This window comes from Armigeres subalbatus, chromosome 3 (assembly GCF_024139115.2).
Source record: "Armigeres subalbatus isolate Guangzhou_Male chromosome 3, GZ_Asu_2, whole genome shotgun sequence".
Taxonomy (NCBI): domain Eukaryota; kingdom Metazoa; phylum Arthropoda; class Insecta; order Diptera; family Culicidae; genus Armigeres; species Armigeres subalbatus.
Genome location: NC_085141.1, coordinates 14349118 through 14471013, shown reverse-complemented (window position 1 = coordinate 14471013; position 121896 = coordinate 14349118). Strand labels below are relative to the sequence as shown.

The following is a 121896-nucleotide window of genomic DNA, read 5'->3' as shown; positions in this document are numbered from 1 at the left end:
TGGACGAGAACAGTTTCCCTGGGAAGCTTACCAGACTGATCAAAGCAACGGTGGATGGTGTGCAAAACTGTGTGAAGATTTCGGGCGAACACTCCAGTTCGTTCGAATCGCGCCGGGGACTAAGACAAGGTGATGGACTTTCGTGCCTGTTGTTCAACATTGCGCTAGAAGGTGTCATGTGGAGAGCCGGGTGTAACAGCCGGGGTACGATTTTCAACAGATCCAGTCAATTTATTTGCTTCGCGGATGACATGGACATTGTCGGCCGAACATTTGCAAAGGTGGCAGAACTGTACACGCGCCTGAAACGTGAAGCAGCAAAAGTTGGACTGGTGGTGAATGCGTCAAAGACAAAGTACATGCTTGTGGGCGGAACCGAGCGCGACAGGGCCCGCCTGGGAAGCAGTGTTACGATAGACGGGGATACCTTCGAGGTGGTCGAGGAATTCGTCTACCTCGGATCCTTGCTAACGGCTGACAACAACGTTAGTCGCGAAATACGAAGGCGCATCATCTGTGGAAGTCGGGCCTACTACGGGCTCCAGAAGAAACTGCGGTCGAAAAAGATTCGCCACCGCACCAAATGTGTCATGTACAAGACGCTTATAAGACCGGTTGTCCTCTACGGACATGAAACATGGACAATGCTCGAGGAGGACTTGCAAGCACTCGGAGTATTCGAGAGAAGGGTGCTTAGGGTCATCTTTGGCGGTGTGCAAGAAGACGGTGTATGGCGGCGAATAATGAACCATGAGCTCGCTCAACTCTACGGCGAACCCAGTATCCAGAAGGTAGCTAAAGCCGGAAGGGTACGATGGGCAGGACATGTTGCAAGAATGTCGGACAGCAACCCTGCAAAGATGGTGTTCGCTTCCGATCCGGCAGGTACGAGACGGCGTGGAGCGCAGCGAGCGAGATGGGCAGACCAGGTGCAAAACGACTTGGCGAGCGTGGGGCGTATCCGAGGATGGAGAGATGCGGCCTCGAACCGTGTATTGTGGCGTCAAATTGTTGATTCAGTGTTATCTGTTTAGATGTAAAGTAAATAAATGAATGAATTTTAACTTTGTTTTCATTTACTTACATATGTACTAAACGAAATTTAGATTTCAAACTAATCAATCAGCTCTAAACTAACCGGTAAGTATTTTTAATTCTCAAACTTTTACAACTAATACGCACTTTACTTTTCAGGATATTTTCATTGTTTTCTTTTTCAGATTTCACAACGATCGTCTGCTGCTGTTATCTCGAAAGCATGGGCCGGCTCGCCCCCAACGTCATCAGATTTTAAACGCACTTCGTCGCAGGGTCGATGATGCTGCTACTCGCAGTGTGCCCAGCGGTAGTGGCAACACTGACGATAAGGACATTGCAAAAGTCATGATTGATCTAGTAGATACTTCGAAATGAACTCCAAAACCTTTTGGAGTACCATGAACACCTCGTATTCCAGAAAATTGGGTTTTATTATTCCTATTGGATATATTGAATATATGCCAAAGAAATGCACATTGTGGAAACCTTGTTTGATTGACCTGGTAGATACCTTAAGCTGAACTTGAGAACGTTTTAGAATACCTTGAACATCTCGAATTCAAGAAAATTGGGTCTGCATGGTGCGCATATGCTTATTGAACCAGGTTGGGTACATATCGTCGTTGAGGACGTTGCAAACAACCTTGGTTGTCCGGTAGATACTTTGGGTTGAGCTTGGGAACGTTTTGGAGTACCTTGAACATCACAAATTTGAAAAAAATGAGAAAATTTACATGATGCCCATGTGTCTATTGGTATAAGCCGATGATTGCATAAGCCTTGGTTGATCCGGTAGATACCGTGGGCTGAAATCGAGAATGTTTTTTGAAAACCTTGAACATCTCGTATTTTAAAATGACTAAACTTGATTTATTAAACAATATGGAATAGGATCCAAATATTTCAAATTCACCTGCATGCTGTCAGAAGCAAAATCTTCCCAAGGTTTTGGATATCTCGGTCTTCAGAGTATAGTCAAACTCGACCTCCTTTCTGAGTAGCCGACATCCCGATAAACATTTTTGCTGAAGAAATTGGGGACCTAGCTCACTTCTGTGAATTTTCACAGTCTAAAACGTTTGGCATATATGGCCCATCCATCCCGAAAGGATTACGGAGGTCAAATATTTGAAAATTTATTGTTATGTTATCAACGGATGCCACCTTATCTTAGGAAACGTCAATAAATTACGCCTCGCTTTTAATGGAAGGGAGAGGGTTTTTTAAAAGTGTGACTAATCATAACAACTTTTTGGAAATTTTATACAAAAATAATTACAAATATATACAAACATAATTTATGGGCGTTCCCTTAATGCACTCCTTACTTGCAAGGAACCTCAACCAGTCACCATTGATGATCATTATACATTTCCTATGCATAATAGCTTTGGTCTCTTTTCACTAAACCTTTCCTTCCACCAACATGTTCACGTGGTTCATGGATAGTCTATTAGTATTTAAAAATGTTAGAACCTGGGGTGGCATTGTGCATCTCGATTCGAACGTAATTCTCTCGAGTCGAACATGTTTGGCATTTGCTTCCATCGCTTCATAGCTTTTCAAGCTATGCAATTTGGCACGATAAGATGGAATCTTATTGTTCTCTGCCGCAACATAATTTATTGGCATGAATGATCATGTGGAGTAAATTCGATTGTACAATTTTGGTATAGATTTATCATATTAAAGCCCATTTTTCGTCATTGCAAAAAATAGCGTGTGCAACTCGTTGCAAAACTCGATTTTTCAGCACTCGTAGTATTTATCCAACTCGGCAAGCCTCGTTGGATAAACGTACAACTCGTGCTGAAAAAATCATCTTTTTGCAACTAGTTGCACAAACTACTATTTGAAAATGTAATTCAAATTTTCAAAAGTTTGTAAAATTGGTGTAATTTTTGCAATTCTCGTACTCCTTGGCTATCGTTTTCAGGCGTTAGTTACCTTTTGTTACGCAAGCTGGTGTGAATGTGCTGTCTCTTGCCTAATATTTTATGGAACGCTCCTTTTTCGTCTTGGGGTCTCCCATCGTGTTGGCTAAGCACGTTGATGAGGCAGTAGTTGAAGGCCTTCGATCCTCAGCTTGCACAGCCAATCAAACGTTGACGAATCTTACCTCGCACTGTAAATTAATCGTTTTCCAGCTCACACGTAGTGCTTTTGCTGCTGAGCTGAGAATGATTTGAAAACGATTGTTACATTACAAATTTTAATTTTGTAATGCATTTACACCTGACACCACCTAATAAGCTATTTATGTGATTCATCCAAAATGTATAAGCATTGTCCTCTTTTCCCATCTACCCTAATATTGGCAGTTCATCCACGCGTGCCTCTTCACTATGAAGCAAACAAAGTTGTTCCGGATACTTTTCCTGGCGACCTATACGCTACTGAAAATGTACGGATTTCTACCACTGAAATTCGATCGCAAATCGAATCGCTTTAGAGAAAGTGCCATATGTCTCTATTATTCCGTGTCTTTCCTGGTTATGTACATCTGGGGCATAGGCTGCGTATATCTCATCGCCATCCATGTCATACATCATGAAGAATCGCTGCATAACGTATTTATGCGATTTCAATTCGGTCTGAATTACTGTTTCCTGGTGGTTGCGATTGCGGTGATCATCGGTCGTAGAAATACGCTGAACCAGTTACTAAACACCTTAATACTATTGTTGGAAATGTCAGGATGTGGCTGCCATGTTCGAAACGATTATAAACTGTTGAAACGTTACAGCCGCAAAGTATTATTTGTGGATTTTATTTTGGAAATAATTATCTGCCTGAGCTATTATTTGACTGGACCAGATGAATTGATTGGCGTCTTGACCGGAGTGAACTTCTTTTTCATGTGGTCGATAGCAATATTCGCTAGTGGTTTCGTGTCGTTATGCTTTGTGGTGGCTCATATATATCGAATGATCAATTGGAGGATAGACAGAGCTATCCAAGTCTTATGTGATATTGAGAAAGAAACTCAAAATTTTAACTTACATCCCACTAAAAAGAAACTAATTTGTTTGCATGTTCTAAAAGAATTGAACGAACTGGCCTATTTACATAGGAATGTAAATTTGACTGTGAAGGGAATAGTTCACCTGGTTGATGGGCCTCTGCTTCTTACCTTCATATGGTATTTTTTGATTGTAACTTTTGGGGTTAGCATTTATCCAATTTTCCAATTTTATTCTGCAATTACTGGAGATTACTAAAATGAATTATCAATTTCAGGTTTTCTATTCATACACGGCTTTGGTGCACGATATCCGGAAAGGGCTAAGACCACCTCTTATGAAATATGCACATACGTTTGGTGTAGCTGCTTTTCATTGCTGCCAGTTTTATTACGTTGTGTCCAGTGCTGGCTTGCTGGTCAAGCGAGCTGAAAAAACAGGAGTACTGTTGAATCGACTGTACAAGTCTGAGGTAGACGAGAGAGTGCAACAAACGGTAGGTTAAGGAAATGATGTAAAAAAGAAGTTATGTATCTTAATTCAAAATTTCAGATAAACTTGTTTTCCTTAGAGCTGCTACATAACTCGTTTGCGTTGGAAAATTTGGGAATGTTCAAAATAAATTATAATCTAATGTATTCGGTAAGTAACGTCAAATTATTGAATCGGAATTACAGCTAGACACCAGTCAACGTGGATCATTTAGTGAAACAATAGCGGCCTCTAATGTTTTCTTTGATCTTGTTCATATCTAACTGACGTTTGGAAACAGGCAACAATACAAGGAGCTAGTCTTGCTAAGTCTAGCTCATTGGCAAATGGCAAGAATACACAAATATTTAGAGCTTTCTAGTCTTGTCTTCCCTCCTTAGACGTGCGGTAAGACGCGCGACTACAAAGCAAGACCATGCTGAGGGTGGCTGGGTTCGATTCCCGGTGCCGGTCTAGGTAATTTTCGGATTGGAAATTGTCTCGACTTCCTTGGGCATACAAGTATCTTCGTGTTAGCCCATGATATACGAATGCAAAAATGGTAACTTGGCTTAGAAACCTTGCAGTGAATAACTGTGGAAGTGCTTATGAACACAAAGCGGCGAGGCGGCTCTGTTCCAGTGTGGGGATGTAATGCCAATAAGAAGAAGAAGAAGAAGAAGAGGTCTTGTCTTCACTTGTCATAGTACGAATAAGTATTATCCCATTTATTGCCACCATGTGATTGTAACATTCTTCGTCTGCTTCTTTCTTTTATTGGCATTACATCCCCACTGGGACATTGCCGCCTACAGTGTTCAATCAGCACTTCGACAGTTATTAACTGAGAGATTTCTAAGTCAAGTTATCAATTTTTGCATTCGTCTATCATGAGGCTAACACGATGATACTTTCATGTCCAGGGATGTAGGAAAAATTTCCAACCCTTAAATTTTCTAGACCTTATATAATTTTCTTGTCTTATTTAAAGTGAAACGAAAATAATATCAGTACTAGTAATGATTCATGCAGAAGCTCCCCAAATTATTGTCGTAGAAGCACTCAACACAATACATTTGTCAAGCCAACACTTCCACGTGTCTGTAGTCTCAGGTGTGTAGTACACGCTCACATTGGAGGAGCGTGATGTCTGGCAGCTACACGCATTCTTTATCAGCAAATGTGATGATCAAGTAAAGGTTTTTGTGCTACTTGCGAGTCGACTCAGACCCGCTCAGACCCGACCGCATTGCGTAGGCAAGAGCACGCAACTCGAGTTCAGTTCAATAAAAGTTAATTGCCTATTTTCTGCGTATTGGACCACCCGACTTGGACATTAATTTACTATGTTCTGAAAACTCAAATGTGACTATGAATAATATACATGTTCTATTCTGAAGCTGTTTCCGTGGAGTGCATCCATCTAGTTTCTTCCCGTTATTACCTATCCTTATTACTGCCACTTTCAATGTTTGCGGAATAAACGAGTGTCAATTTCATGGGTTAGACACTCGCAAACAATTATTGCTACACATATTCTTCCGCTACAAACGAGAGAATCAAGCAGACTTCGTGTGAACTTCTTGTCAACTGGTCGGTCACTTTCTAAACACGACCACTTTGCGAAGGCTACACAGAAAAAATAAATGAAAACTAGGGTAAAACGTCCTATCGTTGTGGTATGTACTAATGTTGCGGAATTAAATGGAGAGTACTTAATTCGTCTTAGACGGTTGAATACATTCCACTAAAAGAGCTTTATATTATTTTATGGGGTTGCGGTAGTGTTAAAGTAGTCCATTCTGGATATGATAGCATTAAAAACAATTGTGGGTACGCTAAAACTAAAAATGAACAACTAGAACAGCTTTTGTTTGAAAAAAATCAGTTCAAAATGATGAAAAATCAACATGTTTCGTTAAAAATTTGAATCCTTCGAGCCTATTATTGCGGTAGTGCTAAGGTCCTATTGTTGCGGTATCGTTCTCCATAAGAATTACATGCAATGCCGCAACAAAAAAATCGCAACGATAGGCAACTGCGTCCTGTGGTAGTTTGTTTTTATTGTGATAAAAACAAAACAACATAAGTTCAGCACAATTGACGTAATATTTACGAAACTATAGTTAACGAGCATCCTATTCGACTACTACAATGAAGAAAATGACCAACAGGTAATTTTTGAAGAATTTATGAAATCAATTTTGTTTCAATCAGCGTGTAAAAAATAAATACGTGAAAAATTACACTATTCTGGGCGTGAATGGATCTTTGCCAACAAGTCCACCCTAAATGTATGCAATTTATATAGCATTATGTCAATTTCTATAACATAAATCATATAAAAAGTGACATAATGCAATAGAAATCGCATACATAAAGGCAATAATATCGTTTAAATTTACGCTCTTTCTGGCATTCCCTTTATGTGCATTACTTTCGTGTAAATTAAATCAACTTTTTCCATCTGTGTAGAACTCACCGTGGTAGATAAACGGCAAATTCACTCTCACTCATGGATGCTGGGGGTGCTCATGACCAACATAATAGAACTCCATCCTAAGCGGTTGCACGCTTTAGCCTGAACTGGGGCCCAGGTCAGATTCCTATCAACTTCCTTCATTTCTTTGTTATATGTTGGCGACCCGGCTCCACCCCAGTACCCCGAATGCCATTACCCCGAAGGCAACTACCCCGAATGCGACAGTACCCCGAATGGGCCAGTACTCCTAAAACATTTCGAATCTGTAGCTTTCCAGTATCATTTTACACACTCACTATATGTAAACATCGCGTTACTCACTCATTACTCACTCACTTCCACTTACTCACTCACTCACAAGCTCATTCTTACATACTCAATCACTCGCTCTTACTCATTCATTCACTCACTTTCACTCACTCACTCTTACTCACTCATTCTTACTCACTCACTCTTACTCGCTCACTCACTCTTACTCACTTACTCACTCACTCCCTCACTCTTAGTCACTTACTCACTCACTCACCCTTGCTCACTTACTCACTCTTAATCACTCGCTCACTCTTACTCATTTGCTCGCTCTGACTCACTCACTCACTCACTCTATTACGCACTCACTCTAACTTACTCACTTACTCTTACTCACTCACTAACTTTTACTCATTCGCTTACTGCCTCACTCACTTTTGCTCACTCACTCGCTCTTACTCAATCACTCACTTTTACCCATGCGCTCAGTTACTCTTACTTACTCGGGGGCAGCAGGGGCTTTGTCCAAGGGCTTGACGACCCCTCCCCATGGTCACTGCGAGTTAGACCGGGACCATCGTCCCTAACCCCTAATCCCAAGGCGTCAAGCGACCCGTGCCGAGGGGATGCATGGCCAGGGGGTGAAATAATAAGCTAGGCCTTTAACGGAGCCTGTGGGGTACCTGGGCACCCTCCACAGTAATTGTCCCTTACCGCGTTATGCTGGGCTCTGGCGTGGTGGACCTCTTTTCCCGAGCAACTCGTGGGACCAAAATGGAAAACCAAGTCAATTCTTCAATTAGTGGTAGTAGTGTAGGCGACAACCCCTTCGCAAGAGGTGGGTTGTTCAGGTCTCCGCCTAGGAGGCCAGAGGCAATAGTCGGCAGCTCAGTGCGCAGCGCCAGCGTGGGTCACTCAACCTTCCTCTCGGCTATAAAAACGCCGGAAGGGGTTATTGACGGCCCATGGCTTGTGAAGGCGATGAACCGCAAACGCGATGGGCTTTCGGCCTTCGAGGTGGCGACGGAACAGCTGGACGCCATCATCGATTTTGCGTCATCGAAGCATAATATCAGCAAGGACCTCAAGAGGAGCTTGCAGAAACTTCGAAAGTCGATGCTGGACGCCAAGCTGGAGAGGGCGGTCGGGACGGTTAAGTGTAAACCCGTGAAATCGGTGGAGTCGAGGTCTACCCAGACTGAGGCCCAATGATTCGCGGACTCGGGCAAGGTCGAGTCGACCGAAGGCGTGCCGGCTAAGACGGTGGTGCCAAAGTCTACCCAGACTGAGGCTCAAGTATTTGCGGGTACGTCGGGGGTGACTACTCCAACGGAGCAGACACAAAAACGGGGGAGACAGTCTCTAGGGGATGAGCTCCCTGGGACCGCTCCAAAACGCGGAGGGTTACTACCCCGAACAAGGGTAGTGGGGCTGGGAAGCTGAACCCCGGTCAAGTACCTCCATAACCGGGGGAGGAAGGACCTGGAAAGGTCCGTCCACTCAGGAAAGACGGTGATAAGGGGTTACGGCAGGCTGAAAGTTCTCAGCCGCACCAGACCAGGGAAATAGAGGGAATGACGCCTCCTGGACCCTGGTCAAGAACAAGAGGAAACCGAAGACGTCAAGGGCCGAAAAGAAGGCCCAGGCGAATGAGGGTAGCAAGAAGAATAGGGTAGGCGCCAATCGCTCCAGGGGCCCTAGTCATCACGGCGGACGAGGCTAAGTACTCGGACGTTTTGAAGGCGACGAGGAGTGACGTCAAGCTCGGTGAACTCGGCGCCGACGTACGTCGAATAAGACGTACCCGGATGGACTAGATGATCCTCGAGCTGAAGTGGGGCGTCTCGCAAAAGGGCGCCACCTACAAGAAGTTGGCGGAGGAAGTCCTAGCCGAGACGGTCAAGGTGAGGGCACTCACTACGGAGGTGAATCTAAGGGTTAAAGACCAGGACGAGATCACCGAAGTCGAAGAGCTCATTACGGCACTGCGGCGACAGTGTGAAGTGGAGACGCCCACCGCAGCCGTTCGGCTACGGAAAGGTCCGGCAGGGACGCAGGTAGCATTGGTTCGGCTATCTGCAGCGGACGCCTCCAAGGTAGTCAAGTAAGGGAGCGTCAAGGTGGGATGGTCGGTATGCCCTGTGGGCATATACGAGCAACCCGAAGTTTGCTTCAAGTGCCTGGAACCGGGGCACAAGCAATGGGACTGCAAAGGCCCTGACAGAAGCAATCTCTGCCGACGCTGCGGATTGGAGGGACCAATTGTTTGATTTGTTCCAGCAAAGCTGTGAACAGCAAGCACCCCATGGGGGGTTCGATGTGCCCGGCGTTTAAGCGTGCTGCAAAATCACAGTGCAGGTAACGCAGCTGGCTTGCTCTGCCTCGCCCAAGTGTTTGGTGTGCGCAGGTTTAGAGGAAACGGCGGAACACGTGTTGTTCGTGTGCTCACGTTTTCGCGCAATTCGTGACCACGTGCTTGCCACATGTGGTCTGGACACTACCCCGGACAACCTAGTTCGGAGGATGTGTAAAGATGAAGTTGGCTGGAACGCCGTTTTATCGGCTATCGCCCAAATCGTCTCGGAGCTACACAGAAGGTGGCGCGTGGACTCAATGATGGCTAGTTCAGGCGCAAATAAGAGGTGGTCCAAGGGATCGGAGTCGGCTTCATGGGTCATACCGGTGGTCATGCTCTGTGGTCGAACTCGATCCTTTTATCGAACAAGTGGCCGCGCGAAGAACAACATGGTATCGTCGCTTTCGCGGCGTCGGTCAACCGGGCGGGTTCCGAGCCCGAGGACGGAAAGGGGTCCTCGTCAAGGCTGGGGCAGGCGTAGGCACCGCGCCGGCAAGTCCCTCTGTGTGCTGGCGAATAGGCCCTATCGCAGAAAGGTCAATTTGGGGTGCACGCGGCATCATCATTCTTGATACCAGTCGTGCAGAGGGAAGCAGGCGCGAAGTCGACCCTTCCCACCTTCCGAGGACATAGGGCGTGGTAAGGCCACCTGGAAAGCCGGCAACGTGCTGGCACGATACCATAGTGTTCTTCTAAAAAAGCGAGTTACGATGTTCGCTGCTGCAAGGACACGCAGCTAACCTCGAGGGTGCGTTGTGCACTGGCTCCCCTTTGAAGCATTACTTTCTGGTTGTACCGAAGGGAATATGGGCTTGGCGGCAATGGAAACGGTTTAGCGTGTCGGGGATGTAGTCCTGCCTTCCTCGGTGATCCCTAACCCCGCACTTCCTGGTCAACCCAGGATGTCTGTTGAGCAGATTCCCCCTCCATTGCTTAGGAAGAAAAAAAAACTCGGTTACTCAGTTACTCACTCACTCTCTATTACTCACTCGCTCCACTCACTTACTCTGGCTCACACACTCACTCTTACTCATTCGCTCACTCACTATTACTCATTCACCCACTCTAAATCACTCACTCACTCTTACTCACTTTTACTTATTCACTCACTATTACTCATTGCTAACTCACTCACTCCTACTCACTCACTCTCTCTTACTCACTTAATCGGACTAACGCACTCACTAATTCAATCGTAGATTGAACCAAGAATTGGATCACGTTTTATCCGGAAACCGGTGCTTTTACTATATAGCGACCAAGAACCAACTTCAACCTTGATGCCTTTGTAGCCTTGCTGACGTGCACCGCTGTTAACCGCATTGGGTGCAGTTGACCTCCTCAATCGTCAAATCTGAAACATATGCAAGTTGGCAGCCATTACCGCTGGCGGAAAATTGAATACTTAGTTCAATACTGCTTTGAAACAGTTCCAGGTGAAGGGCAAACTATTTTTGATTCATATGAATTCTGAATAAACTATTATACACCCTTATTCTTGTTTACGTACGAACGCGCTTTCGAACGAAAGCTGATGCGCATTCTCGTTTACGCCAGCAAAATCAAATGGGAAAACGATTCGAACGAACTGCATTCGTTCGAAAGTTTCGTTCGTCCGTAAACAAGAATAGGGGTGATAGAGTATCATTTTTTCCACCGAAATGAAGTATAAACATGAAATAAGAATTTATTCGGGGTACTGGCTCATTCTGAGAAGTGTCCAATTCGGCATTCGGGGTAGTGGCCTTCGGGGTAATGACATTATGGGTAATGGAATTATGGGTAGTGTCAGTGTCATAGATTCTGGCGACCCACCTCCACTTATGCCATCGGTTCTGGTAGCATCGTCGATTCGAGATCCAGCGGTGATTTATAGAATGTAGACATTGTTTGATGAATACCTACTTGCAGTTTCTACGTGATCCTCGTTGATTACGATGAGGAACAGTAGCCGCGATGGAATACATTCTTGCCTCATTCCAGCGACTACCCGAATTGAATCAAATAAAGCTCCGTTATGCAGGACTCTACAGGTAAAAGCTTCGTACTGCGCTTATATGAGGCCGACGATTTTGTTCGGCATTCCCTTGGGTCTAAGGGTGCCCCACAGATTTTTGAAAGCCTGCTTGTTGCGGGGAGTCGTACCTACACTCAACCGGCGCGACAGTTCTGTATAATAGCCTACCAAAATCTGTATAAGAACTGGGCATATGCGAAATTGTTCTTTTCTTATACAAACATTGTATGAGACCTTACAATTTTGCAAGCTTTTCTAACAATATTTGTATGAGAGGACGAAGGATTCGCGGGTTTTCAACAGCACTAGTTTATGCCGTTTCCAACATTCAAAACAGTGTGCAAATGAACAGTAATTAATATGAAAATTATTTTAAGCTTTAAGTAATTAATAGGCATGTTTTCTCACATTTCAGGTGGCAGCCACGATAGCTACTTCTTTGATTGTGGTGATTCAATTCCAATTATCACACTGAATCGAATTTATTGGCGAAAAAGTGAACACAACAGTCCTAGGAGTCCTAGGATTCAACTACACAATAGTATAGCAAAATTGTAATTCTTGTAATTGTAATAATAAACGGAACTCATCGTGACTTGTCGGTATCATCGTAATTAATTGAAGACCATCAGCGGATCACACGATTAGCAAGTTATATTTGACAAATAATTCGGTAATTAGGTATTTGTCTCGATATTGAAAATGCATCAGTTCGCTTTTTAATTTCTGGAGTTAAGACTTACACATTAAACTGACACAGTATATAGCCCACAAAGATAATCAAATTATTTTAAGCAGTGAAAATAAAATTACTCTTCAGTTAGTAGAAATTATGGTTTTGGCCGATATGTTTAATTGTTGTCAGGGGGATTTTGTGAGACCAAACATTCTGAAACTTGACTGCAACATTATACGATGAAGAATAAATCTTCATGACAGGGTTTGACAAAGACATTAATAATATTTCCAATATTCGATTTTAAGTCAATTGAGAAAAAGGTAAACGTGAAGGATCAAAAGAACCTTCATTATAGCGGTAATAAGGCTGCATTTGGCAATCGTCGTCGCCGTCGAACGCAACTTGATGCGAGCCAATCGGATGAATATAAGTGACAAAAACTTGATTTTTTTTATGAATGGTTTAAAATTAGCATTTTTGTAATAAATTTAGAATCCATTGTCCGACCAAACTAATTTCCAAGCAATAGGACGGTATTCACCATCGAGTGCAACTTATGTTGAGCAGAAAATGTGCTTGTTCAACCCCACTCAATTGAGCGCTATTGCTAATGAAGCAAGTGTGTAGGAGCCGGATTTGTGGCATTGTACAAAAATACATATGAGAGAGTTAGTTCTGAAAATGTATTACGAGAGTTCGGCTACGTGCCCGGTGCTGGAATTTAGTTTCACCCGCTAAGCTGCGGAGGACGACGGAATTCCTTCGTAGCTTAGTAGGGAAAGCACCTGTCTAGCGTACTAGTTTCGTGGGATCAAACCCCACCGAAGGGAGCGGTTACCCTCTAATACTTTTTCCGAACAAAATCTATCACATGTTGTGCATATGCATAATCGAGTTTCCGACACACAAAAAGAATCATTTTGATTTAAAAAAAAACTTGTGTAGATAAGTAGCCTAACATTTTATTTACCATCAGACTAAGGCCGGAGTGGGCTGTGCTGCACATAAAAGACTTCTCCATTCAGCTCGGTTCATGGCTGCACTTCGCCAACCACGCAGTCTGCGGAGGGTCCGCAAGTCGTCCTCCACCTGATCGATCCACCTTGCCCGCACCTCGCCTTCTTGTTCCCGTCGGATCGTTGTCGAGAACCATTTTCACCGGATTACTGTCCGACATTCTGGCTACGTGCCCGGCCCACCGCAGTCTTCCGATTTTCGCGGTGTGAACGATGATGGTTCTCCCAACAGCTGATGCAACTCGTGGTTCATTCGCCTCCTCCACGTACCGTCCGCCATCTACAACCCACCATAGATGGTACGCAACACTTTCTTTTCGAAAACTCCCAGTGCGCGTTGGTCCTCCACGAGCATCGTCCAGGTCTCGTGTCCGTAGAGGACTACCGGTCTAATGAGCGTTTTGTAGATTGTCAGTTTGGTACGGCGGCGAACTCTATTCGATCGAAGCGTCTTGCGGAGTCCAAAGTACGTACGATTTCCAGCCACTATGCGTCTCCGAATTTCTCTGCTGGTATCGTTATCGGCGGTCACCAGTGAGCCCAAGTACACGAATTCTTCAACCACCTCGATTTCGTCACCACCGATAGAAACTCGTGGTGGGTGGCTCACATTGACCTCTCTTGAGCCTCTTCCTATCATGTACTTCGTCTTCGACGTGTTGATGACTAGTCCAATCCGTTTAGCTTCGCTTTTCAGTCTGATGTAGGCTTCCTCCATCCTCTCAAAGTTACGTGCCATGATATCAATGTCGTCGGCGAAACCAAATAACTGGACGGACTTCGTAAAAATCGTACCACTCGTGTCAATCCCTTCCCTTCGTATTACTCCCTCCAAAGCGATGTTGAATAGCAGACACGAAAGACCATCACCTTGCCGTAACCCTCTACGCGTTTCGAAGGGACTCGAGAATGCCCTGAAACTCGAACTACGCACATCACCCGATCCATCGTCGCCTTGATCAACCGTATCAGTTTATCCGGAAATCCGTTTTCGTGTATTAGCTGCCATAGCTGGTCCCGATCGATTGTATCATAAACGGCTTTGAAGTCGATAAATAGATGATGTGTGGGCACGTTGTATTCGCGGCATTTCTGCAATACCTGACGTATGGCGAAAACCTGGTTTGTGGTAGAGCGTTCACCCATAAATCCCGCCTGGTACTGCCCCACAAACTCTCTTGCAATTGGTGTTAGTCGACGGCACAAAATTTGGGAGAGTACCTTGTAGGCGGCGTTCAGCAATGTGATTGCGCGGTAGTTGCTACAATCCAGCTTATCGCTCTTTTGTAGATGGGACACACCTTCCATCCACTCCTGCGGCAGAACCTCATCCTCCCAAACCTTGGTAATCACCCAATGCAGCGCTCTAGCCAGTGCTTCACCACCGTGTTTAAACAGCTCTCCTGGTAGTTGGTCAACTCCAGGGGCTTTGTTGTTTTTCATCCGGCCGATCTCCTCCTCCTTTCCTGGAGATCCGGAGCCGGAAGTCGCATGTCCTGCGCGCGTGCTCCTAGGTTCATTACCATACCGCCACCGTTGTCTGCCATATCGCCATTCAGGTGCTCTTCGTAGTGCTGCCGCCACCTTTGGCGACTTTGGAGTAGCCTAACATGCCTAGTTTCTCAAAATTCTAGCTCTATATATTTAAAAGTTTTCAACATATTCCTGTGAATAATATGTAGGAAGCATTTTACAATATACTTCCTATGCTTCACCATGTTGAAATACAGTGATTTCACGCACACGTCCGTCGCTTCAAAGCAAATTGCTCCCTGTGATTACACGTTGATAGTATTTTAAGCGACTAAATGTGAATCAGAGCAGATTCTATTCCTTCAGTTGAATTTGAATCAGAACGATCAATTTTAATGCGATTACAGTAGCCATCTGGAAACATCAAATTAAAAGGATAATAAACGAATATCATAAGTTTCATGTTTTTGATAAACTTGCCGAGAACAATAAAGTGAAATCCAAAGCATAAAGTCCGAATAAAGACACATTTGGCTTGTTCGTCGATAGTACAGCACTAAACGATTCAATCTATGGATACAAAATTAAGATTCAGATTTGGTGTAGCTTTTTATTCAAGTTTTGCGTTTACCTTTCTAGTAACACTATCTGCTACATCCGTCTCGAAAAATTCATTCAAATGTATTATAGTTTTCTCTCCCTGTGAACAAAGAATATCTCAAGTTAGTTAGTAAATAATGTTTTATATCAACAATGTATTAACGTACACGTTTCTTGGCCAATTCTGCCGCAGATACTAAATAGATGATGTGTACTATTTCGAATAATAAATAAAGTATAGAGTTTATATATCGATGAATATTGATGGAAAACTCATTTTTAAGTTCCAGTATGGCCGATACATAGACAAAGTATGTCTGCAATGAAAAATCTTTTTCAAAATCATTTACTGCCACGAAATACAGAGAAATGACCCTTGAAATTATCACCAAAAACTGATTCAAATTGATCAGCGCCAATGGTACTCCATAAACACGGCAGATGCCCAGAATGAACTCTGTAACCCGACAGTGTAATTTATCGAGAACAGTCAAATTTCGCAACGCATTCTCAAAAACTTGTTGCTTCAATGTTTCATTTTTAACATATTCCAAAGCACAAAGTTCTCCGATGGTGATCCGTAGCTGCCAATTGATTGAACGATACAGATGCGCTGCCATGTATAAACTAAGTAGACAAGCATTCGATACCTGAGCCATCATGAACACTACGTAGACGTTCATAGCTCGTTCCAACAAAGGCACCGGATCGTGCTCAATGTTGAAATGAAAATTAACAGCAAATAGCATGCACATAAAAATGTCCACAAAGACTATTTTGAAGAATCCATAAACGGCGAGTTTTCTATCAATCCAAGTGGGGATATTGAAGGGCTTCAGTTCGTCCAAAATAAACCAAACCGTGTTACCAAGAACAATCAAATTCTTGTGGTTGAACCAAGTAGAAATGTAGCCCATTAGAATGACGCCGAATCGAATGACGAATTCACAATAAATCAAATGGCGAACGATGTCCATCAGTGGGTACGATATCAACGTCACGATCCTGTAGGAGCTATAGCCAATGGCAACGATTGAACAAAGACCAGCCGTTACAGACCAAAGCAATCGAAATTCACACCACTCGAAACGATTTCCGGCAAAACGAACCGGAAGCATCCCACAAAAGTATGCCCCGCAGAAAATGTAGGCTACCGCCAAGCGAAGTATCGTCTGTCGAGAAAGATCCATTCTCTGGTACTGAGTTGAAATCAGTCCGTGTTACCAGGTGCAAACCTGCTCTAAATAAATAATGCACTCATTGACTGCAGTTGGCAGTTGATATTTAGCTTCCGTAATTCGTCTAATTTATCAGTTATTGCGTCTTTCAGAAACGAAAGTGGACCTATCGCTATCTACTGTTGCACAGAATAGACATACATATTAAAATATCATCTAGTCGGCTGCACTATCCGCGTAGGTAATTATTATAATGATCGTCTCAGCGTGTAATACAAATTTTAAACATCTACAAATACTGCTTCTACCATCCTGTTAATCGCAGCGGAACAAATTCAAAAAACCTTGCGGCGACCTTCAACGCCCAGGATTTGCCATTCTATCGGTGATTGACCCTTATACAACTTGACAAAATATGTAACTAGAAAACGTAAATTTTGGGATAACTTAAATATGTTGTAACTCTGTCATTTATCATCCGATATTGACAATTTAGACATGCCAGAACTGGAAATTTAATGATGGTTTCACGGCATGTGCAACTACGATACGACTACGGCCATCGGATTCCGGAGATATTCCGGGTTTTCAGAAAATAGGTTCTGAACATATTTGCGGTAAATTTTAGAATAAGTTCTGGTTTGAAGGTTATAAAATAGACCATTAACGACTCGGCCGATTTCATGACTTTTCAGTCATTCGACGGTTCCATTTTTATACTTCAGGAAGCGACGTATGAATATAGAATGGATCATTGACGACTGTGAATCTTTATCTAGCTATCTTCATTGGAAGCAGGGTAATTCCGTTCGAGTAGTGCTCGTGTAGGCATGTGGTGCGGATTACCCTTACAATCCTGTATTCAGGATTCAAGATTTTATTTATCCTTCTTTATTGCAAACAGCTTCTCAACTAATCAGATCGCAATTCTTGTTATGGTTTTCACGGGAATGGAGGAACCTTCACCGTGACAACACGTGCTTTTTGGGATGGACCATATGACTTGTGCTAATAGCCTGGTCGCCTGGTCGTACCCTTCCGGCTTGAGCTACCTTCTGGATACTGGGTTCGCCATAGAGTTGGGCGAGCTCGTGGTTCATCCTTCGCCGCCACACACCGTCTTCTTGCACACCGCCAAAGATGGTCCTAAGCACCCGTCTCTCGAATACTCCGAGAGCTTGCAAGTCCTCCTCGAGCATTGTCCATGTTTCGTGTCCGTAGAGGACTAACGGTTTTATTAGCGTCTTGTAGGGTAAAACGTCCTATCGTTGTGGTATGTCCTAATGTTGCGGTAGTATTAAAATAGTCCATTCTGGATAGAATAGCAGTAAAAACAATTGTGGATACGCTAAAACTAGTCGAATTAACGACTAGAACAGCTTTTGTTTGACAAAATTCCGTTCAAAATTATGAAATATCAATATTTTTTATTAAAAATTTGAATCCTTTGAGCCTATCATTGCGGTAGTGCTAAGGTCCTATTGTTGTGGTATCGATTTCCATAAGAACTACATGCAATACCGCAACAATAGGACTGACCTTGAAAAAATGTCGCAACGATAGGCAACTGCGTCCTATTATTGCGGTAGTTTGTTTTTATTGTGATAAAACAAAACAACATAAGTTAAGCACAATTGACGTAATATTTACGAAACTATAGTTAACGAGCAACCTATTCGACTACTGCAACGTGAAAAAGACCAACAGGTAATTTTTAAAGAATTTTTGAAATCAGTTTTGTTTTGACACGGTGCTTAACCCCTCCATAATAGGTCGTTTTACCCTACATAACACATTTGGTGCGGTGGGGAATCTTTTTTTACCGCAGTTTCTTCTGGAGCCCGTTGATGCGCCTTCGTATTTCACGACTAACATTGTTATCAGCCGTTAGCAAGGATCCAAGGTAGACGAATTTCTCGACAACCTCGAAGGTATCCCCGTCTATCGTAACACAGCTTCCCAGGCGAGCCCTGTCGCACTGGGTTCAGCCCACAAGCATGTACTTTGTCTTCCATGCATTCACCACCAGTCCAACTTTTGCTGCTTCACGTTTCAGGCGAGTGTACAGTTCTGCCACCTTTGCAAATGTTCGGCACAATGTCCATGTCATCCGCGAAACAAATAAATTGACTGGATCTGTTGAAAATTGTACCCCGTCCTTTACACCCGGCTTTCCGCTTGACACCTTCTAGCGCAATGTTGAACAACAGGCAGCACCTTGTCTTAGTCCCCGGCGCGATTCGAACGAACTAGAGTGTCAGTCTGGTAAGCTTCCCAGGGAAGCTGTTGTCGAGCGGCCATCAACGAAGCCGGCTTGATAATTTCCCACGAACTCATTCACTAACGGTGACATACGTCGGAAGATGATCTCCATAGTAACATTTTGGTTTTATACAGGTTTTATAACACTGGTACAGTAAATTATGGTCTTCAAGGGCGTTACAAAACTTAAAATGTTACTTGGGCTGGGATATCACTTTGTAGGCGGCATGAAGGATGGTGATCGCTCGAAAGATCTCACACTCCAGCTTGTCGCCTTTCTTGAAGATGGGGCTCATAACCATTTCCTTCCACTCCTCCTGTAGCTGTTCAGTTTCCCAGATTCTGACTTTCAATTTGTGCAGGCAAGTGGCTAGCTTTTCCGGGCCCATCTTGGTGAGCTCAGCTCGGACACCATCCTAACCAGCTGCTCTATTAGTCTTTAGCTGTTGGGTGGCATCTTTAACATCTCTCAAGGTGGGGGCTGGCTTGCTTCCATCGTCCGCTGAACTGACGTAGTCATCTCCTTCGCTGCCTTGACTTTCAGCGCCATTCAGATGTTCCTCGTAGTGCTGCTTCCACCTTTCGATCACCACACGTTCGTCCGTCAAGATGCTCCCATCCTTATCCCTGCACATTTCGGCTCGCGGCACGAAGCCTTTACGGGATGCGTTGAGCTTCTGATAGAACTTGCGTGTTTCTTGAGAACGGAACAGCTGTTCCATCTCCTCGCACTCTCAATAATTAAGCTGTTTGAAAGAAAAATCTTGATGTAAATGATATTTCATATTATTAAAAAAAAAAATTTTATCTGATGAGCAATTCGGTTTTTGCATTGAGCATTCAACCCTTTTCTTCTTTGTTGGCATTGCATCCCCTATTATATAACCATAACCGCCCTGCAGCTTCACTCACTCACTTCTTCCTCGCTCGCTTTAGCCTTGACCTGGACCCAGGTCAGATTCCTATCGACTTCCTATTTATAACTATTTATAAATTTAGATTTCAAAACAAAGCAACATTCCCATCATGACTGCTTGTATTTGACAGGTGACCGAGAACCCGCTACATTTTCATTTGGTCTCTTGAAAATGCAACTGTTTTCGCTTCCACATGACGATCTCGAAAACTACCAGTACTTGCTGATACTGCCGCTAACCGCAAGTCGAGCACATCTGTATATGGGGCTCCATATACAGATGTGCTCGACTTGCGATTAGCGGCAGGATAGGGCTGGGTATGTTTCTGCTGCGATGTCCTGCCGGATTTCAACTTCATTTCATCACTATACTTTCGTAATGTGTGCCCACCTCCATTTACGTTCTCAAATTTATGTTAACATCGATTTTTGATGACATCGTCGATGGAGCTCAGCATTCGTGATCCAGTTGAAAGGCTACTAGGATCGAATTATAAAACGTAGACATCGTTTGATGAATACTTGCAGTTTCTGCATGATCTCTGCACAGATTTCACATTTAAGTTGAATATTCGAAATTTGGTGCGTTGATTCATCTGATTGGATCTCCATATCTTTCGTGACCCTAGTCTTCTTAATCCTTTCGACCTTCTCCACTGCTTGTCCGCCTACCGTAAAGTTGGAGGGGTTGTTCGTGTTGACATCTAACAATTTGGTCTTGTTAACATTGATGGTGAGACCCACCGTAAAGGAGCGTTCGGCCAGGTCGTTAAGCTTACTCTGCATATCAGAGCACCGTTGCGCTAGTAGAGCAATATCACCAGCTAAAATCGAAGTCGGTTAGAGGTAATAGGCTACCAGAGCAGCGAGATACACGGTCATTTTCACCCACCATGGTCTAGTCAATTACGATGAGGGACAGTAGCGGAGATAGAATACATCGGGCATCGTACTGCGTTGCGATGAAGCCGACGATTTTTTCGGAACTCCCTTGTGTCTAAGTGGTTTAAGGGCGCCCTACAAATTTTCGTGATTCAGACGATCGAAAGCTTTTTCGTAGTCAATGAATACCAGAGGGCTGCGAAATGGTGAATTGACATCCGGGAAGGGGCGCCTAACATAGCTCTGGTCCTCACAAGTTCCAATACTCACGCTTCCACGGGTCTTCCGATGACAATTGACTGCCAGCTAAGGGTTGCGTACTTAGCTGGTAGTGCAGCCTGGGCACTGTTGTCCTTCTGACATCAGCTAGAGTGAGAGGGTGCGTCCTGTGGGGTCTGCCTAGGATGTGGTGGGGTTCGACAGTGGGCTCTGTTGAACTCCTATAAAAAGCTGCATGTGTCCCCAAGCAGGCCCTATCAAAGCGACCGTGTGCCGCTCAAAGCGCACTATCCTAGTCCTGATGTTGGGTGGGACTTTAAACAAATTTGACCCGACTGACCGAGCGTCTGTTCACCAAGGAGGTGCGGCTCCAACAACGTCTGTTCTGGCATCCAGCGGCTGAGTATGAAATGCTATTCCCCGGAAGCTATACCTAAGATGGCAGCCCCATCCCGGTGGATAGGGAACCTTGGGCCAACAACCTACTTTTCCCGAAACATCAATTTGTTCGAGAATCCGATAATGAAAGAATACGGACTGATTTTACGGCGACGACTCTTAGCGCGAAACAACGGACACGAATAGGAACATGGAACGTTTTAACCCTAGCCCAGCAGGGTAAATTGGCACAACTTGCCAATGAGGCACGCCGCATGAAGTTTGAGATCCTGGGACTGAGTGAAGTCCGTTGGCCAAACTTTGGAGAACACAGAACGCCGTCGGGACAAGTTCTGCTATACTCTGGTTTACGAAGTGAACATGCTCCCCGACATCGCGGAGTTGGCTTCCTACTAAGCGCTCAGGCACACTCTGCGCTTATGAAGTGGGAACCTATAAGTGAAAGGATAATCGTTGCCAGATTTAGAACACGGGTCCGAAACCTTACTATAATCCAATGTTATGCGCCAACCGATGCTGCCGATCTGCAAGACAAAGAGAACTTCTACAGTCAACTCAATGCCGTCGTAGATGGAATTCCGAAGGGTGATATCAATATCTGTTTGGGCGACTTCAATGCGAAGATCAGATCCGACAACTCGAACCATGAGCGCATTATGGGACGCCATGGTCTCGGAGAAATGAGCGAAAACGGAGAGCTGTTCGTAGAATTTTGTGGTAATAACGACATTGTGATCGGGGGATCGCTCTTCCCTCATCGACCGGTTCACAAGGTCACGTGGGTCTCCCGTGACGGCTTTACAGAAAATCAAATCGACCACATCTGCATCAGCCGAAAATGGAAACGGAGCCTTCTTGATGTACGGAATAAACGTAGTGCCGATATCGCGTCTGATCATCACCTCCTCATCGGCGAAATACGCCTGCGCATTGCGCGGATTCGTCGGCAGGAGGAAAAAGTTGGACGACGATTCAACACACGCCGACTGGAAGATGTCACGGTGAAACGGTCCTTCGTTGAAGAACTGGAGACGCGTGCTGCAGATATTCCGGAAGGTGGCAGCGTGGAAGACCAATGGACCGCCATCAAGAATGCCTTCATCACCACCAGCGAGAACAATCTGGGCGAACTACGCACCCAGAGAAAACAATGGATTACCGATGAGACCTGGAGAAAGATAGAGGAGCGAAGAGAAGCCAAAGCCGCGATAGAGCGATCGAAAACCAGAGGAGCCAAAGTCTTAGCCCGTCAACGATACTCGGCTCTTGAGAAGGAAGTAAAACGCTCATGTCGACGGGACAAGCGAGCGTGGGCAGACTCTCTGGCCGACGAAGGAGAGAGAGCCGTCGCAACCGGGGACATTCGCCTCCTCTACGATATCTCACGACGCTTAAGCGGGGCGAAGATGAATGCAACGATGCCTGTGAAAGACGCGAATGATCAGTTATTGACCGACCCAACTGACCAGCTGAAACGCTGGTTCGAGCACTTCAAACAACTTTTTCAAGTGCCAGCCAGGCCATCACCACCTCGGCATGATCTGCCTAGGATCCGACGTATAACACGCGTCAATACCGAAGCTCCATCACTGCTAGAGATTCAAATAGCCATCCAAAGCATGAAATCGAATAAAGCCCCAGGGGTCGACCGCATATCAGCCGAGATGCTCAAAGCTGACCCCATGACATCCGCTCAACTACTGCATCGTTTATTTCGTAATATCTGGGACACCGCAACTTTCCCGGTCGACTGGATGCAAGGTATCTTAGTGAAGGTGCCCAAAAAGGGTGACCTGACTGTATGCAATAACTGGCGAGGCATTATGTTGCTGTGTACCGTTCTCAAAGTTCTGTGCAAAATTATCCTAGCCCGGATTCAGGAGAAGATCGATGCGACTCTCCGGCGGCAGCAAGCCGGATTCCGTGCCGGAAGATCCTGTGTGGACCATATTGTCACGCTCCACATCATTCTGGAGCATTCATTGACTACGAAAAAGCTTTCGACCGTCTCAATCACGAAAATATGTGGGGCGCTGAGACGCAAGGGAGTTCCTGGGAAAATCATCGGCCTCATCGAGGCACAGTACGAGGCCTTCTCGTGTAGAGTGCTGCACAATGGGGTCTTGTCCGACCCTATCCGGGTCGTAGCTGGTGTGAGGCAAGGATGTATTCTATCACCGTTACTGTTCCTCATCGTAATCGACGAGATTCTGGTAGATGCGAATGACCGTGCTGTTATGGCAGCCTATAACCATGGAGCACCTAAATGACTTCGAATTGGCGGAATTGGCGCAACGGCGCTCTGATATACAGAGCAAGCTCAACGACCTTGCCGAGCGCTGCTCTTCGGCAGGTTTAGTCATCAACGTCAACAAAACCAAATCGTTGGATGTAAACACGGTGACTCCTTCCAGTTTCACAGTAGCCGGGCAACCAGTGGAGAATGTTGAAAGCTTCCAATATCTTGGTAGCCAAATGGCGTCAGACGGCGGTACCAAGATCGACATAGGCGCACGGATAAAGAAATCAAGGGCTGCCTTTGCGAGTTTAAGAAATATCTGGAAAAACAGGCAGATAAGTGAACGCACCAAAATACGAATTTTCAACTCTAACGTGAAATCTGTGCTGTTATACGCTAGCGAAACATGGTGTGTATCAGTGGAGAACACTCAACGGCTGCAGGTGTTCAGTAACAGATGCCTGCGGTATATGATTCGGGCCTGGTGGCCTCACAACTGGATCTCAAACAACGAGCTCCATCGTCGTTGTCACCAGAGGCCGATAGCAACAGAAATTCGGGATCGGACGTGGGGCTGGGTCGGCCACACTCTACGTAGGGGCGGAAACGAAATCTGTAAACAAGCATTAGACTGGAACCCAGCGGGACATCGCAGCAGAGGCAGACCCAGAGGCTCATGGCGGCGAAGCCTCAATAAAGAAATAAAAGAAGTCGACCGAAGTCTAACCTGGCAACAGGTTAAAGCGATAGCCGGGCAACGCTCAGGATGGAGATCTTTCAAGTCGGCCCTTTGCACCACCGGAGGTGTACAGGACCCATAAGTAAGTAAGTTGTGAAAGCTAAAACAGATACATTTTCATTTTCAAGAGACCAAATGAAAATGTAGCCGTCTGCCAGTCACCTGTCACATTACAAGCAGTCATGATCGTCATGATAGGAATGCTGCTTTGTTTTTAAATCTTAATTTCCAAAAAGTTTTAATAGATCTGCGCAAATAACGATGACTAGTCGATAAAATGATTGTATTGTTTTTGATTTTCGAGTTAGAAGTAACATTATTGAAAAAAACAGCTTGTTTACATTAGTTTGTACACGGAAGAAAAAAAGTACCCAAAATTTAGTATTTTTAAACTTACTTTTGAGTTATTTTTTCTCTTCTCTTTCATCCGCTCTTTCTTTTGTTGATAAGAAAATTATTTTGAGCTTTTTAGTGGAATGTTTTCACCTGTCATAAGACGAGTTTGAACAATCCCATTGAATTCCACCACTTAATTGTATCCTGACAGATACGTATTTCGACCTCAACAGTAAGGCCGTCTTCAGTGTCTTGTACTTGACTCACTTGTCGACTTGTCGAGTCAAGTACAAGACACTGAAGACGGCCTTACTGTTGAGGTCGAAATACGTATCTGTCAGGATACAATTAAGTGGTGGAATTCAATGGGATTTTTCTTTTGTTGTCAAAACCAAAAGAGCCAAACAATCCAACGACGCCAGTTCAATACGGGAAGCCAATTTTGAGTTTTATTACCTGAGGTCGAAATTGAGTGAATTAAACTTACATTTGGGTAAATAAATTTTCCGTGGGGTACTTTTTTAACATGGGAGTAAAGGCAAACTACTTCGACCCTACTTACTCAATTTTGGCTTCCCGTACGGATGTTCGAGGTTGGGTGAATTAAACTCACTATTGGGTAGTTTATTTCTTCCGTGTAAATATCGCGTGACCTCTCTCAATGAAAATGAAAATCTCAGTACTGCCGGAGAGCTAGATAAGAGCAATATTAATGCAAACTGACCACAATTCTAGGCGGGGCTAATTTGGTCCTAGGTGGGGCTATAGCCCCCCTGTAGTTACGCCAATGAACAATACCTGTCCCGACGGTGGGTTAAGGACAAAAGGTCGAAAGACAAATAGGCGAAAGGACAAAAAGTCGAAAGACAGAAGGTCGAGGAAACAAAAGGCCGAAAAGGACAAAATGTCGAAAAAACAAAAGCTCGAAAAGACAAAACATGGAATGGGACAAAAGGTCAAAAGAGACAAAAGGTCGAATAGAACAAAAGATTGAAATACAAAAGGTTGAAATCAACAAGAAACTGAAACGGAGAGAATCAATCTCGCACAATACGAGTTTTATTATTTTTTAAATAAACAATCTTATTTATCTCTAACAAAACTATCTAGATGTTCATAATATTGTTTTATAGTAATTACTCCTTCTTTGAACATTGCTCATTCTGCAACTTTAATTGATGAGATTGTTCTTGATCGACCTTTTGTCCCTTTTGACCTTTTGTCCCTTTCGACATTTTGTTCCTTTCAACCTTTTGACCATTTCGACATTTTATCCCTTTCGACCTTCTGTCCCTTTCGACCTTTTGTCTTTTAGAACTTTTGTCCTTTCGACCTTTTGTCAGTCGACCTTTTGTCATAGATTCGCCCCAAAGTTGCACCCCCTCACTATCGCTGATGTCAGAAGGAAAACAGTGCCTAGGCTACACTCAAGGGCCCCATACGCCTGTCACTGGCGAACAAAGCTCGTGTACTCTGCATCGAAGCTTAGAACCAGTGTTAGGGCGCAATCGTTAATGGCAACATTTTTATATTCGGTTAGTTACTGCAAATAAATTCTTTTTCGAGTCCCTTTAATCAAGCAGGTATCTCAAGCATACCATATCGTTATATTGCTGCATGATTGAGTTAAACACTTTAATAAAATATCGAAAACAAAAGTGTGCATAAAAATTGCCTCGCCATAACAAAAAGGTGGTAGAGAATTAACACTGTTGTTTACATTTTAGAACCAGCACATGTCGGGGTAGGGATTCAGTGCTCCGCCCTCTCCCCTTGGCTACACTACCAGCTACGTATGCAACCCTTAGTCGATTGTCATCGGCAGAACCGTGGAAGCGTGAGTGTTGGAACTTGTGCGTTATGACCAGAGCTATGTTTGACGCTCCTTCCCAGATGTCGTCTCACCATTTCGTAACTCGACTCGCAGCTTAGTGTTCGTCCATTAAATGATTCTACAAGCCAAATTACAATTTTGCATTCGTAAAAAAAACATTGTCATTGTCAAAAAACTATTGACCATTGCGATCCCACAGTGCGTGCACAACGTGCACATATGCGGGTCACCATGCATCTATGCACAAGAATACACAGTTACCACATGTGCCCCAACACCCACCCACCTGCAGGGATGCTAAGAAATCGCTTCTAGCGACAAAGAACAAGAGAGCACACTCCACCAGAGTAACTTGTGTTCGTTCTGATATGCGACCACCCGTTACTCGCTAAGCGTAACAGAGAGAGAACAAAACGTACGAGAGCAACGTTAATCATGCCATGCGAACGACTCTGCTACCTCCTAGAGTCGTTTAGTCATTAGTAGTTACAAACAAGATTAATCCTTTGTCGTGGTCTCCAGCGACTCAGCCTTGTTCGCTTAGTTTTATAGGGTAACCGGCGGTAATGTTGGCCCTGGATGTAACATTGGCTCATCACGCAAATTAATCAATATTTCAGCGATAATACGTCGATTTATAGGGAGATACTAACCATTGCTTCTTTAGAAAAGTGTATCAAACATATATCTGCCTCATAACTCTAGATTTATACACTTCTTAAACTATTAAAAGCAATTATCTTGCGTGAAAAATCACTTTGACTCGGTTTTTTTAGCAGCCATGTTTCGTTGACTTATGCAGGCTGGCTGTGCTAGAGTTTTTCTTTTGCCCAATAAAAGAGTTTTCTGAATGAACATACCTACTTTCGGACATCAGATGAATGGATAACAACCACACTATGTCAGCTATCATTTTTATTTCACAATTTCCATTAGTATAACGACATAATTAACCAAAACATTTTTGGACAATACTGGGGGCACCCGTAGCCAAATGGTGGCATGCGCTTTCGATTTGTAGCACTACGTTAGTATAGGTGAAACTCTAAAATCAAAGCATTCTCACCAATAACCCGTACTGGAGAAAATAACCGAAAGCTGCAGATGGAATATCTGATGGTTGCAATTAGTTTGCTAAGATTTTTTGTGAAAACAGGTTAATCCACTCAACGGTTAAGTTTCATTCGCAAATGACATAACGCTAAACTCAACCCACACCAAGCCTCTAGTAATGCTTCATGTATGGTAGGTTTCTGAAATTCATAAAGTCCTTAACGCTCAGACAAGTACCTTCCCACAACCTAAAACGTCTTGTAGTTTGTAAATGGGCCCTCATGATGCTTTTCTGGAATCACGATATAATCGCTTTCATTCGCAGAACATACCCAAAATAATTGCCTACCTTACGGCTTTCAAACACGATTCAAGCAAAAGCGATTCAAGCATCAACCTTTCGTGGTTAGATACACCATTTTCTTCATAATTTCGCAAATAAATGATTCAATTAGTGCAAGAATATTTAGTTTTATCATTATTCGCACGAATCCATTTCTCATTTAATAATGGAAAAATACAATGGATGGTATGTTTCATTAGATAAACTTTCAACGTCATTTCATGGGAATAATTTCAAGTCAAATTACTTGGCAAATACCTTCATCATAATTTAGATTTATTATTGCTTGCAAAAAGTATTTTGATCTGTAAAATGATACCGAAAAAGTATTCTCTCAACTCGGAAGTTGAAACACGTGAGAGTTTTGAGAGGATTCACAACAGCTGATCGATATAGAGAGGAGTGGAATCAAACGCACGTACCAATCATGAAACTTCAATGCAGCAGAGTTAAAAACAAGCATCCAATAATTGTATTTATGAATAATTGTGTAATAATATCAGGTAGTTGGCACAGTTATAACTGTTTATGCACAGTACAAAGCAAGGAATTGCCTAGAATAAGTTTTACAATTTGCTTTCTTCAGTAGTGCGTTATGCATCATCCCCACCTAAAGCATTGTTTACGTTTTGGAAAAAAGTTTCTTTGAGAGTATCGCGAGAGCGAAGGCAACACAACTGCCATGGTTTCAACTAGCAGTAAATCTCAATATTATGCGGAAGCCAATAATTAACGTATGCAATTTGTTTGAAGGCACAACATGAGTTGCAATTGCAGTTTTTAATACAGTTTTCATTTTTCTAAACTTCTTCACTTGCAAATATGGTAAATATTTGGGAAATAAATGATTCATATAATAGTATTTTCGTTAGCATGTCCTTGGTAAGCGTGCTATTGGGGAATCTGAAACGCACTCTCACAATCAGTGTGGTAGTATTTTACATGCAACCAATTAGAATTCACGCTCAATAAGATGATTTGATTTTCTCTGTTTGTTTGCATGCTGCCTTTATTCAACGCAAGCAAAATGACTGGTACTATAAACAGCAACCCATCTTTATCTCTCGTATGTTCGAAATCAACAATCACTCGTCCCAAGTGGGCTGAAAAATTATCCACCTGATAGGGACAAGGATGCCGACGTTTTGTCCATTTCTCTCAAGACTTTCGCTGGTTTTAATTAGATATTGCGGACATTCATCGTCGTTTTTTGCTATTTGGCGTCAAAACCAAATGTAAGCAAGCCGGCTGGTGGAATAATTCTGGTTGGAAATGCAATATATAAAAATTTATAACGATAAATGTGCTCAACCGTAGCATAATGGGCCAAGGTTTGAGCCTTTACCCCTACTTAGGGAGTAAACGTTTGTCGGAGAATGTTACACTTAGCGAATAAAGGCAATCTCGCCTTGTTCGTTTTACGAACAAGTGCGGTTTTGGATGATTAATACATTTGGGTATATGATAAAATTAACTGTATCTTCTAAATGCATGGTTAGATTTCAACCAAATTTGGAATACACATTCAACAATTTTGGGACAGATTATGAATAGGATTTAGGGGTCATTCGGTAAAGTGGGAGGGACTGTTTTTAGAATTCAATGTAAATTCCACGTAAAATCCGATAGGAAACCGTTAACAAGGAGAAAGTAGGGTACCTAGCAGAGTACAGGGTACAGCTCATAACCCACCCAACAAACATTTGAAGCTGGAGAAGAGTTTGTTTCATGGCAAATAAGCTTCTTCAGCTAAAAAACTAGCTTGTTCAGCTTGAATTGTTTGTTTGGCAGGTAGTCTTCGTTAAGTGTGGGAGCCACACTGTCCTGTAGCATGATGGTTCCACTTATTTGTCTGCCAAGCTGGAAGTAACTATGGAAGCGCTGACTCACTGTCACTATGACGCTCCTACCTAAACTATGGGCAGACCCACTTAAATGCGTCTCGCTGCCGTCACCACGCAGGGTGACCAAGCGGAGTGGGTGGTCATCCCAAAACATCTACGACCCAAATCATTCCTGATAGTCAGCGCAAGTTGAAAACGGCGTTGGCGCTCTAGCATCCTACTGCCAAGGCATCACACTTAATCATTGAGGGCATTATTACCCGGCCGAAGCAGGAACATTCCCCATCTCTGGGTGTGTTGGTACAACCCAAATCCCTTTTACCCAGGGGTCTAAATGAAATGCATTATCTTACGCTAAGTCCACTAGAAAGGCAAACATAATAATGGCCATTACGATTAATATGGATTTCAATTACTACATAACCAGAAAAAAAAAACAAATTGTTTGGATTATATTCAACATCGTTGTACTTCGTCCAAAGCCCGCAATCATATCCCCGTATGCTGACTGTCCCTGGCACTATTCTCATTGTACTTTATGTGGCACTAATAAATTAATTTCTTATCCTGTTATTTGAACAGAAACAATCAAAAAGTTCGTCATAGTAGCAATTGACTGGAAAAAAAAGATAAATAATTGATGAATCCAATAATATATGCTCTCAAATCTTACCGCGTATAACAACGAAAAATCAATTTGAAAGAGTCCTTGGCAATATATTTTACAGTTCCTATGCATTAATTCCAAACTGAATGATTCTATCTACGAGAGAAAAAATAATAGATGCAGGTTATATTATACTCAAGTCATACTTATATGTACGCCCTACTTGCGTATCGAATTTTTCGAAGTGTCCTTTCCTCGTAATGTCGCCCACGAGTCGACCTGTTTTTTCACCCTGAAATTATAAATAAATGTTTCTATTTCTATCAATGTATACACCTCAACAAGTTTGTGAGACCTACTCGCTCTGTGAAAAGCGCTGCACTTTCCGTAAGAAAGTAGAACTGACAAAAATGAAAAATTGATAAAAATGTAACCATGCCATAAGTTCCAAGTGATGGTACGTGATTTTGACGCAACTCAATGACCGTGGCAACGTATGCGATAAAAACGCCTTGCATGATCGTTATGAAATGTTTCATTATGAGCAGTATGAGCGGAACATCATGTAGATGCATAATCTTCAAAATTGTTCGATTCACTATTTCATGCAAGAAAACCAGATGATTCAATTCTTCCACAATTTCTCCGTACAGTTGATGCTTTTCGAACTGGTTGCCCTTCCAGAAATGTTCACTCTGTTCAAAATCTTTCAATCGTTGATTAAGTTGGCGAATTCTCCAATTGATCAACCGGAAGTAATGCCCACCTAAGTAAGCAACCGCTATGAAAAGGTTCGTCGAGAAGGCACTCATATTGAAATTTATCAAAAAGGTTATTGCTTCGGTGAGGTTAGATATCCGCTGCCGTTGAACTGCTTGAACTGCTCGAATTATAAAAGATCCAATCGCACTCGTACCGTCGACCAATATCATTTTCACAAAGAAACGAGAAAAGATTTTCCGATCTACGTCATCTGCACAACTTGTTCTCAGAGTATACCATAGCTTGAGACAGTGGTTTAGCAATTCTTCAAACTGCTTTGCATAGACGAGAATGGTTAAATACGCCAATGTACTTCCAACGTAGGAAACAATCAAACTGATACCGAACATGAACAGATTGTAATGAGGATGAGCTATCATTATGTATTTATAGGAAGCCAAGTTGGTGTATCCTGACACCACTAGGTTGGTGAGTAGAACTAGCGCAGTATAGACGTTCCATAATATTGAGATTTTTACAGTACGTTCGGAGCTATTATAATTATAAGGAAAAAGACCAAGTACGCGAAGATTCAATACAAAACACTTCACTGTAAGCTTGAACAACCGGCTTGTTAGTTGCTTCATGTTCCGCATAGTTATGGTTGTACTGAAAAGCGTATGCTGTCCGACGATAATGGAATGGTGCAATTTGTGTCAAAATTGCTTCAACCTATACTTATAATATTATGAAGGTGTTAAGCATGCATTCGAGTTTCCACTATCTACATAATTATATCATATTTTCTAAAATAAGTCCATGGTTCGTTTTTGTCATTGTTGGGATATGTTACCAACTCTAATCAGCGCACGTTTCATACATTGTCTTTCCATGCTTCGAAATACAACCATTCTAATCGAGTTAGAATACGAATCCAGAACCTCCTTAGCTAAACTTTGACTGACAGTCTACATATCTATAAATGGTCGCTACTCGTAATTGACCAGAATCAATGAAAAAAACATTACACGGACTGCTTTGTCTCTTTCTTACTCCAAAGGAATTAGAAATCAACGACATCAATGACATTTACTGTCCTTGTTGTTTTATAACTTTTATGAAAAATAAAAGAGAAAGAGGTGTGTCTGTGCAGTACCCTATTGCAAAATCGAATCAACTGAACGGTTGCCTATACTGCCCATGATCGCATATTTGTAACATTTGCATTTTGGTTGATTTTGTAAATCGTTTTTCAATAGCTCCCACAAACTCAATAATTTCCGCCTTACCACAGATAACTAAGATAGTAAAGTCTATTTTACTTTTGTGGGATTAGTTGCAATCAATTGACCCTTCTGAACGAATCACAGGCTTTTTACAAAATGAACAAAAATGCGAGTGTTACAAATATGCGATCATGGGCAGTATATTAGTCAATCATTCTCACTGTACAAGTTTTAGTAACTCAATAAATACAAAGATCAATACTGGAACCAGCCACGTCCTTACAGTCAGTTAGGAAAAAAGAAGGAACATTGGTGATTTTTGCCATTAAGAGACCGTGTTTACTTCTGCCTCTTCACAAAAATCACAGGAAGTAACATTTGTTATTGGGTAGGCATCTTTGGGTCTAGTAGAGCTGTGCGCCGCCGCGCCGCGCCGCGGCCGCCGACGATTTTTATGCGCCGCCGCCGCCACCGTTTTTGACCGGCGCGCCGCTGTAATTTTTTGACCGCGCCGCCGGTGAATTTTGAGCGAGCCGTTGAAATAATTTAAGATCTGTAGCCTGGGGGTAGTTTTGGGAATTTATCCTCCTCTCCAATTTGTTAGAAGAAAAATTCCGTTTACCCTTATACATTTGAAAAATTTCGGCTGCGCCGCTGAAAAAAAAAACATTTACGCTCAACCGTCTTTTCATGTTACTTTGATGTTAGGATGCAAATAGATTTTTTGTTAAGATTACTTGTTCTTCATTTAATTGATCTTCGAATTCTTTTAAATATGATACATGGCAATCTGCGCAAATAAATCGATTAACTAACTATGTTATCGCCCGGTTCGTTTCAGGTCTTCCAATAATTTCCTAGAGAGATCTCAACGCGTAAACTAATATCTTACGGTCTATATATCAATATTCCTAGTGATTTATGAATCATTTTTTTTTCTTTTTAACGAGACTTTACCCAACAGAGGGTATTCGTCTCTCAGAATCAAATTGGATATACATTCAACATGTGTTCCATTTCAGGTAACCCAAGAATTCCGCGATCTTAACCCGAGTAGACGAAAATAGCTCAATAATATCAAATGTTGATAAAATAGCAAAATGAGATATGGACATGATTGATATAAGAGATAAAAGATCAGGCGACAATATCAATATTTTGCACTAAAATATCATGAGAATATAAAGATATGTGATTTGTAATAAGTGATCGATATCAAGTGCCATTCGTTTTTTCTTATCCATAGCATATCTTGATATTTAAATGATATTTCGGTGCAAATTTTTGATATTGTGGCCTGTTCTTTTATCTCTTTTATCAATCAAGTCCATATCATTTTTTGTTATTCTGTTCATAGATTCTGCCCGAGAAGGTCTATACGGGTAATGAAAGATCTATTAGCTCCTTCTTGAAATTTGACTTCTTGTTTAAGGGTTATCCAATTTGCTTGTCATAAGACGAGTTAATACCATCCCATTGAATTCCACCACTTAATTGTATCTTGACAGATACGTATTTCGACCTCAAAGGTAAGGCCGTCTTCAGTGTCTCGTACTTGACTCGACTTAAGTACGAGACACTGAAGACGGCCTTACCTTTGAGGTCGAAATACGTATCTGTCAAGATACAATTAAGTGGTGGAATTCAATGGGATGGTATTAACTCGTCTTATGACAAGTGAAGACATTCCACTAAAAAGCTCAAAATAATTTTCTTATCAAAATGGTATCCAATTTGGTTATTTGGATCACATAGAACATGAACCGTTTTTAGACATATCTAAGATCCAATAAAGCGTAAACTCAAGGAAATTCTCGGAAGACCTGCATTGAAATAATTTTTGAGCGGATATCCAATTTGGATGTATGGAATAAAAAGCGTACAAATTTTCAAGGCTTCCCCTAAGACGCTCAATACTAATTAGGTATCCATTGTGAAAAAGAGATAATAGCCTTTTGGGTACGCGAGCAGATCTTCATGCCTAAACTCCAGAGAATTCTTGGATGAACTGGGATGGAAAACTCTCATCAAATTTAATTTTATGGACAACAGTCAGCATAAACGAATAAAAATAAAACTTGCAGCCCTCAAGGAGCTCAAGGCCTATACTTCAGGCAATTCTTGTATGGACTGGGATGTATATTTTTTCTTAATCGGTAGGGATGAGTCTTTTCTAATTATTATAAAAATTGGAAAACGATCCGTTGCGCTTAAAATTGTATTTGCTAAAGAGAAGACGTGGGGCCCAAAGTCGGGCAGAAACATAATTCCTAGTTGCTTAATCGAACGAAATTTTAGAAAATATGATTTTGTAACTGATGGCAGACATGATGTAATGTGCCATCAATTGGTTCGATACGGTAAACAGCATAGCATTTCTGACAATGACATAATCATCGTTGAGCCATTTCATACATAAGAGAGCTAGAAATATTTTTGAGCTACTTTTTTACATAACTAGTCATATAACGCCCCTGGTGGTCATATGGCTACCACTTCATCCTTATACGCAGAAGGTCGTGGGTTCAGTCCCAGGCCTGTTCCATTCCTCCTACTTTGTATCTTTTCATATATTTCTCATGCTCTAGCAATCTCTAGAACTGGAAATGGACTTTCATACCGTTTCCATCTTCTAGCCCTATACCTACAACTTGATTAGTTCTAGTAGTTAACTGTTAAAATTCGAAATGAGTAAAAAAAGCTCGTTTCGGCATCCAATTAAAATATACCAACTGGTCAAACACGGAGTAGCAACTACGAAATGCATGGCCATCATGCTCGTGTTTTTAACATAACTGGTCATCCAGGTACATTTTTAGCTAACCCTTCCTAGGAAATTTCTTCTCCCGGAACTCTGGAAAATTCATTTCTGGGATTCTGAAATTTCGGGAACTCCGCCACCAGCGATTCTTTCTGCAGAAGTTCTGGGGATTCAAGACTCCTCCAAGAAGTCGGGAGTTCCCACACTAAGAGTTTTGAGGAATTGCTCTGTTAAAAATTTTGGATTATTTAAATCAGACAAATTCTTTTCCCAGAAAATTTTCAAGATTCTTTCTTCAGCAATTCTGGGAAACTGGTATTTCAAGAATACATGGTTATACCTTCTGTAGAAGTTCTTGAGAATTCCTACCCAGGAGTTCTGATCATTTATTGCTTCAGAAATAATGGGGAATTCTACTTCCAAGAATTTCGGGACTTTGGCGCCCCTGCAGACTGTTATTTTGAAGGGGAAGGGTCGTTTTGCTGAAATTTATCCAGGCTGAAAAGGTCATTAGGCCGAAAGGGTCGTTTTGCCGAATAGGTCACTTGACAGAAAGGGTCGTTGGGCCGAAAAGGTCATTTGGCCGAAAGGGTCATTTGGTCGAAAGGGTCATTTGGCCAAATAGGACAATTGGCAGAAAAAAAATTAGCCGAATAGGTCATTTGAAAAGTGAGAAATTAGGAGTAAGAAGATAGACGTCTCAACTCTTATTCCTCATTTCTAACTTCTCACTGTAAAAAAATGAGAAGTGCGAAGTGAGTAGTGAGACGTCTCACTACTCACTTCACGCTCCTAATTTTTTTACAGTGAGACGTTATAAACAAGGAATGAGAATTGAGACGTCTATCTTCTTACTCCTCATTTCTCTCTACACACTGTAAAAAAAGAGGAGCGCGAAGTGAGTAGTGAGACGTCTCACCACTTACTTTACGCTCCTCACTCATTTTGCGCTTCTCACTTTTTACAGTGAGAAGAGAAAAATTAGGAGTGAGAAGTGAGACGTCACTTTTCTTATTCCTAATTTCTCACTTTTCAAATGACCTATTCGGCCAAATGACCCTTTCGCCCAAACGACCTTTTCGGCCAAATGACCCTTTTTGTCAAATGACCCTTTCGACCAAGCGACCCTTTCGGGCCAATGACCCTTCCGGCCAATCGACCCTTTCGGCCAAACGACCCTTTCGGTCAAGCGACCCTTTCGGCCAGATGGGTTTCAGCCTAATGGTTTGTTCGGCCTAGTGGCATTCGGCCAAATGGCTTTCGGCCGAATGAGTTTCGGCCAAACAACCCTTCCCCGTTATTTTTCTTTAATTTTTAACAATTTCTCTATGACTCTAGGAAATTCCTGCTCCATGAATTCTCGGAAACTGATTTACCAATCATTCTTACCATCTCAGGTGGTCTTAGAACTTGCCCATTCAGGAATTATGGGGAATAAATCCACCCCAAAAATCTCCCTTCCAGCAACGCAGGTATTCTTTTCTCTCACTGAAAATCTTTCCTAGCTATTTTGGAGAAATTCTCCTCCAGGAATTCTAGGAAATAAAGAACTCTAAGGAACTCTAAGATTAGTATTTTTGGAGAAATCCTTTTTCAGAAGCTCTGGGATATTCCAATTCTAACGCAGTGTTCCATCTCTTTGATTTTAATTCATTGCCAGCTATTCTACAACGACTTTTTGCAGCACACTTTCGAGGCACAAATTAACACAAAAATTGAAGATTGATATGTCCTGTTTAATTGTATTGACGTGTTTCTTATGAATTCTGATTGCTGTATTATGAACATATTTGTTTGTACATATAATAATTAGATTTGGGGTACATTTTTATCCTTATAGTCATTGAAACATAAGAATTAAATAAAAATAAATAAATAAATAAATATTTTTCCTTCAATAATTCCTTCTACAGAAATTTTCCTAAATCTCATTTAGGGTTTTTGCCCCTCCAAAGGTTAGGGCAATTTCTCTCGCACGAATTTTGTAGAATCCCTCCCCCAAAAATTAAAATGAATTTCTCCTTAAGGAATTTGGAGGAATTTATCCTCCGAGAACCCCGGCGAATTATTCACCTCATCCTAACTCTAGGGAATTCCTTCCTCTCGAATTATGAGGATATCTTCTCCAATGTTTCATAGGAAATTTCTTCTCCTTGTATTCTGGGGACTTCTAAAATGTTTCTTCTTCAAGAATTCCTGTGAAATTGTGGGAGGGGGAGGGGTTTATACTCCCAGTTTTTAATTCACTCCAAAAATTCCATATCTATGAGTTTTAGGGATTTCCTTGTCCAGAAGTTCCAAGGGATGAATAATACGTGTCCCAGAATTTATGTATGGGGAACTCATGGAAAATTTCCATTTCCATGTATATTTTTGTAGGGTTTTCTGACCTTCAGGAATTTTCTCATCTGATCTTTTTTGTTTACATTACATCCTCCATTTGAAAATTTTTGTATCGCAGCTTGGTGTTCATCAAGCACTTCTACAGTTTCTAACTGCAAGGTTTCTAAGTAGATTCACTTTTTTTTGCATTCCTTTGTTTTAACACTAACACGAGGATGCACATAGGTATACGGAAGAACAAAAAAACTTACACTGTACCATGAAATGGATCCAGTCACCTTGTGGTCTTGACTTGTGGCCGCCAGGCTAAAGAACTAAAGATTTTTGATAGTATTTTCACTAGGAATTAAGATTTATGAAGAGGTTTCAAGAAGAATTTCTGGAGAGAAAGTAATGAAATTCCTAAAAAAAAATTTAAAGGAATCTCAGGTGCATTTTCTCATTATATTCCTGAAGGATTCTTTAACAGCGTACAATATAAATTATGCTTATTGCCATTAATGCACGAGACATGCAAATAATATTACAAAAAACAATTGTTCTTCAACACCGAAGAAATTTTGAATCGCGCCGATCCGAGCCGCCGCCGCCGATGCCGAGAACCATCGCGGCGTGGCGCCGGCTAAGCCGCCGCCGCCGATAGAAAATTACGTTCACGCCGCCGCCGGTCCAAAGTAGATCGGCGCACAGGTCTACTAGATTCATTCTGATAAGTGAAGTTTTAGTGCTGTCCAATGAGAGCTTGAAGTAGCTCGAAGTTTCTCCCTGTCCTGCTCATGCCCATTTGTTGACAAAAAAGAGCGAGCAGGACGGGAACAACTTCGAGCTACTTCGAGCTGCTCATTGGACAGCACTATTGTCAGAGTTTTTTACAGATTGATATTAACTCGCATCCAATAATCGATTTATCGATATATTTCTAAGTCATGTTACCATTCTTGGAAGGTAACAAGATCCTACTTTTATGCCCAAGTAAAGAAAGTTTCCAACCCGAAAATTGCCTAGTTTTTTTTTGTATCTCTCGCGCTTAGGATCATAGGAACGTAACTGCATTGATCGATTTCTCTTCATCGATGTTTTCTTCTGGTAAATGCAGCGAATTTCGGTAGATTACCTCAGATTTTATGGTTCGGGGCGATAAAGGATAGTTGCAGCTTGCACCAGAAGCAACAACCATGGTTGTAACTTTAAATTCAGTTGAAGTATTAACGAAAGGAAAATTCGATGAAGAGAAATCGATCAATACAGTTACGCCCTTATGATCCTAAGCGCGAGATCTTTATTTTCGTGATTTTTTATGGATATTATAAGTTCATCAAGGAAAACTTCCTAGACCAGACTAGGAATCGAACCCAGTCACCTTCAGCATGGTCTTGCTTAGTGGCCGCACGACTAAGGAAGGCCTTTAAGCAGAACCACACACTTAACATAGATTTCGCTATTCGGTATTTTTTTACGGAAGACTTCGGTAAACATTAAAATTTACGGTACGTTCGATTGATTTGATTTATTTCACCGGATATTGGTAAAATTTAATCAAATAAACTGTAATTCCAGCTTTATTTTACTGATTTCAAAACAAAATTCATCGGTAAAATGAAGTTATTGCAGTATATGATGAATTAAATATCGAAAAAACTGCTAAATACATTCTTTATTGCAGGAGCTCAGAAAGCTCAAGACGTTTTTTTCTGGGAACGGTCAACAATTTCATTTATGAAAAACCACGTTCAGATGGTAAAAAGAGGAATTTAACGTTTATAACCAAAACAAGTCGTTGATCAACTCAATAATTTTCTTTTCAGCTTCTATATTCAGTTTTTCCTGCTGCCGTTTGATGATTCTAAAGAAAAATAATTTATAAGAATTTCGGTTCTGGAGAGTATATGAGAGTCATTAACCATCAATCATTCCTGACATTTGTACGTAATTGAAACTACCAAGATCGATGTAGAAGTCACGAACCTTGTCTTGAAGCAGATGCTTGAGGTCTAGGGTCTATGCAATGATAATGGGACAACATTCCAAAGCAAAAAAATACAAGGTACCCCGGGGCAAGTTAAAATACGGGGTAAGTGGGTACTATGGCTGCCGATTAATCCGTGAACGTTTTTAATGTTAACAACTTTCTAGAAAGATGAAGCAGAATTATCAACGAATTCGCCTGACACAAAAAAAATGAAATCAAAACCATTTGCGGCACCATACTAATGGTATTGTTTAATCATGACGTTAGACTACCGCCAAAATCTACCAGTTTTATTTTAATTCAATGGATTTCCAATAAAATAGTCGTTTCTAAATTCATCATTGATGTGGAAAGTGAATATTTTGAGCAATTAAATAATTATGTGGCATCAAAAACTATTTAAAAGTTTTGATTAAAGCCAAAATCTGCAATTTTCAATTTCCCTTGATTTTTAACATACATGGGGCAAGTTGGACATGTTTGAACAACATTTTCGATAGAGCCATTTTACCTGTTTTTAGATTGTTGTCTAGTGAAGAATAACTTCGACACTCATATATCATATGGATTTGAATCAAATGCAGTTGATATCGTTGGTTTAGTTGTCAAGAAGTAATGTACAGTTGATTTACCAAATGTGTATTTTATTTTCTGAAAATTAACTCCCTCGTGGAAAAGAGCAATGGTTATAACTATGCATTTTTTTCCGTTTACATCAGATTAGGGTAACGGTACCAATAGTGGAGGTATTAGTAGATCCACAAAAGAAAATATTTTTTAAAAATTGATAATTATGGGAAATTTACAGTTTTAATATCTTAGCCAACAGATAAACTAATAAATTTGCTAACAAAAATGAGATAGATGTCATTTAACATCAACAATTACCAAATATTGCTTGCACCACTATGGGTACACTGTTCCTTTAGTGGCGGTAAAAATTAATTTTGGTTCCCATAGTGGTGCTATCCATTGGTTTCTTATGAGGCTCGCCACTATTGGTACAGTTGCACCACTATAGGTGCAAGGGAGTCAATTTTGTTAAAGAAAATCATTGTTTTCAATAGTTTTTCAAGCGAAATCTTAAGATAAGTTGCATTCAACAGGATATTTAAAGCACGACGTATCAACTAAAACGATCGTAAAGTGTATAAATATGATAAATCTCATTAAAACCCCACTACCTCCACTATTGGTGCTACCTCCACTAAGGGTACGGTTACCCTAACAGATTTTCAGATAAATAAAGTGCTTAAGACATAAATTGGCCATTTCGTTCTATTACAAATTTACAACACCGCCTGAATAAAAACGTTCCTTTTGAAGTTCTAATTTATGTAATAATTTATGTTAAACAGAGAATAAATCATTCGAAAAGTGAACAAAGATTTGCTTATCTCTTCCATCTAGCACATTTGGTTAGAAAGTAAGCTAATGTAAAACCAGACAACAGACAATTAAACAGTAAACTGGCTGTTTTCTTGTTTTTATATCTGTTAACATTGTAATCCCTTTTTTTGCCAAAAACAAAAGTCTGACAAGCAATAAAACTCCATCCATGATCTGAAATACTACGGCTCAGAAATTACATGAACATTATATTTACATTCTTCAAATTAGCTTCGTTCGACAGTATAGAGCAGAGTAGGTCCCACTTGCCCAGTTTGAAGGGGTAAGTGGGTCCCACAGGTAAATTTATTTATGTCACTACCAATATTTTTGTAACTGAATAAATGGCTTACAACACGTCTACACTTCAACAACGGAAGCATATAATGATGTATCCGTGGTTAATGTCCTGAAATACCCTGTTTTCTAAGTATGCGTTAGCGATTTTGCTGAACTAGCGTTTTTTTAGGTCCCACTTGCCCCGGGGTACCTTATCAGAACATGTGAAAAGTGTGGAAATTGATCCCGCCTAATAGAATGGCACCTCGCAGCACCGAATGTTGGCAAATCTAACTGATGCGTTGTAGTGGATAGATTCGTGCATTTAATGTACATGTATATGCATTGTATAATGTATATGTAAGACCTTTGTCTGGTTTGAAGGGACTTTATGTGAGTTATCAAAGGTTGAACATTTGTGGTACTGGGCAAACACGCATCCGAGCCTTTGACCACAAAAAAATACGTTCATCGCGTAATACACTGAAATCAAAACCTTCCAAAATAGTGCTGGATTATGATGCTTTCGGATAATGGACAATAACTTCCGCTACAAGAATTCCTGAACATACACATCAACTGCTATTGTATCGATCGCTGCAAATGCATTTGAAAGCATTACACACTCACAAATTGCTTACAAAATCATTGCTTTTTTACAGAATTTTCCTTGATAAACTTGCTTACCAACATAGTCAATACTTCAACCGTCTAAGACGAGTTAAGTACTCTCCATTTAATTCCATCAATTATTTTCGAGATCTTTGCAGATACGTATTTCGACCACAACTGTGTGGTCGTCTTCAGTGTCTCGTACTTGACTCGACTTCGTCAATACTTTACCAGTACGGATTATCTTGAAATGGTCCCATGGAAGTATTTTATAACCGAACTTCACTCATGGTTTATCATCATCATCGCCTTGCATAACGATCTTCCACACACAAGTTTATCGTATAACTTATGGGCCTATATTCGGACATATGCAGCATGTTATTCACTTCTTTTTTCTTCTTCTGCTCCCTGAAAGTCTTTAGTTCATTTTGTGTCTTGTTCGGTCGACTTTATTTTTCGATGTTCTCAGATTTTTCCAAATCTTGAATAGAAGTACCACTTTTACCTGAAAAGATTGAAAAAAAATCCGATCGAACATATGGCTCATAGGGACCGATTGCTCTCCGGAAAAACAGCTAAGAAACTGGGTGTACTGAAATTTCTCAATGCAACGAGAAGCTGTGCTTCACCCTGTATCAAAGGTGAGAATTAAATATTGTTTTAATTTGTTCAGTAAATAATATAAACGAGAGTATGTATAGATATGACGGCATGTGTTAAATAGATAAATCGGTACCGCCAGTGAGGCAAGCTTATAGACGCATACCGATCCCTCTTGAGAAGTTAACCCTTCTAAAGTTGAAAGAGTTAGAAGAACAAGATGTGATAGAAAGGGTTCATGGAGCATCGTAATGGGTTTCTCCAATGCTGATTAAGAGGAAAAATGCAAATTATCATCGATTTAAGGGAAGCAAACAAAGCGATTGTTAGAGAAGTTCACCCATTACCGACTTTGGAACAAATGGTTTGTCATCTAAAAGGAAGCAAATATTTTACCAAGTTTGACATCAAGCAAGCATTCCACCAATTAATATTACACGAAGAGTGTCGGTATATTATCACATTCATTTTCCCATTAGGTTTGATTTATTATATATAAACTGGTTAAGAGATAATACAATTCAGATTTATTGCTAGGATTGATGCGGTACAAAAAGCTGGTTCTCGGCTTTTCTGCTGCTCCCGAATTATTCCAAAAATGCATGGAGACCATATTAGCGGATATACCATGGCTAATTATTTATATCGACGACATTTTAATTTTTAATACATGCACCAGATCCAGAAACTCTTAAATTCAGGAAAAATTTGGTGAAGAAACGTCTAGCAGAGAAAAACATTTTCTTGTATAATGACAAAACTATTGAATGCGTTGAGGAGATAGAATTTCTTGGATACGATCTATCAGCCAATTGTTCGAAAGTTTCAAGGAAAGCTGAGGCTATCAAACAGTTTCGTCAACCTCGTTCAGCAGAAGAAGTCCGAAGTTTATGGGTTTGTCACCTTTGTCAACAGGTAAATTCCCAATCTATCACCATTGCAAGTGTTTTATACAATCTCAAGAAAAAGGCGTACCATTTGAATGGACCTCAACGCATCAAAAGCGTTTGATGATCTCAAATCTGCATTAGCAAGAAACGAGACGAGCATATTTCAATCCCGCCCTAGAAACTTGTTGAGCTGACGCAAGTCCAGTTGTCTTGTGCTGTACTCACAAAAATCTGATGACGGATGTCTTAGGGTTAGGTATTAGTTACGCTTCCAAAACATTATCACAAGTGGAAAAAAGATATGCTCAAACAGAGCGGGAGGCCCTAGCCCTTGTATGGGCACCTGAAAAATTTCATTATTATCTTTATGGAAAAAAATTACGGATCACAAATCATTTTTAACGATTTTCGAGACAGAGCAAAACCAAGTGCACGTATAGAAAGGTGGAAGCTTCGTTCAATGTCGTATAATTGAAAAGTAATATATCGCCCAAGAAAACAAATATTGCTGATCCTTTTTCACGATTATGCAAGAAATAAATATTAGCAATCACAGTTTCGACGAAGAAAGCGATAGAATCATACGTTTGGTGTCTTCGATGACGTCCTGTAGCTATACCATTAGAAGATATTATTGCTGCTACTAGCCAAGATATTGAATTGACAGAACTTATGAGATGGATTTCATACCCAATTCGAAGATGGCTAAGACTTTATCAAGATACAGAGCAGTTGCACATGATTTATCGACTGATGGAAATTAGATTGAAGAATAATAGGATAATTATACCAAGATCCCATAAGCAAAAGTTTGGAACTTGCTCATGAACCACATTTGGGCCGTGATGCAATGAAAAACGTCTTAGGAAAAAGTCTGGTGGAATCGTATGGATCTCATGGTTCAAGATTACGTTAGAGGCTGCACAGGATGTTTATAGGTTTCAGAAATAAATATTGCACCGAACCGAACAAAGAAAGAAAAAGAAAGGATATATGGAGATACAAAACGAAGAGCGAAGGAATCCAAAATTGATGTTGAGATCACGTTGTTGTGAGAAATTTAAAACGAAACAAATTGGAGACAAATAGCAATCCACAACCTCATGTAATCGTTAAAAAATGGAACTCGCATTACTCAAGAATTTATACACGGAAGCAGAATTTGATCGCCACATCAATCATGCAAAACTTATGATCCTTGCAATCCAGTCAATACAAGAACTACAATATTAGATGAAGGTGTCACTAGTTCCACAAAGACGCGTATTGCTAATGAATTGAAGGAAGCACCGACCAATGGTCCTCTTGAAAAACGAAGTCCAAGGAGCAAATGCAAGCCAGAATATTTGAAGAACTACGAAGTTTATAAGATCATCAAACGAGGCTAATAATAATAATAAAAACAAGTTTTATGGTTCTTTAGTTCATGAGTTCTATGAGACTTGAGAGCTCACGGAGAGGCCCAACACGCGATGTAAAGATTGTCATCGGGATGTAAATGCGCAGATCGAAGAGAAAGTTTCGTTCTGTCGTTGGTACGGAAGCTTCATTCCGCTACCAACGATAATGGTCTGCGACTTATAATCTTTGCTGCTGCTATAGACAATCAGCAGTACCTACTTCGCACGTAAGAATATCCACAAACACACCAGGCAAAATCCGAGTGGAGACACTTGCTCACAGATAGACCACGTGTTGAACGACGGACGACATATCTCGGATGTTATAGATGTAAGGTCCTTCAGAGGTCCGAACATTAACCGGATCACACCTTATGGTTGCAAAATTCGGCGCGACTTTCCAGCGTCACGAATTCACGAAACAACAGAACGATTCGTTTCAATATCCAACGCTTGTCAGTTGAAGGAGTTGCTGAACAATACCACTAGAAGCTGGACGAGCGGATATAAGATGCCACCGGATCTGGCAACGTTAACATATTGTGGGAAAATATCTACGAAGCTGTGACTACAACAGCACAGGAAGTGTTAGGCACTGCATAGCGACGTCAACGAAATAGTTGGTATGATGAGGAGGTCAGCGAGTGACGGACAAGAAAAATGTTGCTAGAAGTCGAATGCTAGTGATTCGTACCCATTCCAACAGAGAGCGGTACACTGTAGCAAGGGCAGAAGAGAAACGAATCCACCGCAGAAAAAGGGCAATGCGAAGAGAGTGTGATAGCTGAAGCGAGGAGAACATTGATAGAAACGATATGCGGAGGTTTTACGAACCGTCAATGGTGGCGGCATAAGACTGAGCCAGTGCCCGCATGTGCAATGACCGAGAGGGAATTTGGTGACATACTAGAAGTCCTTCGTCGGCGAATACCAAGAGGTTTTCGTGAGGGCCAATCAAGGACGGATCAAACGTTTAGTCTGCGGATGATAATTGATAAATTCCGGGAGTATAACTTGGACTCACCATCTGTTCATTGATTTCAAAGCAGCGTACGATTCAGTAAAGAGAAATGAGCTGTGGCAGATAATGTCCGAACATGGTTTTCCGGCGAAACTAATTAGACTGATACGTGCAACGCTGGATAGCTGAAATCAAATATTCGGATTGCAGACGAAGGTCAACCGCGTTTGTGATCTTAGACGGATTGAAGCAGGGTGATGCACTTCGAATTTATTGTTCAACATTGCACTCTTCCATCCTAACCTCCTGATCTGACTGCAGAGGAACGGCACTATCATCACACGGTCGCATATGCTCCTGGGCTTTTGGACGACATCAACCCCATTGGAATCGATCGCAGGGCAGTAGTGTAGGCTTTTGTCCCACTGAAGAGGGAGACTGCGGGGATATGCTTAACCATTAAATCTACCAAGACAAAGTACATGGTGGCAGGTAGAGATAGAGGAAGACCTAGGGTCGATGCATAAGCGTCTTTTCAACGCAACGTACACGCAGCGGTGAAATAACGCGGGTAATGTGCATCGGCGCGGTGACGCTCGGTTACCGCTTTTTCCCATGCACACTTGCGTCTTTTTAACGTCGATGTGCACGCAGAGTTGAAAAAAGACGCTATGTGGGCATCGAGGCCTAGTGGTGTTGGTGCTGAGGTAGTGCTTGATGGGGATGTGTTCGAAGTTGATGAAGAATTTGTTTCCCTGTGAACGCTTGTGACATGTGACAATTGTCATAATCAAGTCCATAGAATTACGGATAATTTTAAATATCTAAATTCTTCCTTTGAATTGGAAGTATGACAATCGCTAGATCTGTGCAGATATTTGTTTAATCCGGAATAAAATAAGCAACCACAGCCCACTAAAAGTAATCCATGCACAAAGGAATACGATCTAGCCCTCGGAGACGGTCATCATCTTGCACCGGATGACTTTGAGAAGTATGAACGGAACAATCTTATCTGTTAGAAGAATCGTGCAATTTAATCTATATCGTAGTGTTCTGCAGCTAATTGGGTAACTACTCAACAGGCAACATTGTTTATGGTATATAGATAATCACCAAATTATTCGCTATTTTTCAGGACGGAGATACTTTCTTTTTTTCCATCCACCGGTTACCTGGTATGTGTTTATTAGAAGTCTGAGGCGATGTCCAGTTAGTGTGGTGAAGGAGATTGTATAAAACATTGTACTGATTTGCATTGCTCAAACTGTTTTCCTATCCGCTCAATAAGTATTGTTCCATTACCACAATCAAGGGATTATACATAATACGAATCCGTATAATTATTGTAATCAAATGTTGCTATAACATGTCCAGATAGTAAAGTTTGAAATGCTCATAAGGATTAGGCAGCACCGCGTATTCTTGCCACTGGACTTTCACTCAGTCCCGTTTCAACCAAATTACTTGTTGGTTTACTAATCACTAGAACCTAAGGATACTAACAAGGTATAGTAAAAATCAAAAGAAGTTGGTCGGAATGCGGTTGAGAAATAATCGTCGGGGACGAGAATTTGGATGATGTCATGTTGTAAGCTCTGGTTATATATAATTCATCTGCAGACTGTCCATTGACTTATTATACAGCGACCTTCCATTGATTTATATACTGCATCATAAATGCGGATTCATAACATCATAAAATTTATTATGTTTGCTATGGCTGTCTACAACTCATTTAATATATTGTTTGCATTGCTCAAGTAAACTTGAAGTACAGATATACGTACTAATCATTACCCTGATATACCAAGTCTTAAACCTGAATACTTACCTCAGTTCACGTGACGCAAAATGTACACGAACAGTCGAACCGTATATCATCTTAATATTCTTGTTTTCCAACCTCTGCAGCTACTGGGTATATTACCTTTATCCATCGATTCTAGGCGCAAACGATTCTACATTTTGCGATGGAACCTGATTCTATCCATTTTACAAGTCACATTTGCCACTCTGGTTCTCCCAATTGCTTATTACCATTTGATTGAGATGGTGTACGACAATACATCAAATCTTGATGATGATGATGATGATGATACTACCATCTATTGTAGCAAGGCACCTGCCGATAGCACTGGCCATATCTGACAAACGATTTGATCATGATTATACTATTGTATGTATTTCATCAAACTCCTGTATGAAGGGCCAAAAATGGGTGGGGTGGTTCCATAAGCAAAGACACTTATGCGAATCCACGGGATAAATAGAGAATCTCCTTCCAGAAGAAAGTTCGTACATACAATAATATAATCTAGCCATCCCTACCCAGATTGACCCAATAAATGGGGAGAAGAGCCGCCCTTTGTCCGCGAGATGTGAACAATAGGAGGTTGGCTATTCCACGCTTCCTGTCCAAATCGCTTCAATCGGGTGCCGTGATGGTTTTTTTTTTTGTCAATAGTCAGATAATTTGGTAAATATTTATGTGTATATATATATTATGTATAAAGGAATTCTCTCACCAAATTTTAAAACGCATGTCCTGGATGAGGAGGACCTTTCTTCAACATCAACGACAATACATCAAATCTTAGTAATTTAATGGTAATCTTAGAAATGATAATCACCTACGTTGTAGTAATCGCTTCTTGTGTCAAGGTGTTGATAGAGAGAATTACCATAATGGAAATTTGTAATAACTTCGCCACAATCTACTGTTTTCTATACACCAAAGTAGATATTCTCGATGAGAAACTTTTAAGAAAATATCTTCGAAAGGTCATACTTGTAGATTACGTCTTGTTCCCTATAACTTTCGGTATGTTCATTCCATTCTTCGTAGGCATGAATATAAGTGATATCATCTCCTGGATTCTAAATAGCTATTCAATAATGCTCATGTTGACGATCTGCAACTTGTTCCAAGCAGCCATCATTGTGAGTTCTATGCTATATTTTGCCCTTAACAAAAGAATAAAAGATTCAATTCATATACTGCAAAACATCTTATACAATGAACATTTTTGGCAAAAGAATCTCAAGCATAAAGTAGACATTTGTACCTCAGTGACAACGGAAATCAATCAACTATGCTATCTGCATCGCATAACTAGCGAAACGGTTCAGAAAATGACTCGTACTTTAAGCGTTCCGTTGATGTTGATTACATTATTCCAGTTTCTAGTCGTTTTAACTGAGGTTGTATGATAAATGTATGCCGTTGTGAACAAAAAAATAGTAATAACCTTCTTTCAACAGAGCTATTATAACTATATCAGTTTAATGAACAACTTCATAATACAATACTCATTATATGGGCAAACGTTGAGTTCAACGCTGTTCATATTGATGTGCCTACTTCAGTTTTATTACTCAATTTCATTGTGCACTAATATGACCGAAGAGGTAAATAATCAAAAATGATTCCACTAGAGATATTTTATACAATTTCTTTTCTTTTCTAGGCAGAAGCTACAGCAACACTGCTGAATAAAATCTATCTTGAAGATGTAGATTATTGCGTTGAGCAAAGTGTAAGTATGATTAGACACCAGTCAACCAGTGAATGCTGAAGTTGGCAGAACAACCAATTCCCAACCTTACATCGGTTATATATTTTTTTAGATTGAAATGTTTATATTGGAGATGTTGCATCAAGATTATCGAATACGGTTATACGACTGCTATGCGATGGATTTTACGTTTGCCTATTCAGTAAGTAACGCACGAAAGCCAAGCAAGGTGGACTAAGAAGATGGATTTGATTTTGGTAAGACGGAAGCTTAGTGCATAGCCCTATCATCTCTATGTGCTAAAATGATGAATTAAACCAATACCTCGCTCAGTAGTCAAAGTCTTTTCAGCGAATACGGATACTTGATTGGCGACAGCGTCGTTACGCTAATGGCGAGCGTATTTTAGCGGCCAGTTTTCCTAAACGTGCTCGTGGTCTTTCACGACGTCTTTTGAACCGAATAGTTGAATGTTAAATATTCTTTTTGGAATTCTTTCTTCCGATACTCGCATCGAGATATCACTGGAATCCACCGTATGGAATTTCAAACACATATTTTCTTCCATGAGGAGCATGAGCATTAGCTTGAGAATGAGCATTATGACCATCTAATTCGTATTTTCTATTCCGTAATTGACCAGAACTTGCAAAATTGCACAAAGAACCAAATTAATGGAGCTTGGGGGCAGCTATGCATTTTTAATGTACACGTTTCGCAAGCTCAAATATGTTTAGTCAATAACAGCGCCGGCCACGTCCTTACGGTCATATAGGAAGAGAAGGATTGTTAGTCCGACTCTCGTTGCTACGAGAGAACGGGATTACCTCTGCATTTCCATGATTGTTTTGGAATAGGAAGAAATAGAAGAAAATATTATGAATCGTATAAAATACGACAGACTTCAGTGGGCTGGTCATTTAGTGCGAATGTCGGAAGAAGGAATAGCGAAAACAATATTAAACATAGAACCAGTTAGGGGCCGGCGACTTCGTGTAAGGCCATGAACATGCTGGCTGCACGCGGTGGGATTGGACCTGGGGACCCTGACTGAACGATCGGGAAAACTGGAGGAACATTGCATAAGACCGACGATTATGGAGCTCCTCAATACGCCAGACATAGGTGAATCGACGCTGTAGCCAACCAGATATCAGGTATCTTGGGATAGGATATTGTGTTAGTTATAAAGGATATTCACTTTTTTATTAATTTACTCGCCGCACAGCAGAACCGGACGTTACTTTGTCAGCTTACCGCAGTTCATCAACCAAATTTTAGGAACGTAGGAAGCATAGATGGATTGAATTTTTAAAAGGCCAATAGCCTTATCAGACTACAAACTTTATGACTTGATTAATACATAGTATCTTGATGTTAAAGATCACACAACTTATTTTCATCTACAATGGTATCAATATGGCAAAACTCGCGATCTAAACATGCTATAATACTCAATTGATTCAGCCAATTTCGCCATACTGACGTTGCTACCAGGCATAACTATTGCTGAGCACATTAGTTGACCAAAATAGTTTGAATTATGAGCACAATCGCCGTTCGAAATTCCAAATCAATATCAATTACGCCTATTTAAAATACAAAGTATATTTTATTTAAATTCAAATTGCCTCGATGGCATAGAAATAATCAATTATTTTAAAATCAATAAAAATCAAAATACCAGCTATATAAAAATACATACAATACAAAAATACCCGGGCAGCAGGGACTATGTCCAAGGGCTTGACGATCCCTCCCCAGGCCATCTGCGAGTTGTGGGGCTTGCCTAGGATGTGGTGGGGTTTGACAGTGGGCCCTGTTAAACCTCTATAAAAAGCTGCATGTATCCGCAAGTAGGCCCCACCAAAGCGACCGTGTGCCGCTCAAAGGACAAGCCCAAGTCCTGGTGTTAGGTGGGACGCTAAACAGCCCTGACACGACGGCCCTCCGACGAGACAGGAGGTTTGCGGTGGCCCAATAAGCCGCCTAGAAAACCAATCATTACGAACAATATAAGAGATAATGCGACTCGATATAATCGGCAAAGACCTAGGCGACGAATACAGGATCACGATTGGAAGCTTGGAACATGGAATTGCAAGTCGCTAGGTTTCGCAGGATGATCTACGATGAATTACATCCCCGCAACTTCGACGTCGTGGCGCTGCAGGAGATTTGCTGGACAGGACAGAAAGTGTGGAAAAGCGGGCATCGAGCGGCTACCTTCTACCAAAGCTGTGGCAACACCAACGAGCTGGGAACCGGCTTCGTAGTGCTGGGTAAGATGCGCCAACGCGTGATTGGGTGGCAGCCAATCAACGCAAGGATGTGCAAGCTGAGGATTAAAGGCCGTTTCTTCAACTATAGCATCATCAACGTGCACTGCCCACACGAAGGGAGACCCGACGACGAGAAAGAAGCGTTCTACGCACAGCTGGAGCAGACATACGATGGATGCCCACTGCGGGACGTTAAAATCGTCATCGGTGACATGAACGCACAGGTAGGAAGGGAGGAAATGTATAGACCGGTCATCGGACCGGATAGTCTGCACACCGTATCGAATGACAACGGCCAACGATGCATAAACTTCGCAGCCTCCCGCGGAATGGTAGTCCGAAGCACCTTCTTTCCCCGCAAAAATATCCACAAGGCCACATGGAGATCACCTAACCAAGAAACGGAAAACCAAATCGACCACGTTCTAATCGACTTACTTAATAATTAAGGAAATAATGCGAACAGCATACTACGTTGAAAAGCAGGCGAAGCACCAGTTGAAATGTAGATTGTAGAGCATTGAAGAAGAAGAAGATACTTCCTAGGTGCTTAATATCTATAGATACTAGAAAATACTAGTAATGATGCACGTCAGGATGATTAATTAGAAATAAAAATTCTGAAAATTCTAGTTTATTAGTATTAAAGCATTCGAAAAACCAAATAATGATTAATATGTTATTGTTACTGTTTCATTGGTGTAGGAATTAGTCATCACACTCACTTCGTTAAATTCCTTTCTTGGATAACTAATATAGATAAACGATACTAAAATCAGGTGCAGTAATCGTTTGCGTCTTATCCTAATTTATTCGGATATCCTGGAAAGATTGTGAACAGAAACATTGCGCCAGAAAGCGACTAAGCAATACTCAAACAGCTTCATTATCCTGGCTTGAGTCTTAGTCTGCAATCAGTTCCACCCAACAGTAAAGGCTAATTTAATTATTATTCTATTTTTAATGCACTGATTAGTAACAAATTTTTCTTTCGTATTTTTTGCCAGGATATGTATTTTTGGACGAGGATTCAGAATATATAAAAATCTCATTTTGACCAAAAATGTTACATATGCAGTTTCTCAAACAAACGGTTCAATTTGTGTAGTGTTTGGGATTCGAGTCAAAACGATATTGCCTATTTTGCTTTCCTGTGGTTCGCAGAGATTGATCAAATTGTTTGAACGGTTCCTAGATGTGTTATACAGACTAAAAATGTAAATGTCATGTCAAAGGATCAAAATTACAAACGACCCCAGTGTACATAAAATCCACAGACAAACAGACATAACACATTGAACATTCACTAATCAAATTCATCGTAGCATAGCTAACGTTGTTATCACTAAGTAAGGCAATCCGCGAATCAGATGGCGGAAGTGAGAGCAAACGTCAAACTGGAGCAAATTCGCTGCATGCGCCACGAGTGATTGATTGGCCAACTTATTTATTTAAATTGGATAGTAAATCAATGAACGATGAAAATTTTCACAAGTGTTATGTCTGTATATCTGTGGAAAATTTGTATATGGTAATTTTAATGAACAAATAACAAACGAGTACAAATAAATATATGAGTTTATTCAATGATAACATGTTGGCTATAGTAAACATATAGGGTTACTGCTCCTGGACTTCATCTCATAGCTCCGAGATTCATCCCAAAAACAAGGAAATTGGCAAGAATTATTTTTGTGATTTTTTCAGCATTGGTGCCGTATTTCTTTGTTTCGCGATGGGATGTATATATGTTCAGTGCGAGGTTCAGTGAGATGGAAAACGGAACAGTTCCCCCATATGAAAAATATGAATATAAAATATATGGTGAAATAAGAGAACAAGTATACGAAATACAGTCTTGAAAAACATTGCTTTTATGTAATATCAAATCTTAGTTCAACATAGTAGACTTATCAATCGAATGATCATGATTTAAATATGTAAGTGTGTTGTGATATTTTATAGTTCCATTCAAAAAAATATATGAAAAAAAAGTTTACGACGTAAGAGAGTTCTTAGGGTGGATCGCGGTGGAAATCAATTAAAAAACTTCATATTAATTTCAGGGGCACATAACTCCAAAGGCAAAAATTAAGCAGTTTTCCACCTTTGCTTACTTGAAGCATACACGAAAAAAATGTTTCAAATATGCTAATCACCTATTTATTTACATTTGTGCGAGAAAAACACGAGGTTAGGGCATTGTGGCAGCCATTTTTTGACTCTGTCGTAATTCACCTTAAAGAACCGAAAAATCTTGTTGTAAATAATGTATTACCTTGTAAGTCATTCAAATTAGCAAACACAGGAAGGGAACACCATTGTAGCCAATTTTTCAATCGTTATTATCCAGCTCAATTTTCCGTGGTTATTCTCCCCAGAAACGATTATTCAAATTGAACTCTTATACTGAGCATGATTGATGCTGTAATGTCTTATAAAACTTAGAAAGTATAAATTTATCATTGAAAATGAAAGTTGAAAAATTGAAATACATACTACTTAAAAAAATAAAATTCTAAAGATTAAATATGCGAAATAGTTGAGCAACGTGTTGAGCAAAAACCTCGAGACGGCACAAAGAGAAATCTTAAAATATAAATTATCTTGAAAAAGACCTGCAACATTTGGTGAATGTAAACAAAATGTGGAAGTAAGCAAAATAATAAATTTTATGTGTATATTTTCAACCTAACCCTCACTGTCCGGCAGTGGTATTATGGAGGAAGACTGTCTGTAATAAAGTCAGCTGCGATGTACAAACAAAATAATAAATTTTATGTAAATGTGCCTTTCTTGAGCTCGTCGATCTGAGTTCGCTTTTGGAGTAAAACTAATAGCTTTTCGGTATAACATTGTTACACGGGAAAGGCAAAAATGAAGAGAAAAAAGAATAAATTTATTAACTAAACAAGTATATTCAAAATGATCGAAGCGTTCTATATTTAAAGAGATATGCATTAAATTCAAAATATAATAAATGAATGTTCCTATTAAATGTGAACTTGTGTGTGCTTACCTTGTTGGAATGCCTGTAAAGAGCAGCAATAGAGCAACCGCATACATACCACATGTAGAATCTCTTGAACGCGATCTTTGTACATTTGATAAACCGGAAATATAGTCTGATGGGCACAAGGCTTCTGCTTGCTCTAAAAGACGGCCACTTATCAGATGTTAACAGATTCAGCAAATGCATAACGAACAACTTCCTTCGTTGCCCACCAGTTTGTTATAGATACTTTTCTTCCTGTTCTTCATAAGAATGCTGGAAAAGTCCTTACCACAAAATGTGTACCGTACCATTACCATTTATCACAAATTTGTGAATTTTTTTGTCAAATAATTTTGGTGCGCATATGCACAGCACATGTTTCCGAAATTGAAAAATTCATACATACATTTGCGAAAAAGAATCCACATATCTTGGAGGGACTCGAACGCTCAACCTACTTCTCTTTAGATAGTCATGATAACCCCTACACATCAAGACCACTTCAATCCATCACAATCCGAGTACCAACCTCCAACGCGGTTAGCTCTCTTTTGCAAATTGAATCTCTGTCGGATGCTTGATTCGACTTATCGTCACATATGTGCTCTACTGTTGTTATCCACAAATTTATGTTGGCGCATGATTAATATACATGAACTAGCTGACCCGGCGAACTTCTCTCAAAAATTGAGTAAAAAATAAAAAATTGCACAAATCGGTTTTTCCATGATCGAATGATAATACCAACTTCGTGTTAAACAGGGGTTATACAAAAGCTTAAGATAGACAAACTTTTGTCGAGGTTCGAATCAGCATAACTTTGCGTAGAATAATCCAATTTTAATAAAATTGAGACCATCGGACGCGGAAACTCTTCTAGTATACTGTCCCTATGTCCCCTCAGATTGGATCTTGGCCACCAAATGTATTCCGTGTTTTCCGAGGCTATGTTAAAAATGTATTTTTTCTTCTGCTTGTCATTTTATGTGACGTTTACTCCCACCATGTTCTATGCTTTCCCCAGAAACTAGAACTAATATGCTGATCAATGCTGGCTGCAGATCGAAAATCCGTCACGTATACACAGAGATATGGCCATTTCTATGAAAATGGTACGGGATTGGCCAAACACCCTGAACAAATGTCACTTTCGCAGAACACCCGGAATCTGTTACAAATTGGCCAGTGAGTCTGACGGCCCTCAAGATGTATCTTGAATATAGATTTTATATTTATCGTCTAGGGAAAAGATGAATTTTGACACCCATATTTGCATGGCCCCTGAAACCTGCTATAAAGGTGGCAGTGGATACTATCACCCTGGGAATGTTTCTGTAATCATCGTCTCGCAAAGCCATGAAGATAGATACCCATATTTGAATTATTCCGATCTGTTATCATATCATCATGTTCCCGGAACCGTTTTTACTGAAATGGCCATATCTCTGCTTAGTTTCTATGGATTCTCGATCTACAGCCAGCATTGGCCGGCATATTAGTTCTAGTTTATGGAAAAAAACATAAAACATGATGAAAGTTAACGTCACATAACATGACAAGCAGTACAAAAAAATGCACTTTAAACATATCCTCGGAAAATCCAGAACATCTCCGGTGGCCAAGTGCCAATCTGAGGTTTTGCATAGTGACAATATACTAGAAGAGTTTCCGCGTCCGATGGTCCCGGTTTTATCAAAATCGGATTTTTCTACGCAAAGACATGATGATTCGAATTTCAACAAAATTTTGCCTATCTCAACCTTTCTGTCTAACCCCTGTATATTTACAGATGATAAGGGATTTGAAATTCATATACAAAACCATTTTATCGAAATGATTGAGTTTTAATTTTCAAAGTATTCCAGTTTCATCATAACATTTTTCCTTGCAAATAGAAGAAGAAAACGAATATAAATTAGCAAATATTGGGCTGTCTATTATTGAGTGATGCGCAGTCGTACAAATGCCAACTTATATAAGTATATACAAAAGAAAGATAGATAGATGTTCATAATAACTCACACAAAAATGATGTCACGGTTTACATCTTTATACGTAAGAAGTTCCAGAGGATTTATCCATGGGCGTAGCCAGGATTTCGAATAGGGAGGGGGGCAAATTTTTAAGGTCTTCGTAGTTTTATAAAAAACACATGAATATTAGTGCTTGGTAGTTTTTCCTTCTAAGTTCCAAAAACTTTGAAACCATATCCACAACCAACAGTAAAGGCTGGACCACAATAGCGCGTTGCGCGTCGCATCAGCGTTTTATGGTAAAACGCAACGCAAATAAACGTGACGCATTCACGTCCACAATGCAACTTTCGCGTTGTGCGTATATTTAACAACAATAATGGATTTGAAAATGCATGATTTATTGCTCATCAGATATTTTTAAATAAAGTGAGAACATTATAAACGAACTTAGTATTCAGAAAGAATATAAAATCGGCTATAATAATTATTATAAAAATCCTGCATTCTTCCATAAGTTTTAGAAAACTAGAACCATACATCTGAATGTCTAAACAAATCCTTTCTGAAATAATATTTATTATAAAATAGGCAGAAACAATAATATGCAAGCTTTCTCCAGAAATTCATTCGACAATTGCTCCAGGCATTCCATCAGGGATTCTTTAGGATGAAGATTCTCCAGTAACTTCTTCGGCAATGTCTTCAGGAATTCCACCGTCAATTTCGACAGGAATTGATCCGAGAATTCCACCATTATTAACTACAAGAAATTCTCCACGAACTCCTTTATAAGCTCTGCAGGGAATTCTTGAGATAATTCTTTCGTGCTGTTTCTCATAAAAATTCCTGAAAAATTGGACCGCGGAGTTCCGCAGAATTGCCAATAAACATTCCTGAGAATTTCGCGAAAAATCTTCGAATGTCTTGTGTAAATTCCATAAAATTCTCCCTGAAAGTTAAGAATAATTTCTTGTGAAAATTTCAAAGAATTTCTCCAGGAATTCCACCGAAAATTTATACAGAAATTATACCGAAAATGAAATCAACAATGGAATTTTCAATGGAATTCCTAGATTAACTCCCAAAGAATTCCTGAAAAAGTTCCGGTGGAAACTTCAAGATTTCCAGGAGTTTCTCTGAAAATTCCTCTGGGAGTTTCGGGAATTCTTCCAGTTCCTACAAGAATTCCTCCATGATTTCCTCTGAGAATTATTCCGGTAGTTCCTACGGGAGTTCCTCTGAAAATTCTTACGGGAATTTCTCTAGAATTTCCTCCGGGAATTCATTCAGGCTTTCTTTAGGAATTTATCTACGAATTCCTCCAAAAGCTCCTCCTAGAATTTCTCTGGGAGCTCCTCATGGAATTCTTCGGGAGGTCCTCTGATGATGATGATGGTCCAGCTACATATTCCTAGAAAGGTTTCAGCTAGACGAGATTTGTCCATAAGATGAATTCTCCAAGTTTTTTTCGAGAATTCTTCTGGTAGTTCCTCCGAGGGTTCCTTTGAAAATTCTTCCGGGAATTTCTTCAGAAATTCCTCCTGAAGTTCCTTCGAGAATTCCTCCGAAAGTTCCTCCGGGAATTCCACCGGCAATTCATATCCATACCAGCAGCTCTTCCAAGAAATCATTCAGGTTTTTAGGAAATGATTTAGGCTTTCTTCAGAAATTTAGCTGGATATTCTTCCCGAAGTTCTTCCGATAGTTTCTCTGGGAGTTGCTCCGGGAGGTCCTCTAGGAATTCTTCTAGGAGTTCCTCCTGAAATTCCTCCGGGAGTTCCTCCGGCAGTTCATACGGGAACTCCTCCGGGAGATCCACCGGCAGTTTCTATGAGCATTCCTCCGGGAGTTTCACCGGCAGTTCCTCCGGGTCTCTAAGAAGGAACTCCCGGAGTAATTTCCGGAGGAACTCCCGGTGGAATTTCTGGAGGAATACCCGGAGAAATTATCAGAGGAATTTTCGGAGGAACTACAGGAAGAATTTCCGGAGGAAATCCTGGAAGAACTCCTGGATGAACTCCCAAATGAACTTCCGTAGGAATTCTAGGAGAAACTCCTGGAAGAATTCTTAAAGGACTTCCCGGAGGAACTCCTGGAAGAATTCTTAAAGGACCTCCCGGAGGAACTCCCAGAGAAATGCTCCGAGGAACTTCTGGAGGAATTTGTAGATAAATTCCCAAAGAAAGCCTAAATGAATTCCTGAATAAAGCCTGAATGAATTCCCGGAGGAACTACTGATGGAACTCCCGGAGGAATTTTCAGAGGAACAGCCGGTATAATACATGGAGTGGAATTTCTGGAGGAACTCTTGGAAAAACTCCTGGAGTAGCTCCCGGAGGAACTCCCACAAGCACTTCCGGAGGAATTCTCACAAGGAAGTCCTGAAATAATTCTTGGAAAAGTTCATGAAGGAATTTCTGGAGAAATATCGGAAGGAATTCCCGGAAAAATACCAGGAGGAATTAATGCAGAAATTCCTAGATGAAATCCTGAAAATATTCCCAGATAATTGCTGAAGAAATTACCGGATGAATTCCCGGATGTTTGTTCTGAAGAAATTCCTGGAAGAACTCTTGGAAGACGTCTTGGAGGAACTCTCAAATTAATTTCCGAATGAAATTCTGGAGTAAATTCCGAGTGAAGTCCAGAAAGAATTCTAGGACAACTCCGCAGAAAAATTCCCGGAGAAATTCCTGGAGGAAGGAACCTGAAGGAATTCCCGGGAAAATACCTGGAAGAATTTCCGGGGAAATACTTGGTCCTTGTTCTGGTCCTGGAGAAATTCCTAAAGAAATTTCTAGAGGAATTCTTGAAGGATATTCTGAAGTTATTGCGGAAAGAATTCCAGAATGAGATCCTAGAGGATTTCGCTATTGAATTTATGGAGGTATTCAATCTTTCCACCATTTAGAGGGGCGACGGCCCGATATTGAATATTATGATAGTAAAAGATTAGAGTCAATACTGGTTTGGTTCTTTTTTTGTACACTCTATTTTAATCGACCATTTCGAGACATCACCATCGCCAGGTGGATGTTCCTATTTTGTTTTCGAGTCAACATATATATATATATATTTTAAGGTCAGTGTCTACAATAGCTTTCAAATCGGATGTGACAAATCATGCTCACCTTATAGGTCAAGGATAATGCTATAAGGGAAAGTGGAGCAAGATCGCCACCCTAAGCTCTGACTCTTATGGAACACTAAAAATCCTCCGCATACTACAGATTTGTCAGATTTAGCCATCTATTTTGGGTCTTTCCTATAATAACAGCGTGAAAAAATATTCTTGTTATTCTTGTTATACTCAACGCATCACCAGGCCGTGGCCAATCTATGTTGTATCCCGGATAAAAGTGTACCATAGGCTCAACAGTGTATACAATTGAATTATCATATGCTCTACGGTATACAATAGGATATATTGTTTCTCGATAGTTGTCCATATTGTATCAACATCATGGATATAATACATCAACATTGTTCTCAAATGTAACAATACTTCCAATTGGTTTTAGAACTTGTTAGTGCATAAATTTTAATCGTTGATAGCTTCTGAAAATTTTATTCAAATTGCATATTAGCAATATAACAATATTTATCCTATTGCCGCAAATATGCATTATTTTTTTTTAAACTTCATTTTTGACCGGTAAAGCCGTCATAATTAAGAAATCCAATATCGTATTGTTTTACTATAAAAATACAATTCAACCTAATGTAATTTAAATGGTTTTCTTCGCATATTTCAACAATATATTTACGATACACTCTATTGTTTGGCAAAAAATAGTGTATGAAAAAATCTCAAATTTTGTATAGTTACGATACTTAACAACCCGTACGTTCTAATGCGAAAACCTAAATTACAATTTAATGAATGGTTCATAACAATACATTCTAATGTATTTCTATTATTTCATCTACATTTAAATTTATTGTAAATTTATTGTGTTTTATAGTGATGTTACAATATATTGTATTGTTTTTCTATAATATTTTTTATTCGGGATGACACTAGGCAATACGTTTACACTGCTGGCTTAAATTTTCAACGTGACGATTACTATATAGAACTCATGAAATCAATGTGAACTCGACTCGTGGAAAACTTATTCCAGGTTACCCGAGGCTTGTGATAGACCCTATATCACAACGGACCTTTCCATCCAATGACTGGTAGGCTCGAGCTCCCGTCCTTTGCTTCAGACCCATAAGGGGTCTGAAGCAGTCAGTTTAAGGATATTATACTTGTGAGAGAATAGAAGATAGAGGAGAAGAGTGTGGAGCAGCTTGTTGTCCGCTTCCGGCTCTAGCGACTGCTATGGAACCTATTTATTAGAGTATAGTTGTTTGTAGAAAGAGAAACGGCTGTATTAATAGACATGATAGATGTTCACGCAGTTTTGAATTCAATATGAGAGGTTTTTTTTTATATTTTTTTATTTTAACACTTTTTCGTGGTCTAAATTTAATTTAAATTCAAATTGTTGAACTGTCTGAAAATGAAAATGAAGAAAAGTTGAGGAAAACCGCAGGACCATAAGACAAGTTTATGCTGAGCATTGTTAAAGATGGCGGAAGGATTTGGCAGTACTAATTCGGTCAGTAGTGAGACTGGACTGTTCCGTGGATTTGGTTTTGGAGGGTCGTTCAGAGGAGTGCTGTATTTGGAGGTTGATGGAATTGGCAAGTCTGATTTCAAACGGTCGATGGTCGTGGCGGATTCAGTTAGCAGTATACCGAACTGGACAGCCGAGAACATTGTTCACAGATCGAAAGGTTGCAAAAGCCAGGTAAGTGACGAATAGATGTGTCCAATGAGGAGACATGATCTAAAAGTCCGATACAAGAGTGCCTATGAGAAACCGTAGCGCCGTTGTTGAGTAATTGCGCAATACGCCTCTTAAGATGAATGGGATGGCGTATGGCATCCATGGTTCTAGATATTGACGTTGAGATCACTTCTTTTCCTCGGAATTCATCCTGGAGATCACTACGGAAAAAAAATGTGCGTGGCCAAATGTCGATTGAGAGAATTATTGCATACTAGTAGACCCGGCAGACGTTGTCCTTCATAGTAAGCAAAAATGCGCGTTCTGCACTGCCCATGCGAAGTTTCTATACGATTCTCAATTTTAATGTTTTGCCATTTACTTGACTTTAGTCGTAATTTTGCATAGGGGAATATCATAAAAACCAAGATAAAAACCCGTCGGAAGCCGTAACGAACATATCCGCTGAAGGAATGAAGAAAATCCATCCAGCCGTTTTTGAGTTAAGCGGATACGAACACAGACCATTTCATTTTTATTATATAGAAGAAGATAGGTTCAGAAATACTTTCCATTTTCTATTGATTTCACATTTTAATTTGTTTATATGCTAGTGCAGTATGTTTTGGTGGTGTTTTTATCTAAGCCTAAGTACACGCTACTAGTTACTTAGCAACGAGACCGTTTACATTCCATTTATTAAGGTGAAGGTGGGTTGAGTACCAAAACAAAGCTTTGAAAGTATTGGTACAATAAAAACGGTCATATACTGTAGCAGTATTGGTATCGTATTTATAAAAAAAAAACAAAGAATATTAGTAGGGTGGTTCAAAAAACGACCCAGCACCACCACGCTCACACGATCCCGTCCCATGCTCCGAGTGTCCTCCAAAAACCGATTTGAACAAAAACTGGTTGAGCGCAATCCGGTTCAAGTTTGTATGAAAACTAGTATGGGAAACTAAACCTTTTATTACACTGGCTACAGTGCCTCCCCTCCAAACGCTGGCGAAAAAAGAACCCACATAGCTGAAAGCAACATTCCTGAGACTTCACTGAACGAAAACTGCACCGCAGGAAAGATCCATTGATTACGTAACGCAATAGCATAATAGCATTTTATACCCCACTCACCCCCACGTCACACTTTTTGTACGAAGCATTTGCCCCTTGCGCGATTGTGTAGACTAGACTAGACTAGAAGTATCTGCCCCTGGTGCGATAGATATCACAGACACATTCTGGGTATTTTGTTGAATTGCACGTTTCACTTATGCCTTCTGAGAAGCATAATGACACAAAACAGATAGGCATCATAGACCAATCAACAAGTTTCAAAGTAGGCTCTTTGTGTATCAATGATAGTCGAACGGCACTCCCGTATATCCAAGGCGAAAGAAAGAGACAACAAAGCATGCGATGCTGCTCTGTCTTATGTGCGTTGTTAAGTAAAGCTTGACTTCCACCACTAGGTTTGCTAGTGTTTCAAAATCATCGGAGGAACATATTCCATGGCAAAGATGCCTATATGTTATGTGCTAATGATCATGCTAAAGATTCGCAACCTCGCTTAAAACCGACTCCCAACTATTGGAACGACCATTCTATATGGGCTGTCTATGGAGCTGAAGCTCTTGAATATTTCATCCAGTCATATGGTCTCCCCCCTCGCCATCGCCCAATGACGGAGTGCCAGAATCAGAATAATGTTAAATTCAACCTCGCCATATCAACTGTCATACAAACCTGAAACAGCCCAAACCATCGGATAACACCCAAATTATAAATCATAATCGACTGAGCGTGGTGGAGCAAAATTATTTTTTGAACCACCCTGTTTATTAGTTTGCTGCTGCCGGTGCCGTTGTTTACATTCGCTCCGCGATCAGTTTTTAATCGTTTTTTTCGGGCAAAAAAAGCAGTTTATATTAAGTTTTCGGTTTAAACAAGTGACTGATTTCGAAAATTGATGTTTAATTTGCCCATCAACATTTCGGGGTGTTCATGTGCGGAGAAGTGAGTAAAAACTTGATATTTTCAGTGCCCTTTGAGAAGAAGTGAAGTGCAGTGATAAACCCACCAAATCGCGAACGGCTAATAAATTGGCACGAAACTGCTAATTTATGATATTAATTGAGCCGAAATACATAGGACTCTTTGGATAAACACGTTCATTATCACGGGAAGTGAATAAATATGCTGTGAACAGGTTAGTAATTTGAATATTAAACTTTTGTTCGATGCTGTTCGATGCATTCGAATGCTGGTGGGAGAGGGGTGCGGGAGGTGTGAGGTTGATCCGTTGAAGGTCCGGTGCCATTTTGACTGTCATCGTGGTACTCTTCCAACTATGTCCTTAAGGCTTGACAGACTTAGTGAGTAGAAAAACGGGTAGTCCCATATTTATGTTTATTTGTATACATTATTACATTGGATTTTTATGTTTACAAGACTGAGTGTGCGAATAATTGTTTTTTGATGACCACATATATTTTACCAAACATATGTTTCCGGATATCGCGTTTCAAATAAGTTGTATAAGACGTTTCCGTTTCCGGAAAATACGGAGCTGTTGTAAGTAAATTTAGTATAGGTATTTGTTTCCTCTTATGATATATTTTGCTTGCTTTTTATCGTTTTGGTTCTTTTTCTCTTGTTTCAGAGGGCGAGTAATGGCGCTTGAACCTAGGCCTATATGTACACTGATGGACATAAGTAAGCGTCATGTTTTTATTGAAATCTGTATAAATCCATACGAATGCTTCTGTTTATCAGTGTATCAGATCAGGGCACTGTAGTGTCTAGTTGGACGCTTTCGAACAAGGTTTACTTTCAGTGTAAACTTATTAATTGAATTGCCTAATTACTACCATGAATTTGTTTACTATTAATTATATGTGCGAACAGCTGTCAATTGACATGAAACGAATTGTAACGTCATGAAAAGATGATCTGAAATATACGAGTGATGAGCTGGGCTCATTCGCTATCTGAATCCCCAACTGGTTAGTTCATTTTTACTGTAGAAGAAACACATTAACTGGCGACAAGGTGAAACAAAAAAAAAGTTTGGAAAGTTTGCTAGGAAATAGATCCGGTAAAGTGTTAGTGAAAAATTTGCCTGTTGGAGAGCTGAAGACCATTCCGGGTTACTGATAACCAGAACTGAAGAAGAATACCAAATCTCAGGAAGAGACCAGACCTGCAGCAAGGCCTTTATCGACACGGGAGCGGTGCATGTCGAACCATATAAGAGCGGCCATAGGGTTTTGCTTATCCGGTGAAGTGAGTATCGAAGCCGGTAGCCATTTTGACAGCATTATTGTGCTCAAAAGTTGGTTTTTGTTGGTAGTGAATGGAAAAAACGGCGCAAGAAGCTAGTAATTGTTCCTAAAAAGAATTAATTAAGTTTGTGTGATTTAAATTGTTTGAACAAACAATACCTGCATTGTTTTAACGTTTGTCTTTTTATTTTATTATTCAGGATTGAAAAACAACTGCTAATTGGCACGGTTTCGGTGGAACGGAGTTTATTTTACACGACTATTGAAGTTGACCACATTTTCGTTCGATCGCTAGTGATCTTTGCTTCCGCTGATTTGGCGATTCCGCAGGCTAACTGGCTGGTGTGGATTGTGATCCCGGTAAATTGGTAAGCTATTATTTTACTTATTACGGTTGCTGGTGAAGATGGCGTCGGCTGCATTAACCACTATTATGGAGCCATATCGGAAGGAACATCCTTTACAGAATGGATTGAGAGATTAGGATCAGTATTTAGATTAAATAAAATTCAGGAAGCGGATAAAAGGATTATTTTGCGACCTTGTGCGGTCCCGCTGTTTACAGCGAAGTAAAATTATTGTTCCCTAACACGGATTATGGAGACATTTCATATGACGAAGTGGTAGCGAAACTCAAAGGCCGATTCGATAAAACCGAATCTGATATGATTCAACGTTTCAAATTTAACCAACGGGTGCAACAGCCTGATGAGACTGTGTAGAGGACTTTGTCCTCTCAGTTAAGCTGCAAGCGGAGTTTTGTTCCTTTGATAATTTCAAACAAAAGGCCATTTTAGACAGGATTATTGCCGGAGTTAAAGATAAGGCTTTACAGCAGCGTTTGCTTAGCGAGGAAAATTTATCTTTAACAAATGCAGAAAAAATAGTAGTAACCTGGGAAATGGCGAGTTCTAATGCAAGACATATGAAAGTGAATAGTTTTGAACAAATTGCTTCGTTAAAACATGGTGGAGCAAAAGGTACCGCTTACAAGAGAATTGCAGATAGTTTTGAATTAGCTAGAGCTTTAAATGACAGAGGATCAGTAAAGGATAGGCTCGGTTTTAGGCCATACAATAGAAACAAACAAGTTGACTGGAAAAGAGATAACAGTGGAAATCAGGGGCTTATCAAGATCGTGTGTGTGATTTTTGCGGTTTGAAAGGCCATTTAAAGCGCAAATGCTTCAAATTGAAAAACCTTAAGAGGGATACAGTGAAATTTATGGATACATGGCAAGCGGAACATAGCGGCAACGGAGCTACAGATGAAGCGACCATTAGTGGACTATTCAATCGCCTTAGGACAGACAAGTCAGACAGTGAAGACGAGGATTATGACGCAGGTGAATTGGAATGCATGATGGTTTCCTCTATCAATAAGATTAATAATCCGTGTCTAGTTAATACTTTAGTCGAAGGGAAGCATTTAACAATGGAGGTAGATTGTGGTTCATCCGTGTCCGTCATTGGCAAAATCAATACAACCGCGTTTTGATAAACCTTTGAGCAAAAGCAACAAACAATTAATTGTGGTAAACGGTAATAAATTATGTATAAAAGGAGAAGCAAATGTTATGGTGAAATTTAGAGGAAATTAGCTGATTTACAATTGTTGGTTATTGACTGTGAGAATGAATTCATTCCACTACTAGGGCGAACATGGCTTGATGTATTTTTTCTAATTGGAAGAATTTTTTCCACTTCCTTGAAGATAAATAATTTGACTGAAAATGATGTGGACACAGCTGTGGTAAATTTAAAGCAGAAATTTCCTGGAGTTTTAAAAAGATTTTTCTTCACCAATAAACAAATTTGAAGCGGATCTAGTTCTTAAAAGTGAAACGCCGATATTCAAAAAGCGTATGATGTGCCATATCGTCTACGCGATAAGGTGTTAAATTATTTGGATCGTTTGGAAAGGAAGAAGTAATAACTCCAATTGAAACCAGCGAATGGGCATCACCTGTGGTCGTCGTAATTAAGAAAAACAATGACATTCGGCTTGTCATAGATTGCAAGGTATCAATAAACAAATTAATTATTCCACACACATATCCATTGCCAACGGTGCAGGATTTGTTTGCCGGTCTATCAGGCTGTAAAATTTTTTGTTCCTTGGATTTGGAAGGAGCCTACACCCAACTGTCCTTAACGGAAAGGTCCAGAAAGTTTATGGTTATAAACACAATAAAAGGATTATTTGTTTACAATATATTACCACAGGGGGCTTCTTCTAGCACCTCTATATTTCAGCAGGTGATGGACCAGGTTTTAGAAGGACTGAAATATGTGTATTGTTATTTGGATGATGCTTTGATTGCCGGAGTGGACTTTGATGATTGTAAAGAAAAGCTGATTTTAGTATTAGGAAGGCTAAATGACTTTAATATTAAAGTAAACTTGGACAAATGTAAGTTTTTTGTTCCACAACTGGACTATCTGGGTCATGTTCTAAGTGGAAAAGGATTATCGCCCTGCCCTGATAAAGTTGCTACAATACAAAAGGCAAAAATACCCCAAAATGTAACTGAGCTAAAATCGTTCTATGGATTGATCAATTACTACAATAAGTTTATACCAAATTTATCGACAAAATTGTATTATTTGTACAACCTTTTGAAAAAAAATGTTAAATTTACATGGGATCAAAATTGCACCGAAGCTTTTGAAAGTGCCAAACGTTCTTTGCTAGGTGCAAATTTTTTAGAGTACTATGACCCCAAGAAACCAATTGCAGTTATAACGGATGCTTCCAGCTACGGATTAGGAGGGGTGATTGCCCACATTGTAGACGGTGTCGAAAGGCCAATTTGCTTCACTTCTTTTTCTTTAAACACAGCACAGAAATCATACCCCATTTTACATCTCGAGGCACTTGCACTGGTGTGCACCATAAAAAAATTCCATAAATATCTGTATGGTCAGGAATTCAAGATTTTCACAGACCATAAGCCTCTATTGGGTATATTTGGGAAATTGGGCAGAAACTCGATCATAGTTACTAGACTGCAACGGTTTATAATAGAGTTGTCTATATATGATTTTGAGATTATTTATAGGCCTTCGCATAAGATGGGTAACGCGGATTTCTGTTCGCGTTTTCCTTTAGAGCAAACTATACTAAGTGAATTTGGTCTTGAATATGTAAGAAGTATAAATTTCACCAGGGAATCCCACTGGACTTTAAAGCGATTGCCAATGAGACAAACAAGGATAATTTCTTATTGGAGGTAATTTCATTTTATGCAGAAAGGCTGGCCTGAACGTATGGATAAAAAGTTTTTAAATGTGTTTTCCAATCAATCTGATTTGGAAATGGTGGATGGTTGCTTATTATTGTATCAAGACAGGGTGGTTATTCCACAGAAGCTACAGAAGGACATTTTAAAACTATTGCATGTTAATCATAACGGAATGGTCAAGATGAAGCAGTTGGCTAGGAGAGCTGTGTATTGGTTCGGTATAAATAACGCAATAGAAAACTTCTCAAAAATTTGCGAAGTATGTAACGAAATGGCAGTAGTTCCTAAGCCAAAAATAGAATCCAAATGGACTCCCTCCACTAAACCTTTCAGTAGAATACACATAGATTTTTTTCATTTCAGTGGGTATACATTTTTACTTATTGTTGACAGTTTCTCTAAATGGTTAGAAATAGAATTGATGAAAAAAGGTACGGATTGTGCTAAAGTGTTGACAAAATTGGTGGAGTATTTTGCAAGATTTGGATTACCCGATTTATTAGTCTCGGACGGAGGACCTCCATTCAACTCTTATTCCTTTGTGGGGTTCTTGGAAAAGCAGGGTATAAAAGTACTTAAAAGCCCTCCATACAACCCTGCTAGCAATGGTCAGGCGGAGCGGATGGTAAGAACAACAAAAGAAGTATTGAAAAAGTTTTTAATTGATCCCAAAATCATGGAATATGAGCTGGAGGATCAAATTAATTTGTTCTTATTCAACTATCGCAATACATGTCTGACGAACGATGAGGAATTCCCATCAGAGAAGATTTTCTCATACAAGCCTAAGACTATAATAGATCTTATAAATCCTAAGAAGCAATTCAAATATAACTTGGCTACTCAAGCCGACCTCTCTCATGATGTTGTCATGCCTACCAGTATTAGAGGGGATCCCATTGATCTTCTGGATAATCTGACAAGTGGCGACATAGTTTGGTATAAAAACCACAATCCCCATAACCCATCTAGATGGTTAAAGGCTATCTTTCTAAAACGTGTTTCTCGACATATATTACAGGTGGAAATTGGAAGCGCGCGAACCACGGCTCATCGAACGCAAGTCAGACTGTTTAATGATCCGAGTCCACTGGAGCGGCCAAACATCACGCTTCCTGTTCCCTGTATCCAAGATAACATGGCTCGAACGAGCAGCCTGCCGGTTACTGCCGGTGATGAGGAGAACGACGGTTGTGGTGAGAGATCGCCCACTCAAGGAATCAAACGTAAACGCGTAGAGCAGTAGCAGCCGGAGCAGCCCTTGCGGCGTTCGAAGCGCGTCAAGCAAACTAAAACGGACTCAAACTTTGTTTATTACAATTAATTAATTAAGACATTGGATTCATTTTGAAATCAAAGATTAGTTATGTAATACTATAATGATAGATCTCATTTTGAAAGGGGGAAGAACTTGTAGTGTCTAGTTGGACGCTTTCGAACAAGGTTTACTTTCAGTGTAAACTTATTAATTGAATTGCCTAATTACTACCATGAATTTGTTTACTATTAATTATATGTGCGAACAGCTGTCAATTGACATGAAACGAATTGTAACGTCATGAAAAGATGATCTGAAATATACGAGTGATGAGCTGGGCTCATTCGCTATCTGAATCCCTAACTGGTTAGTTCATTTTTACTGTAGAAGAAACACATTAGGCACTATACTAAAAACTGTGTCCCATCCCAAGACGTTGTGGATCTAAGGAGTGAACATTAACCATCTTAGCAAACTCACTCCCAACGATTCATCAACCAAAATTTCATAATGTAAAAAACGGAGCGGTTGGTACGAGATGTCCCCGTTCCATGGCTTAGTTGTAAAATCAAGTTAAGGATTGATTCTCACAGGTATTTTAGGCCTGGCCGCTTTTATGTTTGAACTACATTTACGATGTGCTTCAAACATAAATATTGACAAGAAAAGTGATAGTTGTCGTCGAATCTATCACTTCCCAGGAACTGGCTGTGTATGTGTAGACTAGACTAGACTAGACTAGATATGAGAGGGGTTTTTTTATGACTGATTATGCTCAAATTTGGCCTAAACATTCTTTGCATATCAAAGAATATTGTGGCCAAATTTCATAAAATTCGGTCGACGAAAACACCATTGCACTTTTCTATCCCTTTCCATAAACAATTACCATCATTTATGATATTTCAACGGAATCTCATTGGGAATTCTGAAAAGGCACACAATCAATGCAGTTAGATTGCCAGGTAATATGTGCACATTTAGCATAGGTGATGTATCACAATGGTTTATATACAGGAGTATATGCACTATAAGATGCAATAGACCGGAAGATCAGATAAGCATGTTCTTGCACAGGGAACCAACAGATGTTTGCTTGGGACTAGCACACATCTTCAATGTACAAGTACTGGTGATCTCATTTGTTAAGTCATACTGGCGCCTGCAAGTGAATGTAGGGAAGGGGGAGGAAATGATGATGCAATCACTCGCCCACTGCAAGCCGAATATACCTCTGCACTTGCCACGAGTTCATGCGGAATTTGTTGGAATTTCTGGGTTAGGTTGGAGAGGCAGAGGTCCGTCTTGGTTAACGAGCTGCCAATGTGATAGATAGGAGAAGGTAACTGATGAAATTTCTAATTGGATGTAGGAAACGAGCTCTATACACACTTAAAATAAATCGCCGAATTCGGTAAAATTTTACCGAAATCTCAACAGCAGAACTGTTCGGTAAATAATTGAACTGATTTTCCGTGATTTTGACAGTTGAGCAATGGAAAAAATTACAAAAAATCTGTAAAATAAATTACCGAACAGTTCTGCTATTGAATTCAGTAAAATTTACCGAATACGGTGAAATGAGGTAAGTGTGTAAGTTCATTTCCAATTCTAGCAGATTACTGTTAGAATACTCAAGTTGAAGGTATAGGAATAGTAATGGAAACGGTATGGAAAGTCCATTTCCAGTTCTAGCGATTGCTAGAACATGAGAAATAAAGAGAAAGATACAAAGTAGGAGAATGGAACGGACCTGGGATTGAACCCACGACCTCCTGCGTATGAGGCAGAAGCAGTAGCCACATGACTACCAAGCCCGCTTCGAAACAAGAGAGACCACGCACTGAACTGATTAATTTTATTACCGGCCGCGCAATGCAGAACACAATATTTCGTCCGACCACGCGATCGTTCTGCTGTCCGAAACATGAGAGATCACGCACTAAACTGATTATTTTTATTACCGGCCGCGCAATGCAGAACACAATAATTCGGCCGACCACGCGATCGTTCTGCTGTCCGAAACATGAGAGATCACGCACTGAACTGATTATTTTTATTACCGGCCGCGCAATGCAGAACACAATAATTCGGCCGACCGCGCGATCGTTCTGCTGTCCGAAACAAGAGAGATCATGCACTGAACTGCCAACATTAGAGTGAACCACACTTATATAAAAAAATCAAAATCATTTTTTTGAGACGTATATATAAAGTTGTATGCTCCCAGAAGCCACTGTAAAAATTTCAGCCAGATCCGTCAAGTCTAAGTTGATGCTCAACGAGCGTGAAGTTTATATGGGGAAAATCGACTAAATATAGGAGAAAATGCATACTTTCCATTCCACTTTTTTATCTCTAGGTGGCGTTGTAGTCATTCAATCCCGCTAAATAGTGAATTTTTTTTCTTTACATTATTACAAAGAAGCTCCCGAAAACCGCGAGTGATTTTATCAAAAAAATAAAAAAGTTAAAGATAAAGTAAAATCAGCAGTGATTCAAATCGTTCGGGGCTGTCAGTTTGAATATGAATCTGAAACATTCATTTTCCCAGCAGCTATTCTAGATTCATTTTTCATACCAGTCAACTGTCAAAAACTTAAAACTGGTATAACGCACAGTTCTATTTTCTGCAGATTTGAAACACGAGATTCAAACATTTTTCAATTATTTTAGTGTATGAATGCGTCATTTTATCTACGGATCAATCCACTTTGCACTTACGGTGCGTTTCTTGGCAGCAACATAATTATTTCACTTATTTGAACATTTAAAAAGAAATGAATGGAATACTGCTGGAGAAACCAGCGAGTTTGTTCTATTTTGCTCCAGATTCAAACTAGAATAGTGGTCGAAAATTTAGAATGAAACTGAATCACTACTGATTTCACTCTTATAGAACGTAGAGTAAATGTTAGTTTATCGGCTGGGGGAAAACGCGCCATCCAGCCATTTTTCATGCAGAATCGATCGGAGCGATTTGCTTCGATTTACTTCGTTCGCTCGATACTAGTTCTGAAATTGACTGAAATTAACGATATTAGGGCTCACTACCTTCTCCGATCGACTTTGTATGCGAATTTGTTGGATGGAGCGTTTCACCTCGGGGAAGTAATTATTTTTTTTTATCTTTTTTCATCTAGGTATAACTTTTTGTGTTTTTTGACAAAATCACTCGCGGCTTTTGGGAGCCTCTTCGCAACAATGTAAAGAAAAATGTCACCATTGAGCGGGATTGAATGACTACAGCGCCACCTAGAGATAAAAAAGTGGAAAGTATGCATTTTCTCCTATATTTAGTCGATTTTTCCCATATAAACTTCACGCTCGTTGAGCATCAACTTGGACTTGATGGATCTATCTGAAACTTTTACAGCAGCTTCTGCGAGCAAAAAACTTTACTTTTAGGGGGTATACGAAAAAATGATTTTGATATTTTTCGTATAAAATGGTCCACCTTAATCAACATATTATGTGGAGATTTGATGAGTATTTAAACAGATATTCATACAATGTGTTAGAGCAATAACTGATGGTAAATCTACCGTAAATAAAAAAAAACTTGTTTGGCTATAAACTTAGAGAGAAACTGATCATTAATACAATTGATGCCTGATGCTGCAATTTCAAAATTCTATGACAAAATACGTTTGTATTCAGGATTATTCTTTTGTGGAAACTCAGACACGATCTAAATTATTACTCAAAAGCAAATTTATCAAAGTGCAATCTTAAACTAAAACACCATATTCTACGATGTATGTCAGGCTTTCGGATCACAAGTAGCTGCGTAGGGATGTATAGAACTAGTTATAATTAGCATAAATTGTTTCATTTCCCTACATTCGGCAATTAGAAAACATTGACTCAATTGTCTCGCTTTCTCACACCAACCTTTAGGACATACCTATTATATGAAGTATGTCGTTGAAGGTTTAGGATTTTGTTGACTTGCGGAATCGTTTATTGTTTACTGGGTAGATTATTGATAATAGTTTAATGCGTTTTTTATGATGCTCTAAATTTGATGTTTTCAGTTATTATACACTCATCCCGGCAAGAGATAAATGTGGCTCAATTTTAAAATCGGAAATATTATACCCAGAAAGTTTATGCAAATTTGTGAATGCTTTCAGTTTGTCTTACTTGGATCAGAATAGTCATTAGCTAGTTGTTCAAAAATAATCCTTCAAGTGAAAGGAACCCACAAACGATGCTGTTATGATCCTCTGTCTCTACTCACCTACAGAAGCCAGTGCGCGGTCGCTTCCGATTGAAAACGCGTACCGCGGCCTATTCAGTACTGCTGGCGACGTACCCGTTCAATGTACTTGGTCTTGGTGAGCGCCCTGCGCCCACCAGTCGGATCCATCATGCGGGACCAGTCGGTGACGCCAACCACGAAGCCCATCTGGCGCATCTTGTTCTGTGTCTTGCGCTCCTCGATGTCAGCCCAGCGAACGCGCTTCTTTCCGGATGAGGACTGGCCTGGTCTGGTATTGTCCAGGTCGTCGTCTCCTTCCAGCTGCAGGAAGTCCTCTATCGTCGGTGGACGGCGTGGCGGTTTGCTGATGCCATCCAAGCGGGCTGCAGCAAACGACAATGCACACAATCGAAAGACAAACGGATGATTAGACGCTTTGGGAATATGGTGAATGAAGTTCAGGGGAAGTTCTTTGATTGAAGAGATTGAAATTGCTTTTAACATTTGTAAAGAAATTCGAGTCAACTCCTAGAACATTAGGGGAGCAGAAACTTACTAACTAAAACTGTATTATGGCTAGAAATCAGTGGTAAAATGAAATAATACAAACCTAGGTTTTGCTCGCTCGTGTCGGCGTCCCATTTACTGGAGAAAAATCCAAGCTAGACATTTGCCAATATTCATACGTTAGAACCGGTCAACCGTGAGGGTATGTGAGAGTTGATTTGTTTTGTTATAATGCTAGATTGTGATATCATACTGGAATCCGTGGAGTGTTCCGCATATTTATCGGGAAAAAATCAGATTGATACGCTTCGATTTCGTTGCATTTTGCAACGTCAGTCAGAATTTTCCATGTGCCGACGATAGAACCAATGAAGAAATAATGAACCAAGTGGAAGAAGCATATGGATATTAACTAACTGGATCGTAAGAACCCAGAAGCATAATTTGAGTAACCGTTTCAAGATTCCAATAAAAGTTCATGATTTTTTAATTGTACTTCATTTTTTGTTGTTTCTCTGTTTGTCAAAATATTGTAGTGCATTATTTTCCAGTGAGAAATTACACATTGGAGACTGGTAATTAGATAGAAGAAGTTGTATTACACTTGGTATGAATACCTTTCTATTAGATATGATCAACCGCATTTGGTACAGAGAAAAATCTGTTTGCGTATTTCCTTAATTCCATACTTTTCAATTGTGGCATAGTCATTCGTTTTCCGGTTTAAAGCGATTTGTGGCCATTCAGAATAATCGCAAAGAATGATGAGATAATATTCGCATTCGTCTGTGACATTGTTCATACATATAAGAATTACCATGATTATTCAGATAAATGGGTGGTACAAAAAGTATACAGAGTTGTAGAGTTATGATAAACATTACATTTCGATGAAAAGTGTCGGTACACCTAACAAGCGGGTGACAGTATTCGTTATTTTGTCGAAAGAAAGCACCAACAGCACCAACAAAGTTAAAGCTGATATATTTTTTTTTTTTCAGTACAAACTTTTTCAATTTTTCAGAATGTAGGAATGACGTCCAAGCCGCCCAAACTCACCAGAGCTACACCCAATCAGAAAGTATTAGGCAATCGTTAAGCAAAACCTCAGAAATTCAAGTCGAATTGACGTTCAGCATCAATTAAGGTTGATACAATATTTTCAGGGATTTCGACTTGACTTATTACTTACAATCAGATTTTCGGCTTCCAGTCGTATAAACCCCAACGTTTGGGTCATCATCAGGGCTGATTATTTTCGAGCCCTGGTGATGATCCGAACTTCCGGATCAAAACGTGGGCAATGATTTGCTATTATCAACATTTGTATATGACTGAAAGTCAAAAATCCTGATTATAAGTGTATACAATAGTTGTACAAAATCGTAATAACCCAGTTTCTCTTAATTCGACGTCATTTTGACAACTGATTAGTAAATAATAAATGTCCCTAATTTACAATTTAATTTCGTAAAAAAAGGTAATACCACGTCCTAGACTTTTGGCCAAAATGGGCACACGACAGAAAAAGTCGTTCGTCCGCACAGGTCATTTGGCCGAAATGTCGTTTGGCTGAAAAGGTCGTTTGGACGAAATGGACATTTCGGCCAAACAGCCTTTTCGGCGACAAACGACTTTTTTTGGCCGAATGACCTGTTCGGTCGAACGACATCTTCTGCCGTATGTCCATTTCGTCATTTCGTCCAAAAATGTCACTTGACAATTCATACCGCCACAAACGCGATATGCTGAGTTGGTTAGAAGGTCAAAACCGTCTAACCGTTTGGCCAAGAGGCCCTTGTTATCAAACAACCATTTCGGCCAAACGACCATTCGATCAAAGGCCACAAGGCCGAAAAATGTTTGGCCGAATATGTCATTAGACCATTAGGCAAAAACCCATCTGGCGAAAATGTCATTTGGTCAAAATCGACAACTGGTCATTTGACCGAAAAAGTCGTTTGACCGAATAGGTAATTTGGCCAACATGGTCACTAGCCAGAAAGGGTTTGGACAATATCGTTCGGAAGAACTGGTTCTTTGACCGAGTAGATCATGTGACCTAAAATGTCGTTTGACCGAAATGATTGTTTGGCAGCAAGGGCCACGGATCGAAATTTTAGAACATGTTACCCATTCAGCAAATAACATTTTTGGCGGTATGAACCGTTAGGCTAGATGACTTTCGGCCAAACGACCAAACGTGCTATCATCTTCCAGATGACTTTAAGCTTAACGTATTATTCGGTCAAGTTACATTTGACCGAACGGTTTTCCGCCGAATGACTTTCGGCCAAACGACCCTTCCCATTTTGAACAATTTTCCGTAGAATTTTCCATAGAAATATTTCTTCAATTTCCTTGGTAATTCAAAAAAAAACTTTCCGTGGAAAATATGAAAAAAAAATCCAAGGGACAATTTTGGGAAAACTTAGATGAATTTCCTGATTTCAAAAAAAATTTAACGTCTTGAAAATGTTCCGAAATATTTAAAAAAAAATCTTAAAAAGGAATATTATTTAAATACAAGCGGACCCGGGAAAACTTAGAAGACTTTTCTGATGTCAAAAGATTTTTAACGTCTTGAAAATGTTTAAAAAATATTTAAAAATCTTAAAAATAGAATATTATTTAAATACTAGCGGACCCGATGAGCTTCATTTCGTCTAAAATTGATTCATGATTAAAAACCTCTGCATACAAATTTTCACGCCGAGCGGTTCAGTAGTTCCGAGTCTATAAGGGTCAGACAGACAGAAATTTATTTTTATGTTTATAGATTATGACAAACGTTTTCTAGCAAATGAAATGGCTGTTATAAATATTTAATAAGAATTTTATTCTACTGGTCTCCGAAAGTTCAAGGGGGGGATTATCTATATGAATAAAAATGAATTTCTGTCTGTCTGACCCTTTTAGACTCGAAAACTGCTGAACCGATCGGCGTAAAATTTTGTATGTGTGGGTTTTTAGGGCCGGGGAAGGTTCTTAAAATTGTTCGAAACCTCTCCTCCCTCTGGGAGGAATCTGTTGGGCTTCCCCATTGAACCATTTTGGGTTTTCAGACACAATCTTAATGGGATTTCGTACAAAATTCTATAAGGTTTCCGAAGGGTGTCATCTAGGAACTCAGAGCGGGATTTTTTGGGCTTCAAACAGAATTCTTTTAGAATTCCAAACTAAAAGATTCTTTGATTCCTTTCGGAAGCCCAAAAATATTAAATTCAGAAGCCCAAAATAAATCCATTCGGAAGCCCAAAATGATTCCGTTTGAAAGTCCAAAAGATATCCTTTCGTACAGATTTATGTGAACTTCCGAATGTAATCCTTCAGGCCTTCTGGGTTTACTAACGGAATCCATTCGAACTTCTGAACGAAATTAATCACTCTGAGCTTCCGAGAAAAATCTTTCTGGACTTCCAAACGGTATTCTGTTGGGATTTTGAACAAAATCATACTAGAATTCCGAACGGAATACTTTTGGCCTTCTGAACGGAATCCTTTTGGACTTTCGAAAGTAATACATTTGGACCTTCGATTGGAGCGTTCTGGGTCCCTGAATAGTATCTTTTTCTGCTTTTGGACAAGGTAATCCCTAAAACAATGTGTTCAGAAGCGCAAAAGGAATCGATTCGAAAACCCAGAAAGAGTTCAAAACAAGGTTTCCTAAAGAAATTATTTGGGATTCTGAAAGGAATTCTATTATATTTCTGAACACAATTTCCTTGAGCTTCCAAAACAAAATTCTCTTGGGTTTGCGAACGGAACCTTGTTAGGCTTCCGTGCGAAATAATTTTGGATTTACTTTCAAGCGGAGTCTTTCTAGACGTTCGAAAGGAATACTTTTGGAATTCCGAATGGAGCCATCTGGAATTCATAATGGAATTTTGTTTCTGTTTCTGTACAAGGGATACCAAATCTATATCCTTATAGAATTCCGAAGCCCAAAAAGATTCCGTTCGGAAGCCAAAAGGATTTTGTTCAAAAGCGTAAAATGAATTGGATTGAAGGCCCAAAAAAGTTCAAAAGACTAAAGGTTCGCCGTTTGTAAAATCAAAAGACGTCTGTTACGTTCTTTAGGTTCCCAAACGGAATTATCCCTTCTGTGTCTCTCCTCCAAACCGAACTCTTTTGGACTTCTCAACGGTTTTTCAGTTAGAAAATTGCGTAAATATTATCTATAAGTACAGACATTTTGCTGAGATCGATACAAGCTTATAAAAATTGTATATGGCATCCCTGCTCGTATATGGAACCTATAGTGTCTATAGCATCTGTGATGCTTTGCAACCACTAGCTGCTCTAAAAAAGAGGAGGTTCCCTTAGAAATAAAAGCAAATTCTGAAAATAATCAATTATTGACGAGACGAAGTTCGACGGGGCTGCTAAGTAGTAAAAAATAAATACTAAAATGAAAAAAATAAATAAAAATAAAAACAGTCAAATAAAAACATAAAAACGGCCTAATAAAAATAATACAAATAGTGACTGTAAAAAACATCAGCAAAATGACGTTGATTTTCATTTCATTGCATGCACACATCCAAGTACAAAGATGATTTTCTGTTCTTTTAAAACATTATTTATTATTTTAACAAACAAACAAAATTAGACGTAAATTGGGGGCACAGCACTTTACATACTTTCACCCTTCATAAGACAAAAAAATGATTTCGATAATAGAAATGCCTGGAATAAGGCTAAGTAATAAATGTTTCCTTCTTTTGAAACACGCATCTTCACCCCATAACGCTGGGTAGACACCTTTGCGTTGTCACATTGTCAGCTACAGGCAAATCCTGACCCAACGAATACCTTCCCCAATATCCAACTCCGTGGTACTTATGAGGGTGTCGCTGAGTCGGGGGGCTCTCATTAAATAAGTGCTACATCAACACTTCCTTCCTCTCGCAAGTTACGGCGAAGATGGGCGTGGCCAGGAGTAGTAATCCTCATGCTTTTGTGATTTTTATCCTAGATTGAAATCAAGGACCACACCCACCTTGATTTCTGATAGCAATCTAAATAAGGATTTCAAAAGAAAAACATAAGTATCACTAGTGTCCAATCTACGAAGTACACCGTGACAGTAACTATGCTCTGATATGCTTCTTTTGTAACACGCATCTTTAATGTTAAATAGAACAATCTTTCATGGGACGGGACTGATTTGCGATTAACGGCCGTGTAGTTCACAAAATTTCAGCAAAATAATATACACTCTCAGAACGTACAGCTTGGATTTGCAGAACATATTTATAATTTAGGATCCTATTTTCTCTATAATTATGTAGAATCTCTATTAAATCTCTTTTACCAATATTTTCATCAGAGGCGTGGTCAGTTTTGGGGGAGGGAGATATGGTGAATGTCCACGGTCCATATTATTTTTTGAAAATTTATATAAGCAAGTGTCCACGCTTGGGGCGGGGGCTATAACTGACCAAAACCTGTCCACACGGTAGATGGATAGCCCCCTAAAAATTTTGAAACACTATCTCCAAAGCTTATTTGTTTGAAAACTATCTAAGATTTAGAAGTAATTGCAAAACTTGCGTTGAAAATTCTGAATTAAGTTAATAGAATCCTCAAACATGCATTTTTTTCTTTCCATTTTGTGACAACTAAATTTACGCTTTCAGGTCTTAATTTGAAAAAATATGAAAATGAGTATAAGAGTCAATATTGTTATTCGATAAACAACAAAACATCCCCAGAAATAATGATAACGCCAGCACAGATTTTCCTACAAAATGATCATGTTTGAGGACCACATTCTCCATTCCTGACGATTAGATTGAGGACATATTTTGCCTCCCGTACTTGATTGTTATTTGTCTGCTGGTTGACTGGAACTGCACCATTTAGGGTATACTCGAACCATAAGTAAGTAAGTAAGTTGACTGGAAAGGCCGTTTTAGGTGGAAATGAATATAAGACCACTTGTATAAAGCTCCATATGAAAACGGTGGCTTTATAACTATTTTCATCCGAAAGTGCCTTTTCAGTCAACATGGATACAAATAACATTCATTGGTCGAAAATTTAGGTAATGTTGGGCTGGAAGACCAAATACGTCCACAATCTAATCGCTAGGGATAAAGATTTTGATTCTCAATAACAATAATTTTGTATTAAAATCAATTCTGGCGTTATAATTATTTTCGGGGTGTATACATCCACGACTTTCCATGAACTAAAGTAATCTAGTTCAGAGAAACAGAACTTGATATACAAAGAAGATAAATTTTCGTTCGAATTATTTACCCCTGCAAAAAAATTATTGATCCCATCGGCTACAAAACTTGAATGTAAGCTAAGATCCGTTCGAAACAGACCAAATATTCAATAAATAAGTAAGACCTGTGAGGTAGTATGAGTATTCATTTTCAAACTACCCAGTTATAAAAGAATAATTCAAGCATTATGATAAACATATGAAGAACTGGAATATGGACAATTTTGCCATATTCGGAAGGACGTATTGTTTTATAATGACACATGCTCACTTTATTCAAATTGTCCTTAGGAATGGAATTGAAAATTTGAGCTGAATCCATGGAATCTGAAAATTTCTTCATCAAACTTTGCAGCGAACCGAAATTGCCACATTTGTAAAAAAAATCTACTTTACGAAAATCTACTAGAAAAAAAATATTATAACTTAAGTTCTTGATAGGCGACTACAGAACAGAAACGATGTAACTGCTTCCGGGCGTAACAATTCCGGCTGTGAAAGATAAGAGAAAAGAACGAAGCTTTGCTAGCATCTCACCTCTGGCTCTTCAAAATTGGAATCCTCGTCATCTATATCATCTAGAGCTGGTTCGTTTTGCTGTCGGCAAGATAACAAATATGAAATATTTAGTAGACGAAGTTCGAAACCAGAACAATCTTAACTGTAAGCAATTTTCCAACAAACTAATCATACTTCCTCATCCGGCGCTGGTTGGTCACCTTCCTCGAGGGGTAAATCGTCCTCCTCCGTGCACAGATCCATATCGGTAGGCTGTGGTTGCTCAGTTTCCTCCGGATTGAACAGTATGCTTGCGTTGATCTGCACGTGATCGTTCGGACATAGGGCCCAGCGATTGGCATACGCACGAATGTCATCCACCGTCCGATGGTGAATGTTCTGCTCAATGCACATATCGAGCTCAGTTTGCAGTGTGCAAGTGAAGACCTGAAAAAATTAACGCTGACTTTAGATTGAGCAATAGAATTGGACAAATCTATACTGCCGTGAATCGCAAGTCATTCCCATCTGTATATGGTATCCATATACAGATAAGACTGCGATTCATGGCAGTTATAGAACTTGAAAAAAAAAATTTAATTCAACTGAATAGAAGATAGGAGCTAAGTTATAATATATTTTTATAATGATTAGCTTTTTTTTTAAATTACCTACAATTAAGCAGAAAAAGGAATTAAGAAATTTAGGTAATTGTTTCAATTGTTAAGTTTTATACTGCTGTCAGGAGAATTGGTATTTTTTTTAATAACACTCACCTTAAACCCATTGCTGCGTCCAAAATTGTGGAATTCATTGTAGTACTCCAATCGTTCGTTCACGCAGTCAACGATAACAAAATTGTACAAGCGCTCCGTAATCGTCCGTTTAAATGCCTTAATCAAATTCTTCATATATTCTTCCTCCATTTCGGAATCAAATTCGTATTCAGACTTGGTTACCAGGACGGGGCGTCCTGTCGTCGGATCCGGTTCCCGCTCTTCTTTCTCAACCAGGAAGTAGTCGTCGATGCTCAACACGCGAGGTGCTTGTCCACCGTGCTTTACCTCACAATCCTTAATCAGACGCGCTAGGTATGACTTGCCACTACCGGGGATTCCCCGCAAAATGAAGCAAATTCTTGGAGGTCTTTTGAACCTTCCCGGTGGTAGTAGCAACTCCTCAATGCAAACTATAGGAGCAGACGGAAGATAGAATGGCGAATTCTTATCTTCACTCTCCTCTGATCCCCTTTTCATATCTAGCTCGTAATCGCTTGGCCGTTCCACAATCGGCCCACTATTGACCGCGAATACTTGCGGAATCAGTTGTCTTTCGTCGATATCTCCATGATCGTTCTCGTTATCATCGAACGAATTCTGTTCATGGTCGTGCTGTTCCCTCAGCTTTTGCTTCCGAATAGAGGAAGCCCGCTTACCACGTTTGGTACTGGGCCGATTCGGGCGATTATCGTTCATCAGGATAAACTTGCTCGGGTAGCAGGGATTGCTCTCGTCCGGATGGGGATTGTCATGCATGGCAGCTAGGCGGCTAGAGGAGTTGACCGAATAATGCGGCGGATCCATAAATGGGGGAGGTTCAGTTCGTAGACCAGCTCCGAATGAAGGGGGCGCATGGTTGTAGTCAAATCGTTGCGGAGGTGGCTGCTGGAAGTCATCGTTCGGGAAGCCTGAAAGTAACACACGTGCGTTCACGAAAAAATAGGATATTTTTCCAGAATATCAAGAGCGAACGAAATATCTCGAAGTGGATTGATTTGTGCGAAACACGTTAATATAATGACGAAGTACAATATAAAAAAGCAAAATCCTAGTTATAGAGATCTCTTCTATTTTATTCTGATTCTAGTTGATTCTTTGATAAATCTTATAGTCACCACCGTCACTCAAAGAAACTCAAACCATTCGTCGCAAGCAGGCTATTCTTCTCAGAGGCAACATTCTTACACCAAGAGGACACCCATCAAATAACAATAACTGGCGCCGCCAGCAACCACCGTAATACACCCGATTCTTTTTTTACACGGGGAATGCGTTCCGTGTAAAAACAGTTTTCAGTTCAAAATTTGAAAATCCTTGTAAAAAAAGTATTATGATTTCTCTACGATTTCTCTGGAGCAACTTTGCAAAAATTTTGCATGGGATTTTTTTACACGGCCTACACGTGTAATCCGTGTAAAAACAGAATCGGGTGTAGCTCCCACGTACATTTTATTTTAGTCACTCCTACGGGGTATGAATTTTTTAATAACTTTATTAAAGTGGTTTTTTATAATTGAAATCCATCCAACATTTTCAGATGTTTCATATATTACGTAATTAATGGATCTTCCCTTACACTTATACTTGGTCAAGATTTCCATGAAAAAATATTGATGTTATAAAAAATATATTATAAAGAAACTTAGGCCGGAACAAACATTAATTTCTTCTTTTGTCCCACTAACCCTTCGATAATAAAGGGGGTGGGAAATAAAAACTTAAGACATAAATTGATAAAATCGAAAAACTCATCAGTTTTCTTAAAGAAATTTTTATTTATTATTATTATAGAAATTTTATTATTATTTTTCCGGTAAAATTTTGAAATTCCCCTCAAATAAATAAATTTGGTCACGAAATTTGGCGGGGGGTGTTGACAGAAGAAGATATTAAAATTTGTTCCCGCCTTATAAGGAAACCTCAATTTTAACCAACTTCTGCTAAAAATCTGTATTTAAGATTCATTTTGATTATATAATATTGTTTGTCTATTCTAGGAGCATGCGCTCCTATTATGGAAAAGGGATGTTGAAAATAATTACATATTTTAATGTTGCTTTTACTATTCTAAGCAGCAGGAAGGGAAACCTTTCGTTTGACATACTAACACCATTCATATAGGGGAACTGTTACGTTTTGGATCTCACCGAACATATATTCATCTCATCACAAAACAAAGAAATACAGCATTAATCGTGTCGCTTCTTTTTGCTAACTTTTTGAATAACTTGAGAACAGCTGTGAGTTTATCAACATCATAAAGTAAATTAGGCTGCTAAAAAGTTTGGGACAAATTAGTCAAACGACATGCAGATGACTTTATTCTCACGTTTGAATCATCGAGCGAGCAAACTCGTTTGAGATTTTAGGCTTCCTTCCTATTCCCGAGTCAAAATCAAATTGAATGAGATAATAATTTGTGGGCCCTCCTTAGCCGTGCGGTAAGACGCGCGGCTACAAAGCAAGACCATGCTGAGGGTGGCTGGGTTCGATTCCCGGTGCCGGTCTAGGCAATTTTCGGATTGGAAATTGTCTCGACTTCCCTGGGCATAAAAGTATCATCGTGCTAGCCTCATAATATACGAATGCAAAAATGGTAACCTGGCTTAGAAACCTTGCAGTTAATAACTGTGGAAGTGCTTAATGAAAACTAAGCTGCGAGGCGGCTCTGTCCCAGTGTGGGGATGTAATGCCAATAAGAAGAAGAAGAAGAATAATTTTCAAATAAGCCTGTTGTAGTGCAAGAAAATTTGTGACAGGCATCGAATAGTTTTTGACAGTTGATAGTTGCGACTTATTAGATTATGTTAGGTTAGAATGAGCTTCCTCATGCAAAGAAGAGTAAGAAGTCGGGCCTAAAAATTGATGGAGGGTCCGATCACGGAGTTGATTAAAACGTTGATCCAATTGAAAAGCAGTTGGCAGAGGAACAACTTGAAAAGAAAAGGCTTTCGCTAAGCAGATGGAAGAAGCTACTCACTCGACAAAAGGCGTGGTAGGAAGAACAGCTGAAGCAGAAATCAGAGATGCGTGAGATGGATCCGCGAGATAGAGAAGCAGCAGTTGCAGTAAAAGTAAGACAAGTTAGACGCTCAACTGACTGCGGACAAGGAATTTTTGGAGAACGGATATGTGATCCGGAAGAAATTCGACAGTCAGAAGAGTGATTGCGTGCCAGAAAGAAGATGGTGGTTTGGGTGGGAAGTCGAAGAGTGAACCCGCAGAATGGGTGTTGGTTGCAGCCAGGGCTGACAATAGTCATCGACATTGCATGAAATGCCACATAAGCGACGAATTGCAGTGTCTTCATTGCTACTCTTAAACATCGTCAATGACGAGTACGACGTTAACTTTCGTCGTGTAACCAAATCGTCATCAGGCTGCCGGTGATAGCGATGACCCATTGTCACCCCCGATGGCGGTACCAAAGTTCCTACTATTTGTTTATTTGAGATGCTATAATGTTTTTAACCAGTCCGTCTATAATGACGTGCAATCAATTGTGTGAAGAAGTGACGACGAAAATCGTCATAATTTTTGGCTGCGCGACTATCGTCGTGGTACGCATGCGGCGCAAAGAAAACGAATAGGTGTTGCGTCATGCAATGTTATGACGAAGACTAATTTTTTTTCGCTTTCTTCGTACGACGAGAATGACTATTGTCAGCCCTGGTTGCAGCAGTCAACAGAAGTAGACGTCCATGAAAGAAAGGTGAAGAATGTGCTTCAAATCGTCGACATCGAGTATGAGACCAGCTAAGAAGACGAAAGTAAAGAGTCGTCGAAATCCAATGAAATTTACATTAACAGCGCCAGTGACGGGCCGGACCGAGGCCTAGGGCAAAGCCCGAGGGGCAGCGAGCCGTCGGTCAAATTACAAGAGAGCAGCTAGCCGCCCGGAAAACGATGAGGCAGCAGAGAAGTTCCTGTTATTTAACACGGGAACAACGGTGTCCGAGTTACAGTTTACGGGGCAGAATATGCGATACGCAAAGTTGGTTCAACGATACAAACATCAGTCAGGGATGCCGACGATGGACATTCAGTCCGGCTTACAATCGGGTTGGACAATCTGCACCTGTCAGAAAGCCCAAAGAATCAATCACGGTACGATCGAAAATGGTCTGGACGGTCTACGGCTCCCCTAAGCGAAGACCCAAGGTGTAGACATACCTTAATCTGCAGTCCATCACACCGAAGAACAACGAGCACTTGCATGACTTGAGGGAGCAGCAGTTACTGGATAAAACAACAACACCATCGTACGCCGTTCCGGAACCGGCGAAGACGAAACGAGCACGAAAGAACCTTGAGACGATGTGGCGCCTAGACCGTAAGTTGGCAGCGAAACCAGCGCTAAAGAAGAATGTGTGTCGTCGAAACGAAAATTATCAAACGAAGCGATATGCACATAAAAAGACGATCTGATGGAGACGCCACCTTCTGCGATGAGGTATCTGCCATTGAATGTTGTAGAGAATCTGCGGAAACCAGGCAAAGGTACATATACCTCCCTAAATTCAGAGGTGCTCTCGAGTCCGGAAATGCTAGTTTCCCTTTCCCGAGTAATCTGCTATTTCCAAGAACGTCTGGTCGCCTTCGGTAGTGAAATACAGGATTCACAGGCTGTCAATGAGACGAGCTCGTTGACCAAGCGTCATTCAAGAAGTGGATTCGCAAAACGGACGTTCTAGCGTATACATTCGAGTTGTCATTCGAAGCTGGACATGGCTGGACGAAGGGAGGTAAAAACCCGGAAATACCCGGCGCACCCAAACAACGCCTGGATACCGCAACAGAAGTACCCGCAAGAAAGTGAGAAAAAATGGCAGACTTGTTTGCCAACTGCGAATACGACTGAAAAACTTCGGGTTCAGCTATTGCTAAACGAAGGTACCAACTTTTTCCCTCTCAGTTTTCGGGAGCCTCTTCGCAATAATGTAAATCGTAATTGTCACTAATAAGCGGCATTTAATTACTACAGCGCCACCTAGAGATACAAAAGTCATATATTTAGTCGATTTTTCCCATATAAACTTCACGCTCGTTTAGTATCCACTTAGACTTGACGGATATAGCTGAAATTTTTACAGTAGCTTCTAAGAGCAAAAAACTTTATTTTCAGGGGGTATAAGTGTGGCCCACCCTACTGTGCATCATATATTGCTTTTTTTTCGTTGCAAATGAAACTACGAAACAACAATAAACGAAATTAGGCACCCTAATTACTATCATATGCCTAATTTCGCGCACAAAGCAAAAGTCTAAATAAATACAGAATACACAAAATTTCACACTTTTCAATAGTAGTGAGGAATAAATATATCCGCACACCGCAGAACCAAGAAAAACTCCATCATAATTAACGGCGGAAGCCCATATGGCATAATACCGTTTAACTGTCTAAAGGTCATTTGGCATAAAGACCATTTGGCATAGTGTATTAGGTACTTCGAGACCATTTGGCACAATCGTTGAAAAAATGTATCATATAGTGCGCCGATTGGCATAACGACCATTTGGCATAATGCCCACCTCTTCTTCAAAAGTACACATTTGCCCAGAATAAGGCAAAAGAGTAGATGACCGCTTCTTTAAAAGTTAATAATGTGTGTGTATGTATGTATGTATGTGTATCTTCAATCTAACTCCCACTGTCCGGCAGTGGTATTATGGAAGAAAGCTATTTGTAATAAAGTCAGCTTTAGCCCGGAAGTTAGAAGGTGTTAGCTCTATTGCAGCTCCAGTGACCCACTTCAGACTGCCTGGTAACTCAGTCACTTTCACTTGCAATAAGCCCCGCCTGCTTATGCTACCATTATCAATTGGATAATGGATCCATAAACAAACTTCCGTATTTTTAAATCCAGCGCGCATTTAGTTTTGAAATCATATAAAAACATATTGAACCAATCTCACCAAATTGATCCGATTCCTGATAAATGAACTGAGGAAGCGAAAATCACTTCTAGTGTCCACGGCAGGGTAGAAATATTTCACAGTCAATGCAGTGAAAAACATGGATCTCAGTATAACCTGCGGTCGCCTTCATCGCCGCCGTGGTGAGTGCGACTGGGGGCAGCCGAAAAATCATTTCCAACACCAACCATTCAATTTCGCATTCAGCCACTTACAAGTTGCTCTGACAGGCTGCTCAGTTCGTGCCTTAAGCCTCAAACGCAATACAACGGAACGGCGACGGAAACGGAAAATTTGACAGTTAGCCCATATATTTTCTGTCAAATTTGCCGTTTCCGTCGCCGTTCCGTTATATTGCGTTTGGGGCTTTACTGTATGACTGAGTTGCCCATTTAAACGCGTGGTGATTTTTTTTTCAATTTGCTAAGTGAATGTGTACTTTTTGCTGTGGTAAATTTCATATTCGCGGCGCAGAGGGTGATGTGAGTTCTGTTGTTTACTTTTCTACCTCTCCGAGAATGTGAGGTTGATTTCAAAGCAGGAAGAAAATAAAAAAAATGATATAAAAAAACATCACCTTCATCCAGTGCTGCCGAATATTTACAACCCTGGTCCACGGGCAATTCACTTCACTCTTCCAGAGCTATTCTGAGTAAATTGATCCATGTAGATATTTCTGATAATATCACACAGCCACACATATTTCACCATACAAGCTACACAAACGATTTCGCGCACTCAATTGGGAAATACATTTTATGAAAGATAACCAAACGCGTCAATTTCAAACTTGAGATCAATTAAACTTTACGCAAAATATAAACATCAGCCGAATCTATTTCTTGCGGGAACGAATAAAAACGTGACAGCAAATTCAAAAGTAACCATCCGGGCTTGCTGCGATCCGCGTGCTGAGCTTTCTTGGGTGTATTTCCCTTCTTTAAAAGTTAATAACCCCTTAAAACACGCATTTTGTGAAGCACGCGTCTGCCTAAAGTTTTTATAATTATTTAAATTTGTATGCCAAATGGCCTTTATGCCAAATAGCACCTAGCTGTAGGGCACTGCACTGGCTGCTTTGTCTCTTTCTCACTGCAAAGAAATTAGAAAACAACAAGGCCAGTAAATGTTAAAATTTATGAAGAACGAAAGAGAGATTTTTCCGTGCAGTGCCCTTTTCAACTCGATATGCCAAATGGAATTATGCCAAACGACCGTATGCCAAACGGCATTATGCTAAATTACATTATGCCATTTGGGGTAGCCCCATATTAACCTATCTTCATATGAGTAAATGTGAATGTACCTACAACTGAAGTGTTAATGATTTTCAGGAAATACCCCCGATGCCAAGCTAAGAGCTTATGCAATACGGCCTTACCGTGACCTGACCTAATTCCGCTCATCGCCTAATACCGTGGTTTTCATCAAAAATCAGAACCTGGCTATCATGGACATCGTATTGTTTGGTGAAATGTTCAAACATATTTATCAAACATTTTATGAAAACAACGGTATTAGGCGATGCGCGGAATTAGACCAGGTCACGGTACTGGCTAGCACTATGAAACCAAAACTATGTAACGAATTCCGGAATGTTACAATGTAAAGTTTTAAATCAAATTTAAAAGAATCTAACACCATTGTTATGTGATTCAAACATGATTAACACTCCCAAGTAGTTACCACTAGTTTGTTTACCAGAGGTTCAACTTTAAGGGACTTCAGAAGTGCAAAACTAGGGTACTTCATGTTTTGCTCTATACCACACGACTATGTATTATGTTGGAATATTTGAACCCAAAGAAATTTTTCCACATCACGCTTTCCCGAATTCACAGTTCGGAGACCAATTATGGGTGTGATAATGGAATTCACTAATTGATACGACTTTACCGGATTGTTTGAAATATTAGTACTTGGTTTATTGAAACAATACCCTCTGGATGTATAGTACGACTTGAACAATAAGCTCTGCTTCTGTTCATAGGGATCGGAACATGAAAAAAATGTTCTTCGATAATCGACATGTGACCCACCGCATAAATTACGATGAATACTGTCTGAAATCTCGGTCGACATCATGTGGTGCAATTTTAAATATCGTAGTGAACTCCAAAAATCGCGTTTTATTATGCAAGTTTTTTCCCTCTTGTGCCTGCAGATTTTTTATAACCAGTCCCATGATTGTAATTCTTAATGAAAGAAAACCTACGTCCTCCTCGGTCTGCGCCTCCACCTCGTGGTGGCCCTCCACGGAACGGTTGCCTGCCGTCTGGTTGACCTCGATTGCCTGCATTTCTCCAATCGTTGCCTCTATGGTCCATGCGTAGATCTTCATCGTTCCTAAAAGGGCCACTGCTGATGTTGTTCGGTTTGCCAGGTTCATGTTGACCGGAAACGCTCCAATCATTGTTTCTTTCATCGATGTCTTTGGACACTGGACCACTGCTGCTGTGACCATAATCAAACACCTGTGGCGTTCCGTTTGAATAATCAATCACTTGCTTCGGTCGGAAATAATCGTCATCATTTGCAAATGGGTTTGTTCTTTTTTGACCTGGTTCCTCCTTCAGAGGCTTTGGCATTCCTCCCTGCCAGCGGCTTCCTCCACTGTTGTTGACATTAGCATTGTCATTTTCGGATCTTACCGGTTGGTTAACGGAATTCTTCTCCCGGTCTTTCTTCTCCTTTAGTACTTTGATAGCCAGTTCCATTTTGTATTTACGTTCTTCAAAAACGTCTATGTGTTCGTAACGATCGTAGATTTCTTCGTATTCTTCTTCTTCCATCCATTCCGGTTTGGGAACCGCACATGGTGTGCCAAGTTCCGGATCGATTTGCAGCTCGTCTTGATGACCGTCATAGTACTTCCAATTTTCGTCTGGAGGTGGACAGTCTGACCCATTGAATGGCTCTTCTTTGACGGTTGGACGTTGATTAAAATCATTCCGGTAAGTCTCAGGTTCATTTTCGGGCTCACGTTTAACGTCACGGTTTTCTCCAGTCCATCTAGGATGGCGTTGACGCGAAGTAGAGGAAGTGTTACTCGGAGCCGGAGATGGTTGATCCGAACGATAGGGTCTGGGAATAGGATGTGATCCAATTGGTGGTGGTGGCCTGCTCAAGTCAATCCCCAGCAAGGGAGGAGGAACTCTAGCATCAAAACCATCTGTCTTAGGTCGATTCAAAGGAGACCCTTGAATAGAATCTTTATTGTGTCTTAAAGGCGGTTGTCCTCGATTAAAATCGTCAAAATCGTGACTGCGGTCATCCACTGAAACTACCGAACGACGATCGTCATGGAAAGAAGTACGACTGCGATCCTCCGTAAGGGGTGTATTAATCTCTGGAACACATACTGCGCTTTGATTGGGCGTGTTTGGACCAGAATTTCCATTTTGGTTTGCATTGATAACCGCTCCAGCAGCGTTTTGAATTTGCTGCAACAGTTCATGATTGCCAAGGTTAGATAAATTCACACCTTGGCCATTATTGTTCCCAGATATTACATTCAACAAAGCGCTAACTTTGGGATCTTTCAAAAGCGAAGCCAAAGCGTTTACTGGATTGGCCGACGGCCTATTGCTAGCGTCTTTTTGCTGTTCTTGGTTCGATTTGCCCTCATTCTCCTCGTCCAGATTGATAACTTCCATGACCTCTTCGTCAATTATTTTCTCTGATTTATCGTCTTCATTGATAAAATCCAATCCGGGAATTCCGCCGCCACTGGCAACACCCCCACTTAGTGCATTTTTAAACAATCCAACTTCCACTCCGGAATCCTCTTCTGGAGGAGGCGGTGGCGGCGGCTGATTATATTGATGATTATTCGAAGAAATACTCGTGACACTGGCTGAAGCTGCTGCGGCCGCCTTTGCTGCCTCAATTTCCGCTAGCCTCTTATTGCGCAAATGTTCACGCCTTTCCAACAACTTCTTGCGGCATTCAATAAACTTTTTCTCGTACTCATGGTACGCGTTCTTGTCAGGGTGGTTGGCATTTTTCCGCTTCCAATTGTCGAATTCCTCCTCCCATTTGCGGAACTGCTCGTCAAAGGCTAATTCTTCGGCTGTTTTTTGATTCTGTTCAGAGTCTTCAGGCGCTGGCGGGGGCGGTGCTGGAGCTGAAAAGATGTATGGAACAAATGTGTGATTAGGATAAAGAATAAACATTGGGAATCAAAATAGTTATTTAGCTACGAGTTGTATGTTTATTTATTAAAAAAAAAACTATGGGTGCTGAGAAAAGCGAGTTTTACAATAGATGGCATTTTAATTTTGTTATTGCTTAATTTTTGTGAAATGAAACACGCAAAACTGAAAGTATGCTTTTTTCGGGAAAAGTTTGCTCTTTTGTGGAAGAATGTGAGTATGGGACTACCCACAAAAGTAGTAAAATTTGATGCATAAAAAGCATATGACTAAGGAGCTTAAGGCATAAGGAGGTCCTTCGTAGCTTAGTAGGGAAAGCACCTGTCTAGCGAACTGGGGTCGTGGGATCAAAGTCCACCGAAGGGGCGGTTACCCTCCAATACCTTTTCCGAACTAAATCTATGACATGTTGTACATATGCATAATCAAGTTTCAGACATAGTAATTAATTTCCACTCCGGGTGGCTTAATACCCGGCATATAGGCAATTAACTTTGAATGTACTGAATATGATTTTTAACAATTGTCAAGGGCCTAGCCTCAGTTATAATCAATTTTGTGTCAAAATAATGACGCTATTTAAAGGGTAAATGATGGGACGCACAAGTCATTCATTTCATTCATGTAGCCTCAATCTAAACAATTAATACTGAATGAACAATTTGACGCCATAGAAAACGGTTCGAGGCCACATAACTCCATCCTCTGGTCTGCTGTCTGATATGGAAGGCTGTGTTAGAAATAGGTGCTGCGAATGGCCATATTCTTAAAAGCGGCAAATGCTGGGTAAAGCGTATCATTGGTACTTCGCATACCTTAAGGAATAAAATAGACCCCATCTCGCGGTCCTTAGCCTCTTACCCAGCAACCCCTATCCCTACCTCCTCGTGGTGCTGGCCGGGATACGAGCAACCTTAGGAAAGATCGGGTAACCAACCCCGGTGAGAACTATGGTCGTTTGCTGATAGGGAAGGGGGGGTTCGCTCCTCTCCGGAGGTGCAAATCTTACTGAGCGTCTGTTCTCCATGTCAGGAGCGACTCACAACAGCGTCTGTTCTCCATGCTAGGGGCGGCTGAACATCGTCCGAGTGCCACCGAGGGACTCTAAGTGAAACTGTGCACCATGGTCCACCGTGAATAAGGAGGAATGGTCCTCCGGAAATTTAGGAGGTTTGGTGTCAGGCCCTGCAAGCCAGCCAAAAAAAAACTCACGCAACGAACAATCAACAAGATAGTACGGACCGGAACCATCGGCGAAGACCACTGCGACGAAAAGGGACTAGCGATTGGAAACTCGGTTCGTGGAACTGCAAATCTCTCAACTTCATCGGGAGCACACGCATACTCGTCAATGTGCTCACGGATTGTGGATTCGGCATCGTAGCGCTGCAGGAGGTTTGTTGGAACGGATCAATGATGCGAACGTATAGAGGTAATCATACCATCTACCAGAGCTGCGGCAACACACACGAGCTGGGAACAGCTTTCATAGTGATGGGCGATATGCAAAGGCGCGTGATCGGGTGGTGGCCGATCAATAAGAGAATGTGCAGGTTGAGGATCAAAGGCCGGTTCTTCAACTTTTGCATAATCAACGTCCATAGCCCACACACCGGAAGTACTAATGATGATAAGGACGCATACTACGCGCAGCTAGAACGTGAGTACGACAGCTGCCCAAGCCACGACGTCAAAATTAACATAGGAGATTTGAACGCTCAGGTTGGCCAAGAGGAGGAGTTTAGACCGACTATTGGGAAGTTCAGCGCTCACCGGCTGACGAACGAAAACGGCCTACGACTAATTGATTTCGCCGCCTCCAAGAATATGGCCATTCGCAGCACCTACTTCCAACACAGCCTCCCGTATCGGTACACCTGGCGATCACCACTGCAGACAGAATCACAAATCGACCACGTTCTGATTGATGGACGGAACTTCTCCGACATTATCGACGTCAGAACATATCGTGGCGCTAACATAGACTGTGAACACTATTTGGTGATGGTTAACGGCGCCCAAAACAATCCGTCATCAACAGTGGCGTCGCTTAACCTCACTTTTTACCTGTGCACTGACCCAAGAAATGAAAATTCTGATATTTTGACAGCCCAAATGGAAAATAAAATTATCAGAGTCGTTTAAACTAATCAACATCTAGTTATTCTATGCATTTCCGCACACCAATTCCTTAAATTTAAGTCCAGTGCACAGGTAGATTGAGGTTAGGGAAACGCCACTGGTCATCAACAATGTTGGGTAGCGACGACCGCCGCGGTACGACCTAGAGCGGCTGAAGCAACCTAATGTCGCCATCGCATACGCGCAGCATCTCGAAGAAGCGTTGCCGGAAGAGGGTGAGCTCGATGGGCCCCCTCTTGCTTGAGGACTGCTGGGATACAGTTAAAGCAGCCATTAACGACGCAGCGGAGAACAACGTCGGGTGCGTGTGTCGACGGAACAATTGGTTCGACGAAGAATACAGACAGATTCTGGAGGAGAAGGACGCAGCGCGGGTGGTCGCGCTGCAGGTACCCGGCGAAACGTGGAACGTTATAGACAGAAGCGGAGACAGCAGTCCCGGCTTTTTCAGGAGAAGAAATGCCGCCTGGAAGAAGTAGAGTGCAAGGAGGAGACGGAACAGCTGTGCAGTTCTCAAGAAACGCATCCCGCAAAGGCTTCCCAGCCAACACAAACTCGCATATGCCAGCGAATAAGTGTACAAAGTGGAGGCGATATAGGCGCATTCCTCCATTTAACTGCATGCAAACTGTACGTATATGGCCTCCACTTTGTACACTTATTCGATATGATATACGATCTTGTGTTTGCTGGGTTCGTGTTGCGAGCCGAAATGTGCAGGGAAAGGGATGGGAGCATCTTGACGGACGAACGTGTGGTGATCGGAAGGTGGAAGCAGCACTACGAGGAACATTTGAATGGTGCTGAGAGTACAGGCAGTGAAAGTCAAGGTAGCGGAGGAGATGACTACGTCAGTTCAGCGGACGATGGAAGCCAACCAGCCCCCACCTTGAGGGAAGTTAAGGATGCCATCCAACAGCTAAAGACCAATAAAGCAGCTGGTAAGGATGGTATCGGAGCTGAGCTCATCAAGATGGGCCCGGAAAAGCTAGCCATTTGCCTACACAAACTGATAGTCAGAATCTGGGAAACTGAACAGCTACCGGAGGAGCGGAATATGGGGACAAGCTGGAGTGTGAGAACTTTCGAGCGATCACCATCCTTAATGCCGCCTACAAAATGATATCCCAGATCATTTTCCGACGTCTGTCACCATTAGTGAATGAGTTCGTGGGAAGTTATCAAGCCGGCTTAGTTGATGGCCGCTCGACAACGGACCAGATCTTTACAATACGGCAAATCCTTCAAAAATGCCGTGAATACCAGGTCCCAACGCACCATCTGGTCGTTGATTTCAAGGCGGCATACGACAGTATAGACCGCGTAGAGCTATGGAAAATTATGGACGAGAACAGCTTCCCTGGGGAGCTTACCAGACTGATCAAAGCAACGATGGATGGTGTGCAAAACTGTGTGAAGATTTCGGGCGACCATTCCAGTTCGTCCGAATCGCGCCGGGGACTAAGATAAGGTGATGGACTTTCGTGCCTGTTGTTCAATATTGCGCTAGAAAGTGTCATGCGGAGAGCCGTGTGTAACAGCCGGGAAACGATTTTCAACAGATCCAGTCAATTTATTTGTTTCGCGGATGACATGGACATTGTCGGCCGAACATTTGCAAAGGTGGCAGAACTGTACACCAGCCTGAAACGTGAAGCAACAAAAGTTGGACTGGTGGTGAATGCGTCAAAGACAAAGTACATGCTTGTGGGCGGAACCGAGCGCGACAGGCCCCACCTGGGAAGCAGTGTTACGATAGACGGGGATACCTTCGAGGTGGTCGATAAATTCGTCTACCTTGAAAAACGACTGATAATAATGTTAGTCGTGAAATACGAAGGCGCTCCATCTGTGCAAGTTGGACCTACTACGGGTTTTAGAAGAAACTGCGGTCAAAAAAGATTCACTACCGCACCAAATGTGTCATGTACAAAACGCTCATAAGACCGGTAGTCCTCCACGGAAATGAAACTTGGACCATGCTCGAGGAGGAATTGCAAGCACTCAGAGTATTCGAGAGACGGGTGCTGAGAACCATCTTTGGCGATGTGCAAAAAGACGGTGGCTGCAAACGATGAACCACGAGCTCGCACAGCTATATGGTGGACCCAGCTTCCAGAAGGTAGCTAAAGCCGGAAGGATACGATGGGCAGGGCATGTTGCAAGAATACCGGACAGCAACCCTGCAAAGATGGTGTTCGCTTCCGTACAAGACGGCGTGGGGCGCAGTTAGCGTGGTGAGCTAACCAGGTACAAAACGGCTTGGCGAGCGTGGAGCGCATTCAAGGGAGAGATCCTCGAACCGTGTATTGTGGCGTCAAATTGTTGATTCAGTCTTACATGCTAGATGTAAGCTAAATAAATGAAAATGAGAGTAATGAAAAATAAACTACATATTTCGAAATCGTTCTACTCGATTGAAATTTTCTTATTTTCAATACGATTCAATACAGAACTCGTGGTTAATGATTTGCGATCTGGGCGTAGCTTTGTAACAAACATTGGAAGACGAATTTTCGCTAAAGCAGGCATTTTCTGGGAAAACCACGGTATATATCCGGAAGAATAAACTTTCCTTTATCAGATAATGGAATTAGTGTTGGCGAAAAGCGCTTGTATTCTACGAGATTTATAAAACAATGTTTGTTTACAAAATAAGTTACGCCCAAATCGCAAACCGGTCAAATTATAAGCTGCGAATTAATTTTTCGCTTTCAAAGATGCCATCATTTAATAATGCATGATTCTAGCAAACATTATTTTGTTATTATGTTATTATCAACGTTTTTGATTTTGATTATGATTGATAGAAATTGAATTATTTTAAACACTATTAATAAAATCATAGTAGTTTAAATGATAAACATACATCGCGCAATTCTTAAAATTGACAAGGCTTTTGACTATCGATCGAAGACGAAAAAATTAACTTTGTAGTACGACGTTTACATAAATTAATTTTCAACATACCTGCGCCAACAATACTATCTGGATGTGGTTCCGGTGGCGGCGGAGGAGCTGCTGCGTTAGTTGGAATGGGTGGGGCCACAGCAACAATCGGAGGAACCGGAGCCACCACGGCAGCGATGGAGGGTGCTGCACTCACCGGAGCCGGAACCGGTTGCGCAATAGCCACTACCGGTGGAGGAACATTGGTTGGCATGCCCAGATGCTGAATGGGCATCGGAGCCGGCACTGCCGGCAATGGTTTGCCCATTTGACGGGCATACTGCTCGCCGTACTGGGCATGCCACTGAGCGTATTGCTGCTGATACTGCTGCCATTGTTGCCATTGGGCGTACTGCTCCGGCGTCATAGCAGAATAACCCGCCGGGTGCGCGGCAACAGCAGCAGCTGGAGCCACTGCTGGCTGTGCTGCTGCCGTTGCGTATCCTGCATAACCTGGTTGCACTTGCCAACTGTTTGGCCAAGACATCACTTCCCTTTGCAATTGATCTATAACCGAGACGATTCAGAGCAGAATGTAGAAATGGAGTAAACAGGAACGTGAAAAAAGTATGAAATTTACCTGAGATTTCACGATTCAGTAGAAAGTGCTACCGACAAACACTTTCCCACAAGTAACTGAAGATATTGAAACACTTTTGCGGTAGTAATAATAAGGTTTTTGCACAATTTTTTTCACTTTTTCACTCGAAAGCACCGCTTTCAAACATAATCCATTTTGTTTTACAGCTCAGACTGACAGCGATTTTTCACGAAGGTGCTTCGTGCCTGGTGAGCTGTCAAAAAATGTCGATCGGCAGAAACTATAGTTGATCCCAAATTATTGGTCGGTTGGTTTCGAAACAAAATTACTTCGCTTAGCTTTTCGAGAGGACCAAAAATCAGGATGAGCTTTAAAAATATTGAAAAAATATATTTATTCAATAATTAAATTTCATTGTTTCTTGAAATAACCCCCCGCATGGAATGATATCGAACATCAATACATATTATTACCTACATATTATGATAGGTTCATTGATGGAATCCTAGTAAATTATATACATAACTTGCTGACCCGGCAAACTTTGTCTCGCCAAAAATTGGTAAATTTTCTGATATTACAACTTTTTGCGTCCACAATTTATCTAGAAAACAAATCGGTTCTTCAGAATGATCTCTCCTTTTTTTTTTGCAACTTTGTTTAATATTTAAGGCCAGTACCGACTTAAAAAGTAGAGAGGTTACGGAATTTTGTTCAATATTACCAAGAGGAATTTTGACAACTGATCTGCATGTAGCAAATTGTCACTTTTACTTACTAATTACTTTTACGACTAATTTGAAGAATGTAGATATAATGTTCATGTAATTTCCGAGTCGTAGTATTTCAGATCAGTATAAGAAAAGTCCAACCCCGTACTGCTTACCGTTTTTAATTAAATTGCTTTTAGAATTTTTGCGAAGAGTTTAAAAAACTTCTCCGTATGGTTTCCTGTGGAGATTTTTTCGATTATCATCTTTCTGCTTCTTCTTCTTCATGCAACATCAAAGCGCCAATAATTGAGCAGAATATTTTTCCGAAAGCAAAGTGACAGCTCCCATTACTTTGCGTGGGAACCTTACAAATGCCAATTTTGTTTTTTGTTCTTTTCATGTGGATACTGCTGTAAGAATTTTGTTTCGATTCTTTACTTTTCCGATTCAGTGAACGGAATTTAACATGTGATTGAGATAGAAAAATAAATTTCTTTTGAACACGATACCAACCTTTATAGATGATCAAAATTTTAAAATTCCATGCAAATTGTAGGACAAAAACCCAGATTAATCCACCTAGCGTTGGTGGTGCCTTTCTCGCATTTAGTTAAGACACCAACCTTATATGGGGTTTAAATGGTCCGATGTACCATTTTCTTCATAACTTTTAAACGCAATGACCGATCGTTATAAAATTCAATAGTGATCAACAAGGCTTTGTTCCCTGTCGAATGGAACTTGTTGTCTAATGTTTTTTATAGCTTTTGTGCACACACATACGCACACATACACACATACATACACACGGACAGACAGACATGTGCTCAGCTCGTCGAGCTGAGTCGATTGGTATATAATACTATGGGTCTCAGAGGCTTCTATAAAAAGTTCGTTTGTGGAGTGAAATGATATAGCCTTTCGGTACAACTTAGTTGTACGAGGAGAAAGGCAAAAACCATTTCATCGAAAAGATTGAGTTTTGATTTTCAAAGCCTTCTAGTTTATTACTGTGTGATGCGCGGTCGTACAAATGCCAACTTTGTTTTAAGGTACCCCGGGGCAAGTGGGACTTAAAAAAATGCTAGTTCAGCAAAATTGCTAACGCTTACTTAGAAAACAGGGTATTTCAGGACATTAACCACGGATACATCATTATACGCTTCCGTTGTTGAAGTGTAGACGTGTTGTAAGCCATTTATTCAGTTACAAAAATATTGGTAGTGACATAAATAAATTTACCTACGGGACCCACTTACCCCTTCAAACGGGCAAGTGGGACTAATTCTGCTCTACACTGTCGAACGAAACTAATTTGAAGAATGTAGATATAATGTTCATGTAATTTCCGAGTCGTAGTATTTCAGATCATGGATGGGGGTTTATTGATTGTCCGACTTTTGATTTTGGCAAAATAGAGGGATTGAAATGTTAGCAGATATAAAAAACAAGACAACAGCCGGTTTACTGTGTAATTGTCTGTTGTCTGGCTTTACATTAGCTTACTTTCTTACCAAATGTGTAAGATGGAGGAGATAAGCAAATCTTTGTTCACTTTTCGAATGAATGTTTCTCTGTTTAACACAAATTATTACATAAATTAAAACTTAAAAAAAACGTTTTTATTCAGGCGGTGTTGTAAATTTGTAATAGAACGAAATGGCCAATTTATGTCTTAAGCACTTTATTTATCTGAAGATCGGTTAATCTGATGCTTAGCTTAAAAATAACAAAACACAAGACAAAACCTGTTGATCTAATGTAGAATAAATAGATTGGTTGCCCTGTAAACGGAAAATTTTGCATAGTTATAACCATTGCTCTTTTCCATTAGGGAGATAATTTTCAGAAAGTAAAATTCACATTTGGTAAATCAACTGTACACTACTTCTTAAAAACTAAACCAACGATATCAACTGCAATTGATTCAGATCCATATGATATATGAGTGTCGAAGTTATTTTTCACTAGACAACAATCTAAAAATAAGTAAAATGGCTCTATCGAAAATGTTGTTCAAATATGTCCCACTTGCCCCATGTTTGTTAAAAATCAAGGGAGAATGAAAATTGCAGATTTTAGCTTTAATCAAAACTTTTCAATCGTTTTTGATGTCACACAATTATTTATTTGCTCAAAATATTCACTTTCCACATCAATGATGAATTTAGAAACGACTATTTTGTTGAAAATCCATTGAATTCAAATAAAAGTCATAGATTTTGCCAGTAGTTTAAAGTCATGATTAAACAATACCATTAGTATGGTGCCGCAAATGGTTGATTCCAAATTTTTTTGTGTCAGGCGACATCGTTGATAATTCTGCTTCATCTTCCTAGAACATTGTTACCATTAAAAACGTTCACCTATTTATCGGCAGCCATAGTACCCACTTACCCCGTATTTTCACTTGCCCCGGGGTACCTTATATATATAGAGAAGATATTAATATGTATGTTAAAGACACTATAAACAAAGACGCGAAATCTGATCCCTGAGCAAATAATTCGACAGGCAACCCTGAATGCGCAACACTGCTCATATTGCATAAAGTTTTCAAATTGGTGTAAGTGATTTTCCTAATTTAAAAAAAATGATTAGTAACGTTTATACACACGCAAATAAGATAGCAAATACAATATGAACAAGTTGAGAGTCATTTTCTACCATTTGTAGGGGCTTATTAGGCTACATTGATCCAAAAATATTACAACAATAATTTAAACATGTTTATTTGCGGAAGTTAAATTACCAAATGTTTTGCGTGATTTTTTGGAATGACAGGTCTTCTGCTCGATTGGAATAGCACTGACAGTAAATTTGGAATTCCAATTGGAACATTTCCCGGCTTTGTTTATAGTGTCTTTAATGTATGTATATCCTTATAAGCAATAATTACTTGGGAGTTTATTCAGACCACAAGCTTTATTTCTTGATCAAAGAGTATGATCGATCATGACGTCAAAGTTTAGGTTTTTTTATAAATCTTATATCAAGTGATAAAACTTCAGGCTATATATTGTCTGATTTTGTCAAAATTGCACGCGGCGAACCCTTCAGGAAAGGTACCGCCGCGCTTTCTGCACCCCGTTTACTTGATTCTTATGGGTGAATAGCATTGCGGTGTATCGTTTGGCGCGGCCGTATTGTCAGATTTTCTGGATATGATACACTGCGCGGCGTTTGTAATGTTCCCAAATGGGTACTTGCACAAAACTTCACGCGGCGAATGACTATCGAAAGGTACGGCCGCGCCAAACGATACACCGCAATGCTGTTCACCCATAAGAATCAAGTAAACGGGGTGCAGAAAGCGCGGCGGTACCTTTCATGAAGGGTTCGCCGCGTGCAATTTTGAGAAAATCAGGCAATACCTTTCGACAGTGATTCGCCGCGTGAAGTTTTTTGCAAGTACCCATTTGGGAACATTAAAAACGCCGCGCAGTGTATCACATCCATAAGGAATCTGACAATACCTAAGGGAAGATCCATTAAATATACGTAACGTAAAAAATGTCCATTGTCAACCACCCTCCCCCTATGTCACACTTTTTATATGAATGATACAAAATTTTTGTTCACGTAAAAAAATTTAATGTTATTTATTATTAAGATTTCTAATATTTTTTGCCGAAGCAGGCGCTTAATGATATGTATAAGAAAAACCTTATTCATCGCATTAGTCACATACATTCCGAAACTTATACTTTTTATTAACTTATGAATGTTATTAGCTTTTTGATATGGGATCATTCATTAAGTGGCATAATGAAGAGTATAAGTATTTTCGAATGTTTTTTTGCCATAACATATAAGGTTATTTTTTTACGTATATATATCGCACACTTCGGAAAACCCCCCTCCTCCTCTAAGCGTTACCTTATTTAAGGATGCTCGTTAAATAAAACCCCTCTTTTTCTCTGAGTGATACACGGGGATGATAAGCTACGCCATCTTTGTCACATCTTTTCTGAGTCACCAATACGAGTGCACTGCGAATGCAACACAAACAACTTCCAGGGTGAAAATGATATAAAACGAACGAAGGCATAGACAGTGCCTTACGCAAGTAGCATTCTAAAGAATTGAGCAAATAAGTTGAACATTCTTAAGTTTAAATCATGGAATCGAGTCTAAAATAGTTTTAATTTATAGTTCGTTTATTTTTTCTCTATTTTCTCATGATTGTATCATGTTGCATTATTGAGTGAAATGGGCGTTTTGCATCATATTCTCCTGTAAAAACGTAAACATTCAAAATTCGCGCACATACTATTGCAAAATAAATCAGTATTGGGGTGATTTGACACTGGGGGATAAATTTATCACCCAAAAAAGCACGAACAGGCGAACCTGTCAAAATCCATAGTGAAAAAATTGAGTGTCGGTCCCCTGGAGTGATAGCATTCAATATTTTTCGAACCTTTTCTAAACATTCATTAACAAGTTCATCCATCGCGTAAGACAAAACGTCAAAATAGTGTCGGACTATCGGACAACGCATTATTTTGATTTGATTTGACAAAAAAAATGTGTTCCAAAAGTGATTAGTTCCGTGGTTTAGGGTTTAAGTTTTGCTATTTTTTGGTAATAACTGATCAAACTAAATATAAATTTAGTTCGACGCTTATGTGAAAAGTTGTTGCAATGGCAAGTAGCTCTGAAATTACCCCAACTCAGCTTCAGCCTGTATTCAAGGAGATAGTCGAAAATGTTTTCAACCGCTGGACAGCTCTCCGATTGGCAGTGGAACATGGGATGGGTGGACCGCTAGGTCTGAATGTAAGTAAAATATTTGTTCGGGAAAAAATCAAGTTTGCTAATATTCGCTTATTTACAGACGGCAATAGAAATTATAGATTATATTACCTGTTATTGTACAGAAAACAAAAATGTTGATTCCTATGATCTGAGGGAAGTAATGGAGGAGATAATGGACCAAGAGTTTCAAACTATTTGCGAAGATGAGTCCGTCGATGGTAAATTTTGTATTTTAGGCAGACAAAATGAAAAAAAAAGTCAATATTCTTATGTTTTCTTCTCAGAAATCAGCGCGATTCTAATAAAATATCTCAACCTGCTAAAGCAAAACAAGGAAGATATAGTGAGAATGGAGCTGTCTCGCATGGGTCCATGCCAGGTTTGGATCAAATCGGGCAATAGCATAAAGATGCAAATTATGGACGATAGCAGCGAAACCGATGACGATGACATGGATCAGGATAACGACATGGATATGGATGCAGCGCCCATGGCAAGATCATCGTCAGACACGGTTCCCTCCCCCAGTATGCAAGGGTCAACGACAGAGTTCCTAGAAGAAGATATTGATCCGGGATGGACTCAGGTTCGTGGTAGGAGGAGACGATAAAACTGAAGTATAATTTGAGGCTATGAAACAGCAATATCTGGTTTGTATTTCGGATGACAGCATGAAGCTTTTTTATTTTTATATAAAGCCGCCACCTGTTATTCCCCAACCAGTACCTAGAGCATAGTGGCAAATCGGACATCTTTATGATTATAGAGTGAGCGTTCAAAAGTTCCAGGCTTTTCGCTTTGACTTATAGCAAACTCTTAACCTAATTTCCTGAAAGCATTCCTCTGTTATTGAATTCTTGGGATGGAAAGTCAACCAAATGCATGATTATTTTTCGATTATGATATTCTAGTTCACAGTTAGCGAACGCCCCACCTAATTATTAGTCCAGTTAGGCCCGATGTCCACGTAGCGTGATTTTAACGTTGCGTGTACGTGATGTTAAAAGGACCCAAGTGTGCATCGGGAAAAGGCAACGTTTGGGTTGATCTACGTGTATAATAGTAGAACTATACTCGTTCAATTAACCTTATTTTATTCTATTGCACTACTGGACATTTTTGCAATGAATAAAATTGTTGATTCGTTTGCATAAAAATCGAATAATAGTCCTATCAAGTGATTCAATGTATCTAAATCAAACAGGATTACCTTCCAGATGACAAACTATCATCTAATTTTATTTCAATTTACTTTTCTTCATCAAAGCTACTAATATTCCAGTCGGAATCTTCTTCAACTCTTGAAACTCGAATTACGGTGGACGATAGTGTCGGACCAATCTGTGAAGGCTCCGTTTTTCGAACTTCTTCGCCGCTATCCCGCTCCAAATTGAACAAAACGCGTTTCTTTGGAATTGGCTTCGGTTGTTGCGGAACGATCTCAAGAATATCACTCAGATCGGAATCGTTTTCCATCACAGGACGATCAGACCTACCAGCCACGGTAATCACATCCGGAGGTGTAGATGGGCGTTTCGTGGGGGTGTCCAGCAAACGTTCCAAATGTTGATCGTACTCCGACATGTGATGTGGAATTGTGTCCGAAATAACTGGGCTTCGCGATAAGGCTTCTGCAATGGGGTTAATATCCGCCTGGACTGTAATAACGTCGTCACTTATTAGCTTCACATCCGGTACGGAATGCCGAGACGATACGGATTTAATCTTGAATAAGTTCGATGCCGGGCTGGACTGGTCTGGTTTTATGGGACTTTCAACGGCCAATTTCAATTTTGATGGCAATAAATCGATAACCGGATGCTTCTCAGAGATATTGAATGTTGATCTCAGCTTCGGAATGGGCTGAGGTTGTTTTTCTTGCTTTTTGATAACTGGTTGATCATTCGATTTGTGGAAAGTCCTTACCTTCGGCGCTACACCCATACGAGTTTTTGCTATTTCATCTACTTTCGTCAGTAACTGATTCCTAGTTATAAAGAATCCACGATTTCTCTTTTTATTAACATCTCTTCGTTTCGCTAAAGATTCCGTTGCAGCATTGAGATCTTCTTTAGATATAGCTTTTGTCTTGGAGTCGATGCCCAATTGTTTCAATCGTGTCTTGAAAGTGTTCAATATTTGCCTTTTCGGTGAAATCAGAGGTTTCTCTGAGACATTGTCTTTAAGATTTACAACCGGGGGAGCAGCAATAGTTTGTTCAAATATTTTTGTTTTTGTAGCTTCCAAAGCTCGGATTTCTTCATCGCTTTCAGACTGGTCATCATTTGAAGCTATATCCTCATGTGATACGATATCATTCATTTCAAATTCGTCTTTAGCTTTAGTCTGAGTTGTGGGATAAGATACCTTAAAATCGATTTTCGGAACTGGAACTTGCAGCAAAAAATTATCGCTAGACATTTTACTGCTAGCAACAGCAACATTTTCGCTATCTTGAGTGAGAGCTTGTGTTGCTTCTTTGCTCTGTAGCGCCATCATTTGTTCTATCCGCCTGAACTTTTCCTCGTAAGCCGATTCGATAGTATGAACTGTCTCCCTAACTTGTCGCTGACTATTTTCATACATTTCTTCCAACTCTCGATATCTTTTTCTCCAAATATGTTCATCATCTCCACTACTAACGATCTCTACACAAGGCTGTTGTGGAACGCTAGCGGTAGTTGTTAATCGATCACGATTTTCCAATTCCTTTATCGCTTCGGTTAGACTTTGACGGACCTTCTCGATTTCGTTGTTGAACTTCAAGCGCTCAGCTGTCTTCCAACTCTCGAATTGTTCATTTTGTTCGCGTACAATCGTTTCAAGCTCAGACTTGGAGATATAGTCCAGTGGTACACATGGCTGAGCTAACAGTGCAGGATGCAGTACTGGAGGAAGCGCTGGTAGAGTTGGTGATGGGGTGGATCTTGCAAACGGTGAAATCCTAGTCGTTAGATTTGAAAAAAAAAAACATGGATAAATCCTTAAGTAGTGGGGTAAAAAGTAAGAATATTGTGTCAGGAATTTCATATATTTATGTCTATCCTATTGGTTAGTTTTATCTGATGCCCCATACCAAAAACTGAAAAAAAAATTACAAGGAGTTGCCCCACATATGAAATATCGATATTGATACAACCCTTAGACGACCTTAGAACAAGGGCTGAAAACCCTTCAGCTATATATTTAATAATGATTTGAAAAAAAAAGCACCATTACCAACCTAGGTGAAGTATCCGCCTTGCTGCTCACGTTTGTCTGAACTTCCTTCTCGTTGACATCCTTCGTATCTTCAAGATTGCTTTGGATAGCAACGCTGCAGTATTCAACCAATCTCGTTTTCTTCTCCTTATCTTTAGCTCGCTCATCGAGACAGACGTGGCACCAATGCTCTCGCCCACGCTGATCCAATAGATCTTTCTCCGTGGCGTTCAATCGTTCCTTTAGCTGTTTTACCTCCAACTCGAGCTTAATAGTATTTATTAGGTTGGAATCCGTTTCAGATAGCTTGCGTCCGGTTGATTTTGACTCTCCTACAGCAGCACCGCTTGAGAGCGCCTCAGCATGTTTCCTTGCCATATGAGCGTTCAGCAGATCTGAGCTAATGAAATTCTTCGTACACTTTATACAGGGATATACCATTTGTTGTGCATGAGTGATCTCAGCCCTCTGTAACTTCCGATGCAACGAAACAATTTCTTCGTTTTTCTTGCGACAGATTTTCTCTAGACGATTATTCTCCTTATGTATGTCTTGCGCTGTATTTCTTATTTCCACAACAGTTTCATCCAGAAACTGCTTGCAGAATAACAAATATTGTATGCTGAACTGGGCTAGGATGAAATACTTTCCTATAGCAGGATCAAGTATTCGATTATTTAACACCGTACCAATAGGCACTTCCGCAATATGTGGGATAAATTCGTCCAGTTTTTCATAGTCTTTGTCGCCAACGATAGCGTAAGGATCGATAGATGCTAAAACGAGCAATCTTTATTCTGTTGCATAACCATACCTATTTGATGAAATGAAATTCTTACCAATGAATCGCCAATCAATGCAGTGTCCCACGGAAAGTTCTTTGATAATGAATCCTGCTTCGCGAGCGATTTTTGGAAAATTATGATTCCATTTGTGTGCCATTAAGATAATTTGTTGTACATCTACTTATGCGACTTTACAAAAATTTGGAATACAACTTTACTAACAGTTTATTATTGTTTAGATTTTTTTTACGAATGCTCAAACAATTCGTTGCTATGGAAACAATAGCATTCAATTCACTCATTCAAAGCGATTTCAAAGTGTGAAGTACTAGAATGCTAACACTTTTGGATGGTGGGCACGTTCAGTCTGCTCTTCTACGCATAATTGTCCTATGTTAGTTTCATTGAAAACAACATCAAGTCTATTTGTCCCATTGCTTTATTTCTACGCATAATTGTTTCGCGGTTCATCATTATGGCAGATCATGTTATTTTATGTTACTCTATGGAATAGTATTTTCTGCTTAGATCTTTCAAACTTAGTCCGTTCTAGCGACATAATCACTACAACCACGTGGACTGTCCACTCTAATAAATAAATCATGGAGAGAAAAAAGTCAATCACAACTCAGTTATTTACGAAATCATGCACTGAGCGGAACTCGTATGCGTAGAAAAGAAACCACCGAACAAGTACTGTTGTATTTCTCGGCAAATCTGTCCCGAAAAGCTATTGTTATGATCATGGGCGCAAATTCTATCTGTGGGCGAAAATTTAGAGCGATTCCAATTAAATTAAGTATTACGAATGGTCCTGTGATGTAATATTCTTAAATTTTCTAACGGTAGGACGTCAGCAATGAAAATTAGGGTTCAATTTTGAATGCCGTTTTTTTGAATTTGGTACAACAAGCATGCGTAGAACGGCAGAACTGAAAATGTGAATAGGGGAATTTCTCATGAAAAAAAAACGTTGCTTCATATTGATTCAGATCAGAAATATTAAATCAAATCAACAATTCCTTCCAGTACTAATGGTTCTACATCCCGATATTTAAACATATGAATGGATCCCGCAGCGATGTTGATCATTTCGTGTTCGGCGCTAATCGAGAAATCGGCCACATTCTCTCTAGCGCGTATAAACACATAACTGTCCACATTGGGTGCCACTTTACGTACATGCTCGTCTTTCTGGTGGTTCTGCGGCATGTGCCGTACTGCCAATTGATAGAAATGAGTCTCCATGCTTTGGTAGAAATCCGCGGCAAACTGCTGTTCCCCGGCTGATAACCGTTTGGCATTGGCAGGTCGTTTGGATTCTTCTTCGATAATATGATAAGCGTATTCCTCGATCTTCTGTAGGCGACATCGATGATAACTGGCAACAATATAACGTATCCGTTCAACCTCCATCCGATGGGCAATGTACAACATGTCGTTTTTGTTGGTGGTGGCCAAATTTTCCTCCATGTGGACTAGCTGACTCATTACCATTTCTACAATTGCTTCCTCATATGGCAGCAACTGAACTGCAAATTTTTCATTCATCCAGGCACGTTGAAGGTTTTCTAATAGCTGTATCAAACGGAATCAGCCCTGTTATAATTGCATTTTATATCCGCGGTATCAGCATCTTAACGTACCTGTTGAGATGTCATAGCAATTTCGTCTTCATCCTCGTTTTCCTCGTCCAAGTTGTTCGTATCGACAACATGCTGGTCATCTTCGCTATCAATTTCTGCTTGATCCATATTTAATTCCCTAATCGAATTGGCTATTTTTTTGATCAGTTGTAAATAAATTTAGGAAACTTTCGTAGTCGAATAAATGCAAACAAGATAGACCGTTCAGCCGTTCAACAAAGATGACAAGTAAGGATAAATTAGATCTTCCATCATCTTGGATCTTCCATCAGATTGCGCGCTGATGTGCATTTACCGGTGTGTCGGACTGAATGAACTCACAAGCAGTTCATCGAGTTCATTCATCAGAAGTTTGAGCCAATGAATTAGATGCTAAGGTGAGGAAGAAGTCCAAATGCAAATGGATTAGTAGATGGTGCAAAACGTAAACAAAAAATGGTGACGTACATAATTGCAAGGCTTCTTAGAGCACCTCCACGGGAGTCCTCATCGCTATTCTTATTATAGCGCTCCCTCTCGAGTGCTATTTTAGGATAGCGCTCCATCTTCCCACCGGTGGTTTCTGTTTGAGGTATAGCGACTTCGTAAACATATTGAGTTCGCACCGGGCGTTGCTAAAAGTAGTCATTTTCTTCTTCAATGGCTCTACATTCCAACTGGAACTCGGCTAGCTGCTCAACTTAGTACTCTATAAGAATTTCCTCAGTTATCAATTGAAAGCTTTTCTATGCCCGTCATTGCATGAGTATGTATTTCGTGTGACAACTATGCTCAAGGACCCCACTTGAAAATAACAGAATCGGGAATCCGGAGGTCAATTGTACGCTTTGCTCGTAAGGATAGCTGGAGACCCGTCATCAAACTTTTTTCATTTTTTTTTTTCACCATCTGGATTTCCTTCCCCCTGGAAATTTCCTTCGGGGATTTCAAGACAAAATTTTCAAAACGACTTATCTGCTTTTGTAAACAAAGATTCAAACGACGATTTGACGAATCTGATAGCTCTCCTACGCAAACCAATAGGTAGATGAAGGATTCCGCTACCTGTCGTTTTGAAAATTTTGTCTTGATTTATACTACTTGCGGACGAAGAAATTCCTCCTGCAATTCCCACCAGTTTTCCTACAGGAATCTCGACTTGACAAAATCCTGCAAGAATGCTTCCACTATTTTTTTTTTCTCCGAAGAATGTCCCGGACAAACAATTTTGTAACAACATCCGAAAGAATCCAAAGAATTTTCTTGGGAAAACTTACTAAGTTTTCAAATGAAATCACAAAACAAATTATAGGGCAGTTCCAATAAAAAACAATCCCGATAGTTTCTGGAAGAAATCCTAAAACTATTCTGGGACAACTGCTAAAGATTCTTCAAAAAATTCAAAGATTGCTTGGGAACTCCCGGAGAAATCTTCCAGGGATCCTATGATGAATTTCCAAAGCAAATCATGTTCAAATAAATGACAGAAAAGAGAAACTTGCGGGAGATTTTGTGGCGGAACAACTTGAAGAACATACTGAACAATTACTCAAGCAAGCTTCTGAGGGATTCCTGGAAGCACCTGGAAGACCCTTCTTGGAACAACTTGCTAAAGAAAAACAGTAAAACTTTCTTTCGCGAAAATCCATTGTACTGCCCATGATCACATAGTTGACGTATAAGCCAAAATGACCAAAACACACTTTTTTGCGGATATGGATTCTTCGTACGATTATACATATGCTCCATGAAAAAATATTCATGTTTTGTTCGGAAACATTCGAGTTATGGCGATAATTGTTTTTGAAAAACTAGTCATTTGATCGCATAAGTTGACGTACCTCCATTACCTGCTGCAATATGGAGCAAAAACCTGTCTCATATTTTTTCGACATTCACAATCCACTAATTAAGCATAACAGAAGTTTTCGTTTTACTTTGTCGTATTTCAGGACTACTTTATGATTTGGGCGTAACTGATTTTGTAATCAAAAATTAATACGCAAGTTCCTGCTAAAGCAAGCATTTCTTGTGAAATCCACGGTATAATCCGACAAAATAAGCTTTCATCCATCGAGGTGTAGCTCTGGAGATAAACGTTTACATTCTTTTGAATCAATAAAATAATGTTTGTTTGCTAAATATTGTCGCCAAAAGTTTTGATTTAAGACAATCGAGATCATTCAAAAGGATGTATAATATAAAAGAAGAATGAAAATCCATTAATTATGTAACGCAATGATTAGCCATTTGTGTCACACTTTTTTTAGAAGCATATCAAAATTGTGTATGGGAAATCACACTCATCTAAATCCCGATTCCTCTTCTAAAATGTAGTAATTTATGGGTATTTTCTAAAAGTGTATATCAGAACCAAAATCTAGCTTCATTTTTTGCGTGGCAGGAGAGGTCTGCCACTGAGGACTTAACTTAACACATAAGAATTAGTGCGTGTGCGGCTTTTTATTTGTACCTCAGCTTGATAATATTGGTATGTATATCTCGAGCACATCTACCGGGAAGGGTCCTAATATATTCCACGGCTGTTATTTTAGTTTTTACAATTGCAATGCAATTCTTATTCATGTTTTTCATTACCTTACCCGGACAGAACTGAATTATAAAACATGATATTGACTTTGATGTAGGATCCAAAAGTGCAGGCAAAAATATCAACAACAAAATGCACCGAAATATCAAGATGTGTTATGGATAAAAACAAACTAATAGCTCGAGATATTAATCACTTCTTCCAAATACCATCAACTGATATCCTCAGGATATTTCATAGCAAATATGGATATTGTCGTCTGATATTTTGTGCTTTCATATCCTACATATAAATGAGGCCCATATCAAATTTTGCAATCTAATCACGATTGATTTACTTCTAATCCTCGTCTACTCGGGTATTTAGTTTAAAATAGGGATTGGATTTATGTTTGCTTTAAATTTGGTTGGAACGAGGGCTTTGGCCAATAAATGAAAAGGGTAACTGCTCACACACTTGTTACTTGTTAATAGTGCAAAAAACCCCGTACGGTACTGATTAAATTCTTTGCAACACGAACTCTTCCACACATAATTTTATCTTTATCACATAATTTTAATTTTCACGGAAAGAGCTATCCGAAAAACCTTTCCCGGAAACTCGAACTTTTCAAAAGATTTCCCTTCTTCAATCAATAAATCGTTGGAACTATCTACAATTATTCTTTAGCACTATATAACCACACATAGTAGCCTGGTTTTTACGCCATGTGATGGGAACAAACATTTCACAAAACGTTTGTTTGATCGCGTAAACTGTCGTATGCATATTTTGACCACTTCAATCAAAGGAATAGTAATTAATTCCCCGCGGCCTTAAAATAACTACTAATATTGTCCATTTAGACAGATTAGTTCATGTATTTTGTTGATTGATGTGATGATTCTGGTAAAATTGATAAAAATGCGTTTTCCCAACATCGATGGTGCTGGTTGTTACGTCAACTATGAAATCATGGGCAGTGTAGGGAAGCAGTATAATAATAATAATAATAATAATAATGATAATATTAAAATTAGAATTAAAATTATTCCATCCTTTTCATTGGAGTAAAACATGAACGAAATACGCCATAGAGAGATATGAGAAAGTAAGATTATGTATGTAAGAAAGTATGAATATTTCACATTTCGATAATGTTATCTAATTTATTAGAGTGTTTAACTTCATTCATATTCAAAAAGTGTTAGACAATTTATTAGGGTGTTGGTCCCCAGGAAACACTCAACGAGAGCGAAAAATTGTATTTCGAGCGGAGAGCAGAATCGGGCTGACTTGAACAGTCTCTCGAAAAAAAAGAGCTCAGTTTTGTGACGAATGGTGTAGAGTACGGTTGGTAAAAAAGAGTGCGAAAAAAAATGTAAAAAAAAGTGAAAAAAGGGATATACATAATGCTATTGTAATTTGTGTTTAATTGTTGATATATAAAGAGAAAACCCGACACTATTCATCCACATTACGACACTTTTCCCTCCCAAAAGAACGTTTTGGATGGGTGGCCCATACTGCCCTAAATGGTGGCCCATATTGCCCCGACTTGCGACAGGATAATCTACGATAAATAACATCCCCGCAACTTCGACTTCGTAGCGCTGCAGGAAATCTGCTTGACAGGACAGAAATTGTGGAAGAACGGGCATCGAGCGGCTACCTTCTACCAAAGCTGTGGCACCACCAACGACCTGGGAACCGGCTTCATAGTGCTGGGCAAGATGCACCAAATTATGACAGCCAATAAACGCAAGGATGTACAATAGACTGACCCAGGAAACAAAATGTTGCCGAATTCCACGGGGCACCCCCCAGGATTGTGTATTTGGATGAAAAAATCAATCTGTCAAAATATCAGCTCAATCGCTTGTTGCATAAGCTGGCGCAATTGATTGGCAGTTTGTATGGAGATTTCAGCCAAAATGTATAGGAAAATACACTTCCGTCACACATTCGATCTGGAAATTGATTCTGATTGCTCGATTGAGCTCAGAATTGCAAAAAAGGCAGTTGGTATGCTACAGAACAATTTCACAGCACATTGTATGATGATTAAATGAAATTTTATGTAGCTATCTGCTCATACGATTTGATCAATAAACCCAAAAATACACAATTCAGCTCCTAATTAATCAGCCGAAAGCTAAATAAAAGTTTATTTATTCGTGGTAAAACGTTGTGTGAAATTGTTGTGTAGCATACACACTTAATTTTTTTCGCTGAGGCCGGCAAAATAAATTGCCGAGAATCCAACAGCTGAGATCTCGGTAGAAATCTCGGTGAAAGTTCAAATTGCCGACTGGTCGTAAATAATATAAAAACTCTCATCTGTCAAAAATTGCCGTACTGCTCGGTAATACATTACCGAATCGATCGGCAAAGTGCTTTGCCGAAATTCAGCATATTATTATTTTCATTATTTTTTGTTTCATGTTTCAAAATACGAAATCAAATCAAAATATAAATATAAATATGAAGTAGAAAATTTATTTTCGGTGCTACTTCTCTTATTGCTAAATAAATTCAAAATGCAAACACGTGTAGGTAGGTATCAACATGACTCTTCATTAGAAACTCTCTGCACAACACACAACGGAACCGCGCCTGGGTTGCAACTACTCCGCCGCTCCGTATCCCTGGTTCCTGGATGGTATCCTCACGATGTCAAGTTTGGGTCCTAAGCACAGAAGGCAATTGCCGTCAATCAGCACGCCTTTGCTGTTATTACATAATATGTAATCTTATATCTGTGTGTTGTAAACTTTAGTTGGAGCAAATCCACTGAAATTGGATAAAGCAAAAGTATGCTTAAAGTCCGTCAAAATTAAACAGAAAATGGAGATTCAATTGAATGCTTACCGGAAAATTTTCAGCGATATTTTTTTCTTTCCTCGTATGACCGATAGAGTAATACAGCGCGCGAAAAATGTTCATTTTTTGACAGATGGGTTTGCCGAAATTCAGCTCATTTCTAAAATGCCGAATACTGTGGCAAAAATGATTGCCGAATCTCAGTAGAATAAAGAAATGTCTAATTTATTAACGAGATGTCAGTTTAAATATTTTTTTACGGTCATGTTCGTCAATTTCATTTACCGAGCAAAAAAATTGTCGATTAAGTGTGTACCAACTGCCCTTTTTGCAATTCTGAGCTCAATCGAGCAATCAGAACCGATTTCCAGATCGAATAAGTGACGGAAGTGTATTTTCCTATACATTTTGGCTGAAATCCCCATACAAACTTCAAATCAATTGCGCCAGCTTATGCAACAAGCGATTGAGCTGAAATTTTGACAGATTGATTTTCTCACCCAAAGACACAATCCGGGAATCCCCGTGGAATTCGACAACATTTTCTTCTCCCCATACTAAGCTGGGCCAGTTTGATGTAGAAGCTGAGAATAAAAGGCCGTTTCTTCAACTATAGCATCATCAACGTGCACTGCCCACACGAAGGGAGACCCGACGACGAGAAAGAAGCGTTCTATGAACAGCTGGAGCAGACATACGATGGATGCCCACTACGGGACGTCAAAATCGTCATCGGTGACATGAACGCTCAGGTAAGAAGGGAGGAAATGTATACACCGGTCATCGAACCGGATAGTCTGCATACCGTATCGACCGACAACGGCCAACGATGCATAAACTTTGCAGTCTCCCGCGGAATGGTAGTCCGAAGCACTTTCTTCCCCCGCAAAAATATTCACAAGACCACATGGAAATCACCTAATCAAGTAACGGAAAACGAAATCGACCACGTTCTAATCGACGGCAAATTCTTCTCCGACATCACGAACGTCCGCACTTACGGTAGTGCGAATATTGAATCCGACCACTACCTCGTTGCTGTATGTCTGCGCTCTCGACGGTGTACATCACGCGTCGGAGTCGTCCACCGCGGCTAAACATTGGGCGGCTACAAGACGGTAGACTAGCCCAAGACTACGCGAGTTAACGCCCGGCCACCCGGACTTAGCACATTCCATCGATGGCACCACCGACGTCAGCGATTTGGGTGCCCTCGGCAACGGCGACGGCACGGAGCTCGGTCAGCAGTATCATCGATTGGCATCGAGGCCAGGTGTAGGGTGCTGATATGGCATTATTAGGTTAGGTGGTAGGTTACATTAAGACAATAAATCAGTTTAAGTTTAGTAGTCAATCGACTTGGGTCTTTTTAAAAAGAAATCCCAAACGCGAAAACGCGAACTGGCGCCCGAATAGGGACCCGTCGACGTGGGAATAGTATAAGTGTCCGGTAGTGAAAAATCGTTCAACAAGTGAAGTGTAAAATCCTCAAAGTGATCTATCACACCATTGGTGGAAGGAGCCAAACACCACACCCTAGGTTCAACGAGCCTACCCTACGGACGAAGCGAGGATCAGGACACCGCATCCAGCCGGATCGATCGTTATTAGGGCCCGGAGTAGCCGTCAGCAGCAAAACGGACCAACCTGAAATAACTGCCTGGTTCTCCCCATAGACGGAGTCCCGCTATCAAAAATCATCCCAGGAAAACCCAGGAAGTCCAACGGAGGATGTTGGCAATTTTACTGTAAGTTTCTTTTATTTTATTCAATCAAACAAGTGCTAGTGATAGTTTGTTAAATCCGAAAAGTGTGAGTGAAATTTTTATTCCAATATCTCAAAAGTTTTAATTTTTGCTCCTATCTTAGTGATTTTTTTATTACGGTGATTTTGTCGAAGTTCTCCTCAAGCTCTTGCCCAATTTGCTCAATATTTTACCGAAGAAGAAATCGCGAGTAAATTTCTATTACTCAAATATGATGAATCCTAACCCTAATCCAGTGCCCCCGCCTCCTGCTATGAGCATTCAACAGTTTATTGATTTAGGCAAAGTTCCAGACTTTGTCAAGGAAATTAAAATTTTCAAGGGTGATCCTACCAGACTTATTGATTGGATCACCGATGTTGATTCCATTCTCAGAACTTACCGTGACAACGGTGCGACACCGTCGCAAATTAATATCCTTGAACGGTCAGTGCGCCGGAAAATTGACGGCGAAGCTGCCGATATTTTGAATGCGAATAATGTCTCGTCCTCTTGGACGGATATAAAAAACACGTTAATCCTGTATTATCGTGACCGACGCGATGTTAAGACGTTAGATTTCCAATTAACATCTATAAGAAAATCTGCCGAGGAAAGCCTCAGCAGTTATTACAGCCGCGTCAATGAATTATTATCATTGATAATTGCTCAGATACAAACGGACGATAAACTGCGACCGAATGCCGCAGCACATATCGACTACTTCCGTGACAAGTCACTCGATGCATTTATCAGAGGATTGGATAAACCTCTGAGCATCCTGTTAAAAAGTACAAACCCAAAACTTTGGGTCAAGCTTACAACTTCTGCACTGAATATTATAATTTAGATATCCGTTCTGCCCCCTTCCGAAACGAACATGGTGGCCAATCATTGCCTAAGCCAAAGGAACCTCCAAAAATACCTTCCAGGACACAGTTTTTAAATCCCAAAACTCTACTACCGCCACCATTACCTCCAAGAAGGCCTAGTGTGCCTCAAAATTATGCTTTACCTCCCAGAGTTCCCTTGCAAACCAACCCATTTAGGCATCAGCCTTCCCAAAATGCATTCTCATACAATCCATTTTCACAAAACCCCTTCAGGTCACCTCAAACTTCCCAAAGAGTAGAAGCCATGGAAGTTGACCCGAGTCAACAATCGAAATTCGTAAATTATGGTAATCGGCCGCCAATGAATTTAAAAAGGCCAGCTTCTCAACAATATCACCAAAATGTCAAACGACAAGCACATCCGTTAGAAAACGCATACCCTGTTTATGATTACTATGATAATTACGATAATTACAACCAGTATGCTTATCAGTACGATCAACCGTGCTACAACGAGTGCTATCCAGATTATCCGAGCCCATATCCCATGCAGGACGGCTCATATGACGAAGCGCCTCCTGCTGACAGCTTTGAAATAGGAGAAGCCTCTGGTACCGCTCCGCCAAAACAGAATGCTACTGAACAACAAGAACAGCACGCAAATTTTTTAGAATGGCTCCCCCGTTGGTAACCCCAACGATGCCTTACATAAACCTTCAAACAAACATTGGCGAATTCCCCTTTTTAATTGATACAGGGCAAATATAAACCTAATACATCCAATGCTAGCATACAATTATTCATTAACAAAACCGTATCATTTCACGGCAAATGGTATCAGTAGCGCTAATGGGAAATTCAGCGCTAACTCGGCGATTGATATTGAATTTTTTAGACCAAAAATACATTACCGAGCACAATTTCTACTACATGATTTTCACCCATTTTTTCACGGTATAATAGGTACCGGAATATTAAACGTACTCAGCGCAAAGATTGACCTCAAAATAACACTCTCCAGCTAAGTAAAGACAATGAATTTCTGACTATTCCCTTCTTCAATATTCCCCACACAAATTGTTAGTTCCCTGAAACAAATCCAAGACCATCCAGTTGCCTACCCCAACAATTCGCACTCGAACCACGGGCAAGCAACGTAGACAAAATGCTCAGAACGGCTCATCTTTCAGCCGACGAGAAGGACAAATTATTCGAGGTGATTGAACGGCATCAAGAAGTGTTTCATCAGCCCGATGCAAAACTGACTTGCAGTACCGTAATTGAGTGTGCTATAAACACCACGGATGATATTCCAATCCACCAAAAGTTTATCCATACCCTGCTGCATATGCAACAGAGGTAAATAAACAAGTGAAAAACTTCTCGATGATGGAATTATAAGGCCATCACGATCCGCTTGACGTCCCCAGTATGGATTGTTCCAAAGAAATCCGATGCCTCCGGAGAGAAAAATTTCGAATGGTAGTAGACTACCGAAAATTAAATGAAAAACTTTATCAGACAGGTACCCGATGCCTGAAATAAACTATGTTATTGACCAATTAAAAGGTCAACAATATTTTATCACCCTCGATTTGGCATCTGGTTTTCACCAGATAAAGATGAAAGAGAGTGACATCGAGAAAACTGCTTTCTCGATTAATAATGGCAAATACGAGTTTACTCGTATGCCATTTGGACTCAAGAATGCTCCCGCGATATTTCAACGTGCAATCGATGATATATTAAGGGAACATATTGGGAAAATATGTTACGTCTATATTGATGACGTAATCATGTTTGGCAAAACACTCGAAGAAGCACTTAAGAATCTCGAGATAATTTTAAAGGCGCTGAATGATGCTAATCTGAAAATTCAATTGGATAAGTCAGAATTCTTACATAAAGAAATTGAGTTTCTCGGTTATGTCATCACATCTAAGGGTCTTAAACCAAACATAAAAAAATTGAAGCGATAGAGAAGTATCCTGAACCATCAACAATCAAAGAGCTGAGATCATTCTTAGGAATGATGGGCTATTACAGACGGTTCGTAAAGGACTTTGCGAAAATCGCAAAACCCCTTACAAGCCTTCTGAGAGGGAGGGATGTACCTCAAATAAAAAGATCAAATTTAACGAAGTGGAATCAAACTGTTTTAGGAAAATGAAAAGTATTTTATCTTCCTCAGACATTTTAATTTATCCCGACTATAGCAAGCCTTTCATTCTCACAACCGATGCATCTGATTTCGCCATCGGAGCCGTCTTGTCGCAAGGTGAGGCAGGTAAAGATAAGCCTATCCATTTCGCCTCCAGAACTCTCTCGAAATCCGAAGAAGGATTCTCAGTACCAGAAAAGGAGATGTTAGCCATATTTTGGGCACTACAAACGTTTAGGAACTATTTATACGGTTCCAAATTCAAAATTCTCACAGATCATCAACCTTTAACTTTTCTCTATCAGCAAAAATACAAATGCAAAGCTTAAGCGTTGGAAGGCATATTTGGAAGAACACGATTATACCATTGAATACAAGCCAGGCAAAAGCAATGTGGTTGCTGATGCTTTGAGTCGAATAGTGTGTTCCATGACTGCTACACAACACTCAGCAGAAAATAGCGATCATTTCTATATCAAATCTACGGAATCCCTATTAATGTATTTAGACACCAGGTTATTTTGAACAAAGGTCCTGATAAAGTCAATACAGAACACCCCTTTGAAAATTTCACCAGAGTAAATGTTTTTATCAGTGATATTAACGACAATTCTCTATTGCAGGTATTGAAAACCATTTTGATGTTAATAAGTTAAACGGACTCTTAACAACTGAGGAAATTATGGGTAAATTACAGGAAGTGTATAAAACTCACTTTGGAGATAAATAGATCTTAAAAATCCTTATGACTCAAGGGCAACTCCAGGAAGTCCGCGAAGAGAAGGAGCATTGAGATTTGAGAGACAAAGAACATTATCGTGCGCACCGCGGCGCAGATGAAAAGAAATGGCAGCTGTTGAGGAAGTTTTATTTTCCAAATCTGTCTCAAAAATTGCATGACGTTATAAAAATTGGCCCAATCTGTCATGAAAATAAATATGATAGAAGCCCTATTCACTTCCCTATCCAAAAAACCCCAATACCTAATCGACCGTTTCAAATAGCTCACATCGACATTCTTTTCATAGACAATCTTCAGTACTTAACTTATGTCGATAAATTCTCAAAGTATGCTCAAGCTCGTTTAATTGAATCGAGAGCCGCTGTAGACCTTATTCCGGCTGTAAAGGAAGTGTTATCAAAATTTAGGTTCCCTGAAACCTTGGTCATGGACCAGGAAAAGTCATTCATGACGGGTGAGCTAGTAAATTTTTATAACACCAACAAAATCACGCCATATATAGTGGCTACTGGTCGAAGCGAGATGAATGGGATCGTAGAACGCCTCCATTCGACTTTACTAGAAATTTATCGAATAAGCAAAGCTGAGAATCCAAATCAAACCCTACAAGAAATCATGGACATTTCAATAATAAAGTACAACAACACCATTCACTCCACCACGAAACATACCCCATACGAAGTAGTCATTCCCAGCTCTCAAAGCTCGACAATATGTGAAACCGTTTATAGAAATTTGCTGGCGACACAGACTAAAGACCTGAAACGTCACAATCAAAAGACAAAACATACAGAAATTAAAGCAGGAATTGACGCATACGAAAAGACAAGACGTAGAGTAAAAACGATCCCACGATATAAAAAGATTAAAATAGCTAAGGTCAATAAAAGTACAATAAAACAGATGACGGTAGACGTGTCCACAAAAACGACATAAAAATCAGACAAATTTGACTGACAAACTCCAACCTTTTCAGAATCTCATCCCTACTGACAGAAGCATGGACGTTACACATACAACGACTGGAACAACCTATTTTCGTCTTCGACCACGGAATGAGCAGATTAAAATATTCATCGTATCGTTACATCCACCACTTCAGCATAGAGTCATTAAGAACACATGTCGTAGATCTCAGGAATAGATTTGATGAAATAGATAAAACCAATTTTCGGAAATAATACTACAAAAATTCGATGAAATTAATAAGTCTTTGGAAAGTATAATCCCTATTAGAAGGCAAAGAAGATGGGATGCTGTAGGAACTGTTTGGAAATTTATTGCTGGGTCACCTGATGCAAATGATTTAAAATTGATTAACAATAGCATTAACAATCTCATCTACAATAATAACAAGCAAGTCAAAATTAACAGAGAAATGACTCTTCAGCTAAAGGAATCCGTTTTCAAGACTAAAGAAGCTATTCAGTTATTCAAGAACAAATCTTCAGAACTATATTCAATAAACATTCTCTTTAACCTTAAAGATTTAAACGAGAAAATTGGAGATATAATAGATACGATAATGTTAGCTAAATTAGGGATTTTAAATGGGAAAATATTAACTAAAATGAGAAGGAAATGTTTAGGAAAGATTTGGAGAGGGAAAATGTAACTGTCCATTCGTCAGCCGAAGTTGTCACCTATGCCACTACTTCAATAGCCACCAACAACCAGGAGATCATACTGTTCATCAAATTGCCGAAATTGGATCCTCGAGTTTTTCATAAGATCCTTGTTTGCCCAACCTTCCACAATCGACAACAAATACACACGACCAAGAAATATTTCTTAATCCACCCATCTGAAAAATTTACAGTCCACACGCTAGAACCAACAATTTACAATTTGGAAGATACTGAAGTAGCTGATTCCTCATGTATACCCAATCTCTTGGACGGAAAAACAGCTGTCTGCAACTATACATCAAACCCTATCCAACAAGAAGTCATTTCAATTGACACACACCATATACTTGTCAACACCGCCAAAACTTCACCTTTTCATCCGATTGCAGCGGTTCTGAGAGGATCCTCCGGATCGTATTTAATCCAGTACGAGAATTGCACCATACAGATCAATGGTGTCCCATACACAAGTAAAACCAGAAACATTGCCGGAAAACCGATATATCTCCCTTTGGACGGGATAACCATCTCTAAAAACGGAGACGTTTTGAACATCAGCATGGAACATCTCCACAAACTCCAGTCAGAAACCCGAAAGGAGTTGGATCTACTTCGCTTGGAAACCAAAAGCCTACATTTTCCACATTGGCCACTGTTTGGAGGAATTGCAATCCTCCCCATCATAATCGGTATTGCTATTTTCTTCAGTATTTTCTTCCATAGGACTACCAAGATCAAGCTGCAGACGGTACCAAGCAACAAGGAACATCATGGAGCAAAGGAGCCTAGGCAGGGCTTGGAAAATTTCAAAACCTTTTCCATAGTGGATACTATGAACCAGGAGGTTCATCTCTAAGGAAGGTCGAGTTAACGCCCGGCCACCCGGACTTAGCACATTCCATCGATGGCACCACCGACGTCAGCGATTTGGGTGCCCTCGGCAACGGCGACGGCACGGAGCTCGGTCAGCAGTATCATCGATTGGCATCGAGGCCAGGTGTAGGGTGCTGATATGGCATTATTAGGTTAGGTGGTAGGTTACATTAAGACAATAAATCAGTTTAAGTTTAGTAGTCAATCGACTTGGGTCTTTTTTAAAAAGAAATCCCAAACGCGAAAACGCGAACTCGCGCAACAGCTGGAAGTGGCACTCCCAACGGAACTAGGCGCAGCGTCTCTTGAAGATGGCTGGAGAGATATTCGATCCGCCATTGGCAGCACCGCAACCGCTGCAGTGGGTACGGTGCTCCCATTTCAGACAAACGACTGGTATGACGGCGAATTGGCAAATAAAGGTTGCACGAAGAAGAAGAAGTCGAAGGATGATATTTTAAAAAAATTGCACGGGGAAGCATACGGGAAGTTTTTTAAAACTCTTCTCAAAAATTCTAGGAGTAATTTAATTGAAAACAGTTAGCAGTACCGGGTTGGACTTTCCTTATACTGCATAATAAACGTAATTTTTCGATTTCAAATTTCATTTTGTGATATCACCCTTGATACACAGTACAAGCAAAGTCCAACCCCGTACTGCTTTCCGTTTTTAATTAAATTGCTTCTAGAATTTTTAAGAAAAGTTTTTAAAAATTTCCCATATGCTCGCCCGTGCAATTTTTTTCAAATATCATCCTTCGACTTCTTCTTCTTCATGCAACCTTTAATCGCCAATATGAGCAGTTAGTTGAGGAGAAGATTGCAGCATGAGCGAGATTTCTGCAACACCGAATGATGACGAACGAGGTACGATACAAAC

The 121896-nt window shown here is 40.2% G+C and overlaps 7 protein-coding genes and 1 long non-coding RNA gene across 12 annotated transcripts; 4 read left to right on the top strand and 4 right to left on the bottom strand.

The window, feature by feature from the left end:
• Nucleotides 1–3383: 3383 nt before the first annotated feature.
• Nucleotides 3384–12584, top strand: LOC134224613 (uncharacterized). The gene is made up of 4 exons (XM_062704024.1): nt 3384–4205; nt 4279–4497; nt 4554–4643; nt 11992–12584. Exons 1-4 carry the CDS (start codon nt 3384–3386, stop codon nt 12049–12051), a joined length of 1191 nt encoding a protein of 396 aa, XP_062560008.1. The 3' UTR covers nt 12052–12584.
• A 2441-nt stretch (nt 12585–15025) lies between these two features.
• On the bottom strand, nt 15026–16518 carry LOC134221297 (uncharacterized). 2 transcript variants are annotated; one of them, XM_062700504.1, is made up of 5 exons: nt 15719–16518; nt 15512–15661; nt 15376–15444; nt 15225–15314; nt 15026–15158 (listed from the first exon to the last, which is right to left on the bottom strand). In XM_062700504.1, the coding sequence occupies exons 1-5, from the start codon at nt 16460–16462 to the stop codon at nt 15099–15101; spliced, it is 1113 nt and encodes a 370-aa protein (XP_062556488.1). In that variant the 5' UTR covers nt 16463–16518; the 3' UTR covers nt 15026–15098. The 2 variants fall into 2 exon arrangements, with proteins under 2 accessions (XP_062556488.1, XP_062556486.1); XM_062700502.1 differs by having other exon boundaries at nt 15512–16518.
• Nucleotides 16519–30262: 13744 nt separating this feature from the next.
• Nucleotides 30263–96836, bottom strand: LOC134221296 (YLP motif-containing protein 1-like). Of its 3 annotated transcripts, XR_009982307.1 has the most exons (10): nt 96636–96836; nt 96077–96562; nt 89026–90936; nt 80889–81799; nt 80308–80559; nt 80152–80211; nt 73480–73531; nt 72909–73252; nt 30419–30487; nt 30263–30351 (listed from the first exon to the last, which is right to left on the bottom strand). XR_009982307.1 is itself a non-coding variant. In XM_062700500.1 (8 exons), exons 2-8 carry the CDS (start codon nt 96540–96542, stop codon nt 72963–72965), a joined length of 3942 nt encoding a protein of 1313 aa, XP_062556484.1. In that variant the 5' UTR covers nt 96543–96562; nt 96636–96835; the 3' UTR covers nt 72463–72962. The 3 variants fall into 3 exon arrangements, 2 of the variants coding, with proteins under 2 accessions (XP_062556484.1, XP_062556485.1); XM_062700500.1 differs by lacking the exons at nt 30263–30351; nt 30419–30487 and having other exon boundaries at nt 72463–73252; nt 96636–96835; XM_062700501.1 differs by lacking the exons at nt 30263–30351; nt 30419–30487; nt 73480–73531 and having other exon boundaries at nt 73073–73252.
• On the top strand, nt 48229–49516 carry LOC134221487 (uncharacterized). Its single transcript, XM_062700681.1, has 5 exons — nt 48229–48273; nt 48370–48534; nt 48595–48741; nt 48801–48869; nt 48961–49516. The coding sequence occupies exons 1-5, from the start codon at nt 48229–48231 to the stop codon at nt 49084–49086; spliced, it is 552 nt and encodes a 183-aa protein (XP_062556665.1). The 3' UTR covers nt 49087–49516.
• LOC134224027 (uncharacterized) lies at nt 63297–68581 on the top strand. The gene is made up of 3 exons (XR_009982811.1): nt 63297–64164; nt 64364–64531; nt 68429–68581. It is a non-coding gene; the product is annotated as an uncharacterized LOC134224027 (long non-coding RNA).
• Nucleotides 96837–101806: 4970 nt separating the features above from the next.
• LOC134219550 (pre-rRNA-processing protein TSR2 homolog) lies at nt 101807–102714 on the top strand. Its single transcript, XM_062698296.1, has 3 exons — nt 101807–102091; nt 102150–102288; nt 102355–102714. The coding sequence occupies exons 1-3, from the start codon at nt 101957–101959 to the stop codon at nt 102678–102680; spliced, it is 600 nt and encodes a 199-aa protein (XP_062554280.1). The 5' UTR covers nt 101807–101956; the 3' UTR covers nt 102681–102714.
• Nucleotides 102715–102848: 134 nt separating this feature from the next.
• On the bottom strand, nt 102849–106356 carry LOC134219549 (cilium assembly protein DZIP1L). Of its 2 annotated transcripts, none has more exons than XM_062698293.1 (3): nt 106111–106356; nt 105294–106047; nt 102849–105014 (listed from the first exon to the last, which is right to left on the bottom strand). In XM_062698293.1, the coding sequence occupies exons 1-3, from the start codon at nt 106211–106213 to the stop codon at nt 103319–103321; spliced, it is 2553 nt and encodes an 850-aa protein (XP_062554277.1). In that variant the 5' UTR covers nt 106214–106356; the 3' UTR covers nt 102849–103318. The 2 variants fall into 2 exon arrangements, with proteins under 2 accessions (XP_062554277.1, XP_062554278.1); XM_062698294.1 differs by having other exon boundaries at nt 105294–105671; nt 106279–106332.
• A 683-nt stretch (nt 106357–107039) lies between these two features.
• On the bottom strand, nt 107040–107970 carry LOC134227849 (DNA replication complex GINS protein SLD5). The gene is made up of 2 exons (XM_062709533.1): nt 107703–107970; nt 107040–107634 (listed from the first exon to the last, which is right to left on the bottom strand). Exons 1-2 carry the CDS (start codon nt 107808–107810, stop codon nt 107059–107061), a joined length of 684 nt encoding a protein of 227 aa, XP_062565517.1. The 5' UTR covers nt 107811–107970; the 3' UTR covers nt 107040–107058.
• Nucleotides 107971–121896: the final 13926 nt, after the last annotated feature.

Excerpts from the sequence above, each read along its gene's own strand:
- LOC134224613 (XM_062704024.1), top strand. The coding sequence starts at position 3,384 with ATGAAGCAAACAAAGTTGTTCCGGATACTTTTCCTGGCGACCTATACG. Across the intron at positions 4,498-4,553 it reads ACGAGAGAGTGCAACAAACG|ATAAACTTGTTTTCCTTAGA; the intron begins GTAGGTTAAGGA and ends TCAAAATTTCAG. Across the intron at positions 4,644-11,991 it reads ATTATAATCTAATGTATTCG|GTGGCAGCCACGATAGCTAC; the intron begins GTAAGTAACGTC and ends CTCACATTTCAG.
- LOC134221297 (XM_062700502.1), bottom strand. The coding sequence starts at position 16,462 with ATGCTTCCGGTTCGTTTTGCCGGAAATCGTTTCGAGTGGTGTGAATTT. Across the intron at positions 15,445-15,511 it reads CAGAATTGGCCAAGAAACGT|GGAGAGAAAACTATAATACA; the intron begins GTACGTTAATAC and ends CTTTGTTCACAG. Across the intron at positions 15,315-15,375 it reads CAGATAGTGTTACTAGAAAG|ATTGAATCGTTTAGTGCTGT; the intron begins GTAAACGCAAAA and ends TTGTATCCATAG.
- LOC134221487 (XM_062700681.1), top strand. The coding sequence starts at position 48,229 with ATGCTCATGTTGACGATCTGCAACTTGTTCCAAGCAGCCATCATT. Across the intron at positions 48,535-48,594 it reads TTCTAGTCGTTTTAACTGAG|AGCTATTATAACTATATCAG; the intron begins GTTGTATGATAA and ends TTCTTTCAACAG. Across the intron at positions 48,742-48,800 it reads GCACTAATATGACCGAAGAG|GCAGAAGCTACAGCAACACT; the intron begins GTAAATAATCAA and ends TTTCTTTTCTAG.
- LOC134221296 (XM_062700500.1), bottom strand. The coding sequence starts at position 96,542 with ATGTCTTGGCCAAACAGTTGGCAAGTGCAACCAGGTTATGCAGGATAC. Across the intron at positions 81,800-89,025 it reads AGGCGCAGACCGAGGAGGAC|GCTTCCCGAACGATGACTTC; the intron begins GTAGGTTTTCTT and ends TGTTACTTTCAG. Across the intron at positions 73,253-73,479 it reads CACGAGCGAGCAAAACCTAG|CCCGCTTGGATGGCATCAGC; the intron begins GTTTGTATTATT and ends CGTTTGCTGCAG.
- LOC134219550 (XM_062698296.1), top strand. The coding sequence starts at position 101,957 with ATGGCAAGTAGCTCTGAAATTACCCCAACTCAGCTTCAGCCTGTATTC. Across the intron at positions 102,092-102,149 it reads GTGGACCGCTAGGTCTGAAT|ACGGCAATAGAAATTATAGA; the intron begins GTAAGTAAAATA and ends GCTTATTTACAG. Across the intron at positions 102,289-102,354 it reads CGAAGATGAGTCCGTCGATG|AAATCAGCGCGATTCTAATA; the intron begins GTAAATTTTGTA and ends TTTTCTTCTCAG.
- LOC134219549 (XM_062698293.1), bottom strand. The coding sequence starts at position 106,213 with ATGGCACACAAATGGAATCATAATTTTCCAAAAATCGCTCGCGAAGCA. Across the intron at positions 106,048-106,110 it reads CATTGATTGGCGATTCATTG|CATCTATCGATCCTTACGCT; the intron begins GTAAGAATTTCA and ends TGCTCGTTTTAG. Across the intron at positions 105,015-105,293 it reads AAGGCGGATACTTCACCTAG|GATTTCACCGTTTGCAAGAT; the intron begins GTTGGTAATGGT and ends TCTAACGACTAG.
- LOC134227849 (XM_062709533.1), bottom strand. The coding sequence starts at position 107,810 with ATGGATCAAGCAGAAATTGATAGCGAAGATGACCAGCATGTTGTCGAT. Across the intron at positions 107,635-107,702 it reads TTGCTATGACATCTCAACAG|CTATTAGAAAACCTTCAACG; the intron begins GTACGTTAAGAT and ends CGTTTGATACAG.